The 106,607-nt window shown below is 43.8% G+C and overlaps 5 protein-coding genes and 1 long non-coding RNA gene across 8 annotated transcripts; 3 read left to right on the top strand and 3 right to left on the bottom strand.

Moving 5' to 3' along the window:
• Nucleotides 1–10,989: 10,989 nt before the first annotated feature.
• On the bottom strand, nucleotides 10,990–58,384 carry tmtc2a (transmembrane O-mannosyltransferase targeting cadherins 2a). Its single transcript, XM_068717425.1, is given in 13 exon segments — nucleotides 10,990–12,764; nucleotides 12,766–12,933; nucleotides 16,093–16,156; nucleotides 18,503–18,617; nucleotides 20,769–20,850; nucleotides 23,336–23,457; nucleotides 24,719–24,797; nucleotides 24,903–25,087; nucleotides 25,764–25,849; nucleotides 26,660–26,774; nucleotides 27,344–28,178; nucleotides 36,534–37,149; nucleotides 58,258–58,384. Coding segments are annotated over 13 exon segments (2,586 nt in total). The 5' UTR covers nucleotides 58,341–58,384; the 3' UTR covers nucleotides 10,990–12,728.
• Nucleotides 58,385–64,597: 6,213 nt separating this feature from the next.
• Nucleotides 64,598–73,737, bottom strand: mettl25 (methyltransferase like 25). Its single transcript, XM_068717422.1, has 12 exons — nucleotides 73,445–73,737; nucleotides 72,763–72,951; nucleotides 72,504–72,610; nucleotides 71,831–72,397; nucleotides 71,303–71,450; nucleotides 69,345–69,439; nucleotides 69,200–69,229; nucleotides 68,599–68,672; nucleotides 67,453–67,546; nucleotides 67,207–67,281; nucleotides 66,702–66,773; nucleotides 64,598–64,950 (listed from the first exon to the last, which is right to left on the bottom strand). Exons 1-12 carry the CDS (start codon nucleotides 73,734–73,736, stop codon nucleotides 64,864–64,866), a joined length of 1,830 nt encoding a protein of 609 aa, XP_068573523.1. The 5' UTR covers nucleotide 73,737; the 3' UTR covers nucleotides 64,598–64,863.
• Nucleotides 73,737–76,043, top strand: ccdc59 (coiled-coil domain containing 59). The gene is made up of 4 exons (XM_068717424.1): nucleotides 73,737–74,169; nucleotides 74,405–74,813; nucleotides 75,074–75,182; nucleotides 75,342–76,043. The coding sequence occupies exons 1-4, from the start codon at nucleotides 74,022–74,024 to the stop codon at nucleotides 75,507–75,509; spliced, it is 834 nt and encodes a 277-aa protein (XP_068573525.1). The 5' UTR covers nucleotides 73,737–74,021; the 3' UTR covers nucleotides 75,510–76,043.
• Nucleotides 76,044–76,188: 145 nt separating this feature from the next.
• cracr2ab (calcium release activated channel regulator 2Ab) lies at nucleotides 76,189–86,925 on the top strand. 3 transcript variants are annotated; one of them, XM_068717419.1, is made up of 18 exons: nucleotides 76,190–76,353; nucleotides 77,259–77,664; nucleotides 78,837–78,948; nucleotides 79,531–79,720; nucleotides 79,906–80,052; nucleotides 81,368–81,458; nucleotides 81,740–81,835; nucleotides 82,168–82,355; nucleotides 82,488–82,559; nucleotides 82,694–82,742; nucleotides 82,857–82,939; nucleotides 83,210–83,903; nucleotides 84,040–84,178; nucleotides 84,654–84,735; nucleotides 85,331–85,445; nucleotides 85,594–85,695; nucleotides 85,781–85,857; nucleotides 86,119–86,925. In XM_068717419.1, exons 2-18 carry the CDS (start codon nucleotides 77,512–77,514, stop codon nucleotides 86,204–86,206), a joined length of 2,478 nt encoding a protein of 825 aa, XP_068573520.1. In that variant the 5' UTR covers nucleotides 76,190–76,353; nucleotides 77,259–77,511; the 3' UTR covers nucleotides 86,207–86,925. The 3 variants fall into 3 exon arrangements, 2 of the variants coding, with proteins under 2 accessions (XP_068573520.1, XP_068573521.1); XM_068717420.1 differs by having other exon boundaries at nucleotides 76,192–76,353; nucleotides 83,303–83,903; XR_011103535.1 differs by lacking the exons at nucleotides 85,594–85,695; nucleotides 85,781–85,857; nucleotides 86,119–86,925 and having other exon boundaries at nucleotides 76,189–76,353; nucleotides 84,040–84,174; nucleotides 85,331–85,413.
• Nucleotides 86,893–97,145, bottom strand: prmt8b (protein arginine methyltransferase 8b). Its single transcript, XM_068717421.1, is given in 12 exon segments — nucleotides 86,893–87,560; nucleotides 87,846–87,967; nucleotides 88,502–88,652; nucleotides 90,100–90,215; nucleotides 92,217–92,304; nucleotides 92,717–92,859; nucleotides 93,411–93,475; nucleotides 94,239–94,293; nucleotides 94,296–94,392; nucleotides 95,610–95,696; nucleotides 95,698–95,835; nucleotides 96,466–97,145. Coding segments are annotated over 12 exon segments (1,215 nt in total). The 5' UTR covers nucleotides 96,535–97,145; the 3' UTR covers nucleotides 86,893–87,476.
• A 1,410-nt stretch (nucleotides 97,146–98,555) lies between these two features.
• On the top strand, nucleotides 98,556–103,449 carry LOC137877034 (uncharacterized). The gene is made up of 3 exons (XR_011103497.1): nucleotides 98,556–98,724; nucleotides 102,405–102,538; nucleotides 103,197–103,449. It is a non-coding gene; the product is annotated as an uncharacterized lncRNA (long non-coding RNA).
• The last annotated feature ends 3,158 nt before the right edge of the window (nucleotides 103,450–106,607 follow it).

Below are 106,607 nucleotides of genomic sequence, written 5' to 3'. Positions count from 1 at the left end.
TGTTTTTTTGTCCACACAACATGAAACTGCTACTTACTCCGCTTTCCTTGCGAGTCCAACTGAGCGGCAGAGAGTGGTGGGAGTCTGCGGAACCAGGGACTTGCAGCACGGGCTTCTCTTGTCCTCCTCGGCGGAGTCCGGGCTGCCTTGGCTCGCTTTGGGTGACTGCGGCGAGGTGGGGACGAGCTGCAGCTGCTGCGGGTGGTGGGAGGAAGGCGCAGGAGGGGTCGGATGCTGCTGAAGCTGGGCCGATAGACTGGGGATCTGCTGCTGTTGCTGTTGCTGCTGCGGCTGCTGCGGCTGCGGCTGCGGCGGCGGCTGCTGCTGCTGCGCCTGCTGGCCGAGATGAGCCGCCGCTTTGTTGCTCCCCGGGTGCTGATGGAGGTTGGCCGGCGCCTGAGGACTGGCGCTGCGGTGAGTCGGGTGATGGTGGTGGTGGTGGTGAAGCTGAGCGGGCTGCTGGACGTAGTGATGGGGGTCCCGCAACTGTCGGTTCTCTCCTATCAGATCCTCCACCTTCCGCTCGAGTTCGTCGATGCGTTGGCGCTGCGTCTGGATCAGGCTTTGCTGGTTCTGGACGATAGTGGTGAGCTCCTTCAGGTAAAGAACGGCTTTCATTGGATTATCCAGCAGGCTCTCCATTACTGACTGTAAATGTGGCCGTGTGCCCGACTATGTGGACTTCTCCTTCAGCTGGTTCTGGCGCTGCAAAACGTCGATGGGGCCTCTGAACAGTGCGTAACCGGGATGCTCTGGCGGCCGTCTGACGCCTCTACGCTCTGCTGGGGTTGGGTAGTCTCTCTCGCTCTCTCTCGCTCTCTCTCTCTCTCTCTCTCGCTCTCGCTCTCTCGATACTTTGTGAGGATACCAGAAATGGTGCTGATGCAAGGGGGGGGGGGGGGGGGGGGGGACTCAGCATCACCGGAGTGCGGAGGCGGGGCCGTAGTGGACCGGTGATGTCAACACGCAGGGGGAAACAGTGAAGCTGTCATGCACGTTTCACACGTAAATCCACAGTGTTTGCGTCTCATTGAAATCCAACATTTGTGAACATGAGCTACTCCCTCTCAAAGCCAGAAACCAGAGATCTAAGTCGCAAACGTGTTAAATCATCAAAGTAAATAGTCTAGAGCTGCTCTATATATAGACAAAACAGCTCATTGCTTGATATTGCTTCATTCAGTACCTCTCAAACATTTCAAGCATTATTTCATCGTTATAAATTATATCACAGTGAAAGCAAGGATATATAGGCTTGTTTAATGTGGTCTTTTACAAAATCTGGTCAAATTAGCATCTGGTGTTGTAGACGTGACTTCAGCATTCAAATGAAAGAAGCTTGAGCTCAGGACGTCCCTTTTGTCCACGTGAACGTGTGACTCTTTTTGTCAAACTTTGTCAATACTTTTGCACGGTAGCATTTTTTTTTTTTGGGGGGGTGGGGGGATGTTGCCCTGCAGGGATAGAAAATAATGGCACATTGAGAATGTAATAGCTTCCTGTTAATGATGCTCACTTACCAGCACAGTATGAAAATGATTTGATGGAAAATGAATCGTTTTTTTTTTTTTTACAGGTTTTATTTTGCACATTCACACTCACCAGTTTTGTTATGCAAAAAAAAAATAAATCATAAACGTTTCGGGGAAAAACTATAGTCTGCTCCTGCTATGTTGAGGCGGCAGTATGATTTTGTTTTGTGCAAATTGGATCAGGCAAAGGAGGCTGCCTTTTAGTCTGTGCCTCGGTATCTCTGACTTTACCAAAAAGGGAAATAAAAAACAAGTCAAGCAGACAGATAGCATGCGAGCACAGCAAGGAAAGGAAATGGGTTCCAGGTTTGCAGAGATGATCCCTCCTGATACCGACTGAAGTGATATCTCACTGAGAGAGTGCTCCGCTCCTCTGCTCGCTGTGGTGTGATGCTTTTAAGATTTGCACTTTCATTCAGTTGTTGCGTTGCAAATGTGCAGGAATCTTTACTCCTCGTGGTCTATTGTCGAGTGGATTGTGTTTTAATGTGTAACGGGCCTCTGTTTGTAAGTGACAGAATGATGTACACTGTCAAGATGGTCGCAAAGGAAAACGTACGTCACTTTTGTTCAAATCTTTTTTTTGAAGTGCAGAAGTTCAGCAAATTCAGCATAAGTAACTCGCTGTGTCAGAGTCTGATGAAGGAAAGGACAATCTGCCATATTCATCCAGAACAGGAGGTGGCATTAACAATGTGCTGTGATAAATGCCATAAAGTTTTTTTAAAAACAGCTCAGAGGAAGTATTAATATCTTATGGCCTTGAGACAGTGAAGTATTAGGACCACAGTGGTGAGCCAGAGTGGGTGCAGCCGGGTCTCTGCTTCCATACGGCTGCTTTATAACCTTTGGTGTTGGGTGACATCAAGGTCCAGCTTTACATATTATGGACCTTCTGCTGGAAGAGGTGCAACTCACCTTTAACATCAATTAGCTCACAGAGGGGTCTGCGGCCTGAGAGGGTCACACATACTTGATCTGAAACGACAAGGACGGAGCTCAAAGTGTGAGGTTGTACTTGGGCACAGCACTGCCTTGAGCTAAATGCTAATGTCAGCCTGCACCCCAACAACAATGCTAACATCCTGGTTTTAAGCAAAGATAATGTTCACCATGTTCACCGTCTTAGTTTAGCAGACCGACCTCAGGTAAAATCTTTTTATTTCATCACATTTAAAAGCTGTACGACCTTAGAGAGATCACTGATATTCCGATTCCTCACTCCTGAATAAGACTTTGAAAGTTTGAAAGTTGACGCGCACACACACACACACACACACACACAGACACACACACACAGACTGAGTACACTGTTGTGAACCCAAAGCAACATTCAGAGAAACTGAAAGTTGCATTTTGAAACAAAAGAGTTGAACAAACAAGGACTCCTGCCTTCCTTTCGAATAGCCATGGCAGTCAGCCCCTGCATTCATATTCAAAGTTCAAAGTTTCCATTTGAAAGGATGGCTGTCATTCATTCTATCCCTCCAGCATTTAAAGCGATTCCTCGCTTTTTCCCGATCTTCCCGACTCCGCAATAAAAGAAAACTACTCCATTCTTCAGCTCTTTTTGGGGCTTCTCATTAATATTGATAAGTGGCTCTTCGCATGCACCCGACTTGACTTAGAATACGAAAGCTTGTACGCCCTAAAATGAGGAGGTTTTATGTGTCATCACTTTCCCTTTCGGCATGAAAAGTTTCAGAAAAAAGAAAAAAAAGAAAAAAGGAAAGATTTAGTTTTTAAACTGTCACTGCCATCTTTTTTGCCCACAAATGATGCCAAAGAAGTCAAGCAAGTCCATGTAGTAAAAAGGAGAGGGGAAAGTAACAATGTGATGGAAAGGAGAAAGGAATTTTCCAAGGACTTTGGAGCCTTAATGACATTAAGAGAGAAGTGATAAGAGCAGTCGACGCGATAAAACAACTCATGTCAGGTAGAGATTAATACTTGAAACGCTACACTTCATTCGTGGCGGTGCCAGTTGAGATGTCACTGACACCATCAGTGTTCCGCCCTCAGGACAGTGGAATTGGCGCCCCCTCCTGGGCCCTTCAGGTTGTGTTGTTAATTTGCCTTTATTTTGACGTGCTCTCTGACCAGGAACAGGAAGTTCGCCACATGTGATAGTTTTAGTTAGATGGTCTCAGAAATTCATCTGTTATGATGATGCCATCCAACATGTGTTTACGCCTTCGAAAGCATAGTCTGTAAGAATTTTAGCACAGACCACAGAAGAGTATTTTAGTAATATTTTCTTCTTGTAAAGGTTAATTTTGTATCCGTAGCCAGTTGTTGTTACACAATACGTTTGACTGCTACAGAAGCGTAGGAGCTACATGAAGTTCAATTTGTGTGTAATTCATATATTCATTGCGTTCTTCTGTTTGTTTTAGTTTTTGATATTATATTTGATTCGTGTACGTCGGTGCTGCAATAAAGCATCTGGAGATTGGACGCTACATCCTGACTCCCCGTATTCATTTAAATGGAGTTTGGCTTACTGCTGAATTGTGTACAAGTCACACACACACACACACACACACACACACACACACACACACACACACACACACACACACACACACACACACACACACACACACACACACACACAAGGAGAGCAGTACAATGAGCATCTGCACTTTAAATGGTTCAGCAAGTGTTTACTATTTACTCAGTTTACAGCTGTTTTATGAAATAAAAATAAAAGATTATTCTAACACGGATTGAAGGTCATCCTTTAAATATGAACACGAGTGAGAGCCAAGCTCTGTGATGCGGCCTGGACAGTGTTAAAGGCGTATGTTGGCAGGCTGTTATGCCAACACATTCTCCCTCCCAACTCGTCAATTTGCTTCAAGATTTCCATCTTCAATCCAGATATTTGATCCAATAAGAGTGAGAGAAGCCCGCAGTGAATGTTTAAAATACCGCACACGCATTTCATGAAGTTACACTGCTGAGGTGAGTTCAGGTGAAAGTCATTTTTCTTCATTGATTTTTCCTAGTATCTCTACACCAAGATAAGAGAAGAGAACAGAAGCGGTTATAAGTGGGATGTGGGTTATGAAAAACAGGCTGCACCCAAAGATGTTCCTAATATTGTGTGCATTCAGTTCAGTCAACAGTTAGTCAACACCACAAAGACCTCTTGAAGATTTGGACAATGTCTTACATCAAGTAGCTGTTTGTGCAAACCTGAACCTCCATGGTTGATCTTTTCCCAAATCTTCCATAGTGGTTAATTCAAACGCCACTTAACAAACTTGACAGCTTAACAAAGCTTAACAAAGGGTTGATTGTATACAAATAAAATAAATAAAAGCTGTATTCTTGTTAAGTTGAATATAAGGTCTAATTTCTACTCCCCCAATTAGAAAGCTTCCACCTGATTAAAGCAAGGGGAATCTTTAATAGCTGCATATTGTTAACCCCAGGCAACGCTTTGGTGTTCAAAACCAATACCCATCAGCCCCGTCTGCCTCCCTATTGGCCCAGAGGAGATCAATAATGAGGAGGGAGCGACTACCTCCTGTAGATGAATTAACACCATGAGAGGTGATGGATGGAAATGTGTGGATGGTGCAGTGCTGGTATTAAGATGCACATTGGCAGGGCATTGAACTTTTCCCATGATGAAAAATGAGGAGATAAAATGTGCTTAAAAGGTCTTCATCAAGAATTTGAACACTTTCTATAGATTGGGTGAGAAGTAAGTGTTTTCAAAGAATTAATTGCGTGTGGCACACTGTTCAACACCCTGAAGAAGCATTGCGTTTTACCGCCTGTAAAAATGGATGCGCCTATAAACAAGTCTCAAGTAATGCTTGAGAGCTGCAGCTCACTCCCATATCGACTCACTTCCCTTTGTAATTAGTATATTCCCTCTTGCGGAATTCAGGGAGGTGGATATAAGGGGAACGGAGACAGACCGATGCCTGTCACAGGTGGGCGGGGTGAGGCCTGACCTGCTGGTGAACCACCGCAGAAGCTGATGAAACAGCCCTGAAACCGCTTTTAGAAAAAGACACACAAACGCAGAGAATTCTCAAAGAGCTTCTGTGTCAACTCACACGACACGCAAAGTGTTTGACCTCATTCAAGTTTAAAAAGAAAAGAAAGGGTAACATAGCGGATTTTCTTACATAACGTTAAACAAGCAAGTGTAACAATATTACATAAGTGCAATGTCAGCGTTCATCTTTGGTTTCACACGGGACACAAACGGCCGTCTTCTGGATGATAGTCCAGTGTTTGTTTGACTCATCCACCACCCCTCCGACTCACCTTCTGTGGACTTTTCCTACCAAGTCATTTTCAATAACGGTCGCTCCAGACGCTACGTCACTTAATCTGACCGAATGCAAAAACGTAGACAGTCAAGGTATCCGTGATTTGCAGAAACGGACACTGCGAACATTTCTCTCCTGGCGGAAAACATTTTAGAAACCTCAATATTGAGCTAATATAATTCAACATTTAACGATGTGTTAATAAACATGTTAGCCATATCGGCTTTACAAAGATATTATATGTCATCGTTGTGTTCACAGCGTGTTCCACTGCCCCCAAGTGGCCAAAAAATAATTTGAAGAAAAATCTCAATTAGGTTAACGTAATATCACCGCTATTATGTATAAAATGTATTCACTGGGCTCAATCTGCTGTCTTTTCTCAATGCATACTAAATAAATGCCCACTGCCTAGTACAGATTCATTGATACAGAAATGCTCAAGAATGAAATGTGGCTCATTAGTTAACTTGAAGTTTCAGTTCAAGTGAGGCCCTCAACCTTTTAGTTGGGTCAAATGGATTAGCAATGACTGACAAATGTGTGCCTTTATCACTTTGTGTCGAGTCATTTCCATCTGCTGCTTGTGAACGTTTCATTGAGGTTGAAAAGAGATTCACCTCTCGCTCTGAACTCAATTAACACCTTTTGACTGAGGGGAGCATATTGCAAAATATGTGTGTGTGTGCATGTATGTGTGTGTGTGTGTGTGTGTGTGTGTGTGTGTGTGTGTGTGTGTGTGTTTCTTTCAGTTTAAACCCTTGAATCCACCAGTCTAATGCTATATTTAAAGCTCCTTTTCCGTGTCATTACCTCCAAATATAGACTAACATTTAGAAAAGAAACAGGATTTGCCTCAAGCTGCTTATTTGTCTCATCGCCACAGAAAGCTGTCAACACATACAGCAGCTAGTTAGTGCGACATAAGGTCACAGCAATGGGATCGTTACAGTTTGCCTCAAACCAACAGAGGAATGTGAAAGTGGAGAAGTAAATGAATGACTCTTCTTCTTGTCTTCTTGGAAAACAATGTGTTTGAAGTGGTTATTCCTGTGCAAAGAGGTGTAGGAAATGAAAAAGGCTATTTACTCATGAAAAGGCAATATCCCAGAGCATAATATCAAAGACTGTCATGTTGTTGTTTTTTACTCTTAACAAAAAAATAAGAAAGGAAAATATTAAGACCCGTTGATAGAGAGCAGATGTATATGGGGAGAAATCATGTAACACTGCGCAAATATACAATGTGAATCATGTGGATTTCATCCATATTGATTTGGACATGTCAGAGTGACAGCAGGCCCAGCAGACCAAGTTCCACATTCCCTCATTAGCTCATATTCATCCAAAGATTTTTGTTATTTTTGAGTATTTGATTCAGTACAAATGAAGTCAAAAGAAGATCTTGAGCAGCTTTCTCTTGGATCTTAAAACAGAGGAGCTTTCTTATCAGAACCAAACTCAAATGTGTTTATTCCTGTTCCATTCCTTTATCATCTGTACCGTTACTGGGGAGGAAGGGCTGGGAATGGCACTTACTCTATTCTCCTCTACTCTCTATCAAGCTGGAAAACGTGTTGGACCGCTCCTAGCGGGTGCCAATTATCAACACACCCAAATCAGTGACGTTGTACTTTCAGAATTAAAGCAAAGAGCACACACCTGCACTGATGTCGCTGGCTGCGGTGTAGCTTTGACCCTATTCCTGCTGCCCACAGCCACATCAGTGAAATAAAGAATAGATAGAGAATACCAGTATTTTTTTTCCCATATCTGACAAGAAGCATGGTGGGTTACCACAGGCCTGTTTTTTTTTTTCCTAAGGGGTGTATTCACTTCCTCCAAGTCTTTAAATGGAACCAACTGTGCTGAAGGGAAACTGTCAGCAGAGGTCGCTGTTTACATTTTAGAAAAAGAGGTTTTGAGTCTTGGCAGAGATCAGTTTTGACTGGTCCACATTATGTTTAGAGGTTTTGCCATTATTCCTTCACCATGAGTCAGCAGCTGGATTCTGGTTCTGCCAGCATCGTCATTAATAGTTACCCAGCGGACACAGCCAGTGGATATATTCAGTGGCTGTAAGTCACTTGCTACATGTTTAGTACAATTTTGAGGTACTTGAACTATACTTGAGTATTCATACTAATTTATACATGCATACTTTGTTTGTGCATCTGGGATAAGTGTCTTGACCACAACCAACCTTGAGTGAAGCGATGTTTGTTCGTATCAAAACACGTCTAATGCCAGAACGTCAGTTCAGTGAAACACCAAGTCATGAAGGCACCAGCCGTATGCTTCCACTTCTCCCACATGCTTGCCATGCAGGCAGTGGGAGGACATCTTTCATGTGTCATGGGCCCGGCTCACTTCTTTCCCTATTGTGTAGTTTTAGAGGTTCACTTTAACATGTAGGCCCAGGTGTTGCTGGGTCATGTCACAGGTCACATGTCTGCCGGATATGGAAAACATTCAGCCAACCGTGTGTGAATAACTTTCAAATTCTGAATGACAAAGGCAGCTTAGATAGATAGATAGATAGATAGATAGATAGATAGATAGATAGATACTTTATTCATCCCGCAAGGGAACATTTGTTAAAAGCTTACAGTTAATTGGCAGTTAGGTGTAAAGTGCAGTAAGTACAGATTGTCGCCCCTGATGGAAAATGCTGTACTCAGCTGTAATTAGACAGGATGACTCGCTTGTATTGTTTCACTCGTGCAAAAATGAGACTCATTTACTTTACACCGGTTTCTGGAACGGAGACAACTTTGGCCCCACCCCCGGTGGTGTGTCCGACCCCACAGGCAGGAAGAAGGAGAGGTCATCAAAGGGCTTCCTTATTGGCTGTCAGGCTCGCGTGACCAGGGAGGTACAGAGACATGGTGGGGCCTGGTTTCTTTCTTACGTTCATGCTCAGTTGTGAGGAGCTTTATAAGTCTGGACAGAGTGTGAGCAAGCCCAGGATAGGACAACTTGACTTGTTTTGCCCCCCCAAAAAAAAAAGAAAACCCCAATGTAGTTATTTAATTAATTTCAGGAATATTACATCCACTTGTTTAAGCGTGCCCTGCATGTATTTGATGCATTATTGCTTCATTTATCTATTCTATAATGATGTCCATGCTCTCTTGTGTACGCAATTGCATAAAACATGGGAATCACATTGCTGTCCATGTGGAATCCATTCCACACCATAATGCAATAATTCCTTATTATATTACATGGAATATTTGACTGTATTAAAAGATAAGAAAACCCATAACATTCCCATTATACAATCCAAAGTGAAATGCACTTACTCGCACATTATTTGTCTTATTGCATCATAATCTTCATGAACTAAAAATATTCACAATTTGATTAGTAACAGCCAGAAAAATGAATCGCTCTCTCTCTCCTATTTTTATTTGAATAATGTATTCATTTATTTTGGCTCAATATCGTATGGATCCACATGGCCATGTGGCTGTTTACTGGTCTGGTCTTGGTAGTTTTTTGTAGTTGGTGCCGTTTCCCAGAGCCAGGCCATCATCTCTCAGTAAACTATATGAGGCGATTTCATTGGTCCTGTGGGTGAGACGGGCAGATTCAGCGATGAGTCTGACAGATGGGGTTTCTGCGCACGATAAATACATTCTTGATTCAGTGTTCTTATTATTACGTAACTAAACACGTCCTCACAGATTTATGCCAGCTTCTAGTTTGAAATGCTTTTGAAACTGGGGCTGGGAGTTCTTGCAAGTCAATGAGTCAAGTTTGATATCTTCTTTGAATATTTACAGCGTGGTGCGCTCAAAGCCCGTGGCATGTGATTAGAACCTCTTTGAAGTCTGCTTGATCAGATGATATCAACATGTTGAGTTTGTGAGAAGTCTAATTAGGGGTTCCTCTCAGAGAGCGGCGCTTGTGTGTTGTGTCATTTAGGGAGAGAGAGAGAGAGAGAGAGAGAGAGAGAGAGAGAGAGAGAGAGAGAGAGAGAGAGAGAGAGAGAGAGAGAGAGAGAGAGAGAGAGAGAGAGACTATTCTTTTCTGTCTCTAATGAAAACAAGACTAGGTAACCGCTCTGGAGAGAAATCACTTCCTTTTTTTTTTTACATTATTTAACATTTCAAAGACACAAAAAGAAATAGTTCAGGAATAGATTATAATATGCTATATTCTATATTTGTGACTGACACTGTACATCCCTAACAGGGAGGTAAACCTCTCAGACATACAGTAGATAACGACACTTTTTATTCATATTCATTTGTCTGTAATTCACTTTTGGAAAATTGAAGGAATATATTATTTGTTTATGCTTGGACCATAACTTATAAAACATGAAATATGGCCTTATTTTGTGTGACAAAATAATTGTTACTGTGTTGATGAAAGAAAAAAGAAAATGAGGAAAACTCCTTAATTCCTTAATTAATATGCATACAGCTTTGAATCGACCTTTTTTCCCCTGCAGAGATTTGAATCTGTCAAGAGCAGGAAAGGCTCAGGTGTAATTAATGACGTTAACGATGACTCCTGCCTCCCCATCGTTACTGTTATCAATTACACCTGTGATTCTCTGACAGCTCAAAATGGCTACTGTGGGAGAAAAAAAAAAAAAAAAAAAAGGTCCATTTCACACAAGTTGTGTTAGAGAAGTACTAAATAATGTTACTTTTCAAACGCGAGAGATTTTGTAGCAGCCTACAGTTTTAGCATCGGTATTAATTAGAATGTTTTAATGCTCGACTTTTACAGCGGTGAAATAATGTCGAGCGTTGGGGATTCAGTTGGTGTTGTGGCATATTTTCCCGGTGTTTTCTTGCCTGTTTTAGGGGAGTTCCTCTTGGCTCACTGCAAACTTGAGTCTAAGTAGTTTGTAAAATTGTATATTGGCTTTAGGGAAGTAAACAAACGCTATCTTGAACACAGCAGACTCACATATTCCCTGATATACATATTGGCTTCAATTTGGGAACTACATTGCATGGGTTTTGTCACTTCCCAATCTCTGTGAGAAACAGATGGTGGTGTATGCTAATATGCGGTCGCAGGATTACGGGCCAAATATCAACTCGAGTGCATAATCTGCGTTTACGTAAATACACATGTGGGTTGGCGGACTGAATTTATATTGTTGAGAGGCACAGGCTTCCCAGAGCACATCACACTGCTGACAGCACCAGTCATGTTTTTATTCTGGAAAAAAAAAAAGGTTCACTTTTTCTTTTACAAAACACAGCACATTTCCAGCTACACGTTTCCTATAACTTAACCAAACATCACGATCATCAGAAAAACACCTAACATCACTTTAAGAAGCTCTCTCTGTGTCACAGAGCCATTCTGTGACAGGAACCACAACCTGATGTCCCTGAGCAGAGAGAAGAGAAATACACGTCAAAAAAAAAACAAACAAAACATTTGAATGTAATTGTCATGTTGCACACTGTAGCCTATCTGTGTGTGGAAAGAAATCAGAGAGGGGGTGCGCTACCGTGACGGCGACGGCACAGTGTTGGCTTCTTCACGCAAAACAACATGTATTAATAAATTAAGTTTGATCGCGTGAAATGAAACATCTTCGTTTTGACACAAGGATCACGACACATTTCACTTCTCGCTCGGCACGAGAGGCGTAAAGAGACTCGGTACAAGCTTTGGCACCGCTGAGGAATCTGTCCCATGAACTGTTCTCATGTTTACAGTCGCAAGCATTGACAACGCACCAGGTGCAAACAATCTTCAGTGACTCAGACAACAGAATGCAAGTTGGCTATATGCATTACGCTCTAACGTGCTCTTTTAAAATGGCTGGAGCAACTTATTAAAAAGCAGTGTATTCGAGGGTGGTACCTGAAGATGCCTTAGCACTAGCATGCTTTTAATGTTATGCATTTACTATGTTAAGAGTAACCCTGAGGGTAATCAAACACTCCACTGATTTAGCGTTGCGATCCTATTACATTGTTGGACTCACGATAGACTGTTTTTAAAAGTAAAAAGAGGATCAAAATAAATGCAGCAGAACCAGAGAGTGTGTCTTTTATTTATTTCGCACGTTCGACTTTCTTGTCAAAACCTGGCGCCTACATTACCCACGATGCAACGTGACCGTCGCAGCTAATGTAGCTTCAAGCCGCTGTGCCTCAAGCAGAGGTGAGGAGTGGGCTACGGAGGTCTGGTAAGCTCACTTCTTTCTAACTTCATGAGTCTTTTTTTTGTTTTTTTTTTGCATTTTCGAGTTGCAGTCTGCAGCGGCAACAACACTGACTCAAGTGACATCACTTGAGGAAATTCATCAGACGTTGCGCAGCTCTCTCTGCAGCCACACACGATTTTATGCAAGAAGGTTTTTTTTTTTTTTTTTTTACGTATGCAGTGGTACTCCCAAGTGTAAAATCGATGGAGTCACCTTTAACACAAACCAGCTGGCATCATTCATCAAAAGACAACTTTTCTGAAGAAATGATTCTTGAAATACATTTTTCTACATCCTCTTTTGAATTAAGTGCTTTAAAACATACCCAGCTTTTTAATGAGAGCAAAATCACAATCATCTGAGAGCTTTTTTTTTTTCTTTTGGACCTTTGCAGTTATTTGCCTTTGATTTCAGTGCATCTTTTAAAGACATTGAGCATTTCTTTATAAAATGTAATAATAAAGGGAACATCAGTCGTTTGAGCCGCCACACAGCACTGGTGGTGACGTATTATTGGGCAGACCTCTTACACCCTTGAATCCCAAACATGCCGAGCCTCGAACTGTCTTCAACAAGCATCACAGGACACATCTCGAAAGAATGAGTCTTCGTTGTCTCGTAGAGAGAGAGCGTTTAGCCTCCAGCTCTTTCTCATCCCGTCCTGCTCTGGAGGACGCATCACGAAGGGAACGGCGCAGCAACTCTCTCAGTTCAACGGCCGCTGTTCTGCATCCCGAGCCCACGCTTTGATCCTGAGCCCCTGCCTCTCCATGATGTTCCACAGCTTCCGCAGGTTGGACTGGGTGATGACGTCATCGGGTTTGAGCTGGAGCGCGCGCAGGTAGTTGGCCTCCGCTTCGGGAAGTTTCCCATTCAGGTGGAGGATGGCGCCAAGGTTCATCAGAGCAGCCGGGTACTAGGAGAGGGCGAAGGAAGACCCAGTGAGAAAAGGAGACAGAGTGGAGCAAATGCCATAATCATGGTGAGTTGTTAGGACTTACAGGATTACTGTACTTGTGTCGACATTGGATTTATCTATCTGGGTAAACTATTTTAAACTCGCCCTTCTCAGTTCTACATCTGACACACACACACAGTTATGTGAGACATGCACACATTTTAGGAAGCTTGCCAGGTTTTTTTTTTTTTTTTAATGGATGGTGGATTAAGGCAAGGGCTTTGGTGAAATGTGCTTGAGGCTTAGAAAATCAAACATGCATTAAATTAGCCCTAATCTAATTCTTGCAGCACAGTAGCAGGCATTGCCAAAAAACAATATGGGTGTCCCTAGACAGTGCCACAGTGAACAAATAGGTGGCCATTTTATATATATATTTTTATTTTTATTTTTTTATATAAATGAACAACCAATTTAGAGGTGTCTTTCTGAAGTGCTATTTAATAAAATACCATCGTCTGAAGTTGCAAATTGAAAGCATCTGTCTGTGAATAGTGTACCAGTCGTGGAAATCTACAAAATCCAGGTCAATAGACATTCTTCTCAGCGTGCCATAACTAACAAGCACACACAAATCTCATCCTAAAAGCCATCGGCACCTCATCCCCCGGACCTGGCCTTGTTCCCAGGCCAAGCGGTCCTCGCTGCGTGACATATGGTTTCGCAACTTGGCAACTACTTCACAGATTTTCTCTCCCCAGACGCAAGTGTTCGTCCCTCATTGATAGTTCTCTCGTTTACATTCCACTTCTCAAGCGGCGTTAGGAGACGAGAGTTGGGAGTGGCAGCTTGTTTTTCTCACCTCGTCTTAATTAATGCAGTTTGACAGAGAGAGGAGCTACAGTGCAGTACCCCCCCCCCACCCCCACCCTCCCCCTCATCCCTCAGTTGAGTTTGTTTTTTCTCACCTAGCGCAACAATTGATTCGATCATGCGGTTCCATTTCAAAGTGCTCCGAGCCCTTGCTCTGCTTTTTGTACCATTAAGCAACTTCGTAAGCATCCGAGACACAGTAAGCAAGATAAACGAGGGTCCCTCTGCCATTCTAAACAACTGGGTGATATGCAATACACAGACTGGGCTAAATCATCAGAAATGGAGCCTTGCTTGTGTTCTGTGTACAGGGAGGCAGACAGAGAGTAATTGAGTAATTCTTTTTTTACTCTTTTTAACATCTTGCTACACTAAAATCACAGGGGTGAAACACATGTAAGTCCTTCTTGACCTTCAGCAAGTTGGATATACAGTATTGGTAAGCTAGCTTCTGCATCTGATCTTCAGCTTTTGAGATGCATCCTGCCCTATGAGCTACATTGAACCATTATTATATCGTAAGTTGTAAATTATGATCCTCAAGACGTACAAAAAAAATGACTTAGAATTCCCATTTTGCCCAGTAAACAGCCTATTCTGCTCAGAGTGCAGCGTTACATTTGCGATGAGCCTCTGTCTGCTGTAAATTTGGTGTAAATAAAGCATTTTTCAGTGTGCAAAGTGAAAACATTTGACTCATTTCCTTTCTTAACGCGTACAGCAAGAGCTGAATCTTTCACGACCTGAAAGCTACTGGATTAAGTTGAATTTTGAGAGGCTGTCATTCGCTAAGCAGACGTGTGCATAGAACATGTCATCGACAAGAGAAGCTTTACTCGCGACAAATGACAAGAGAAGCCCTCGGCTTGTCTGGATGTGCACATGAACGCTTCCACACTGAGAATTATAATGACTTGTAGGTAGCTTACTTTTTGTACAGAATAAAATATAAACACATGGCTTTCCAAATTAAAATGGACAACCAGTAATCGTGTCCTCTATGGATTTACTCGGCTTTTAAGGCTTAAACAGGATAGAAACAGACAGGCAGACCTTATCTAAAGATGCTCAAAGCAGTGATTCCCAGCTAGTAGACCTCCTTGTTCCCATGGTGGTTCTGCAGTTGCCAGGGGGTACGAGAAAAAAAAAAATAGAACAGTAGCTCAGCTAATTTAAAAAAAAAAAAAAGAAGGAAGGAAATATATGCTACCATAGAGTGCTGCAGAGATGACGCATTTTTGTACGCCAACCGTGGAAGTTAGCATCGCCCCGGTTCCCTCGACTAAAATGAGATTGTTTCCGTTGAATTTTGGATTATTGCAGAAAAAAAAGGCTCCGTGGCAAAAAAAACGAGTTTATGATACTTACACGTATTTGTTCAGCGAGATAATCTTCACGAAGGAACACCACTTTTATTATTTCTGAAACGTGAACGCAATTGGTAGAACTTAAAAGCTAACGTTGAGCTATAAACAAACTACACCACGGTCGCATGAGCGCCACACAGAAAAGGTGGGGGAACACTATATATATATATATATATATATATATATATATATATATATATATATATATATATATATATATATATATATATATATATATATATATATATATATATATATATATATATATATATATAGTAACACTAATTACTCCAGTGAAAGGCATGTAGATGAAAGTCCAACCCTCTCTCCTGTTGCAACATAAGTCACAGAGCAGACCATCGCTAAGCAGACTAGCATGACAAATGACTGCAGGAAGCTCTGCTGGGTCTTGTCTGAAAACACAGGGGTTCCTACGACTCTCAGTTTCCTCTCACAGACCCCTTTTTCTTTGAAGTGTCTGATTGATGCACATAAACTGGACATAATAGCCCCCAGCTTCCTCAGCCGCGTGTGCGGACATCGACAGACATCACATCCCACAAGGCTTTGTCCGGTCGACTGTACCGCGATGAACAAGTGTTTACTCGGAAGCTGAATGGGTGAATTCAACAACAGGCGACCGGTAGCCACTGAACTCTTCTCTCTTCGGGATCTGTTGTGTTTGCATAAAGCACATTGAGGCACCAGTTCACAGCCATGAACAGAACACACTTTTCTATTTTAGAACCCTCCGTTTGCCAGGAACAACAGTATTATAATATCGTGTCAGAATGATGGGTAACACATATTATGCTGTAAATTGAATTTACAGTGCAAGCGTGTGTGTGTGTGTGTGTGTGTGTGTGTGTGTGTGTGTGTGTGTGTGTGTGTATTTCCATGATAAGTGCTAACAGGCCCATGAGTCCCAGGTACTTACATCTGGTCTGAGGCTGGCTGCCCGCTCGTACTGCCTCTCTGCTGCCTCATTAAGACTGGCCTGTCTGGAGAGAAAGAAGAACAGAGAGAAAGAATGTGACATAACACAGTTTATGTTCAGAAAATTGTACCAATACAAATGTCTGGTAATTGTTTCCCTTCATTATTGTGCAGCTAATCAGCTAATGAATAAAAAAAGCCTCGGTGGTGATTTTACTTTCTAATTGGAATAGTCAGGTCTTGTTTTAAATACTTGACGTTGAAATTCAAATCTCTCATTTGTTCATGTAAATTGTGTTGTCGGTGTTTGTCTATGCTTATACTGTATGTTTTTTTTTTTTCTTTTTTTCTTGTGCACAGGTCTCTCTTAAAAAAAAAGACATCTCAATTTCCGAGATTAACTGTTTAAATATAGGATAACATAAATACAAATGCACCGTCATACTGAGCAGGTACAATCCGGATTAATCAACTTTATGCAAAACGTGAGAGCTGTTCTCAACCTTTTTTGGTTCGTGAATGAAACAAGGTCAACTTACGAACCCTCATCCCTGGCTACATATGAATGAATATGAATATGAATACAAGAAAAAGCAAAGATTAGAGGTTAGTCTGATGAAATGAATTGGGTTGGGAACGCCTTTAACTGTATTTTTTTTAGCAAATTCTCATTGCTTTTTAACAAATTGTTTAGAATCTAAACTTTTTACTCTCCAGGTTGCAATTTGCCATTCATTTTCTAATTAAATAATAATAGTTCATGCCAAAATGATGTTACATTTCTCTCCTGCAGACAAAGGTGTTTATCACCAAGCTATGAACTTATTAGTATTCAGACACTACTGAATAAACATAATAGCCAACGGATGGTACAGATCCTTATTCGGCTGCAGCAATGTTGAAATATTTTTTTTTTTTATATGCGTTTGTTAAATACTTTAGTTTCTAACAAAAGGAAATAATGTTCTGTGAGAGGTGATACATTTCTTAGCGGTGTGATAACTGTGAATATGTATCTTGATAATGCAATTTAGACTTCATTGGTTTGAACTCCATTACGCCTTATTTATTATGTATTAGAGTATAATGAGGAGCGATGGATGTTGTTTGTGCTCGACACACTCCACCAAAGCAGTCACAGTGTTACAGCTGGGTTCATAAAATGGCAACAGTTAATCTGCTCCATACAACTTTATCCAAAGAGTACATCAACCGGACTTTGCAGTGCCAAAGCTAATAAAGTCAAGGAAACCATGCTTTCCCGACATGGTAATTCATATTTATAAGACCGTGACTCAAGTAGAATATGCCTTGAGAATCCATGCAACACTCTATCAGGGGTTGAGTGGAGTTCATGACTGACTATCACAGTCATCATCTTATAGCGTGCTTCCTTGCTCTTTGTTTTGTTTGGTCAAGTGCTGCAGAGTAAATAAAGATTCAGGAAGTCAGAGGTTTTTTTTGAAAGTTAAACTGGGCAGAAAAGCATGCATTATGGTTTAACCCAAAACATGGAAAAACTGCTTTATTGGAGAAATCATATACCAACACACAATATTTGAATTATAAGAGGTTTTCTGCAGGGAAATGTAGGCCCGGTACATGCAAGACATTTAAAGGAAAAGCTGACTTATCGGCTCATTTTTATAATCCTGGTTACGGCCTGTCAATATGCAAAGCTCACCGTTATTATCAGTAGCGCAGCTGAAGTTTGAAATCCAGCTAATGACAGGTGTGTCACATTCCTTCAACCCAACCCCAATTGGCCAGTCTCAGCTGAAAACGACCATTCAGACCAGAACACGGCTAGAATGACCTGTCAGTTGGATTGGCTCAGCCTCAGCCAAACCCTGAGACTTTCAACTTTTTTGCAAATCCTCTGTGGCGTTGCCTTTTAGATGGATGCTAGGGAGCAGTAATGACTTCTCCAGATATGTAGAGCAAAAAGGAATGGCACATCGCTCCCATATTTGCTAGAGTTGCTGGCAATAGAGGACATTTGCAGACCCCGTTGACGCGTTTTAAGACTTATGCGCTGTCTGCGCGCCTGCTTGCCAAACTTTGAGGGAAAATTCTCCAATGGCGTCTTTACAAGCCTTGGACTGAAACATCACTATGATAGACTGAAACTATACTGCTGTTTATATATGTAATACATAATCGCTTTTATGGCAGCGATTTCCATAGAGCACGCATTAACTCTTCTATAACGTCGGTATAATTTATATTTAAAAGACGGTTATTAAATGGCAGTGGTAAATAATAAACCCACAAACGCTGAAAGCAGCAAAGTCTGTAAATACAGGATTTCTTGACATATACAATAATTACATTTTCTGTACTAAATGCTTTTTCAAGGAGGGAAACTCCACTTTCAAGCCGTGTGGTTGTCTGTCAGCACTTTAGCCAACCTGAGCATGTGAGCAGCACTGAAGACCACATCAAACTCTGAGCCGTCCAGCTCTGCAGCTCTCTCCGCCATCTGCGCCGCCTCGGCAAGACGAGACTGTTCCAGCAGGAACTGGCCTGGAGAGAAGGGAAGACAGAGGAAGAGCATGCATTTCTTGGGCGTAGTAGAAGTTCTGCTGTTTTAGCAACGGTATGGCTTTAGTGATGGCAAATGTCCAACACTTTGGTCCAGACTGAAATATATCAACTAGATGAAATTTGCCAGTTATTGATGGTCCCCAGATGATGATTCCAAATGACTTTGCTGATCCCTGAATTCTCCTCTAGAGACACAATGAGGTTGACCCTTTTGGTTGTAAATGAACAACTGTTGAAAGTCTGGATTCAATTTCATGGCAATCCATCCATGTCCCCCGTCGGTATGAATTGCAATATCTCTCATCCAGCACCATCATCAGGTCAAAATGTAATACAACTTGGCGCGCTAACGCGCTAAGCTAAGATGGTAAACATGGTAAATGGTATAGATGCTAAAAATACAGCACGTCAGCGTCGTCATTGTGAGCAAAACGAAAGCAGTTGCATTGTAGCTCTGTCAGACAAAGATGGAGATCATTGGGGAGACAAAGGAAGACAAATGACGCAGGAGAGTGCCACAGGAAATGCAACGAGGAGGCAGAGGCAGCGGGAGGAAAGTGAGACAGTGAAAGGATTGTCGTTTTGCTCGGCGACGTTTGAGAGCACAGATGAGACGGAGGTATTTCATGCGTTTTTTTCCTGTGGGAGTCTGGCCACCTGGTGCGGCACCCGCAAGTGCCTGCCTCAGCGGCTATAAATTAACAGCCGGGCTCGGCCGCAGATGCTGCCGAATGTGGGAAGAGGGGAATGCAAAGAAGCTCCATTGAGGTGTGTTTCTGTTGGCTTTTCTTGTCCTGAAAGCTAACTATATGCACCTGAGCGCAGCTTTCAAAAACAAGCCATTAGACACCAAAGTAGACCATTTAGAAGCGGTTGATATGAGGGACAGTTTGCATTAAAATGAGTTACAGTGAACAATGGCAGGAAAAGGGGGGCCCTTGTCTCAGCTATCAGCCTCTGTGTCCTCGCTTCCTTTCACTCTCTCGTACGTGTGTGTTTGGTGTGCATCCGTTGTGTTACAAAGTGGACTGATACCATCTCTCCTTACACACTAACACCTGGTGCTCATCCAGTGGACCCGGGATTGCCAAAGCAGCCAGATTAGCGATAAAGGAGGGGCCCGGCCCAAGTAACACATCACCTATAGCAAGAAGCTACAAGATAACATTGAAAAAAGAAAATAGCCAGAGAGGGAGAATCAGAGTGTAAGGGGAAACGGCTCGGTCCAAAGACAGCAACATACCCCTCGCTGGGGGCCGAGCTAAACTCCAACCCCCGAGATATCCAGCGCAGAGAAAGCACCGGGAGGAACGGAGAGAGATAAGGACGAGGAGAAGGGGACAATGGTGCTTTCAGGACAGATTTCATTTCCTGTAAATATCCTGAAGATAGCGACATGGGAGCGGCAAGGAGCCTGTTTCTCCTAACTGATGTGAAATACGGCGTCAAGAGCGTCAACGCGGCATTTCACTCTCTGTTACGAAGGGTAAACAATGTACTCTGATCCCCGCCTCCCCACTCAGATAAACACAGCCTTGCATGTGTGCAGCTCCAACACTCCCAGCACCGACACCAAAAGAAAATGACATGATCTCACACATCCACAGATCTGTTACAGTGGTGCAGGGATTGCCAAAACATGACTTTTTTTTGAGTATTTGACGCTTCCAAATGATTACCACGCTGCTTTGTTTCTGTTCAAGACTCCTATCAGGTTACATAAGCTATGAGCTTGGATCCAGGGTGGTTTACAACACGAGGTGCAAGAGCAGCTGGTGTGTTTAATGACTCCGGGTCTGAAGGTGACACTACAAAGTATAGGTCTTGGATAAAAGAGTCTAAAGACCCCTGCCTAATAATCATCCTGAGTACAGCTTACTGCAGCAAAGTCCGATCATTACGGTAAAGCCTACAAGTGCGGCGTGGCAGAGGTTTGAATTACAGGCAATCAGGCATGTTATAGCTTGTCGCGAAAGGACTTTAAATTATATTCTCATAGCTCTGCCAACTACAAGAGAAATTTACGAGGACACAGGCATCCATGTTTTTATGATTCTAATGTTTCAAACAGGCTTTGCAGAAAATGTTTGCCTTTTCTACAGAAGGACAACCTTTGATATCTCTTCTTACCGTAGTGCATGTAGCAGTTTCCTTTACTCGGGTCTATTTGAATAGCTCTCAGGTAGTACCTCTCTGCTTCTGTCTTCTGCCCCTAAAAGAAAAAGGAGGGAAATTACACCTGATATTCAAGTTAAGGAATAGTTCTGCACAATATTTTGTTTTGTTACCTGTAACACTTTGATGTATTTATTTAGTATATTTCGTTTTTTTACAAGACACACTTTAACCTAAAGTTTTTTGTCGACCACAATATAAATATAGTAGACCTGCAGGATTCCAAACACGTGAAGCAACCCGAAGGAATTGGGCTTAAATAGCTGGCTATTGGATATATATAGTAACCCACCTCCTATGCCTAACCTTTACAGAAAAAGTGTGTGTGTGTGTGTGTGTGTGTGTGCCTGCAACCACACTGCGAAACATATAGCTTCTGTGTGCATGAGGCTCAATTTCTCCACCTCTTTTGTTTCATGCTTCAGCACTGATTGCTTCCATATTGCCAATGGATTTGCCACGCAAAATGAAATGAGAGGACTGGGCCCATTACATTTGCTTCATTAGGTTTCCCCCATGCCCGCAATCCCTCCAAATGAATGAGCGAATATGGGGCCTCGATGGCTTATTTCACATTTTCTTTGGCACTTTTCTCTTTACATTCAATGAACCCTTTCCCCCAGACATCCATCAGAAATTAGAGTGGTTCAGTCCAGTTCGGTCGGAGGAAGTCCTCATTTAAATGATTTATGAAAGCATTCAGGCCAAAGTTAATTGTGTTTTTTTTTTAAACAACTATCTAAAAACAATTTTCTGGTATGTTTTTTTTTTTAAACAGATTTAACGCTGCGTAATCATGTTTTTCGCATTGTTGAGCATCAGCGACGATTATGTCTAAAAACACAGCCGAGTTCGAATTCATAAATCAGCTTAGCGTTGACTGACCACAACTTTCCCTAATGCACACCACACCCTTCTGACTCCGGCGAGAGATCTCCGACAGACAGCAGGGCTCTAATGTTACACCAGGCCTATTTGTGAGCACTGTGACGTTGGGAAGAATGAGGTAAATTAGTGGCTTCAGGAGGTGCACTTGTTATTTGTTGAGGGATGTGGATGGGCACAAGACTATCAGGGTCCGGCTTTATTATCGTGTGGCTTTAAGAAGGGGGGGAGATGGACACTTTGAAAGTTGATGTGTAATACTACTCAAGAAAAAACAGCCCTACAGCACGTGTTGGGGTGAACCGCAGGACAAGACTTCAGGTTGACCTTTCCCTCCCCGTGTCTGTATTGTCGATTGACTGCGGCAGGACAGCCAAAAATGTAGCTGATGGGAGTGATTTAATAAGGAAGGAGAGTAATTGCATTATAAGCCTGTCCACTGGCCCGTTGTCCAGGGTCCGTCCAATCTCCTGTTCCTTAAGCCCTGTAGCAGTGAAGCGGGCCTCTCTGAGAATCAGGGCCCTGCATGGATCGGCAGTCCTGAGCCGGAGGGAGCACAGCAGATGTCCAGCCACTGATCTGAACCTGTGCATTACATGTGGTGTGTGTGTGTGTGTGTGTGTGTGTGTGTGTGTGTGTGCTATGCATATCTTTAAATCTTTAAACAAAAAGAGGAAATGATCAGTACTAAGGTTTGCATCCAGTGAGGGTTTGCAGCTGCAAGTGAGGCGCTGCAGGTTGGTTTCCTCAGCACCCAAAGGCTGTGGAAGGGAAGAGGTCAAACATCTCTGGAGGGGTCGCAGAGGGCACACAGTTCAACTCCCACGTCTGAACTTGACGCAGCTGTGAACACATCTGTTGTCACCCAAAACGTGTTTTTGTTTTCAGCGGAATGGGAGCGTTGGTGGGAGGACGGAGAGGGGAAGTTGTTCTGTCGAAATACAACATTTGAACGGCAAGGTAACATTTGAGAGAAGTTGTGGCAAACTTGTGCGCCCTCGATGTCTTCCCTCACATGTGTATACACAGTGAGGGACAGAAAACACACAGGTGACCTGGAAACCGTCCAATCACAGAGGGATAGCTTTCATCCCCACGTCTGTGACCTTCAGACATGACTTCATGCCTCTACGATTGGCCTGTTCTTTTCATCTGTTTGGCACTGGTCCTGGATCAGGGTTGATTCAAGGCCTCCGAAGAAGTATTTATCGCTTCCATCACGAGACTAACAAGTAGCATTTGAGGTCAAACGATATATTCATGAATTGCTCTTGCTGACTTCTGATCAGGGGAGAGGACATTGTTGAGCATGCATATTTCAGAGTCGGAAGCTCACACCTCATAACAATTACCACGGCTCTCCAGGCTCTGCAGAAGAAATCGATCGCTTTGCTCCCATAAGTCACTCGGTATGCATTATTCATCACTCCACTCTGCCACTTCAGGTCCACGTTTAATTACACTCTGCCAGGTAGTTAGCCACTGCAATCGTTGTTAAGATAATGCTTTGGCTTGCCTCATGATTCTCCCTGTGTGTGTGTGTGTGTGTGTGTGTGTGTGTGTGTGTGTGTGTGTGTGTGTGTGTGTGTGTGTGTGTGTGTGTGTGTGTGTGTGTGTGTGTCAGTAATGGGACTTACAATGATGGACAGGAGTTTGCCATAGGTAAGGTGGGCTGGGATATGGTCAGGCTTGGCCCTGAGGGACTCTTTGTACCAGTGACCTGCTTCCTCCAGCCGGTTCAGCCTCATGTAGGCCTCTCCTGAAACAGAGCACACAGCAACAGTCACAATTTGTGTTTTGGGGGGGGATGATTATGAATCATCAATCAATCAAATGTGGTCCATTTTGAGCAGCGGTTGTTCAATGTGTTGCAGTAGAAATGCGACCCTAACTTCGTCTGTGCTAATGTATGTGTCCTCGACATTAAAAGACCAAACCAAGGTGGTGTCCTGGTCTTTCAATGACAATTGCAAGCCAAGTCGTCGTCCATCAAAGACAACAAAGACGTAACGGAAGTTCCTTTGCCAACAATTTGGAGCGCCGCAGCAAAACGTCTGAATATGATGTCATTTTCACTTCGCCATTATGGTCTTTTCAGTGTAGATTGGTGGGGGGAAAAAAAAGTCAATTTTATCAGTTTTAAATTGAATCTACAACACAATAGTGTGCAAAAAGTGAATGGGGTCTAAATACATTCTGAAGCTTCAGCTTCTCAAAAAAAAATTTGAAATAATTCTGTTTTTCTAACAGGTGCAGGTCTTCACACGCTGAATGAATAAATCAATTTAGCCGAGGGGGGAAAAAAAAAGTTTTTTTCTGAAAGAACAATTGTGTGTAAATCTCTCTAAGACTCCTTTTGATCTGAGGACATGCTGCGGGCCTCTGGGGTAAAATGACATCAGTTTAAACAAAGCCCCTGGACATCGCACTAATGCAAACACTGCCCTCCATCAACCCCTCCCGCCACCTGACAAAACACACTTCCCGTTCTCATTTAGCTTGTCCAAGGAATATATGCAGACATCTCCCTGCAATCTCAACCGTGCCGTCAGGATGAGCTTCCAATAATGTAATTAGTGTTACAATAACAAAGAGAGGGATGTGATTTATTGCACGGATTAGCTTCAATCCTCTGCAAGAAGGACACAACGTCTGCGCAGTGTTGGAATCAAACAGGTGGTTCAAGTCCTCTCGAGGTTTTTTTTGGCAGCGAGTTAATCTCAATTTGTTGAATTCAATTCAAAGCTCAGATGAAATGGAAGACCAACATCTACGATGGAAACAAACATGTAAAATGAATCACTGAATCTCAAGCCAAACTTGTACCAGGTTTTACTCACGTCACAAAACAAGCGTGACGTTGTTCTCCATAATTATACGTATCAAATGGCTACGTTCCCTCATCAAAATACTCATTTCAAAGCAGATATCGTCAAGTAGTGATTTTTTTTTATACTGCAATTTCAGTTCTGCATCACTAACAAAGACTCAGGGTGAAACAGGCTCCAACTGTAACTTACCCATCATGTTGAAAAGGCTGTGCGGTGCAAACTGTCTGGGCATTTTCTGTACCGCCTCCTTATAAACAGACAGCGCCTCCTGAAGTAGGGGAAAACAGGGCAGTTTTTGCTTTGCATCAGCATAATAGAGATGAGGGACTCTTACTTTGTTTGGATTTGAAATGGTTGAGCTTTGAGTCCTAACCTCCTGCTGGCCCTGTTCATGGAGCAGTTTTCCCAGGTTGTACAGGCAGCTGGTGACGGAGCTCTTGTGGGCGTGGGGGTCCTTCAAGTTCTCGTCTGGAATGTCGGCACAGGTCAGAAAGGTGTGTTTGGCCTCCTCCAGGTTGCCCTGGTTCATCAGGATGATTCCCGTGTTCAAGTAGGCCGCTGTGAGGAGGACGGGAAATGAATTAAACGGCACAACATGCCAATGCAATTTCAAACCACAGGATTAGAACCGGCTGTCACTCACACATTCCCTGATAGATCTTTGAATAAACAGACGAACAATACAATCCCAACAAATAAATAACGTCATTTCTCAACCTCCTGATTCAGTCACACATCCAGTTGGGGAAGATGGACATGCAATAATACAGCAGAAGGGAGACCGTACAGAGGTCAAACGCAGATTAAATTACCATACGAAAAGTGAGTGAGAAATAGAAATAAATGGCGCAAAAAATAAAAGATGGAGCGAAGGACGAAGTGAAGATAACTTATCAAGTTGAAAAAGCAGTCTGGAACCTGTCCTGTCCTCTCTCATACAAATTGTCCTTGGTACAGTAAGAGACGAGCCCTCATCTCACATGCGGCCACTCAAGTGTGAGATTGAATCTCATCATTTCACCGTCAAGCTGAAATAGCCTGAATATGGCCCTCCAAATGAGTATGTGGAAAAAGAACATCCTAGTCAGCACTCAAATTGGACCATGACGGCGATCCAATAACGGCCCTTGGCTCACATCTGGTTAATCAATGAGAGAGAAAATCTAAATCGCTTATAACTCTTCCTCTGATCTCAACCACCAACACAAATTAGGACCTTTTTTAGTTTACTTACATGCCAGTGTTGGCCGACTCCCAATGGCCAGTTTGTAGTATTGCAGTGCTTCAGAAAACCGCTCATTCTCCTGCAGCAGCAAGCCACTAAAAGACACAAAAAAAAAAAATGCAAAAATGTGACACATTTTACAACGGCATCAACTGCATGACTGAGGATTTGTCTTGGTATTTTAAATATGTGAAGGTTTACCCAAAATTACAGCACGTCAAAGTGATGAGGGGACTTTGGGTGAAAGCTGAGAAATAAAACAACGAAAACTATAGCAGCTACTGTATCATTTACCCAATCTACCACAGCATGACCTCCAATATACCTGACCATCCATAATATTTAAATTGCACCTCAGCTTCAAAGAATGCCAAAACACCATGCATAGGTTTTTCACTGTTCCCTATGTTGCGTTGCCAGCTTCCTGACACCCGTAACTTGAGAGGGAATAGAGAAGTGGGGAGAAAAACAGTGTCAGCATGAGAGACATGGGTCTGCTATGAGGTTTTGGCACCTTTAACACCCTGTGTTCCAGGATGGGGGGGGCGGCGGCGGCCTTGTGCCCCCCCACCCCCCCACCAGGCCCTGCAAACCAAGACTTCAAGACAAATCAGCAGCAGAAGGTACAAAGAGCCACCAGGGACACACAAGGTTATTTCCTATTCGTCACACTATTGCATCACACTTTGAGCTCTGTGTCTCACTTGCTTCTTTTCCTCTTGTATTAGATCTATTTTTGCTGTCTGTAAGATCTTCCTGTCTGTCACTCTCTCTTTCAGTATCCTATTTCCCTTTCTCCCTTCCGCCTTTCTTGTTCTGCCACTGCAATCTCAAGCGATGAATGGGAGGAATCGGAACCCGTTCGTTTCAGGACTTCGCAAACAGGAGGACTCTTTAACACTCACAGGTTATACAGCATGTCGGCCATGTTCCCTCGGTGGTGCAGAGCGTTTCTGTACGCCTTCTCCGCCTCCGCCATCTTGCCCTGGTTCTTTAGTACGTTCCCCAAGTTTCCCCAGGCTACAGGAGACATGTGTCAGTCAAAAGTTGCACTTTCAGAGCGCAAATACACAACGTTGGTATTCATTTTAAAAGTGCTATTGCTGTCAACTTGCTGAAATAAAAATAACAAAACAAAATAGAATAGATTAGTCGATCAAATGACAAATATACACAAACGTTTCCCAAGCAGAGATGTTAGAATGTATTCAATTGAACAATTGTGTGTTTTGTTGCTTTATGAACGTTTCATTTGCAAGAAGAAGAATGTGTTGTTTCTTTATTTAGTTATACTGTATTGCTTTAAATGGCTTTTGGTGCTTGGCAGTTTTTAAAAACTCAGTGCTGTGCAGGTATTCCAGTCAGAAGTCCCTCCCCCTCTGCTGTCTCCATTGGAAACTTATTTCGGAAAAAATATGTACATTATTTAAATTTTTAAATCCCGTTTGAATTGTTCCATGAACTATACGTATTATGTTTGTCAATTTAAAAGATAATTTCGCACGCCAAAATAAGGTCCCATAGTTGTCCCCTTGAAGGGGCGGGACTTTGATACCCATCCCTAAAGAGGACCGTCGCCCGTCTCTTACCTTTAGCAGGATTCACACTAATCCCAGACTTGTAGAGATTCTCCTCGTTGCTCCAGTCCCTGTTTCTTTGAACAGTTCGGAGTCCATTCAGCAGCACTAGTCCCGCACAGAGACACAACATTAAGGCCTTGCAGCCTCTAGTCCTCAGTCTGACGTACAAGTTTCTTGCACCAGCAGCAACCAGTAAACAAAAGCCTATACTGGGGATGTACAGTACCCTCTCTGCAATAACAAAACCTACATAAAAGAACAGGTTTGTGGCTGGGATGAAAGGCAATGAGACGATCCCTAATGATAATAGTACTAGGCTTTCTGTGGGGGGCAGGGACGTCCGTGGAGGGTAGTGGTGGACTCCAGCTGACCCGTTAAGGGTGGTCTTTGGTGGCCCCTGGTCTGTGTTATGGTTTGTGTCAGGGGCATGGTAACCATTCCCATTGCTGATTGATTTCCCATTAGTGACATAGGCTTTCCCATTGGTCTCCTTGGATGCGGAGTTGGGGCCGCGGAGGCCGAACAAACTCAGGAGGACAAATCCACCATAAAAGGCAACAGTGTGAAGGTTCCTCCAGTCGGCCAAGGACCTGACCAAGGGCACAGCATCCATGGACCAATCGAAACTGAGCTTGTCGGGGCAGAGGAGGAGCCAGGCGTTGGCGACCGGCAGGTGGAGGAACGTCAGTGTTCGAGTGAGAAAATGTGGCGAGTCAGCCGCGGGGTTGTCAGAGTTGGAGAAGTTGGGAGGCTTATTACCCATCCAGTAGAGGCGAGCAGACAGCAGGATCACTCCCCAGGAAGCCAGGACGCCGAGACTCAGCAAAACACTGACGTTCTTTTTCTGAAAAGAGAGGAGAGAGTAAAAAAAGTCATGCTAAAGGAAAACACCTAAATCAACATTTTAGTCCAGAAGAGCTCCGTCAAAGCCGCAATGTTTTGTCTGCATACCAAAGCTATTTCAATAACTGTCAAGGTCTTGATGAGAGCTGAATCGGCAACACTGGTCCTACAAATGTATTGGGGGGGGTCACTGTAGACAACAAGTTATTAAAAAGGATGTTCCGGTCCTTTGGTATGAGCTTTTAGGGTTTGATTTATAAAGCCACCTTTTGAAATAAAGAAAAAGCTTGTAAATGTATTACCCCACTATCCCCTACAGAAAGAGAAACTGTGAAACGCAATCTCTGGAATGTTTTTGATAGCTTCCTGGGGCATAGACCACACTCACGTACAATTATACAGTTCTTTGAAAAAACTAGCATACTTCTTAAAATCAAAATTCATCATAGCCAGAAGCAACACAGCTCGGCTTACAATAAAATAGTGAACTATAACATTCGTACTGATGAAAGACACGTTGGGATTTGGACAGCTGGGCGCTGTAATGGGTCAGCCACAATGTGCCTATTTACATTAAGAAATAATCATTTTTTAATGGGATATGCGATGTTCAAACTGGTGGCAGACTCATTATTTTGAATTTCACGTTTGGTTCGCCAATAAATTGTGTGTAAAAAGAGAAGAGCCGCACACAGTAGAGAAAGAAATCAACGTACTTCCACAAAGATGTGAAGTAAAGATTATTACTACAACTTTCCACATATTAGTGAATCACGCTCGCCTCGGTTCTGACCTGGTTGAGGTCAACTTTGAAGTTCATTTGAAGCACGAGAGGATTTCTCTCTAAGTCCGTCCTTGTTGCCCGTCAGGGTTGCAGCGAGTGTGACTGTTAATCAGCTTAAGACTTATTGTGTTGGTATGTAGATGCTGTTCGCAACTCACAAGAGCATTAATTCTGCAGCATGATCACCATTAGGTCCTCTGTCACGCAACACCTTTTTAAACCAACTGGCACACGCAACCGGTTGTCACGGTGGCCTGAGCTGAATGTTGTTGCACTTGGAAGGAAACATGAGAGGACATTTGGTTGGTGACGCTTCAGGGAAATCAGTCTTCGATGCATAAATGGAGATACAGTCGCGCGATCACGTCCTTGACTTTTGACCGGCGGCTCGTTGAATTACATTCGTCGTTGACGGTCGGGAGGGAAATGTCTTTCATTAACATGAAACTGAAATGTCATACGGGCTTATTGACGGAGACAGGCGGCCGCAGTCCTGACTAAGAAAAGTGGCCGTTATTGGTGTTCCTAACAGAGTTTACCTAATGGACCAAAAACGACATTACATCATGAGTGATGAGCACAGAGATGCTGCTCACTTCCTATTTTCAGAGCAATATGAACTGTATTTGAACCTGCACAGGGGGGAATCAGATATGTGTGTGTGCACATACACAAGTGCGTACTTTCATAATTTAATTGCCGTTCGTACTGTTTGGTATGAAAGTGCAGCGCAGGAGGATAGTTTACGTATAAGTAGTCTGTCGTTGTATTGGCTTTGATGTCCTCCAATGTCTTCTATAACTCAAAGTGTTGATCCAGTGTAGCCCGACTTTTCTTTTTATCTCCTAATTGAGTTTACTCTGCTACAGTAATAATTTACGCTCTCTGTACAATCCGCACTGAATGAATTGCACAATAGGCAGATAATAGCTACACGGAGCACAAAGAACAAGCTTTCATTTGTCTCATTAATAAACTTTTGAGAGAAACACTCCCTCTCTTACAATGAGCATGCTGGAGTAAGGCCGTGCCCGCTTTCAGGAACCATGATGGAAAACAACAAGTTAACCATAACAAACCCATGTTAGGATTAGAATAAGAGGTTTAGCATTGACTCCCGTGACCTACTGGCTCCAGCTGATTTCTGCATATCTCAAATGGAAAAAGCATGTTCCCTCGTGAGGCAGTGTAGACACAGCTAGTCACAGAAAGCCACTTGTCGATAGAGAGATGGAAAAGGGCCAGTTCCAGGAGTTCCAACATTTCGGAAGAGCGGCGGGGAAGTGAGAGTGGAAAAAAAATTGGATATTGATTTGCATACTGAAAGGCAGCAAACAAAGGATAAGAGAGAGTGCTTCTTAAAAGGGGGGGGGGGGGGGGGGGTGCGCTTATTGATGGATAGCCCACGTTGCCCATCAAGGGAGGAAACTGTCTGAGAAATCCAATTCTGCTTGGCATCGGAAGATAAGCCAATTGCAGCCAGAGAGTCATTTGTGGTATTTAGGTGAATGAGCTTCATTTTACCCCTCGCTGCCTCGTCCATTTCTAAATCGTTCCTTAACTGACTTCCCGATCGATCACGCAACTCACACCTGCGAGCATGCGAGGACGGAGGCTGGATCTGCTTTTGAATGATGGGTGACCATGAATGCACAGACTCAGCAGCAAAGAACTGTAGCTTTTCTAGCCAACTGGACACACCAATCCCTTGTGCAATTTGAGAAGCAACACGTTGATGGACCGGGACTGAAGTGAAACGATTGCTGGTTTCAGTAGTCTTCTGTTGTCGGTTGAAAATAGATCTTCAATAACCCAACAACTGAATAATTCCCTACTAAACTACACCCTTTAATTGCTGCAAAAAGTCCTTTAACCTCTCCACTGAACTATTGATTCATTGACTTTCCGAACAATTCCAGCTTACATTGTCATTTTATGGTCGGAGGATTATTGGCAGGGCATTATTCTGACTAAGACAGCTCTTAAAATGAGCTGGCTTTGTGATTTCAAACTATAAGGTTATTGGCTCCATAAATCATAAAATGGGCACCTACAGCTCCCACAGGTATCTATGAATCTGCTCTGGTCATCGAGTTTGAAAACGAACTTAACTCTAGAATCTAGATATTTCTTGGACCTCTCTCTGCACCCTCTGACTGCTGGCAGGAGAAGCACAGGTGGAACTAATCACACTAACGATGGAGCTAATTAAGGTTACGAGTCACACCTGTGTTTGACAAGCCAGACGTCTACAACAAGGGAGGACTATTCTGCTCCCACATCTCCTTGTAAGTAAAAAGACAAATTGGATGAATTCATCCACTTTTTTTTTACACCAGCCAAATATGATCAGGAAGATTTCCTGGCTTCAACAAGAGAATATAAAATAAGTCAAATTGCAAGATTTTGATATTATTTTTCTTTATTTGTGGCCATTTTAACTATGACATGTGCTAAACTAAAGGCCGGCAAAAAAAGTATCATGGCAAGTTGCCTCGGACTGAATAATGACACAATAGCTAATTCCATGGGGGTACTTTCTGTATTTACTTTCAGGTTGTTTCTACTTTGACTGTTTTAAGCTTTACTGTAACTTAAATCCCTGGGAACGTGTTTTAGCTATGATTGATTTGCCTTCATGTGATCTGTGTGTGTCCATAGAGGGCGGCTGGCATAATCCCCAGCCAACTGTCAAACGCAACATCCCGCTCGCTCCAAGCCTTTGAACCTTCCACATATCTCCTCCACTTTGGATCCTCATTTGGAAATTCAGCGTCCATTTCTGTGTTTTTTTTTTTTTTTCCTACTACTTTTTATTCCACTTTCAGTTTATTACCCACTTTTTTTTTCCTGAATTAACCCTTCTCTCGTCCTCTCCGTCTCTCTCTTTCCGCACATAAACACACAGTATTAAGCTCCCGAGCCTTCATCTTTTAACGGTGCCATTCATTATTAGCCCTCGTTTTATTAATCCCAGAAGTGTGTGGTCCGCCTGTTGACACTGTAGCGTGCAGAGTGTTTAAAACTGAAGAAACAGCGGGATACGGCTGAGTTCATACGCGCACCGTTTAAAGCTGCTGTGGACTGACGCAGGACAGCAGGGGATCAATCTTCCGGACTTTTCTTGTTAAAGTCATGTCCAATTCGAACCGCCCGTAACTCTTTCCAGCACACTGGGCTGATCATGCATGGGATTTCTTCCACTTGTTTAAGAAATTTAAATCGAGATCTTGTTATGCTCCAAAATCTATTTTGAAGACTTCTTGTATTTCCAAAATATAGATAAAACTAAACAACAAATATCATGCCAACCATAAAGTTTAAATATTAAAAGGTGTATTTTTCTTGCGTTCAAGTCGAGGTGGGGGCTACACCCCCCCCCCTACCGTGGAGCAATTCTTTCTCACTGACATGTGCATGGAAAGGCCTTCAAAGTTCTGGACACACCGTGTTTGCACAGCACACACATCCAGCCATGCTCATATTTGATGCATTACTGATGACATGTTAAATTGGGATGAAAGGTACAATGAGGCCTGCGTCCAGTTCTTTTTCCAACTCTCTAATGTGTACCGGATTCTGCTGACTTGGCGCAACTCACCCAAGTCATCAGACTGCAGCATTGGCTGGCATTGAGAGGGCTGACTTTGATAGAGTGACCTAATTACCCCATTAGTTCTCTCCATGAAAGCCCCGCTGCTGCTGCTGCTGGCAGAGGGAACTGTAATGAGCCGGGTCACAGGTTGAAGCCTCGCGTGGTGTCCACCGAGACGGCTGATGAAAGCAGAGGGCGCCGGTGGCGTTAACTTGACATTTAAAGAGCTTCCTGTTTGACTCATTTAGGGACATCACTGTGAAAGAGGGTGCATGACGACGTGAGGATCCTTGATGATCTCGATCAAATGTCACACAGCTTTGTTCGTTTTGTTGTAATTACTAATTTGTGCTATCGAGGATAATTACCTTTTAAAATATCGTTCCAGGTTCAACAATACAAATGGATCTCGTGCAAGAACCACTTGCACAAACAGATCAGTTCCACTTCAAAGTCCCGTGTCCGGATCCGCATATGCGTCACCAATGGCTAGATCACAAACCCGATTTTTGTCTTGGTGTCGGCAAGTTTGTGCATTTATAATAGTTTGTGTAAGACAAAATAAGACAATGCTGTTGCCAAAAAGTCTTGACCGTTGCCCTACTTTTGGCATTCCTGTATAACCACGAATGCAGGCTAAATAAAGAGCATGCAGCAGAACGTGCAACAGAGGGCATCATTTCACAGCTGAATGCTTTTGCTTCGAGATAATTGGGACAACATCCCTCAAACAGTCAGCTGGTTACGCTGAACTTAATTGTGCGAGCCTGCAGCGCTCATTGAGGCAAACGGGGAGGAGGAGTAAGCGCCACGTTAAGAACACAATAAAATCCCTCTCATGCCAATGTGCGTCAAGTAAAATGAAAATCTAAAAAGTGTGACGTAAGGAGGATTATCTGAGGAACTATGTTTCACACCTTTTTTGATTTAGTGCTTTCAACACAGGGTCGAATCACTGGCCTCTGTGCTTGAAATCCTTGCTCAACAATAAAACAAACATCCTTTTAATGAAATCGATCTTGCCTGCCAAAATGTCACAGTTTACCTCAGGCTTAGCAGAGAGATGTGACCCTCCCTAATACCAACAAAAGCAAACTATTTCCCTGGACCTGTCTAAAGCCTGGAGCCTCATTCATCAACCGGTTTGTTTTTAGCCATTGACAAACTGAGTGGGAAAAGAACAATGTTCTTATGATCCTGGCATGTAGGACTCATTCCGCCTTCTCAATAGGCTGCAGTGCCAACGCCACACCTTTTCTTTGTCTCCATCTAACACTCCCTCCATTCTAGCTCGTCTCATTTCAAATCTCATCTCGGTCTGATTAGGGAGTTAATAGGATGAGAAATGGAGTGCCGGCCAAAGCGAAGCGCATCTGTGTCCTGCTCTCGCCACGGCAGCTGATTTACATTTCCTTATTGGGTGTGTGTGTGTGTGTGTGTGTGTGTGTGTGTGTGTGTGTGTGTGTGTGTGTGTGTGTGTGTGTGTGTGTGTGGCTGCTGTGAGGCGGCGGTCAGATAACGTGATGTTCCAATCTTTTGCTTCATTGTGGAAGAAATGGGACACTGTTTTTATTGAAATAGAAAATAGCACGCGCTGCAGCGAGAATGTTTTCAACCTCTCCGTCTACCATCAAATTCAACGGCTACTGACAGTGTGCCTCAGTGGCAGACGGTGATACAGCCGACGCCACGGTCGTCCATTCCCAAAATGCTTTTAGGGCACAGTAGGTGACCAAGACCAGATAAAGGACAGGAAGTGAGGGCATAGTTTCCCTCTCCTTCTCTTATTCTCTCTCTCTCGCTCCCTTTTGTGTTCCCATGCGTCCTTAGACGTCTGGCTCATAATCGAGGAAACGATTGCCCCCGTTGCTGGCCCCCGGCACGTAACGAGCTCCCTGCCAAGATAGCTGTGACCGGGGCAATAGAGGAGGGCATTGCCAGAGTGATAAACGAGCCAGATGTGCTGGAGGCGGCGGTGACGGCGGTGGGGCGCTGGGGTGGGGGGGGATTGGCACCGGGACCTGACAGGCTGGCACAGCGATGCCGGCCAGGCCTATTGTGTCTGGACAGAGAGGCGGAGGCTGCTGATGATATCCCTGCTCTCCTGTGCGATAAACACACAGGGAAATGGGATTCTTCATAATGGCTTCTGACAAGCACCGAGGGTGATGAAATCTTTCAGACCGTAATGCAACAGCCTGGAAAAAAAAGTGGTGCTGGATGTCTCTCAGGTTGGGCTCTGTCTCAACTCTTTGTTTTACACAGGGCCAGACAACAAAATGTGAATGCCTGATGAAACAATACAATCCTGAAAAATCCTGCATTTTTTTTTCCAATATTTCTTTAGTTGCACAGTTGAGAACTGGTGCTCCTCCTCTGGCCATTGACTTTGCCAGATTAAAAAAAAAAGAAAAAAAAAAAAAAAAAAAAAAAGGAAGGTAAGAGGAGGAAAGAGACTGATTGAGAAGTGGAAAACGGGTCCCATTTTCTTTTGTACTTTCTTGTCCCTGGTGTGCATTCAAGATCATATATTTATCTGCTTCATCATCTGCAAAAGAGTAACCTACTTTTATTGTGCTGCAAAAATACACAACATGATTTAGCAGCTCTAATAAATGGAAGGGTTCGGAAGACAGGTGTTGTTTTGGATGACCTTGCAGTTGTGAAAACACACACACACACACACACACACACACACACACACACACACACACACACACACACACACACACACACACACACACACACACACACACGAGTCACTTATGCCTAGCACCAAGAAGAGAAAACATAACTCCCTTTTCCTCCCCTCTCTGATCTCTCTGGGCCGCTCACTAGGAACAGTTGTGGGTTATCATTCTGCCAGAAGCGGGAGAAGCTGCCCCACAGGTACAGTAAAGCCTGACACAGTTGAAGGTAGAACGTGTTTTCATTTAGAGGCTGGCTGTGTAAATAAGATCGGCACGCTAAAGTTTGTTCTGGGCTGCAGCTTGTAGACGTGCACTAGAAAAGTTCCATAGGACATATGTGATGAGCTATGCAAGGTTACATCACAAACCTCGCTATTAAAAGAAGGTATTTATAGATGTTTCCTCAAGAAGAAATGACTATAAAAAAGACTCATGCGCGCACACACACCATTGAGAGCCAGACTGTCCTTGCTCAGTAAACCCAAGGGGACTTTTTATTACGCTAGTTATGCATTTTACGAGGGCCATCATGTTGGCTAAGGAGCAGGTCCTCTAATCAAATGTAGAGTGCCTGTGAGAGGAGCATTTCCAGTCAAACACTGATCCCCATCATCAGATGAGTCACTGCATCGAGGTTGTCCTCCTCAGACAACTTGAGTTTGAAGGGGAAAAGGGAGTCTTGCAGAAGAATAGTGTGTGTGTGTGTGTGTGTGTGTGTGTGTGTGTACATTGTTTGTACAGCTTACTCGACAAGTGGAAAAAAAACCCCATTTGCCAGAGTAGGACGTGTTATTGTTTTTCTGCACATACCTTTTGTCACCTTATGCTGAACAAAAAACTCGTCCTGAAAATAGCTTTTCCTGTGCTACTGCTCTTTTTTTTTTTTTTTTTTTTTTTCCCCCCTTGAAACAAACACACATAATAAGGCTGAGACCCTCATCTAAATTCCGTTGCATTAATGTGCATCTATTTACTGCAGCGAGCTGAAGCTGGTGGCAGCGTTGCGAGGAAGTGGGGAAAACTTCCCCTGCGCACATAGTTTCTTCCTGTTTAGCAGATGACAAATGACAATAGCTTACTTTTCATTCACCAACTGTGCGGTTCGCATCGGCAAACAGCTTTCCTAATTACACTGCTAATGAAAAGCAAACAGCATGCACACACAAAACGTAATCCACCATACAGGAACCATAACAGCTGGCTGGATGAGGAATGCCTCTGGGGGAATGAAGAGGAAACTGGTGGAGCCGGTGAACACGCCGGCCCCTGTGGCATGCATTAATTTACCTTTCCGAGCAGGAGGAGAAGCGCCTGGCGCAACCGGAGTCTCTGGAACACGAAGAGGTCGTACACAACCGACACGGCCAGCACCGTCACCCCTTGCTCCTTCCACAGCATGCTGGCTGCTGCGCACCACAGGCTGCCCAGCATCCAGCCCCAGCACCAGCTGACTGAGCTGCCGCCACATCGCCTGGTCTGAAAAGTCCCACGGGGGTCCCTGCGAAGTCCACAGTGCCTCGCATAGCAGAGGAGAGACAGCAAAAAGAACAACGCGGCGCCAACGTCCGCCCTCCCAACCACACCGGCGACCGCTTCGGTGTGAACCGGGTGAGAGGCAAAAAGTAGGCCGGCCAGCAGGCTCCACAGTCCTCCGCCGAGAAGCGGGCGACTGAAGGCCGTGAAGAGGGCGGTGACCAGCCCGTGCAGCACCACGTTCAGCAGGTGGTAGCCCCAGGGACGCAGGGCATGCAGGGTGTAGTTGAGGCGGAAGGAGAGGGTGCAGAGCGGACGGTAGGACTTGTGGCTGCCGCTGTGAGTGAGCAGGGTGCCCCAGAAGTCGTCAGACAGGACGTTGGTCCACGGAGTCTCAGGAAGAAGGTCCTGGTTGGTCTTAATGGCTCGGCTAAAGGAGCAGAAAAATAGAATCTTAACCATAAAGTTCATGAAATAACATCTTCAATATGATATATGATAAATGGCAACATACATCTATTTTTTTTTTTTATGTTGGATCGTTTTAGAACAGTAAAGCTGTGGGCCCAAAAAACAAAACAATGAACTGAAAATTGCTATAAATAAATCTTTTTTTGGGAACTGCAAAGTTGGGTTTTACGGTTGGGTTGTAGTCGTGTGTGTGTGTGTGTGTGTGTGTGTGTGTGTGTGTGTGTGTGTGTGTGTGTGTGTGTGTGTGTGTGTGTGTGTGTGTGTGTGTGTGTATATATATATATATATATATATATATATATTATTCTAAATTAAGCATTTTAACATGTAAGTACAAACAAATCATTTATTTTCCAAAGACTTTTTGTTGGACACACAGTATGTTCAGCATGGCCTCATATGGAATATGTTTTCCACATTGCTGATGATCCAGTAATGAGCAAAATTGTAATAGACAAATGCAATGAGGACGCCAAATGTAATAAACAGGCCACAGAGTGTGTGATTAAATGCACAGACGTGTGCATTGTTGCTCTCTCTCTCTGTCTCTCACACACTCGCAGCATGTACATATGTCACCGGTACCTGCGCACACTCACGCACACTCACACACACTCACACACACTCACGCTCACACTCACTCAGGTGGTTTCACACCCCCGAGGCTGCTGTGGATTCTCATAATTAGGGGATCATTACTGGGGACACAAGCTCGTTCGTGTACGCTCACAGGCTGCAACAAATGAGGTTCACCACATGGAGAGTGATGGATGGCAGCTACAACAACTCGGAGTCGAATGGGAGGATCCCCCACAAGATACAGTGTTATAAATATATTAAATAGAAGATACAGCTGGCATAGATATTACACACTGACTGTCAACTTTAAAAAAGAATTGCATTTTTCATTCAGGCTTCACAACATCTGATCTAATTTCTATATTTTGGATTGTCTTTATATACATTTTGAAGTCATAGTCTTCACACTCAGATTGACAGAAGATATTAGTAACTTGATGCAAAACAAAAGTGAAAAAGTTATTTCAGCTTCTAGGGATGTATTTGCATGTTGCAACATGAAAATATGTTTCCAAGATTTGATCACACTGGCCTAATGGCAATCTTCTTTTCTCAGGGCTTGATTACCATCAGCGTTGTTTCTGTTCTCGCGCATGGCGCACCAGAGAGGGAAAAGACAGCGACGCGGGGGCCAGCCGAGGACTTCCTTTGTCTAGAGATTGCAACTTAGTGCTGAGTGCATAAAGAAGAGGGAGGGAGAGATCGAGCTGCCAGCCTGTGCTCGGCATGAGAGCAGCAAAGGTAGAAAAGGAAAGACTGACAGCGCGAAGAAAGGAAAAAAAATCTGACGAATCCGGTGTTAAAGCGAGAATTGCTCAATATGTTAATCCTGATTTAAATGTAATATCCTTCAACAGCCCTGTCATCACACGGGCTCGAGTAAATTCCCTCATTTCCCAGGATTGTTCTCAGGCTCTGAGTTGCAACAAGCCAAAGGGGAACTCTCCCTTGTCTGATATTTCTAAGGACCCGATGCATTACATCATCCAGTTGTACTTTTTTTTTTTTCCTGTAATTTCACAGTGAGCTATTATTCATGAAACATTTTACAGTCCCAGTACAGTGCGGAGTATGACATGACGACGAGGGGCGGGGGGGGGGGGGGGGGGGACTCGGGATATAAGAGCAATAAACGTATATTGAAATGTAAAGATTATCGACGTTGAACGTTTTATTAATGCCGTACTTACAATAATGTCCTGAGAGACGACAGCAATCTCGCATTACAACACCGACACAGAAAATGTTTTATTCATTACTGAAGCAGAATAACCAGCATGTCCACCAAGATCTGCATTTGTTGCCATGTTTTTTCACACTTTCCAGCTTCCCCCGAGGCAATAACGGCACACTATCAAAGCCAAACAGGGCTAGATTCACCCTCACCCGGCTCCCTCGCGTCCCCTGGTATGCTTTGGATCTCAATGCTCTCTGGTGATAAATAATTTAAATATTCAAATCAGCGCCAACCACTCATCTCCCTCCATGTCCCTGCCCGGCACTGGAGGATGAAAAGAAAGCATCGGCCATGAGGGGAATGGGTTGAAAGTACTGTGTGTGTGTGTGTGTGTGTGTGTGTGTGTGTGTGTGTGTGTGCGTGTGTGTGTGTGTGTGTTTCATTGTGGCTGAAGAAATAAATGGCGACATGCATGGAGCCTGTCTTTGTGTTTGTGAGTGTGTGCACGTGTGTGTGTGTGTGTGTGTGTGTGTGTGTGTGTGTGTGTGTGTGTGTGTGTGTGTGTGTGACAGTAGAGGCTGTGCTGACGGCTTCATTGAGACCTGTCGCTGCAGCGGTGCAGATAAAGTGGTCTCCCGTAGTGATCGCTCCTACAGAGGGGGGTCTTTTGTATTCAGCCACCGTATGTGGGGCAGGCAGGCAGGCTGCGGGGCACTCCATTCACAATCCTCAAAGTACAGGACGGGTTAGGTCTTTTCAATTTTCTTCTTTTATTTTTTGCGGGGGGGGGAGGTAAAATCGGGACGGATTTCCATCAGGGGCTGAAAAGAGACATTTTTTTTTTTTTTAGGAGCATTTGTAAGAGGGTCAGGTCTTCTTTCACCTGTCCACTGCTTTTAGTGACGAGAAAATTGGCTGTCTTTCAGTGTTTGGCTGTGTTTCTTTTCAATATGCAAATGAAGCACTCCACCACCTCCCCAACAGTGATCTCACCACCAGTGGTTTGCTTTTTCAAGTGCTGTGGCTGCCCACAGGCACACACTAGGCCTCTTGTTGGAACCTACAGTCCCTAGATATACATTGAACGCTCAAAATATAAGGGGCCGACTGACATTTTTCTCCAACCTGATTAGATGAAGTGAAAGCCATTATTCATTATTATAACACATCTAGTCCCAAAGGAGATGTGGACAAAGAGAGGAAGAGTTTTTTTTTTTTCTTCATGATTTAGGGTGGAATGGAAATGATTTCATCTCCCAAAAATACAGCTATGGTGGAGCAGAATCTAGGGGCAGATATTCCATGTCTTTGTGCCACAGCTATAAAAAGATCTGTCGGGGATAATATCTTAATTAAATATTTACAGTTTCTATGTTTCGCACAAGGGAATAAAGTGCACAGATTTTCCACTATGCCCTCCTTGGTGTAAAATAATCATATACATTATGGGTTGAGTATTTTCACCAACATTAACTGTTGATCCGATTATCAGAAGGTGTATGTATAAGTGGCTACTTCTGGTAAAATAGGCGTCTTAATATTTAATAAAGGTGCACATAGTGGAGTTTTACTTGCGTTGCATGCATCATTGAGATCTAACAAATGTGAGCGCATCTTACATTGACAAAGTGAATTTCATTCATCATCGTAATCATTTACTGATTTGTTGTTTGTCAGATTGCCACAATTCTTTGCGCATCTTTACCGCCAACCGTCAGTCAGCAGAAAAGGGAGAAAAGAGGAATGTGTCCTGCATCGCCCACGTTTTCGGAAAAAAAAGCTTCTTGTAGTGGGAAAAAAAAGCCCCGTGGCACTTTTTTTTAATTAAACACGAGCACATCAGCAGAGCCGCGTCAATATGCAGTCTGTCTCTACACAACTGACCGAGTACAGGCAGAACTATTTAAGCACACAGTAATGTAAGCTATTCTAAACAACTATTCCCAAACAATATCAATATTGATTATGGAAATTCAATTAGACTGCATCCTATAGAACTAGTTGTTTTTGTAATTGCATCTGTGTTAAGTTCAGTTTACAGATTTAGTTTATGCACAAACACACACACGGCTCTACACTACAGTACATCGCTCTCTGTGGTCAGCCTCAATAAACCCACCTTTTTAGTTTAAATAGTTGTGTGCACTAATGGAACAGCAACACTAACCGCATCACAAAACACTGCTCTTGAGTCTGTTTTAAATATTTGGGCTCTGGTCCAGCCTGGCCGGCCCGCTCCGCGCTAATAAACATCTGCAGTATAAACTGCCATCGCTTAACGTAATCAGGGCCTTTAGTAGCAGAGTGCATCCTCCGGCTCCCTGACAGCAGTAATGAGATGGATTAGCCAATCGTTCTAAAAACAGCGCTACTAATGGATACTGAGCTGGACATTATTTCAAGGATATCATCACCTCTTTGTTGGTTTTTTTTGTTTTGTTCTTCCTGTCTTCCCCACCTCCATCCATTCTTTTATCTTAATTTGTTATTATGAAGTTATATTATAGTATAATTGAATCCATTTCACCTCCCTAATTTATTACCGTTACTTTGTTCCTTCCGGCGCCCTTTATCCGTTTAATCTCTACTCTCCCTTTTAAAGATGTAACTCATCTGAACAGGTCTGCTGTGGCACCAACGCTCTTTTCAGTGCCTCTCGTCTGTCTAAAGATCTATTAAATTTCCACCTCGTTACTGACCAAGAGCGCTAATGAAGCACACAGACAGACAGTCGTATTCACACAACGCTAATCTTGGGCTGGCGCGCCGCTGAAGGAAACACTCCGCTGATGCTGCTGTCTTTGCGCACGGAAGACTTGCGAGGAGAGAAGTCCTCCGTGCTGGAGGGACGACGAATCGCAGCAGCGCAGAGGAAAATGTGTTGAGGTGGAGCCACTAAAGAGCGCGATGATTACAGAGCTGCCACCTTTTTAGAAACAAGTGAAATCTGCCGGGATCACCGTGAATTTACATCCATTTTGTTCTGAAATGGTAAAGAGTCACAGAAGACTTGTCACACGCAGAGTTAAAAGGCCATACAACTGCAACATCCCCATTTTGATTCCAGTAGGGAACCCTTTCAGGTTTCCTTTACTGTCACTACTGCAAAAATAACAGACAACAAATCAAGTCAATTTACATTCTCTAGTTTCAGCTTCTCTAACATGAGGATTTGCTGGTTTTCTGTGTTTTTATATTGTTGCAAACCGAATGTTTTTTAGATTTTTTTTTGACTGTTGGTCAGACAAAAGAAGACGACTGTCGACTTCCCTCTGGGCTTTAGAAAAAAATGTTTTCTCATATTTTCTAGACCCAAAAAGATAATACGGAAAAAATACAACAAATTGAAGTCATTTAAATCCAGTAGACTCCCTGTTCTTCCTAGTTCATCCCTGCTAATCTGTAAACAAGTATAAATGATGCTTCTAATGACTCGTCCTGATTAAGTCATTTACTGACATCGACTGTAGACGTCACGTTTTTCAGAGTTCTCAAAACAATTTGCATTGGAGTAGGAGTCTCTCATCGCATCCATTACCATTTATTGATTTCACCATCGTCATTTTCGATTCTGTTTTACCAGCACGAGCAGGGAGATGATGGGCAGTGTATTAAAGATGGAGAGTGATGGAGAGAGTGTATGTGTGTGTGTGTGGGTGGGTGGGTTGCAGCGTCCAGATCACCTCTGTGTTAATCCAAACCTAAATGGATTAGAAAGCGATCATGGAGTTTCTGAGACATGCACGGGGGTCAGGGGTCAACGAGTAATCTGATTTCAAAGGGTGTGTGTGTGTGTGTGTGTGTGTATGTGCGCTCCAGGCGCTCATAGATTGACACGATATGTAATCTATACGAAGCGGCGCTCTAAATCCACGTGGTGCTGGAGTTGGAAGGAAAACACAGGGTCGTGGCTTTGTTCCCGGCGAACACCACAGCTGGTTGAGGATAAAAAAAAAAAAAAAAATCCCATCAATTTCCGCTCAATGGTCACTGCAGCGGGGAGCGTATTGTACTGCACCGCATGACGCAAGTGAACACGTGGGGATCTATCCTCGAAGTAGCTAGCCATCCATCACGGCGCGAGGTGGAACGATCACGCGTAAAGCCGTTACGCCCGCCGGCTGGGCCTGAGCGACTCACTCATTGGCTGATAATCAGCTTCTAGAATCCTGCCAGTGCGTGGCCACAGCATGACGGCGGGGGGTGATGAAGATGAAAGAGTAAGATGAGCTCTGGCTTTCTGATTTTATTGTCCTCATCAGTATTCCTCCGGCCTTAATAGAGATGCCGTTCCTGTTGAAATGTCCGTCTCCTCACTAAATGGTTATGCTGCAGAGACAGACGACACGCAGGGATGTTAATACAATATTTCCTCTTTTTTTTTTTTTTTTTTTGAGCAGCTCTTTGTTTCTGTTTTAGTTTGTATATCTGTAGGCTGAAAGGGTCAGGAAGTGAGCAATAAGGGTGTGTTCAAACATCATACGTCAGCAACACCACTGGCAGAACAATACCCCCCCCCACCACCACATCATCAGAAGTGGCCCCGCAGCTTTCCCACACTCAGTCCCACGCCATACTGCCATGAATATTGGAGGAGAGGAAAAATGCATTTAATGTCCAGATAGCATTCATAAAACGCTGTCATAGTGCCAGTGGCCTCGTTGTGACAGATTTATCCTCAACCACGCAGAGTTTCTTCCTTTTGCCGGTGCCTAAGACGAAATTAGACAGATTTTATGCCTTGCTCAGATGCAATTATTTGTTATCACTTGACATGTGCGAACAGTGATAAACTGCTGCTGGATAGTGTTCAACAGAGCTGGCCACTGATGACGTGAAAAAAAAAAAAAAAAAGATTTTCATTTTTTTTTATATAAATATGTATTACTGAAAATAAACCTGAGACGCAGAGGATGCAACTCACTTTGTATTCAAGGCAAGTAACCTACATTTTATCTCTCCTGCTCAGTTCACTGGATCTATCTTCTCATTGATTAAAAATAGCCCGTCCTGCAGCTCCCAGCGTTTTTTCCCAAGGGTGCAGAATAACCAGCCAGAAGTTTGTTGGAATGAAAGGCCATTTAAATGACTTATTTTATGCAGAAAGTAGCGTGAAAGCCCAGCCAACTACACAAAGCCGTCTATTTCAAATGTATTTCTTTCTTTCTAAAACGGCAAAGGTTAATGTTTGCAGTTATTTTCTTTGTTGTTAACTGTCAACTGATACCTGATATGAATATGACAATATATGATAAAGTCTCCTCTACATCCTCAGGCTGTCCGAGCAGCCAATCAGGAGAAACCGGCGGCTTCAAAGAGGCTGAAACAGTCTGAGCTAAGCGTCAGGAAGTTAGCTGTCTCTCTTCTGTCAAGCCAAGGACTCGCTTTCATGTTCACTGCGAAGCCGGCTTCCTGATTAGAAGAACAACTAACTCCAAATATAGGCCAGGGTCAACTCACTGTACTTAACCTGAAGAGAATAGACCATTACCTGAAACATTCTGATTGATAAATGCATCATAGTAATGCCCTTTTTGCATGCTTCATAAGTGAGTATCAAGCATTGTCTCACCCACCATCTCTGTTTTCAGGATATTAGTTTGAAAAGCATCGGCTGGGAGCCGGTTCGGAAGCCAGATCAATTGTTAAATGCAGAGTGGCGACGCACAGTGCTGGATTTGTAATGATTATTGACCCACATCTCTGAACTTCCCCATCTCATGACTGCTATAAATAGATAGATATTGTAGATCGAGAAATTAGGCATGGTTCAACATCGGTGAGCGCTCCAAATTGGAAACGACTGCCAGAACGGCCGCCGTGTTTTTTTCCCCCCAGTTTTAAAATCTGAAGCAGGAAACCCAAGATCAGCACAGACATTTTCTGCATGTTCATCATTTCAGGTCCAAACTTCTAGTGATTTCAAAGTTACGAACCCAATCATCGAGAGTGCAACTCCTTCATCTATTCTTCAGCAGATTGATCCCAGAGTCTTTATCTCCATCTAAGTGAGTGATTGATTGCTTCCCCATTAGCTGGTTGCACAAAATAGAGGCGATCTGACAACAATGCCACCGCTGCCACCTCAGCGAAAAAAAGGAGGCAGAGCCCACCGCAGCGTCCCCTGAGTGATGGTGTCAATAAAAGGCAGTGATGAATCCTCCGTCCGCAGCAGGGGGAAGGCTATAGGAAATCAATGGCTAATAAAACTAATGCTCCCTCCCCAGGGCATAAATACATCAGATGCAGTGAAAGGAAAGACCGGGTTTGGAATCGAGGGGTCAAAACTCGTGCCTCAAAAGAGTCGCGTAATTAATCGGGTATTTACACGATGAACATGAAAACTTAATGCAGATGCACAAGAAGTCTTTGTAAAAGCAGACTTGCCACTAGAGTATTTGTACCATTTAAAAAAAAAAAAAAAAGGAATATGTGTGAATGTAATTGAAATGAAAAAACACTTGAGAGGGAGGTCTGGGGAGTGTAAAGCTCACTTCAGTTCAAAAGCAAATTACAGTTTCACACTTCCGTGAACACCCCCAAGACCACCAGGGGAGTCTTTGGAAAGAAAGTTCTAATGCAGTTTTGTTTCTCCCTTACACATTAAAATAGGAGCTCTTGATGGGAAATTCATAAGTATTTAAAAAAAAACGCCTCACCCAATAAATGTGCCATATGCCTACAGTGTGGTACCGTGCCCAACAGCATTCACAGTGAGAAGCACATTTAAATGAGCCAACGTCCGGGAGCACTGGATGCTGAGTTTTAAAGGGTTTGTAAATTCCTCGGCTCCCCCACACACCCAGCACTTATCAGTGAAACAGTGGCCAACTTTAACACCCTCCATCCATCCCGACGGAGAGCTCCAACCAGAAAAACAACCTCCAGCGCGCTGCAACAAAACAAACGAGCGGCCGATCAGTCTGTCCAAATTCTGCATCCAGCATGGTCCCGACAGTTGTTTACACTGTGTGACTGTGGACGGGTAATTAGGGTGGCCTCCCCGAGTCGCCTGCATCCACAGTGATAAATGTGACGCCTGATTAAAAACGGATCGGGTGCTGTTCTCTGACTGCGCCAAACAATACATAAATCACAGCTGTGTGCAGGCTGACGATATGATTTAAAATGCCAGACAGATGTCGGCTGCTGCAGATACAACGTTGTTGCATCTGCGAGAATTTATGCAAATGTGTGCTATTTTGCTGGTATCTTAATTTGCTGCTTTTCACTATAAACTATAAATTGCAGAAATGCTCAACAGGGCTGTGACTTTCCGTGCAAAATTCCAACAAACATTTGAATGAGGGGAAAATTAGATATTCATTCTGCAATTAACTGTTTGATTCCTCTCTGAATAAGGGACACTCAATAGTTTGGGATAAATGGAATAAATGGAATGGAAATGCTATTTTTTGCATTTACAAAATGGGATTGTTAAAATCATTATTATTATTATTGCACATGCCGGAATTCTTGAATACTATTTAACCTCTTACATGGCTGTGTCAGAAGTCTCTCACGCGTTCACTCATTCACCACTCTCTACATAACGGACACTCAGTAGTGAACAGTACATTCGAGACTTGCGTCACATAATTTTGATGAGGTGTCCAGAAAGTGCTATGAAAAGTTACAACTGGAATTGTAATTGTAATGGGCTCTATAAAATGTCCTGGATACATTTTTTTGTTCCAGAAAATCATTTTTTTTTCGAGGGCACAATACTGCATATTTCTCACACTCAGAAATCATACACTTGTATAAATAGATGACAGAAACGTATCGTACAAAATAGTAGGAAATAGGGAGGTATTTAGACACAGCCATCGATTAAGATAAGGCTACGTGCATTTGAATGAATTCAAACTCTTACTTCTCATTCATTAAAATGAGCCATCTTCCTGTCTAGCTATTCTCCAGAGGTCACTAGTACACCTCCAGTGGCACGACTACTTTACCATCACCAGCATGTGATCGTGTATGCATTTCAGCACCAGGTACAACTCCTATTCCCTTTTCCCTTACCTCCTTAATGCATCTTACCTTCTGCTTCTACAATCAATTCCACTGGCCTAGTTCCAGCAAAGCTGCAGATGTTGGCACAGTGACCTATAAAAAAACGTGCACCTCCAGCCACCATACGCTCAACATCATGGAAGCCCCGCTCCCTCACTCAAATTAAAATGGGGGACTTGGAACACCGAGGACTAATACTTTGGCTGGCATTGATTTTTTTTTTTTTTCTCTCCAGGGAATAGATGCATGTTGATGGGTCCTTTTAAGAGTCACGGCTCAGAAAAGGCCGCCAATGTTCTCGGGTCACTTTTCACCTTCCTCCAGCTGTATAATTTGCATGAACACATATTCCAATTTTAACACACACACTCGCAGAGCACCAGGTGTGGACACAATACCCACCAGTACCCTAACCAGAGAGTTGCAGGCCCACTATTTACTGGAATCAACAGCATGGCAGACTTTGTCTAGCCGGGTCGACTGTCTCTTGCCAAGGAAAGAGGTTCCTTTTCTCCATTCTGAACAAAAACAAAAATCTGTACACCAAATCCTGAAAACTTGGAAGTTGAAGTATTGAACTTGTGTGTAGCCCTGACTCTTTTTCTGCAGTACAATAGCACACCGGAATCAATAGTTAACTGAGGAGTCTAATCAAATGTGGATATGAAGAGTCCATATCTCACGTCTGTTCCGTGGAGACCAAACTTCTGTTTAAAGTTCCTCGCTCCTTTGAGAAACTGGATCAGTTTTGATCTGCGGCGGAGATTATAATGAGGACAACTTTAATTGCTGATGACAAATCACGGAGCCAGTTGAGGATCTGAGTGTTGCGGCGCTGCCAAGGAGGGAGCAGCTGGAGAAACAATGCAGCATTCTGTTTCTGCTCAAAAGCCTTCTGTCTCTGATAAGAAGAAGAAAAAAAAACGTTAATCCTCCACCAGAATTGGTTTGTAATCTGATCACATTTTTCTTTTCTTTTTTTCAAAATGCGGCAATTTTGAGAATGTAGAGGATTTGTGTATTGATGTTGTATGTAAAGAATGGGTATGAGTGGCGAAAACAGTGTCACACTCAGGAGCAGCGAGGCTTCTTTGAACACTTTTCAGTGGTCAGATTCACATGCAACAGTTTGTAATGGCCAAGTATGCTGCACTAACAGGCCGTACAGCACTGTATCCAATCCAGAATAGGCCCTCCTTTCTTCTGCCGTGACCAGTTGTCACATTCCAGCATTAGCCGGAGAGAAACTGTAGCTATAGAGGGGTACCACAGGGGCCAACCCAAACCAAATCTGTCTTCTTTTCAAGGATCTGTGCTAATTATCTCAGATCTTTTCACTTTCTGATCTGTGATCTGTTGAACACGGCTGGTACAACGAAACCATTTGCCTGAACTCAACACTCACATTGGAACCAATGAAGTCAAACCCCATCCATTTGACCCTTAACTTAGGACAAAGCAAAAGTTGGCTAAAGTCTTTCGAAGGTACTTTAAGTCAAGCCACGTTTCCACTCCGCTCTGAAACACCTTAGCAACACAATAATTCCACCAACGGTCCAAAGGCAAGCGCAAATGATGACAGTGTATGAATTATGAGACAAACAGAATCCAGTGCAATATTTAAATATGTCAGATGCAATTCCCTGTAGGAGGTTTAATATATTCCATGTTTGTCAGACTATCAGCAGGGGTTCCAAAATGTATGGCCTTTTTTAAAATGCTGAAGGAAATTCCATTATGAAACCATAAAACGCATCGTGTAACATCATAAAGTACCATATTCCCCTCTGAGATGGACTGGAGGGACACGCAGACATGATGTCATCATACGACGTCATGACATTTGTATTACAGACTGGGTTACAAGGGATTGTAGCCAAGCCTTTTGTCATTCAACATATAATTCACAGCTATAGAGAGCACTGATGAAAGGAACACTTCCACGACATTTCCATAGTTTACAAAGAACTGACATGAGGCTATGCTGAAAGCAAAAAAGTTAGCTTAGCTTAGCATTGACTGGAAACAGTTGGGCATGGCTACTCTGGCTCTGTCTGAAGGTTATAACTCAGATGTATCATGGTGTGTTTCGGATGTGCAGGTCGATTCTGTCACCTTTAGCGGTTTCTCTTTGTTTCCAGCCTTTTGTGCTAAGCTAAGTTAGCCAGCTACTTGTGGTGGCTTCAGAAATGAGCGTACGGTCGTGAGAGTGGTGTCAATCTACTCATCTAACGCTCAGGAAGAAACGGTATCGAAAATGTCAAACCTTTGCTATCACTGTCAAACAAGAACAGGTGAGGCCATCTCTCAAGTGAACAAAAGATAGCAATGCATTTCCATGTCTTTGTGAGTAAGGGACCAGGATAGGTCATTCCACTTTACAGACAGACATCTATCCTGTCTGCAACAGCGATGTCACATGGTTTGTTCCTTGCGCTGATAACGATAACAGTGAGTAGATGCTGCTGGTCAATGCAGTAAAAAACAGGGAGTGTAGATTAAATTGCCGTTGTCAGCCGCCTTGGTAATGGATTGACTGGATGTGGTATCGCGGTAATGAGCGAGCCGTGGGGGGGGGGGAAATGTCTGTGTGGATTTTTTTGATGAAATGCACCCAGCGAGGTGGATGAGCCGGCACCGTCGCACTCAGTGGTGACCTTTAATCTGTCTGCTCGCCATGTCTACAGAGTGGAGATACCAATCTACAACAGGACGGTGCCTTTGGATGTTACCGTAGGATACTGAACTTCTTTAAGATGGGGGTCAACCAATCAAAGCATTGACAGTCCAAGCTCTCTGTTGCGTGTTCCTAATCAAAATGAAAGAGAAAATGCACCATAGAGCTCATATAAACCGGCCATGTTCTTATCAAAAGCAAAACATGCATAATTCAGTGACCTTCAGTACTGTCCACCAGATTAAAAGATGAAAATGATAAATTTAAAGGGTGAATTCTGAAGTGATGTGGTAGCCAAAAGACATAAAAAATAAATTCTCATCTCAGCTCATCTTGAAACCATTTGAAACATATATAGCCTATCTCATAGCCATTGATCTATGACTATCAGAATGATGGTGAAAAACAAATTACATTCAGTAGAAAGATAAATGCGGTGGCTGGTTTATCTCGGGCTGACTGAGGCTGGAAAACAGCCATTATCAAATGTAGATTTCTCCCATTTATCAAGGCTGACTTCCACTGTGGGTTGCTTACAGTCAGGACCGTCATGTTTACTTAAACAGCAGTTCACCTTATCTCCAGAAAGCCCAGAGTACCTGAAAAAACAGCTACTGAGACCAACCGTGCAGAAATGAGGAGTTCAATTCCCCTCCGTGAGATGTGTGAGCAGACTATTGAGCAATGCTTAAATGAGCAGCCCATCAGAATGGTAAGATTGGCTTAAATGTTTCCTGTCCCCGCCTAGATAATGAAGGAGGATACTTAACTTGAAGGATGCCGTGCTTTATGGTTCTAAACACAGAATAATTGGCTTGCGACAGACCCAAACCTGAGTGGACTGGTGTGTTTCCATCGGGATGGGAATGGTGTACCACAAAACCAAAAGCTGTGGCCATATGGTGAAGCAGGAAGCTTCAATTCCCACTGTGAACAGCTTAGCATCAAGCCATGCTGATTTCCTGTTTTCAAACAAGCCACTATTTCAACCACAGTCACCAATTCCTTCTATTTCCAACTCTCTGTGATAATCACTTTCATCTCCTTTCATATACAACTCGTATCAATGCTCTTCTAAATAGCCCTCTATTGTGCCACAATAACCTCTTAACAGCAGCGCTGCATTGAGACCTCCACACTTCCTCTGTCTTTCTGAGACATTTTATACGTCTATACAGGAAAATGCGATCCTAAATGTATGTTACGTTACGTTCATGACCTCCTACAGGTTTCTATTTCTGGCAAATGTCTTTAGAAAGTCTCCGATGTCACGCTACAAAGACATCGAAAGGCAAACAAATACCAACTGTAGGACACTAGGGCGACAGAGCTTCCAGTATAATCACTTCACTCCTCCTACATCTCAATACCAAACACTATAACTGTGCCCTTGAGTAAAGGAAGCAGGGCTGTTATCGGATCTCTCCTGCATCTTAAATCCCTCAAGTCCTCACACCAACCCCCCCCCCCCCCACCCCCCTCAGGTTTTTTATGAGGTGAGAAGCACAAGCCGATTTTCCCCCACACACCGTTGGCCTTGTTCTGGGCCCAGGAAGTCTTATGCATATTAGTGTATTTTACAAGAGTTAGCTGGAGTGGCCATGCGTAGAAATAGATAGAGCGTGTGCAGTGCTCAGCTAAGGTTCAGTGCCAAGGTTGCCAAGCTAATTAATCTCTATTAGCTTTGTGAAGCTACTCGTACTTATATTATAATCAATGCAAAGCACAGTGGTCCGTATACCATGCTGAGACAAATGGGAGTTTCATCATAGCTCGCGTTGCACGATTTCTACCTCATCATATATTTTTTTTGCCAAGCAGAGAAACAACGAGGTTAGCTCTGTCAGAAGGTAACAAAATCTCCCTACCAGCATCTCTAAAGCTAACAAATGAACACACTATACGGAATAATGATTGGAATGGGACAAAAGGTTTCAATTTAGTTGCAAGAAACTAAAAGGACATTTGGTTTTGTCATTGCGTGTCGAGCTGAGCTTACTGAACTCAGTCTCTCATACTACAACTACACTACGATACCAACTTTTTGTTGGTGAAAACCAAAAAGTAGCCCGCCCATTTAAATTAAAACTAACCCAACTGGGCAGAAAACCACCCAACCTGGCAACACTGGCTCCGTCACCCTGATCATTGACACCATTAACTGCTGACAGCTTCACCATCACCGGGGAAAGAAAAAAAACACAAACCGCTCCACATGCACAAACAGACCTCTTCAGATTCTGAGGAACTGGCTGATGAAAGGTCGACCTCACTTCCAGAGTGCTTTTCACAGTCCGAGCTCACACTGTAGCCGTAGTGAAATATGAGCGCGCCGTCAAGTGCTGCGTAAAAAAAAAAACAACCCACCTTTGATTTTCTGTTCTGACAGCTGTTCTGGGCTACAGACAAAAAAAAAACTCCACAGTCACTGAAAGACGATCCTCACTGGCTATTGATTACAAAAGGTAGCAAGGCTAACTGCTTGCGATTCCGTGTGATCCCCAGCTTGGGTTTGGTTTTGAATTACGCCACAACTGCTGTAAGTTGCTTTAGAAGTCCACCTTGTAGTTTAAGAGAGAAAGTGGACGATATCCTCTAAGTGTAATCTAACGCCACAAAAAGGGGCTTCGCTTACAAAGTGAGTTTAGTGCACCGAGTGGAAATTCAAGCCCATGCCGCTGAGCAGTTAGGAAGGCTCTCAATTAGCATGCGGTTGGCCAGATAACAAACTTGTGAGATTATGTTTTCACCCCTTTCATCGATGCGTTGTGGTTGCCACCCTCCCAAATGTAGCGTGACAAATCTACGGCTTTGACATATATCTCGCGGGGCGCTCGCCCTGTTCACCGTGGATACCGGTGTTTTGGGATCCACACATGGTGTGTATACAGGGAGGGTCGTGGGGCGGAGGTTTGGTGGTCGTGTCTTTGGCAGATAGGAAGGTCGACTGCGGCCTGCGAAGCATACGGGGCAGCCGAGGGTTAGCAGCGGCCTCCACCAGCATCGTGCAACCTAAAAATAAATCCCTTCTCCAAATCTGAGTAGTGGTTCACTAGGCAAGGGTGGTCTCAAGTATTACAATTATTAACACAGGCTATACAAAAACAATTAAACTAATGTTAATAGCGATTAAGAAAATACAAAAGTACTCGGCGTAACCTTGGGCAGCAGCTACTTCAAACTCTGACCCTTAGCTGGCAGACTTTTTTTTAAAAATGTAAGTAGTTTATTATGACAATACCTTTCATGAATAAATCTGCCTTATGCATGCTTCAATACCCTTTCATTGCGAAGGACAAGCCATGCAAGCGCTTCTGTTTCAGAAGAATGTTTTCCTGCCCCTTTAAGGATTGTAAAATCTGGAACACATCCCGGGGCAAGAAGATAGGCTTTGCAATTTCCTCCTCTTGACTTCAGCACATGTACTGCCATTTCTCTGCTTTAACGTTGAACCGGACACCATCATAAACACAAAAAGGAAATTATAATTCACCCCATTCAACATAACTGGGTTCGATCCTTCAATTGTGGCTTTAAAGTAGTTTCAAAGCCTCAACATCTGCACAGCTGACCACTAAGTGCTTTCGTGACATAAATCTGCTTGTAATCAGAAAGAGACTCTTTGCTCCGGCCTTCCTATTGTTTGAGTAATAGTTTGATTTATCCTACACCAATTCTCAGAAGGCTACAGACTCATGGTTAATGAGTACAAACATGTTAATGCTCAAATACATTGGGATAGTTCAACTTTGTTTTTCACCACACAAACCACACTTTTCATGAGGTTTGCCTGTTTCTCCATGAAAACACATAATTCTTTATGTGAGCAAATCTGGTTAAAAGCCTCAAATTACCCTTAAACACTTATTTCATCAGCTTCACTCACTATATTGTTCATTTTAGATTCTCTCCTCCTCTTTAGGCGGAGTTACTGGTCTCGAAAACGCTGACAGTGAAAATTCCTCCAGACAGAAACGAGCTTTTTCACCTCAACCGCATTACTGTCAAATAAAGGGATTTCGCCCCCTCATTTCATTAGCCTACTGCTTCCCTCAATATTTATCTGCTCCGAGCACACACTGTAACTTAAACAGCCTCGACACAAACGAGGGCACGTGTTTTAGATAATTATTCCACTAGAGGCATAAAGATTTCTGGCAACATTAACGACAGCGAGTGGGCCGAAACCCCATCACAGTGAGCCTTGGGGAGCGCCAACCCATAAGAGATAACAATTACGAGCAGTTATGGAAAACAGAGATGATTCAGGTCCTTTTCAGATGGAACATAATCAAAAGCCTGCATGAAACGCGCCAACTGTTCGATGAGCCAACAAAGATAAATTTACAACCCTATTACGACACATACGCTTAGGTCTAAATTATGGGATTTAGAGGAACATGACTGTATCGTTATGTTTTAAAGGGACGGTACATCCCGAGATCAAAAACACATATTTTCCTCTTTCCTGTAGCGCTATTCATCAATCTAGATTGTTTCGTTGTGAGTTGCCTAGTGATGGAGATATCATCCGTAGAGCTCCGGCTCTCTAATATAATGAGACTATATGGCACATGGCTTGTGGTGCTCAAAGTGCCAACAAAAAAAAAAGTGTTGTTGAAGCGCACCTTTACCAGAAAAAAATAAGTAATGTAGCTTGGATATTGAGTAGATAGTAAGTGATTTAATGACTTTTTTCAATGAGCAATATTATTACAACGCTGCTCACAGTACAATACATCTACTGGTAGCCTACAATAAATCTAAAGTAGCCAGCAGCCAGTAGAAAAGACACATAGAAACACTGTCATGAAAACTGAATTTACTGCTTCTCTTATCGCAGTTGACTCAAGCACACGGACATTCCTGACACAACAATGCTTATTAACTGAGCACACGTCCACATATGGTGCTACATGTAAATTCATACATGGGACAAGTGGCAGTTGAGGGACAAAAAGAAGGAAGGGGTTCTTTACATGTTCTTGTTTTATGCTCTTTGGAAGGTTTCACTGAGATATTTTCCATATTTAAAAGGTGATCCAAGGGGTTAAACAACGTGCGCGCCATTAACATTTACGTATAGGCAAATGATTAGCACTTCAACTCAAAGCAATATGGTTGGAAACTAAGATGAAAGGGCGCTTCTTAAAGACAATCCCATATTGACGCATTTATCGGCTAACCTCAGAAACCAGAATAGAAAAGTAACAGATGTCGCAACCGACCAACTCCGAGATCGTCTGTCTCCACTGTGGCGCGTCTGTCAAGTCCCTACTCTGCGTCACCTCCGTGTCATTTGTGTGGCATATTTACTTGTTTAAAACCCAGCGTGGGACGAGCATTTTCTCATTTAGCGGTAAGGGTGTTTCATATCGAGAATGAAACCGAAAAGACAACGTGCCAGTCAGTGAAAATCCAAACCCCTTCGAACCCGGCTCCTTGCCCAGAGATTATTTTGCTCTTCGAAAAACAAAAAGGTTTTCCCTTTAATCCCCCGAGGGACCGCGACGCATTCCTTACAGAGGGGGACTGTGACGTGATTGGGGTCACAGACCTTTTGGGATACGCGACTCTGAATGCTGAAAGCCACTTAGGATGCATTTCATTTCACAATGTCGCCGCTGTTATCTCTTGTCCTTGCTTCGCTCCCGCTGTCCACGGAATAATACCCAAGTCTTCCCGGTAAAGACATCCGTTACTGGGTCGATTTGTCAAAAAGGTGTTATTAAAAAAAAAACGTATCATTGAAATGTCGGCATCGTGCGGAGCCTCGTTTGTTAACCTGTCAAAAGCCCCGATGATGAGTATTCAAAGGAGAGCTACAGCAGAGGTTACGGTAAATATATTTTCCAATCTAAGTCCACAACTCTCAAGCAATCAATCTAAGAAGCCTGGACATACACTAACGCACCATCGCTGTGAATAGCTTGTTTAAAACAAATCCTGAAGATGAGAAACTGTAAACCAGCAGATCATGTCTTGGTTATTTGCCCGGCTCAAGTCCTCTCCCGGCTCCCGTAAAACTTAGGCATTTCACACGCAGAGGCTTTTCATTGGGAATACTAGGAGCGCTCGGCTGCGCCCTGAGCAGTGCCCAGGAAAAACACTTGCCGTGATTGAAAAAGCAGAGCCCGGCCAGAACATCCCCACATGTCGGGAGTGCCTAGAACTATCTGCACCGCCATCTCGTCTACGACGTTGAGACCAGCATGTGACACGTGACAAGAATTTGATTACAGGGTGAAAGGTCAGATAAGACCGTCTCAGCTCGCAACAAGGCGGCTTAAAAAGACAAACGTAGAGGAACAAATTTGTCTGCAACAGAGACAATCTTTTTTTAGACAACTCCAGGTCAGAATTTTAAGTGCAAACGCTCCTCTCCCTCAATCTTTCTCTCGCCTTAACCTTTCGCTCATAACTCTCCTCTAATCCCTGAGGGAAGAGACCGGGAGAGCGCGACTCTTGACCCCGAGACAGGACGCCGTTTGATGAACGACCAGGGAAGGTCAGACCTCTGATTGGTATTCAACCTCCTCCATCTGAGATCGCTGAACCGAAACGCCAGAGTGTGTCCCCGAGAGCGTAAATTACCACGGTGACTTTGATCGATGCGCGGCACCGGCGGACACCGAACTCTCACTGAGGGGATGGAGTGCGAGCGTGGGCTGAAGCAGCGGGCGGAGCCCCGCCGCGGGGCCGATCTGTCACCAGAGGGGCTTTTTGACAACCTGGCGGTGTCACGGTCACATGTACAGACGAGGCTTGATGGATGAATGAAAGCTCCCGCCGGGGCGCTTTAGAGGGATACTTGGCGAGGTGCGACGGAACTGGAGACGGCATTCGGAGCTCATTTCTACCACCACCCCATGTCTCTCCACCACTGTCTCCTCCTCCACACACACTCTGTCTTATAACACACACACAGGGGTCACCGATGGTGCTGAAAAGTAAAGAGGGGGGATCTTTGACCTTTTCAGGGGTGTCTGGAGATGCTTACCAGACAGCAACCACTGACGGTGCTGTGGACGAATAAGGGAGGCACCCTGTGAGCTGTTCATTCTTTTAATCCACGGAGAAATCTGCCACATACCTTGCATATCAGTAGTTCATCTTGTGATTTAACGCTTGATAAGGGAAGACTAATTAATGTGAGTTTGGACAGAACCGTTGCAGGAGCCAAAACCCCTCATGTCCATAAACAGTGTTTCAGAGGCGGTGAAGAACTACCTGTCCGTGTTTGTCTTTTTTAAAAAGGGGGGAACAGCTGTGGTGCTGAACTTTTACATGAAGGGCGATTACTCGCAAGCACAGACGTATGGCAAGCGCACTCGCCTTAGCAAAAGCATATTTTTCTTTTTTGTGGCTTGGAGAACGGTTCAGTCATAATTCACAGAGTAGTCTCGATCAGTGGGTCGTTCTTTTTTGGCATCACAGGTTAACCCTGGACATAAATCAAATCTGTCATAAACATTATTTTGTGTAAGAAAGCAATATTGTATTGATTGATTAATCATATGCACTGATTTTTCAGTTTTACATCATCGTAAAATGAATGGATTTGGACTGTTGGTCGGACAAAACACACATGTCAATACCTTAGGCACAAATGGATGGACCTTTTTACTGTTTTCTGAAATATTATACATCAGCAGTTTAGTTGAGGATGGAAAATAATTGTATGTTTTTGTCTTTTATCATCTTGTGACCCTGCTCAGATTTGTCTTAGGAGTCTTTAGAGGCTCTCGACATGCAGGTTTGGAACCACCGGTCTATATGAAGTGTATTCACATGCATATGACTAACTAAACTGTATTATTTTAAGAGACATAGAAGCTTTTTCTGAAACACTTTTTTTTCCTCAGTGAAAGTTTCTCATAATAATCACCCTTTTCCTTTACCTCTTCATCACTCTCCATCAGGGCAGCGCAGGGGTTTTTTTGGGTTTTTTTCCCAGAATGCCCCTCCACAGCACGATAGTGTTGACATGTTTATTCAGCTGTTTGCGAAAAATGAAACTCCCGGTTCAAATTAGCTGCAATTCCCCGGGGGAGCCGGGCGCAGTTACACCCGGCACCAGCGCTTCATCAACACAAAGAAGAGCATCTGAAGCGCTTCAAGTGTGAGCGGCGGGCGATGGGACCGAGTTCTGCTGCCAGTCCACGACGTGTTGAACTTTGTTTGCTGTAGTCACTGTGGGCATGTGCAGTGCGCTCTCTTTATAAAGCATATTTAAAAATATATATATGTATATAAATATAAACAATGTATATAATAACAATTTATGTGACCCAAATAACATTTACGGCAAATCAACGCAATTAGGAGCAATAAAGCGACATGAACTCAATGAGCAGCGGTCCAAGTTCTATTTCAGTGATATTGGGCTTCAGCACGTTCCCCTTCCTTCTCCCTGTCTTTGTGCCTTTCACTACAGCCGACGAATAAGCAGTGATTCATTACAGGCTACGGACAAAAGCACATGCAAACATGCGGGCACGCGCAACGACCAGCCCCCCCCCCCCCCCCCCCCCCACCTGCACGGAGGTAACAAGAGGAGATGACAAGTGGAGGAGCGAATGGATGGTGATGATGCCGCTGCGCTCCGCGCCTACCTGTCATCGTAGCAGAAATCCGCGTCCAGCGTGTTCAGATAGAGACCCACTGCCACGGCGGTGCACACCAGCTCCGTGATCATCTCTCAAAGCCAAAGTGGGGAGAGAAGCTGGGATAGAAATGAGTGGAATCAGGTCCCCAAACCCCCCCCACCCCACACCTCCTCCTCCTCCTCCTCCTCCTCCTCCTCCTCCTCTCAAGTCTCTTGTGTTATTGTGCTCTCAATTCAGCCGCTCGGCAGCACAGCGCTCCAGACCGCATTTTCCCCCCGTGACATGGAAAGTGTGTCAAAGTTAGCCATATTCCCTGTGACCCATAGTGTTGAGAGACGGGTCGGGGTTGCTGGGAGGTGACGCTATAGCCGGGTTCGGCTCGGAGCTGTGCGCATTTCTTCGCTGCGGTGTCCTCTCGGTGTGCGCATCTCTCCGCCTTGGCAGTGGAGAGAGCGGAGCGGGGAGACGCATGTGGTTTTCTGGGAAGGCTGAGCATGCGCAATGGGAGCTGCGCTGGAGGGGAGGATAAAAAAGGTGGTGCCTGAAATAAGTGATTGTGTTTTTGTGCATTACTGGTGGACTAGAATAATGATCAACCGCGTGCAGGGAGTCACGAATGGAAATCTATATCAGAGGTCCAACATTGTATGTGTATTTAATTCAGTGTTACTCAATAGATAATGTTACCTTTAGGGTTTATTACAAAAACATTGTAAGAAATTACAAAAACACATTGGCATGAACAAAAGAGCCACTTTATATTATTAACCTTGACTTTAAGTTTTGAATTGTTATCATTTTAAAATAAAATAAAACACAAATTTAAAGTAACAAAGCCTAAACCTGCATCACTACCACAACTGAGATAATGATATTCATCATGATAATGTCCAAAATATATAAATCATGACAGTAAAAATGTATAAAACATCGGGTTTTTTTATGTTTTTCAGGACTTGTAGGATGTAATTTAGACCTAATTAATCCCATGTAGGACCCCTATCTTGATCTCTGCTTGTAAGATGAAGATTACATTATTATTATATATTGGGGGGGGGGGGGGCAAATCTGACAACACTTTTAATGCCCTGCTAAACAGCTGAGATGGCATATTTATCACATTATCTCATTCTAACCCCCAAATAGAAAATATTGATTAATTTGCCATACACCAACCCCCACCAGCCTCCCTATGGAGAGGCTAAACTGGGATAGCGGGTGTGATCGATGAACTGTTGTACCTCACCCTATGGTGAGAACGCATCTGGGCGTCAGTTTGGAAGCGTGCAGCCCGGTCCCGCTGACTACCAGCTGGACCGACGCCTGGCCCTCAGTCGGGGCTCCGAGCAAAGAAATCCAGTGCAGAGAGGAAAACAGATGGCTGGAGAGGGGCTTGTTAGAGCGCAAGAGCATCGGCCGGTGACGGGTGAGACAGACGGGGCGAGAGAGCAGTCATTTGTAACAGGGGCACCCGGAGACCCTGATGCTGAAGAAGACTTGACCTTGACCTCATGGAACCTGTTGGACAGGCCTCTGTGTTTTTGCACCTGGGACTTATGCTCTTCTGTAGCATTCATCAGCGTCCAGCTGTAACGAATGAGAGCCTTTGTTTGGGCTGTTGGTGGAAGACACTCGGTCCTTTTTTGTCACTTACCTTATGATACAGCCTTCTTCTCGTCTCTTTAGTCAGATGTTCGCCAACATTGTCACGACATAAACCCAAACAAACCCACAGCAAAAACACAAAGCAAGATGCACGACTGTGCACAAAGGGGTGCTGCGTCTTGCAGTCGTGATTCAGGGATTAGCTAAGGAAACGAGGGAAACATGCTCCTGTAGAGAGTATCAACAGACCCAGGGCAAAACAAACACATTTACAGGAGAAGAAGTGTTTACTCCGTCTGTATCTGCGACGTCCTCACCTTGGGATATATTGCCTGCTCTTTAGGTGTAAACAGGCAAGAGTCCTGAATAAAACATCCTTTTTTTGGGGGGGTTTGAGATGGTGAAGTCTGAGGGGGCAGAGCTGAGGGTATTTACATTTATTGATGAATGTATTTTTCCTTCTTTCTCTTTCTTTTTTTTTCTCATGCTAAGCTAAGCTAATAGGCTGCTGGCTGCAGCTTGAAATGGAACGCACACACGAGTGGTATGAAACGTTTGATGCATCTCTTGTCATGAAAGCATTCTTCCCAAAATGTCAAATTATTCCCTTAAGCATCGTTAAGCATCGTGCCATGGTTAGTATACAGAAATGCATAACGTCATGGTTTTATGTGATACCAGATAACACACACATGCAACTTAAGAGACAAAACTGATAGACAGGATAGTCTACAACAACAAACTGTATTTCCATCAACCCTGTTATTAAGAGATTTCCTCTCCCTTTTAAGCTATTCAGAGCGAGTAATGGTCATTTTCCTGTGCTATTTACTCCGGAAAAAAACGGCTCCTTCACCCCAGCGGATAAACATCACGCAGGAAACAGATAATCACAGCTGGAAAGACCGGGCCGGGGCCCCGCCCTGACAGAAATAGAGCTTCCATGGTATTAATATCAACATTGACCGTCGACCTAAAATCAGGAGACACAATCAAATCCAGCGCCTCGTTCTGAAACATAACTGTGTTGAAATAAGAGGGGTGGGCTTGATGACTGTTTGGGTTTGGCGCTGAATTAAGAAGGATACTTCGTTTCATTGTAAGTTCACTGTCGCACCACGCCGACGACGGACTGTAAAACGGCTTGAATCTCAGTTATAAGGGTCACTGGATTGCATAGTTTCAGAAAAGACAGCCTGTGAAAATGAAATAAAACTAAAAGAGATCAAATAAAACACCATATAAGCATAAAAAGCAGCATCTGATATGATATTTTATATTGCTCATGTGTGCAATAAACAAACTCCAAAGTGTTTTGGAGACTGAAGCGGCATCAGAGGAGGGGAAAAAAAGAGGAGGGATGCTAAACCTGACTGGTTGAATTAGAGGCTTTTCTTATTGATACTTCAGTGATACTGTAAAATAAATCCAATGTGTTCAACTTAAAGCATTTTCTCACCTCAGGAAACTATTTAAACCCCTTTGACAGTAAAGGACAGTACATCCACTAAACATTGCAGTTTGTGCAAACATGATGTCAATTCTACAGGGAATGCATTTTACAGGATGCACTGTAATCTCAGTAGCCCTTAAATCACAGCTCACTGAAGATATTTGTAAAATACAATCAAAGCAAGTTGTAATCATGCAAATCATATTAAGACAGGGGGAAATTAAGTGTTGCATTTGTTTTGCATAACAGCTTGAAGCTGTGGAATAGGAGTACTACTTTCTGCAAGCCACACTTCACAGTCTTTCTAGTTTTCTCTCACTGTTTTCTGTGACTTGCCAGATGTTTTAGATTGATCTAATTTGATATTTATCTGAATAACATGGGCAAGATTAATGGAAAATATGAATCAGAGGGAGAAACATTGTTATTGGATTATACGCGATGACTGGGTTACACATTGAAAACAGTGTGTTCCCTGAGGTTCAGAGACAAACGCCTGTTTACGCGTCCGCATATACAACCCTGACAGGTGTGAAATGCAATTTTTTGTTGTTGTAGCTCTCCAGATATTAAATCTGTAGTGACTGGAGGTGACAACAGCAGATTTGAATCTATAGCGAGTCATGTGTGTCCAGCTCGACATCCAGCCAAATCCCCTGTTTCTCAGAAGCAGGGCATCTGGCAGAGAAGTGTCGTCAGTTTGTGGCTGAAGGGGCACGGCGACGGCAGCCAGGGCTACATCCTGGCACTCTTCTCTCTGATGGCTGTCTGCCCAGGAACCAGAAAAACAAAAAAAAATCCCAGTTTGTGCACGGGGACAGTTAAAACAGGACAACATGATGATCAGATGGAAGACATTAGGTGTGTATGAGAGTGGGTGTACGAGCGATGGTGGTTGGGGTGTGCTTGAGATGCTTTTACAGAGCTTTGAACGGCTTTTTCATCGTCACCATTCTTGCCGACTTTTTTTTTTTTTTTTTTTTACAAACGCTCACTTCATTAACCTTCTTCTTTCTCTCACTCCCTTTCTTCATTTTTCAAGTTTGATGCTGAATAAAGCCTGCCACTTTTCCTTCCAAATTTTAAAATTGATTAAAGCTACAACTTGGTGATTTTTGGCGGTCCCTGCGGACAAAAGCGGTAGTGTTTCCGTTCACCAGATTACCTTTAGAAAACCTCTCATTTTACTGTAGCAGGGTCTGACAGTCTGCCCCGCTCAGACCTGGTTCTAGTTCTCCCGGGCCTCCCTTCCTTCCAGCGGGTCCACGAATACGGCCTGGCATCTCCAGCATTAAGATGAACTACATTGCTTGTATAGGTCATACAGAGGCATCAGGATGTTCAAAAGTTCCTTGTCGTAACTTTATGAGCCAGAATAAAGTTTAATCTTTCAAATCGAAATCACAACATCCACCAGCTGAGAACTTGTAGACGTGATTGGATGATGTAGGTCCCTTCCTGTTCACAAAGGAGGAGGAAACCCTGGGATGATTTTTCATATCAAAGAGGGGAATGGGAACTTGAGTCATATCCAAACACCACCGTGAGAAACGGTGATCACAGCAAAGGGCCCAAGTGTTTGACGCACTCCCCTCACTCCCCTCCACTTCCTCTCATTCCTAGCTTGCATGTTTGTTGGTGCGTATTGGAAGCAGGTCTTCCTATCGTAACATTTTTTTCTTGTCTTCTATGCGGGCACATGAAAGAGGACAAACGCCAGGGTGTGTTTAAACATACATATATGTGGGCAAACATGCGTGCAAGCATCAAGGACGGGGCAGGTCGACAGGACATGACTCACTCAGCCACAACAAAAACCCGGCAACGTTTGTATCCCCAAAACAAGCCCCGCTCACGCCTTGAAGCGCTTGCATTCGGGTCAGTCCGGTTTTGGCCGCTTACAGCAGGCTGTCAGCGTGAAACTCTGCGCCGCATCCAAACACGGTCCAGACGCAGCGGAGAGCCTCGCCATCTGTCTTTACCGAGGTTTAAAAAAAAAAAAAAAATCAATAAATAAAGCTCTGGGTTTCTGGGTGTCACCACGGCAACGTTGACAGAACCTATGGACGGCCTACAGATGCGCAGGCCGCTGCAGCTGCAGCGACGAATAATGGAAGCAGTGGAAGGTGTGATGTGAGGAAGTGCTCTGCACGAGCGCTGCTCAGTGGGACCATTGTTTCAGGCTATTTTTGTCTCCATAGTTTAAAAAAAAAAAAAAAAAAGGGATGTTCCTACAGAGCTTTAATCAACGCTGTTCACATGCACAGCAGCTACCAACATTCCTGACCCAGTGGTGGATAATGAGAGAGACACACGGGGCATAATATGACAGAATGAAGGTTCATCAGGAAAGGGTGTCAGACACACCTCCAGACCTGTTAGATGAACTCAAGTAGCCCTCCATTGATGACACTTCCAAATGTGTTTCCACCATTTATCGATAGGTTTTAGCTTACTATCTCATCCATTTATCAAATACTTAAATACTATAATATTTCAATCCTTTTAGACGTTACGTTTGGCTACAATATTTCAACAACATATCTCTAACTGGAGCGAGGAAGTTTTCTATTTCAACTATTTATCCATTTGGCTCCGTTTCGCTGTTTTAACTTCTCCACTTGCAAACTATTTTTTCCATGTAGCTACTCTTCATCGCAAAGCAAGGTGCAGAAGCAGCCCTGGTGGGTAACAACAGGACCTCTCATTGTAGTCTAAAGCAGAACAAAGAGACACAGAAGTGAACTTTATTTCAAATAGTATTTCTTAACTTGTAAATTCGGTTAATAACAATCCCACTGTAAAAGAAGGATGTTTTTGCTGCCCTAAAAGCTCCATTTCCTTCTACCTTGTGTCTGCTTTCTATCAGCTTTAGTGTAACTGCCACGATCATAATTCATGTCTGTACTCAAGACTATAACATTTGTTATCAAACATGTAAGGAGAGAGTGATTTATTAAATGAGCAAGCACAAAGCAAAACAGAAGTGAAACGGGGTCAAGGGCGCCTCTTGCCCCGTCTATCGTTTCCCCGACTTCCTCTGGTTTGGGAGCCTAGAAATGGGGTTTCCAGACCTGTCAACAGAGGGGATCCGAGCCTCCCTAAATCCCACAATGCCCCATGGCTCCCTGAACGCTCCTTAAAAACAAGTGTTTTCTCAAGACTCGCGAAGCACAAAGACAAAAGGCTGAGATGGACAGGATCCAATCAAACAGCGCTGACAGTTTTTCCAGGTGTTTTGACCATGTGTTTTACTGAGGACGCACAGAGTCAAGGACGAAAAGCAAAAAAAATAAAAAATCTGGCGATTTATTTTTCATCGAAAACAGTAAAGTATACAAAACAAAACAAGATGTGGCTGAAAGTGATACAGAGACCGCATAAATAAATTGCAAAATGTAGATTAAATCATACATATAATCAAAACGAGCAGGAGAGAAAACATACATAAGACATGTATGATTGCTGATACAATCATGTATAATCACGACCTCTCAAGCAGTGTATTGTAATCGCGTGCATATGTATGTTAATCAACGTGAAATTCTGTCTTCCTAACTCTTCAGTCCGACGACAGCGTAACATCTCGGAGACAGCAGGGGATCAAAGAGCTGCACCAGAGCAGAGAACGAGAAATCCTCCTGTAGGACGCAAGGAAAACACGCCCCGAAAACCATAAGACACAATAGAACTGAATACAAAACACATGGATATGAAAATCTAGATTCTCCTCCCGGTTTTGGTTTTGTGACCCCCCCCCCCCCCCCTTGTCTGATGTTCTCCCTATTAAAAGAGGTCTCTATTGAATCCCCAGAGAAGAAACATCTGTACAAATATTGTGTCAGGTGGACCCCTGTTCATGTGTAAAACACGTTTTGTCTTCCTTGGTGGCTATCTGTTCAGTAATAGGTCATTTTGGAAAGGAAACAGGACGAAGTCATCAGCCACACTAGCTGCTTTTGAAGGCTTACTTTTGCTGCAACCATTACATGACGGCAGAATGGAAAGAATGTGAAAACCTCCCATTAATCGTCTAATTGAATTAGTCTTCACATTAAATGCTATTTTGATCCAACTGCAAAAGCTGCAACTGGTTTTTCTCATAAAAAGGGTATAATGTTTACCAGTCTTAGTTTAGCAAGTTAGCATGCTAACATTTGGAAAGAAGGGATCACCAAAGTGAGTTCTGATTCATCCTCTGGGAACCACGAATGTCTGGCGCAGTGGCACATCTATCCAATAGCTGTCGAGACATCTCACTCTTAAGGCACAAATGTCAACTTCATGGCGGTGCCAGGTGAAAAGTCAGGGGATCCCGAAAGTGCGCAAGATTCATCCTCTGGGGACAATGAATGCCTGTGCGAAATGCCACAGCAGTCCGTCAAATAGTTGTTGAGATATTTCTGGACCACGGCGGTTAGATCGCTAAAAACAGCACGCACACACACACACACACACACACACACACACACACACACACACACACACACACACACACACACACAACACTAGTTCCCTTGATTGTTTGAGGAATTAAACTCTTCGGATTTGTTGCTAACACACACACACACACACACACACACACACACACACACACACACACACACACACAATCGCGTCACAGTGTACACACTGCTTAACAAGTGTAATCATTGTTTGACTATCAACACTGGAGCAAGGACTCTATGGAAACCTACACAAAGCTACAGTATGTTTCTGGGTAATAATCACACCTCATGCTGCAGCACGTTTATCGTCGCATGGATCATATTCACATCCATTCATCACCTCCTCCTCCTCCTCCTCCTCCTTCTTCTTCCTCCTCTGCTCCTGCTCCGGGGAGATCGCTCAAAGCTGACCGGCGCTCTTTGACGCGATGTAGTTTGATTACAGGACCCCATTAAGGAAAAGTCCATCCGACACACAGCCACGCATGCAATCAGGACTTCAAAAAGCGTTCGGCTTCTACGCGTCCCATCGGACGGACTCGGGCTGAAGATTAGAGCATGTTGTGTTTGGCTGCAGGAGCATGAAACGTCAAATTGCGGGGCTGGCTTTAATTTAGTCGACACCTATGTTATCGTCAGAGATCTGAATCGCAGAAGATCTCGGCTGAGATTTCCGCGTCTTTGCTTTCATCATGTGGGAAGCAAATTTCAAATCCCAATCAACGAGCTGTACGAGCAGATTAGGAAGAGGAGTCCAGCCGGAGAGAGGGAGGAAGAGGGAGCCCTGTGTGGCTGCTGGTGAAATTTGACGAGTTTTAGGTTCTAGTTTGTTAAATTTCTATTTGGTTTGAAAAGAGGTTTTGAGACGTTTAAGACGGCAAAGCATGTACCGGTTTCACATTCTGAAATGACTGATGAGCGTGTCCCGACTGGAATGACTTTACCTGCTCTTTCAGGTAGCAGAGGCGATCCAGGAGAATCAGACCTTCAATACAGGGAGCCAGGGTCACCTTCAACTGCACAAAGACGACGACGTGAGAAGATTTTAAACACGAAATTTGTTTATTTCATTTCGTATCGCTGCTTTTCTCAGGCAAAATTGCTTGCAGGTTATCCCTTAATGACTGACTCTACATACTAAAACCCACCATGACCGGTGTCTTCCCAGTAGCTGGTGGGCGATCCCCCCCCCCCCCCCCCAAAAAAAATACATTTCACTGCTTTGTGTCACGAAAGAAAATTGGTATGTTGGTTGACACTTCAATTAGTGGTCTCGGCTGCAGCCAGAGGCTGGTTTTCTTCCCATTCTGTACGACCAGCAGACTACGGTGATCTCACTTAATGGTCTGCAATTTATTGCCGTTACACGTCTCCTTTTACGGGGATGAAAACTCGTTCTCTCTCGCGCGCGTTCACCGCGTTCAAGTTGAATCGTTCCCGAGGACTCACCATATTAAAGGCGTGCATCTCGCCCATTCGCGGCCTGTACGCGTCGTGGTACTCCTGGACGTCACCGTCAGAGAGCTGATGACAAAGAGAGCGCGAGAGTCCCGACTTTAATAGATGAAAGTGAAACTGAATATGAGGGCATGCAACGAGGAAACATTTTCCCCTCTAATCCTGCCGAAAAATGATGACAGCCACAGTTTCTGGGAGGCCTTGTTAGCACGACGACTGTGATATTGTGGGCCTCACCTTTGATTCGTCCAGTTCCAGCCTGCATAGAGCTCGGCGAACGTAGTCCACGAAGGATTTAGCCTTGGAGTAGACGTTCCCAACCCGCTTTTCACTGCGGAGCAAACGCAAAAAAAAAAAATACAGGTCTGAACGTCTCATTCCTGCCCAGCGAAACAAACAACATGAGCGACCGGGACTCAAACAGTTAAGACACTTCTACAGGACTACACTGTGATGAATAGGTGCTGCTTACAGAGACGTAATGGTTATTCAACCCTGCTCTGATGTTAGTCATTAAACAGAAGGTCACGGAGCGGGGGGGGGGTCAATGCTTGGGGTCTTTAAAGGCGTTTGTTTAGAGCTAATGGAAATCTGCAGAGTTTACTTCTTATAGCTCCGTTTATCTAATTAGAGGAGAGCAACGGTGGTAATCTACTGAGGATCTGGAGCTGAAAATGCTCAGTCATTAGGAATGCACAATAACAGCAAATGACCGCAGCGCTTCAAGAGTTTATGGGACAAACCAGCAGGTTTTTTGACTCGTGAGCGCCAGCACTCGTGTTTGGAAAGTAAAACGTTGCGGAAGTGAACCAAACTGCAGCCTATTCTGCCTTTCTTCATGTTCCTCAAGGAATTATATGAGCAGAAAAGATCCATTTATACAAATAAAAAAAAATAATCGAGCAAATAATGTGTTTATTTTGCTTATTCATGATCTATAAAATATTAAGAACGGAGCCGCTGACTGCAGAGAAGTGAGAGAATTGAACACATTGAAACCAGAGTTGTGTCTTTTTTGTTATTTCGTATATATTTTTAAAAAACAAATGCATTTCACACATTCCTAGAGGCCAAGATGACGTCTACAAAAAGTTTGTCTCGTCCAACTTAAAAGTCCAAGACACCCAAAGATAATCTGTTTAGACTAATACAAACACATCTGAGAAACTGGAAATGTTTGTTATTTTTGCTCGAAATGAATCGAAAATATCTGCTCTGCAACTTTGCCCGTTGGTAACCCTAAATAAAAGACTTCAGACTCACGCGTGTTCCCTGTGTGTTGACACTGCGTAATAACACCCAGAAAACGTTTAAGTACTGTACACTTGCTGTCATTTTCCCCCACATTAAAGCGATGCCAGATGCAAAACCGCTGGACGATACCTTTTAAAGCAGCTGTAGTGATCCCTCAGAATAACGTGAAGGACGGCTCGGTAGAACAGAGACTCCATCTGAATCTGCAGGACAGACGGAAGGTTCAACGTGATGCAGTTCGCTCTATTTCTCACAGAAAGAGATTGCTACTCCCTCAGCGTGAGCACGGAACAGCTGATGAATGTTTCTGACACTTTCCAAGCCTGATGCGAGCCTCGCGAGCAATCAGCCTGCTTTTTTGGATTCAGACCCTTAGTTCCAACGAGTAATCAATCTTACCGTGATTGCATTAATATTTATAAACATTCCATATTAATGGATGGCGGTATCGTGTATCGGGGGGGGGGGGGGGGGGGGGGCTTTGGCCCGGAGCTCCGAAATAAACACGCTGTAGTCGATCGCAGGCTTAAAGCAATAGCAGAACTAACGGTCTGATGGTTTGAAGATCTGCGATGAAGATAACGCGGTCTTGAGTGATCGTGAACGCCAATGTTTGAAAGAACTTCACAGATTTGTTTTGATGGGTTTGACATAGTCAAAGTCCCATTGGTGCGCGATGGTGACTGTGAATTTATATGTTGATTGCAATTAGCACGCATGCCTTACTTACCCCTTGGCCGTGTGAAACTCTCTCCAGCGCCTGTTTTTTTGGAAGAAAATGGTAGAGCGTTAAGACAATCCTTGGGAAAACCCCCCCAAAAAAAGGCCGTTAACGTGTTTGTGTGGGAAAGATTTGCGCTGACGCACAAACTCACCAAACAAGCCGACATCCTGGCGTTTCTGCCGCAGAACCAGGACCGGTCGCGGAGGTACTGGCTCAGAGGGAAACCGCAGACGCCGCGCGAGCACTCTGTGAGGCAACGCACAGAGATAACAGGCCACCGCTGGTCATGAAACATTTGCAATGGGAAACTTCAAGAGGAGCAGTCGGATCTTATTTCTAATTTATAAAGACAAAGGAATTCCATCCTCTTCTTTTATGTCTTTGATTCTATTAAGAGAAGAATAAAGATTAAACTCATCGCTCCTTAATATTTATTAAAGAGACCTGTGACTGCTGTTGTGAGACGCACTTTTTTTTTTTAACCGTAGCAGAGCTTAACACACACACACACACACACACACACACACACACACACACACACACACACACACACACACACACACACACACACACACACACACACATTCCCACTAGGAGGGCACTGAGTGTGACTACTTGACAGCCTGCCATCCTTTTCATGTCATCTCTAAAAAGTGACTGAGGCCAAGGCGCAGTGAATCCAGAGGGGATGCAGTCAAAAGAAGTGGTAGTAACATGTGCAGCCCCCCCCCCCCCCCCCCCCGCACAGACACGGTGGCTCGCTGACTCTGAAGGCAATCGAAGTGGACAAGCCTTTCCTCCGCCTGAAGGGTAGATTACAGTACATACAGAGATCTGTTTATAGTAGCTAGCCTCATGTTGGCCCACAGAGTTCGCATCTGAAGTGGCCACACAATATTTCGTGAGGAGACGCTCTGGCTCCAGAGCTTAAGACGCCAGAATGTACTTAACTTGTTGTGAGTAAACAGCACGACAGACATTGGACTCCACATAAGGTTCTGAACGTGGACGACGCGGTGAAGTAATCGCTTCATTCCCAAATCAGCACGATCACATAAATGTAGCCTTCTATAATAAAGCTTTTCAGCTCTGTTTTAGTGTGAGGTAGGCCAACACAGGGGCTGGCCTGCATCCCAGACTGCACTGTGAGGCAAACAGGGGAGAGAACGTGTGTGTGTGTGTGTGTGTGTGTGTGTGTGTGTGTGTGTGTGTGTGTGTGTGTGTGTGTGTGTGTGTGTGCGCGCCTTTGTTCACTTCTTTAAATGATCAAGCTGGAGTTCGGGGGAAACAAGCGTGGAAAGAAGGGTTTTCAATGAGCCGTCATATCATTTTCCGCTCGCTCTTGGCTGATGCTACAACCCCCCCCCCCCCCCCCCCCACGATGACGCGAGGGTCGCAGGTCACGCCGTTACCGAGAGATGGCGCGACACGCGGCATCGACTGAAGCGAGGGCTCGTTCTTATAGTGAGGCACGAGGACGACTTCATACCTCGTAAACTGAGCAGTGAAGGAGCGTGAAAAGAGGACGGTGTCAGCCTGTTATCCTGAAGTCCAGGCGAACTAAATAACAGTAAAGTCCTACTAAACCAAGAGCACACAACACGCTGGACGTGGAATCAATCACAATTTCAGCAGCCTTAAAACGGCTCTCCTAAATCAGTAAATCCACTCTGATGGCTCAAACGGCGAGTTTCGGAAGCTCAACGCGATCTCCAGAAGCAGGCAGCTTGCCTGAGTCTCCAGACTCTCAGCGGAACATTTGACTTGTTTACTGCAAAAATATGACTATAAGTGTTTATGTGGCTTCGCGTGGGAAGGTAATATTTCCTTTCGGATTGGGTCAGAGTGATGAAGTGAACGCTGCAGGTGTCTGAGGTTCGAGTTATGGGATGTGAGTGAGGGGGGAAAAAAGGGCCGTAAGCTCTGTGTACAACGGAAACCATATGTTCCTTTTTAAAAAAAAAAACGAACGGAGTGTGACTGTCACAGCTTTTCTAACACACAGAGAGACGGACACAAACACACTTTATCTGCTCCTGGCTGTGATCTGCATCTCTGTGTGTCACTGCCAGTGTCTGTGTGTGTGTGTGTGTGTGTGCGTTTGGTTACCCTGTCCGGCGGGGTCAAACTCCTCAGACAGCAGGTGATAACAGCAGCCCACGCTGCAGACTGCGGCCAGCTCCGGTTTCGCCGCAAACATCCTCAGGGTGCTGGGAGCCAAGTCGCCGCATGTGTGCAGGCCGACCATGACCGCATCCTGGAAATGTTTGGAGAAAGCGTGCAGAGAGAGAGAGAGAGAGAGAGAGAGAGAGAGAGAGAGAGAGAGAGAGAGAGAGAGAGAGAGAGAGAGAGAGAGAGAGAGAGAGAGAGAGAGGAGAGAACAGAAGAGGAGGAGAGGGACGAGGGTGGGGGGGATCGATGGTAAAATGTATTGATGGTGACGAGCTTGCAGATTTGGCACCGCAAAAAAAACAAACATCCCACGTTTGCTGCAGAGATGCGAACTCCAGCTGCTGTGGGAATCGAGCTTTGCTACTATACCGTGCAGGTTGGCCTCCTATCGGCACCCAAACACGCAGTAGATCTATTTCCAACGTTTACTTTTCTTTTTTTTTTTCAAACTTCAGATTTGCTCACCTCCAGCTCGTTGATGAGCTCTCGCAGCTCCGTTTCAGCGGTAACGTAAGAAGTGAGGGGTGAAAACATGACGCTGGCGCCGGCGCTCCTGTTCTGAGCTTTCCTCTCCAGGTTCTCCCTCTTCCTCCTCTCCCTCTCCTCGACGCTCAGGTGGCCGGAGGGAACTCTGGGGGATGCAGGCTGCATCACATCCACCGATAGGGCGCTGAGGAAGAGCTCCTCTGTGTCAGGGTCGACGTCCGATCGGCCGATTAACACCTCCTCCTGCTCCTGCTCCTCCTGAGGCACAGTTCCTACCCCATCTCCATACACGACATCGCCGTCGTCTCCATCTAGTCCGGGCTTTACGTCCACTAGCTCCTCCTGAGGTGAAAGCGTGGCCTCTCCCTGTGCCATCACTGCCTTGTTGTGTTGCTGGTACGCCCTGGAGAACTTTTTCAGCTTGCGGTTCCTCTCCTGGGCCCCGTGGGTGTTGGTGCTGGAGGAGTCGATGCCGTAGACCCGGAGGCCGTATTGCAGAGACAGATAGGAGCTCAGGTAGCCCTTCCCCGAGCCGACATCGATCACCTGGACGGGAGAGAAAGTAACCAAATCGGGTTACTCAGATAAAACTTTAAGTTCGATCAAATCTCTCCCAAACAGAGCCTTTTAAGGTTTAAAGATGTCACTCGACCTGTTTGACTCCGCAGCGCTGGGCCAGACAGGCCACCACCTCAGACATGGACTTGACCTCGTGAGATTTCTTCGAGTTCATAAACTCGTCCGTCACCAGCTCAGCATCTGGGTTAGACAGAACAAAAGTCATATATGCCTGCAATGTACCTTTTACGAAAAAAAAAAAAAAAAAAAAAAACACACAGCTGGACATTCCTGGACTGGTTTCCTACCCTCAGCATGGAACAAATGTGCTCAGACAGTCCACTCTTTCCTACCTATAGCTGCTACTGGAGCACCAGACCCGGGCCTGTTCCCTCTGAGGGCCTGCAGTAGCTCATCCCTGCTCATGCAGACTCCAAGGCCAGGGAGAGAGTGGGCCTTGGCCGCCCGCACCAGTTCTCGGGTGTCGACCAGCCGGTTTGTATCATCGCAAAACCCAAATGTGGTCCCGGTTTGCTCCGATTCTGGAAACAGACACATGTGTATGATAGATACTAAAACTATACACAATCATTCAAATGTATCAGATTTTAGGGGTCGGAAGGAAATCACCTAAAAGGGTGAGTTCACCCAAATGACCCGAAAAGTGGTATCAAGCCATCCGGATACGGTGTTATGCTGCCACCCCAATACAGAAGAGGGGAATGCAATTTAGCTTGTGGCTCTTTAAGCATTGGAAAAAAAAAACTGCCTTCTAAAAATGCAATAGCAAGATGGATAAACCACAATTCACTGTGGACAAACTACTCTCTACTGAAGAAATAGTCCCTGTGAAATCTGTCTGCTTCAATTCCTCAAAAACACAGCAACTGAAATAGATTTCTTTGAGCAATTAATTAAGCATTCTTTGAAGAAGAAAAAAAATCATTCGTATTTAATATTCAAATAAAATGTTTTGTGGTAAATATATATTAATATGGTATTTTATCTGTAAATATCTATTTCTACGGTATTTACCATTTGCTTTGTGTTCTGGCTCCCCCTGCTGGTCACTACATGAGCCAACCGTTGACAGGACCTCTTGAGGTGGCACGGCCATGAAGCGGTCCCACGCGTCGTGAGTGTAAAACTCCACGGTGTGAGCATTGGCGATGCTCAGGGTTACAGACAGAAACCGCTTAACTTCATCTATTCGACGTTGAATTTCCGTGATGCTGTTTGAAGCGGATAACATATTAAAAAGCTCTCTAAAGGAGGCCCGAGTGAAGCGCGTAAGTAGTCGTTCCACTGCTGATGTACGCCTAGACATAAGCAGTCGAAAAGACTGTTCGATGATTTTTACAATTATGTATTTTTTTAAACAAAATATACGGTAGCGTACATACAAGGGTAGGCATTTAACGTGTGCCAAAGTACTACATCCGATTTGCCTCTTAAATTTAAATAAATTGTATTAAAGTTGGAGGCTCCGTTATCGATTATTCGTGTCTGCCTTGAACGCGTCATCACACCGCGTCTGTGAGGAAACGGCATGCGACCCGAACCCGCATGACTGTGGTAAACATTTGACTTTTCCTGGCAAGTTTTAACTCAAATGGCGCCGACGGATCAACAAGGGAAGAATAAGAAGTTTACCGCGAAAGATGGCAACTGGAAGAAGTCCAAAAATAACGCCCAGGGTGTCAAGCAGAAGAGGAAATGGGTCCCCGAGCAGAAAGTATACGAAGGCAGTGTTAAGGAAGGTACGTTAATTGCTAAACACAACTAACGCGAGTAGTGAGGAACAACAGTTTGATACATGATGGGAGTTAAAATGGCATTTCTACGTGATACACTTTGATCTTAGCTGAAATCTTATTTTGCCAAATATATCAGACTTTCAATACATTTTGCATTTAAAGGTCCATCGAGCAAATCTGTATTACAATATATTGTCGATTTAATTGCCAATGGTATGCGTTTGTCTTCTGTCCTCAGGTCAGGGGTTTGCTTTAAAGAGGAAAGAAAAGGTCAAACATGAGTACAACAAGCTGCTGCGGAAGGAGAGGAGGAGACACCCAGAGTCCAAAGCTTTGTACAAGGATGAGTACCCGGAACACCTCAGGCATCTGTACGTGGCCGAGGCCAAGAAACTGAAGAACGAAGCCTGGACCAATCGACTGAACAGGAGTAAACTGAGAATGAAATGGCAGGAGAAGGAAGAGGAGGGAGGTGAGGATGATGATGATGATGACGACGACGACGACGACGACGATGACGATGATGATGCTGCTGCTGCTGCTGCTGCTGCTGCTGATGAGCCAGATCCAGAAGTTACTGGTGGATCTGAGCGGACAGATTCTGGCACTGACAATCCTGAAACGAGAGCAGCCGCAGAGAAAGACGGGTGAGAAAATGTCTCGACTCTAATCTCCAAAACATAAACCTGAATTTGTGAGATTCCGAGTGACTTTTAAGTGTTTCTATAAAGACATAGAGAAGTTAAATCACGACCTCAACCTGTGATTAAGTGAAGAGTTTAATTGGAAAACATGAACATTTCTTGAGTTTGAGTGGTTTTTTTGTTTTGTTTTATTCTTCTTCTGTTCAATTTCAAGCAGATTGGGAAACACAGAGTAATACTGTATGAATGATATTCTCTTCCAGCCTTCCGATGAGCAACCGCATGAGGAAAAAAGTGCTGAAGAAGACGTCCTACCAGAAGACAAAAGAGGAATTTGAGGCAATCACAGAAAAACGGAAAAAGAAGAAAGAGGTGAAATGTTTACCTATTTTGTTAACGTTTAACAACGAAACAAATGAACAAAATATGATTTATTTATTTTTTAATCATAACTCCAAATAAATTGCATTCTGACCCTTTTTTTTTCTTTTTCTTCTTCTTCTTTTGAACGCATGTTCTGCGTAATCCCAGGAGTATCTGAAAAGCAGCCAGCAGAGAGAAGAAGCCATTCAGAAGTACAAAGAGAAAAAGTTGGAGACGTTTCAGATGCTGAGCAGAAAGACCAAGAAAGGACAACCCAATCTGAACCTCCAAATGGACTATTTGCTTCAAAAGATCACCCAAGGAACCGGGAAATGACTCCCAAAGTCAGAGCTGATACTGGAGAATTATGATTAATTTATAGAGAGCGGACCTTTACTTTTATTCGACTGTGGTATTGAATCACTCTGTTGCAAATACCACTGAGGACAATCGGGATTGTGCTTTTCATACACATTAAATGCTGCTGTGTTTCAGTAGCTTGCAACTGAAATGGCTCATTTTAAAGTCAGACCACAAGAGGGCGCTGTAAGACACGGAGTGATGGGGGGGAAACGTGCTCATGTTAGACTTCTATTAATCACCAAACCGTTTTAGCGTCCTGTAAAGCGCTGTTCATTTCAAATGGTCAACACATCCCACGTGTAGCTTATTACCATGAAACCAATAATCATTACATAAGCTGTCATTTAGCAACAGTAAGCTAGTTTTGATTTTTTTGATATTTTTTTTTGAACCCATAAACATTTGAAAATCCTTTTTAATGTTGTAACCTGTAATTTTCTGATTCAACTTTTGGTAATGCCGAGCTGTGAGCAGCCACTGTGATTAATAAAAACCTCTGTAATTTAATTTAAGACGCTGGTCTGTTCTTAAGCGCGCTGTCATCAGGCGACGTATAAACCTGTTGCACACAACGCAGTCCGCTTAAAGCCGGCTCCCCCAGCGACCTTCTCCCTCGGTTGGGGGAGCAGTGCGCGGACGCGGGCTGAAAAGCCTCCGGCCGCTTCCTCATGACATCACATGGTTGCAGAATGACTTCTCTGACACTCATGCGTGAGGCAAGACTTCCTAAACGCAGCGCGCGCTCGCTGCTCTGTTGATAGAGAGGAGAAGAAAAAAAAAAGGCTTCAGCGTCTTTGTGCTTGTCATGTTGTAAACGGTAAGAGCTTTCCTTCTGTTTCTGCGTTATTTGTTAAAGATGCCGTTTGTAGTTGGCCACAGAGTGTGTTCAAGCTGTGTTAAAGTAGGAAGGGGTTGGAGCAGAAAGAATTTTCCACAAGTTTTGTGTTTGTTTCAAGGACAGGCCCAACACTTTTTTATGTGTCCTTCATACTTCATATTTAGAAGAGTTTTCAGTCGTAATGTTATTCTACAGAGGCTAACATACTTGAAGCCTGTGCATGAAGGACATGTATGTGTTCAAAAAGAACTATGAGGATACTAGTAGTCTAATGTATTGAATGTCTAATTTGCAGTTTTTAAGAATTACATTTTGTTTGCTGCAAAGCTTAAACCTTTAACCCAACGCCTCACTAACCAAAACCAAACCAACGTCTCCACCACGAGAGGTTAGTCGACGTATCTGGACTTGAAAATCGCATATCTGCGTCTGAACATTTCTGCAAACTGCTGCACGGCTCTGAATAACGATGCGAGCGTGACAGTGCATCACAAAGTTGTTTGAGGTTAAGTTGTGGCGACGAAACAAAAGAAGGAACCCACGGTTTCATACATCACAGCTCCGAATTCATGCCGCTGTGACTCGGCCTCCTGGAAGCGGCTCTCACGGTCTCGCAGGCATTATGCTGTCATGTGTTCTGTACGGCCGGGTATTAAGATAATCCTTTACACTGTGTTTACATGCCTTTTGTGATTTGCTTGTTCCTGGCTTATTAGAAAAAGGGAAGTACTGTATCGTCGTAAGAAGTGTGGTACTGTTGCATTCATGTTCTGATCACTTGTGTAACCGTGCATTTCACCACTAGTTTACTCAAAAACTCACCTTTTTTAGTAATATTAAGTTTGACTGCTGTATTTAATACTATTTCTCTCTCTGTCTCACAGGAGCTTGCAGCCATTTTCGGTATATTAATAAGCCACAAAGTTATCTGTGATCTCATCACCTGATGCTACTTCCTGTCTTTGTCGTCATGGCGACTGTAAGAGCCCCAGAGCGCTGGATACAGGGCCAGTAAGGAGGCCTGATGTCTGATTCTACTCCTGAGTGAACTGAAATTCATCCCACACACACACACACACACACACACACACACACCGACACACCGTGCTGCCCCCTTTTTAAAAAGAAGTCCCCGACATGGAGGAGGAAGGCAGGGTGAACGGCCGCGGACTGACCCCAGGGAGGAGGAACTCAGACTGGGGGCGAATCGCCCTGCTGGACAAGACCAAGGAGTTCTTCCAGACCTGCGATGTGGAGGGAAAAGGCTTTATTTCCCGCACCGACATGAGGGTCAGAGAAGCAGGATGTGTGTGTGTGTGTGTGTGTGTGTGTGTGTGTGTGTGTGTGTGTGTGTGCTGTTAATGTGTTTGTGTCACGTTGGATTGAGGAGACTCAAGTGAAGTTTGCATACCTTTTAAGAGATCTGAGCTGCCCATCAATGTCATGTTTTTAGAGTTGCAATTTAGTATTCTTTTCCTAAAGACGAATCTGCTGAATACCCTTTTGGTTAGTGAATTAATGGTTTGGTCTTTTAAATGACTAATGACTAACACGTTATGCACATTTTAGAGGCTGGATCCAGCACATTTTTGCATTTCTTTAAAAAAAATAAAAAGAAAGAAAAGAAACCGTTGCAGTTGAATATTCTGTCAACTAATTAGTTAATTTATTCGTTGTTTCAGCTCTGCATGATTTTATATTTCCTTTTAAAGCACAAACGTTTTCTTTAAACGTTCTTTTTTTTTCTTGCCTAGTCGCACTCATTGTTTAAGGTCTCACATTCTTTCTTTTAAAAATGTACTGATGCTCTGCGAATGCATTAGGCCTCCACTAAGAAGAGCAATAGGTCGGGGGGCCGCTCACATCCCTGTGGCGCAACCGAGTGTCCCGTCGTGATGTTACGCCGGTGAATGGCGAGTTAAAAAAAAAAACCCTTTTTAATAGAAGCACTTCACCCACTCATCGCACTCCAGCAGCCGGTGAAGTGGCAGAGTAGCACCATTGATGGAAATGTTTAGGAGAATGGGTTCACCTCACCTCTCTCTCTCTCACACACACACACACACACATCATTTTACTGGCAGGAACAATACACACATTACACAAAGTGCCAACACCGTCCACGCTGTGCAGTGTCGGTTAATTAGGACAGGGCCCTTGTGAGCATCAGGCCTTTTGTTGCCGTTTGTTTCCAAGAAAAAGCTCCGTTCAGTGACGCATTAAAAGAGCCACTCTGTGCCTGTGATAGGTGAGCTACAGCAATACAGAGCTAGACGTGGCAGATTTAAGGCTCTGGATTTTTTTTTTAGGGGACATTTATTGAGCTCCAGTGCCCTGTGAATGGTTTGTAATCTAACCCCGTCCGTAGTCAACGGTCCTGTTTTCTATATGCTGAGGATTCCTGTTCCTGCTCAGCACGACAGCAGTCTAAACGCCTCGTGTGTTCTGTGTTTTCTTGGCAGAGGCTCCACAGACAGCTGCCTCTGTCTGCAGAGGAGCTGGAGGATGTGTTTGACTCGCTGGATACGGACCGCACTGGTTACCTCACGCTGGAGGCATTCTCCTCCGGATTCAGTAGGTCTCCTGCCGACAAGAGGCCTGAAATCTCAAGTTTAAATGACAAAAAAAAACAAAAAAAAAAAAACGTAACTCGGATATTTGTCTTCATGGAAAACGACATGCATGTCGCTCCCTTTTTGTTTTGTGTTTGAAGTCTATAAATGCTTTAGCTGGACTGTAATTTATCGCGCTGTAAAAGTGAAGTTGACAGGATAATAACACATGCTGAAATGTAGCGTAACAGACGCGCAAGTAGAGTCGTAAAGGCAATGACCTCACTCGGTAATGTCAGTTACACAACTTCTATCTAAAGTTTGCAAACATTAGCCACCATAAGCTGCTTGTCATACCAGACCAAGTAAGGCTGCAAAACCCCCCAGAGTGTTTTCAGTCAAGCATCGGTGCATTTTTTTTGATTTCACCGTTTCATTTGTACAAAGAAGAACATGTTTTTAGTTGTTGTTGTTTTTTTTTTTTTCCAACGTTACAAAGAAATGTACCGTCACGCTAAAGCTAATGTCCACGTGTTACTCTTAAAAAATTCTGCTGCCACCCGTTCATACGTCCACGCTGCCTGCGGGCGCCGGTGTACCTCAGGTCAGTTCCTGCATGGCCGGAGGATCTCTGTGGCCGATGACCAAAGCCAGGCCCCCGGCCCCGTCTTTAGGGCCAAAGAAGCACTTTATCAGAGCCAATGGGAAGCCAAGCTGTCGGGAGGCGAAGACGAGGAGGAGGGGCACTTCTGTATGCTGCTGGAAAGCCTGGGGGCCAGTAATGTGTTTGAGGAGTGAGTGTAATCACTGCAAATCCTTCTGTGTATATGTGTGTTTTGGTGTGTTTTGCACATGAAAACACGCTGTGTGACAGCCACAATCCATACTAGAAACCCTGAGGTGTGCTTTCATTTGACTAACCTCCCTCTCTGTGTCTCCTCCTCCTCCTCCTCCTCCTCCTCGTCCTCCCTCTTTCCAGTCCAGGCGAGGTGCGCAGTCTTTGGGCTCAGCTCAGGCGGGATGAGCCTCACCTCTTGTCCAATTTCGAGGAGTTCCTGGCCAGGGTCACGCACCAGATCAAAGACGCCCACAAGGAGAAGAAGGAGATGGAGAGCGCCCTACAGAGGTAGTACTACAGGACAGTTGCGCTCATTGGCTAAAGGAAGAGCCTGTATTCCCTCAAAATGTCCTGTTTTACTCCGTTTTTGTGCGTTTTCCTGCCTCTAAGTGTGAAAGACGGGACGTGTAAAGTGATAAAGAGGTGTGAAAAGTGAGAGTAGATTCTGGATTTGAAAGGCCACATTTCTCAATTGGTTCCCACACTTACAGTGTTTAAGTACCGTACTTCATGTACCATTTAAAGCAAATGTTCTCGTTAGACACCTAAAGAATCTGTGACATAACGGCGAGTGTGTGTGTGTGTGTTTGTGTGTGTGACGCGGCCTGTCAGCGTTTTGCATGGATTTCCCTGTAATTCTCTATAGAACGACCCCTTTATCCGTGTCAAATGACCAGTAATCCGGAGGCCCGCTCTGAAGTCAGACCACCTGCTGCTGTTGCAGAAACCCATGAACACTATGCCTGAAAGGGACACCAAAAGCAATAAGAACACGTCTTGGTCAATATATTTAATTGTGTGATATGCAGAGGTTTTTTTTTTTGAGCATGTTGCATATAACTGGCCACCCAAAAATATTCTGCAGTTTGCTGCAGCAGACAGAGGGATTAGCTGTGGACAGACAAAGAGGCGCACTCTCACTCACTCACACACGTGGCCGATCGCATAATTCTCCTGTCAGAGATAATAATAGCAATAGTAATATTAATATGAAAAACAAAAGGACTGTCGGTAGAAAAAAAAAAAAAAAAAAAAGAGTAAATAATGGATGAATGATGAATATTATTCTAATTCTGTCAGTTACAGTGTTTGTGTTTGCAGTAGTGAATGTGTGTGTATTGTCCTATTGTTTGTGTGTGTATGTAAATGCATATGAAAGTTTGTGGCATTAGCTCACCACCCCCCCCCCCCCCCCCACGATATTTAAGATCTAAGTTTTGAATACTTTTAATTGAATTGCTTCATTTTGTTCCAGTAATATCTGTGATTTAAGCTGTTTTGTAAAACATGCATACGCCGTTCTCCCATGGCACTGCATGGTACTTTGTAGCAGCTAGTTATTCCTCTAGACTACACTAATTGGCTGTTTGGGTCTTAACAATTGTCAGAGGGAATGTAAATACCACTCAGTATTCTTTTGAAAAGGAAGCTCTGTTGCTCTGTGTGCTCAAGTATTTACATGCAGTTAAAGACACGGCTTTAAGGTCAACCTCGACAACAAAGCTGCTCTGTTCCTCGACATTATATCGTGTCATGCTGCGTGTCTTTCATCAGCTCCCCATTAACCTTAAATGTAAAATGTCTCCGCTGTCCCTCTGTGCAGGAAGGCTGCGACGCATGACAGCGAGATCCGCTATTTATACGAAGAGATGGAGGCGCAGATCAAAAACGAGAAAGACAGGCTGATACTAAAGGTGCGAGAGCTCAAACGCACACGGCACCTACCGACGCAACTCCTCTTGTAGCAACCGAATAACTACAACAAAATCATTTTTGTTTAAAGTTCCCCCTCCAGTCAAAAATGTCTTTTTGTTTATTGTTCCTTCACTTGGCTGTTTGACCTTTTTACAGTGCAGAATGTGTGTATGTCTGGAAGGGATCTTCATCATGTGCCTACTCCTTAACTATTTGACCTTTTCTTCTTCTTCTTCTTCTTCTTCTTCTTCTTCTTCTTCTTCTTCTTCTGGCCATGCAGGACGCTGAGCGTATTCAGGTGCGCAGCCACGACCTGGAGCATCAACTGTTCTCCAAGGAGAAAGAGCTGGAGCATCTGTTCCAGAAGCAGAAAAGGGTGCGTGCATATGTTAAATAACGACAACATCCCTTCACACAACATGTAGATATCCGACATTCCTCTTAAATGATTGCCCCTGGATTTAATCCAGAATAGACAACAAAGGTTGGATACTATTATTGCAGTGAGGTGGAAAATAAAAATAAACTGCTGAAACATTTGAAGCACGCAGTTGGTATTAATCCTTCCCTCTGTCGTAGGGAGGGGTTTAAGCAGCAGCCACACGGTTCCCTTTCCACTGTAGACATACTTTCGAGCGCACTCGGCCCAGCATTAGAGCGTTTCATTCCTGCGAATATCTCCCTCTCCCTCTCTCTCTCTCTCTCCAGTTAGAAGCCCAGTGCCTGGAGCTGAACAGTGAGAAGCAGGAGAGCCACGTGGAGAACGTCAAGCTGAAGATGACCAACGACGAGCTGTCCCGAGCGCTGGAGAGCACCAGCCAGGACCTGGGGCTGGCCCAGGAACAGCTGGCCATGCTGCAGGAGCAGGCCGCCCGTCTGCAGCAGGAGAAAGAGATGTGGGTACAGGCGCTTCATTATTGTTTGTGTGAAGAACCATTGAAGAGTGTCTCCTTACAGGGAGGCTCTAAGAGTACAAACGCACGTACTCACTTGTGCTTCTACTGAATATTGAGTTTGTCTTGTTTCAGGGAAATGTACAGAGTAACTGAGGGACTGCAGAGAGAGAAGCAAAGTCTCATGAAGCAGCTCGACCTCCTCAGGTAAGACATCCCATGAGCTCATATCTAACCTGGGTAATCTTTTAATGGGCAAGCCTCGTTAAAGGAACTCTAATCCTTTTTCCCCCCTTGCAGATTCCATCTTTCTCATTCATTTCTCTTTTCAATCTCCCCAGAGAGATGAACAAGCATTTGAAAGACGAACGAGACATATGCTGCGGCGTAGTGAGTATGCGTTTCGCGTAACTGCTGCCCTGCTGCGGCATCTATCATGGCAGCACCTGATTGATAACAAATGCCCCTGTAACACTAACACGCACTCGCTTTGTTTAAAACAAGCCCCGGACCTCACTCAGAAAGAAGCAGAAGCAGAGAACGGGCCTCGCCAATATATTTGACGACACCAGCCAGCCAGCGAAAAGGTGATTCATTTATCTTCTCTTGAACACAAATCATCTGTCAGAGTGTTTCCTGTGTGACAAAGAAGAATGTCCGCCTCAGTTTGATTTGAAAATCATGTATCAAAGGAGGAAAAACAGAGGATATCTGATTCTATAATCCACTGAATTCACTTTTTTTTTGTTTAGATGAGACTAAAATCAGAAACCTTTGAGTGCTTTGGCCTCTAGATTTCCATCTCAGTCAAGTGAATTGACCCGGTATATCCTCTGTTTCTCCTCTGTTTCTTAAAGAGCCCCACTGTTGGTGGATGGGTCCTACCAGTCTCTGGAGGCCCTGCCTATAGAGCACCTTCATATCGTGTTTGTCGCTTCCTCTTCCTGTAGTGACGATGACACCCCCGTTGCCTCCCCCTCCTCCTCCTCCTCCACCGCCGCCTTTGGCGCCCCCGCTTGTCCACAACGCCCCGCTGCGAAGAAAAACTCTGGCTTAGCCAACGGTTACGCCGACCCCGCTCCACCCAAAGCGCACGATGTGAAGCCAAAGGCCAAAAAATCCCCCGGAAAGATGGCCGCCGCTAAGAGGGTGACGGCGAAAGACAGAGACAGAGCGAAGAAAGTGGAAATTAAGAAGAAGACGGGGGTGGAAGAGGAGGTCCTGGACGCCCCTCCAGATGGGTGGCCCCTCCGTCGGGTCATCTCCATTGAGGAGGACCACCTGCCCCACCTGCTCCATGGAGGGCCTCAACTTCTACTGCACCAGCTCAGTGAGGAGGAAGACGAGCTGGACGATGAGGAGGAAGAGGAAGCTCAGAGTGACTTTGAAACAAGTGTCGTCTTGGCAGCGGACCTGTCCAACAACCCACCCTCTAGTCACCTCCCCGTGTCGGCAGAAGCTCCTCCAGCGAGGAAATCCCGCTCTACCCACGCGAAAAAAAAGACGCCAATGTCTCCTAGAGGACAGCCTGTCGGGAAGGAGACCCAGCAAGTACGTCCGCAGCTTTGGAGCTCCAAATATGTATTGATCCTAACGTAAATGTGTTATTACCAGCAGAGGTAATGAACCAGATTGACATCATTTTTTTCTGTCTCTCTGCCTTCGCACGTGTTTTAATCTGCTTCAGAAGACAAATGAAGGAGCGCTGTTTGTCCCGGACCGTCTGTTCAAAGTGGTCCTGGTCGGAAACTCCAGCGTAGGCAAGACGTCCCTGCTTCGCTCCTTCTGCGAGGGCCGTTTCCACCCTTCCACAACTGCTACTGTGGGTGAGAAGAGAAACATCGCGATGGTATTGTGTTGCATGGGTCACAGGCTGCGTTTGTGGATGTTAACACAGAAGATCGGCGCGTGACTTAGAATCACATGAGAGGGCTTGTGAAGTCACACTGCCCCTCTCAGAGTCCTGGCACACATTGTACCGCAGATTATGTCGCTTCTGATGAATTTTTCTCCTCGCTTTCATCTTTCTCAATCCTCACTCGAGCCTTGTTATCTCCACTTTGGCCCCCCCCCCCTCCTCTGGAATGAGGCACAGTCAGTATCACGCCTCATCAGACCCCCTAGTGGCAGCTTTTGTCTTTGTTGCTCCGTCAAAGAAAAGAAACAATGAATATAATTTAAATTAAATATGAAAAGTGTGTCCACATATTTTATCATGAAACTGCACAAAAAAAAAACCTTCTTCTAAGAAGTGACTAATGTGTCCTGGTTAAATGATATCGATGTTTGTGTGTTGTTCAGGTATTGACTACAGTGTGAAGACACTAAGCCTGGACAATATGCAGGTGGCCATGCAGCTTTGGGACACGGCAGGTCAAGAGAGGTGGGTGTCTGTTTAGTTTTAGATACAAAACAAGTGAAGCTTGTGAATATGTTTTCATTTCAAAAAAATCAACATGTAATTAATAGACGTAGTATTGACATTATCATAATTTACCAACTGCAACACAACCCAAGACGGAGTATGAATAACATAATGTCCAGACAGTTTTTTTGGACGCATTACGCATGTACTTTCAGTGTACTTAAATATCAATAAATACATTTTAATAATATCATTTTGGTGTTCCTCTTGTAGTTCTTCAGTGTACTAAGCTTAAAATAAGTATGCTAATAAGCATTACTACTACAGGTGTACATTTTCCCCTAAATACATTACCAGGCAACACATACTAGTGTAGAATTAGTACAGTATTTAAAAGTATGATATTTTGAAATATATACACTGTTAAAGTGGATTTTCGGGTCCTATTATGAAGTATATTTAATGGATGAATGAACTGAAGGAAATCCCTTTTCTTACGCTTTTAAAGATATCTTAAAATGACAATGATACAGTAGTAGTATTGTGTACTTCAATCACATAATACTAGCAGCTGTGTACAGTGTAGTGTAGTTAATCTCTGTCATTGACACAGGTACCGCAGCATAACCAAGCAGTTCTTTCGCAAGGCCGACGGTGTGGTGGTGATGTACGACGTCACCGTGCAGGAGAGCTTCAGGGCCGTGCAGCCCTGGCTCAGCAATGTCCAGGTCTGACCTTTGACCCGAGGAAGTCCTCTGCACCTCTCATTTTGTAGTCTTCCCAAAATGTTCCATGTTGAACATGTTTATTATCCATTTCTGTTGTTTTCCTACTTTGACATGGAAAAAGGACAATAACTGGACTCATCGTTTTCAGGAAGCAGCAGGAGAAGGGATCCCCATCCTCCTTTTGGGCAACAAAATGGACATGGATGGTGACAGGGAGGTGTCATTCAAAGAGGCGGAGCAACTGGCTTACGTGAGTTTTATTCAAAGCGCGTGGATCGTTTCATTTGAAATGCTCACTCAAAATTTTAAAAATTTCCGTTTCGAACCCTCTGTAGGAAAACAAGGTGATGTTCTTTGAGGTCAGCGCCTACACTGCCAAGAACGTGACCGAGTCCCTCACACACCTGGCCAGGTAAGATCACAGCTGGGAGTCTAATAAGGGCGTCAAACAATAATAGCTGTCTAGGAACAAACCGTACAGACTCACTGCGGACCAGTCATCAGATGCATGATTAAATTACTGACGGCTCTTTGTCCTCGCAACCTTTTGTGAGGAGATGTGTGTGTGTGTGTGTGTGTGTGTGTGTGTGTGTGTGTGTGTGTGTGTGTGTGTGTGTGTGTGTGGCGTCGGTGGCTCATGCAGTGTGCTCTCTGTGTCTCTGTCTTCACTCAGAGTGCTAATGGAGCAGGAGGACAGGGTGAGAGACACAACAGTCATTCTGAGTGCTCTGCCCATTAAGAAGAAAGCCTGCTGCAAGTGAAGCGTAAACTCAATTTACTAAGTTCTGGATCACTTTTTTGCAGCGTTATAAGACAACGATTGAACTCGGCATGGATTTGTATCATAGAATGTGTCTTTGAACAAGCAGTCTTCATTGTGACTCGCACATATGCACAACATGTTGAAATCCACACGAAGGGCCGTGGAGCTCATTTCAACATGAAACCTTCTGTCAAGTTTGAATGATGAGGCTCAGAGGAAGTTCCCTGTACATAACGCTGTGTTGCCAAATCCCAGTAGTGCTGTCTATAAGATTTAAAAATAGAAACATATTCTGTATTATAATTACTTTCAAAGAGAAAATTTAAAGAGAAATCATAAACTGTCGTTTTTTCATAAATGAATGCTAGCTTACGAGTCTTAATTTCTTTGTATTTGTCTTGTGTATGTTAATGTAGTTATACTTTATATGTAAGCTTAAACTGAACTAAATTATTTGGAATTCATTCAAATTGCTGTTTAAATGAAAATCATGAGAGAAAAAAAATTTGATTCTTTGACATTTTATTCATCATCGTTGTTCATCTCTTCTTCTTTTCTTTTTTTTCATATTCTTTGTCCGATCAAAACAAAGTGTTACATGACATATGACATATTGCATCTGTGTTTGTTGCTGTTCTGAGGCATTGCTCCGTTTTTATTCCGGCACCAAAGTACGTTTGTTCTGAATTATCCTCAATTAAAGAAATTTAAAAATTACATTTCACATCTTTCTGAAATCAATGAAGCAAAGAAATTGCAAATAACAAATAAAACACAATTCATTACTGCACCCTCTAAACAATTACACAGTGCGTATTAAATCTTAACGAATGACTGAAGGAAAATCAGATGACTGTGCTGTGACCCTCTCGACATCACGCAGATCAATGCTTTTCAATTAGCTGCACTAACGATATATAAAGACTCATTTCTACTCAAATGTAGCATCATTTCCAGAAATTAGTGACAGAAAAAAAAAAAAAAAAAAAAATCAAGTTCATTTAGGATGTTACATTCAACGATGTGCCCGAGTCGATCAAGCTGGTACGGGTGATGGCACTATTGCTGATCGATATTTGCCTATTCTGATGACATCACTTGGGTGCTGGCATGATGGCATCCAATCAGATGCGTCCGGTCCGGCTCCCTCGCTGGCCAACTGGAAATGCCTGTTGGAGAGCCTGCGCCGCCGCCCCCCCCCCCCACACACACACACTCGGAGTGTGTCGAGCGGGGCTGGGGGGTTAGTTGGTCGGTTGTTGTCGCGCCTAACGCATTTTGTAGTCGTGGGAGATGGCGGCCTCACATAGCTGTCCTTTAAAGTCTAGCTCCAGGGTGAACTCCAGGTCACGCTGCAGACCGTGAAACGATTTTAAATGAGTTAAGAAATTTATGACAAAAAAAAAAAAAAAAAAGAAAGTCCATGGTAGCCAAATGAAATCTTCACACAAATTAAGAATGCAGTGGTGCAATTTGAATATTACTTGTATGTACGTCAGTATTTTTTATTTCATACTACTTCACACACAAATATTGTACATTTATATTGTAGGTACTAATCTAGATGAAGATGTGACATAAAACTAGCTCTCTGCCAGAACTTCAAATCTATTGTGGCTTTATTTTAGGAGTCTTACCACATTCTTCTCATTGGGCCTCACAGCGATACTGCCAAAGATCTCCTCTCCCTTCTTGACAGTTAAGTAGTCCTCTAAGTAAAACACTGTCTGCTTCCAGTGTGTGCTGGCAGCATCTGGAGCTGAGATCGAGGATAGGAGGAGCACGGTGTACCGAGGTTAAAGAAGAACAGAGTAAAGCGGAAAAAAAGGAGAAGTTTAGGGTGAACGTGAGATCATGTATAAATAACAAAACCGTTCCAAGGGACGCTCCGTTCCCCTGGGCATGTTAACGTGGACGAAAATTGACAGCGAAAAGCACCTGAAACTGGCTCACCAAGTGGGAGAAATACAGAGGCTGAAGTCCTTCGGTGACGCTCAGCCTCGGGCCCAACAGACTCGGCCAAACATAGAACCTCCTCTACACAACATTATGTAAGCGCTGGATGCATGAATGTATTAACATAAGCTTACATAACGGCTTATAGCAACTCTCTCTATAACGGTCCTCGTCCTCGACGCCGCGTTACCAGAAGCGCTCGGTGCAAACAGCGGGTCGCCCAACACAACTAGTTCTGTATTTAAACACGTTTATTTTGTGACGGAAACTTCTATACGTGTTGTTTTTTTTTTTTTGTTTGTTTTTTACGTGTCATGGGTGAACACACACCACTCACCAGTGGAGAAGCCAGTCTTCTTGTGACACTTGGTGAACTCAATGTTGAAATAGGTGACCAGTGCATGGACGTAATCGTTGCGCTGGATCTGCAGACAGAAGGCCGACGTGAAGGACAGGTCCTCTGGCTTCACAGTGTAGATGTCCACCTCCTGCGCATGAAAGGCAAAACGATTAGTTGCTCGGCTTTATTTTGCAGGGACGTCTTTCAAGAGATCGCTGTGCTTCTTTAATTCATCACATATATCATGCCATAGTAACAACAGTGTGTACAGGCACGGACACGCACGAGTCGTCAGCCCCCCCCCGCCCCCCCTCGCCCACACTCTCGCCGTCTCTCACACATACATGCAGTACATGTAAGTCAATCCTTGCTTGACTGTTCCCCATAATGGTTGTGCGTGTGTGAGCGTTTGTGTGTGAAAGCCCACAGGTTGAATCACGGCTGGCAAACGAAGCCTGTTCACAGTACACATGCTGTGTGGGTGTCCTCCCTCAAGTCTACAAGGCTGTGTGTGTGTGTGTGTGTGTGTGTGTGTGTGTGTGTGTCTATATCAAGCACTACCTCAGGAATATGGCCACAAATTTAAGTATCACATTTTGTTACCTGGCAGGCATCACTGCGGTTCTAAAATAGGAGTGGAGAGACGGTCATGCATGCACTGTGGAGGATGTTGTGTGGAAGAGGACGGGGGGGGGAGGACGGGGGGGTGGGGGGAGGATTTGACACTGCAACCTGTTCATCTCCCCCCGGCCTATTGGGCTATGAATCGCTCGGCCATGTGGCGTCAGCATGGCAGATTGTGATTTAACACCTCTGTCCTTTCCGATGATGCCAGGCCAGTGTCATATACAGCAAATTGTGGGAGGAGAGAAAAAAAAAAAAAAAAAAAAAAAGTCCTCGGGAGCGATTTTTATCATTTTTAGCGTGTGAGGAATGAGTGGCATTTTGAATTAACATGGGGTGAAGTGTCTGGCAGCGGGAAGATGTGAATAAGAAAATACATACACGTGAAAGAGATACAGACACTTTCAGACCGGCATATCACTATTTAACCCCCCCCCCCCCCCCCCCAACCTGACGCATAAATCACCTTCTTCTTTGAACACAAAAGGATGGCGGGTGCCTATACGAGTCCATTTCACGCCGCCTGGTGACTCAATGCCTGCTCTTGTGTGACATTTCACCATCGCACAGAGGGAGAGACAGAGTGAGACCCCCCCCCCCCATTCGCTCAAACTACTGAGGCATGTCATTGCTTAAATCAAGAGAATGTGACGGTAGAAGAAGAAGGGAAGAGTGAGAAATGAGACTACAAAATGATATGGAACCAAAAAAAAAATAAAAGAGAAAGAGAGGATTAAAAGATAATAATAATAATAATAGAAATGATATCACTCAGAGAGAAGGAACAGTGAAAGAGGAAAAGTAATGATATGAAAGGTAGACGAGATAAACCAAAAAAAGCTGTCGCCTCCCTGAGTGCTCTTATCCTCTGTTCATTTATGAGATATAAGACAAGCCACTTGAAGACTGTTACAGCTCCCCAGAAACCTCTACTGTGTACTAGAAAATAGCCTCACCGGACTTGGACTAACCTTTAGGAGGCAGGCGTTAGTCACCACCTGCTTGGGATCTACCACATCCACCAGAGGCTCTTTGATGGCCACGTTGCGAATGCAGCTCATGTCGAACCCGTACACGTTTTCCCACCCTGTGCAAAACGCAAACGGACACAGCACCCATATGACCACACGTGCGAAGAGTATGTGTTTTACTTTCTGAATTTTGATCCACTTGCAAAGCTCTGTTCTCTCTGCTCCTGCCAAGCTGTCAGCACACACACACACACACACACACACACACACACACACACACACACACACACACACAAACATGTGGGAGAGAAAATATAACAAAGCACTTAACCCTACCAGGAAAAACCGTCCCCCACTCACGCTGTCTTTCTGTCTATCCAGTCCCTATGTGGAGAAAGACATGGCCCTCTGAAAATAGACTCCGGACTCCTCCGCCTCCTCCACCGTGTCTGGTTGGCTTATTTTACGTTATAATTTGGGCTGAAAACACACCGAGCAGGCGTTCCCTCCCCCTTTCCCTCTGTCCCTCCACTCCACCTTGCTTTGTCAGAGGGCCAAACGCTAAGTCTGAGCGAGGAGAAGGTGGAATATGCCACCGACGCAGAGCGAAACTAAAAATAAGAACGCAAGGGTTCGGGTACACTGAATTCTTCTGGGATTTATGTGAACGCGGGAACCTTTATGTTCACGTAGATGTGACAGAACAGAGAAAGCCACCTGTGCAGCAAAAGGAAACTCAGCAGGAGTTATTAACCCAGATTCGATGCCTTAGTGCTCGTGTGAATGGCACCTTTATTATTGGTGCCTTGATCTGGATCACAATGTTAAGCTCAGCACTCTTGCTGTGATAGATATTTGAACATATAAAGTGAGTTTAGAGCACAGAATGTACTGCAGGATCAAGGCACCTCGCTGGTGTAGCTACTTACGCTTCTACTTTATCATTCTACACCGGGGTTTCTATGTTGGAAATAATGCTTTTATTAATAGTTAATATATACATTTTATTAGTTTATCGATCAGTAACATTTGCGATGACAGAATGTGAGACAATGAGCCCCTGACCTGCCAAAGGCCCCACCACCTCTCACATGTAGGAGCAAGACACACCGACTTTATAGCTGTTTAGCCTTTTGTTGTTGTTTTGTGTCTCTTTGTGGTCGTTTTGGTCTCTTTGTGGTCGTTTCGTGTCTCTTTGTGGTCGTTTTGTGTCTCTTTGTGGTCGTTTCGTGTCTCTTTGTGGTCGTTTTGTGTCTCTTTGTGGTCGTTTTGGTCTCTTTGTGGTCATTTCGTGTCTCTTTGTGGTCGTTTTGGTCTCTTTGTGGTCGTTTCGTGTGTCTTTGTAGTCGTTTTGTGTCTCTTAATAGTCATTTTGTGTCTCTCTGTAGTCTAGTCGTTTTGGTCTCTTTGTGGTCGTTTTGTGTCTCTTAATAGTCATTTTGTGTCTCTTAGTTGTCTTGGTCTCTTTGCAGTCATGTTATGTTCCTTTGAGTACATTTTGTAGGTGAAGGCCAGGGAGGCCCCTGACACTTTGGGCCCCTGGGCATGTGCCTGCTAGGCCCGTTTAGTAGTCCATCTCTGGCCACTTGTATGTATGATTTGTGTAGCCAGGTAGCTGTTGTATATCCCAGCATAACTTACTTTGTCGTTGTAGCTAACTTTAACTCTGCTTGCTAACTAGACATTTGGACCACTTGTAGAAGTTTTCCAAATAAGTAAGTTAATGTCTGCTGACCAAGATCCATTTATCAATATGTTATTCCCACTTCAAACCCACACCTGATGGGTTACACTGCAGTTGAAACTCTTTACTATTAATAACTGCTGACCTGATAGCTCATTAAAATGTGACTACCACATGGCCTTTTATTAATGACTCGCTCATTCTCGCAGTCTGCAGTAATATATCAGCCGAACAGATTTTTCCCAAAATCGTTTAGCTACAGCTCTGAAAAAGAACGGCTTATTAGAAAGTGGAAACAAACATTTTTTTATACTAAACTTAAGTTTGGTTTGACTTAATCTGCACAGCGGTCATTAATAATGCACTGCACAGCTTAGAGGGAGACAGACAGAGAGAGAGAGAGAAAAAACACAAATCTTCCATAATTACTCACAATGTATCTTGAAGTCTTTGTACTGCCTGTCTTCAATGGCTACCACGTAGAGAGCTGCTCTGTCGGGGAACATCAGGCCTCCAGGTTTCTGAATTCAAGAAAAGCTTCTGGTATTAATGCGCACACACACACACACACACACACACACACACACACACACACACACACACAAGGCCATCCATCACCTTTACTGTTTTACACACCTGCCATGTAGTATACGATGACATGTGCGGAGTTTAAAGCCTGCAGGCAGCTACTGAGGTAATAGAGAGCAGATCATTCATGTACGACCTCAGCATATGGGCAGCAGACACATGCGCACAAGCGTACAGTAAATCCTCTATTTCATCACTGTCTGGTGTGTTTATGTGTCCAAAGCCTCACTCGTCCAGCCAGATACACGCACATTTACACACACACACACACACACACACACACACACACACACACACACACACTAAACTCAGGCCTCTCTAAAGCCTCCAGCAGCACTATCCTACCAGCCACTTGTCCCTGGCGAAGATGACGGTGTTGAGCATGGACTCGTAGAAGAGGCAGTAGCCCATCCACTCCGAGATGATTATGTCCACCTTCTCCACGGGCAGCTCCACCTCCTCCACCTTGCCCTTGAAGATGGTAATGACTGCGAGGTGTACAGCAGGCAACAAATTACTACACGGCACCTTCGTCACATTAATGCAGGACAATAGCTCTGTTCTCAGATGACATTGTTTTTATGCTTTGGGATTGCTGTGAATTAGCGCGGCTTAATTAGTACGCTCAACGCACGCCTCGGTGCTTCATGCGTGAATTTGTCTTGTTTTCTGTTTTTCCAATTTGACCCGTGACATGGAGAAGCTAGGAGATAGATGCCTTAGTAAGACCATCATCTTGAAAATACCTGTAAATAAAAAAAAAAAAAAAAGATGAAAGAAAAATCTATAAAACTAAGGGTGGCATTTTACAATAGGAATCACCAACACTGAGGGAATTCTGATTGATGGTTATTTGATATCGGAGGCGAGCTGCCAGTTAACCATCGGAACTGTGACTAACATTGTCGAGTGTGACGTTAATGATGTGAAATATACCGATTTTTCACGCCGCATCTAATCCAGATGCCATCGGGCTGCTCTGCATTCCGACAGACGGGTATGACAAATAGAGCAGTAATGAGAAACCGCTGCTACTTACCATTGTGTAGGTGATTTGACTTGATAATCTTCTCAGAATATTCGGATATGCTTGAACATTCAATCTGTAGGCGCAAGGGCAAAACCACAGAGGTGGTGTCTTCTGAACAAGAAACTGTGAGCGGCAATATCTACATTGGGTTTTTTTTGTTTTTTTTGGTTCGTCTTCTGGTAACAGGCACTTTTCATCATTTAAATAATTCATAAGGAATATGTTCCTCAGTTCGAAAAAACAAATGATAATTTTCTCGCCATTGGACTTGACCTGCAATGGCGTCAGATACCGTTTTCCCTCCTTTATATACAGACGGTTAACCTTTTGGGGTAATATCGGAAAGGACAAATTTAATCAAACCCTTCCAATCCATCCAAACACTAATGCCCCTGATCACTCACCTCAGAGCCTGTGCAGCACGGAAACTAATGCATCACTTTGCTCTCCCGTCCATAAGTGTAATAGAGTACATGCATTATACATTACGGTGGGAGACACTGCAAAGTATAACCTCTGACGATGGGGAGCCAGATGTCTCTTATTCTCTGTGTGTAAGACTGCCTGAAAGCTATTTCTCAACAGAACACAAGGAGCTGGCCCTAAAGAGGAATTTGTTCGTTTTATATGGAGAAGGAAAGGCCACGGATAAAGACACATAATGTGACAGCAGAGCCAGATAGAATATCAATTTGGGCGCTGAAAAGGTGTGCGGATTCTCTCTCTCTCTCTCTCTCTCTCATTAATATTTATTAGCGGAAACAAGTTGGATGATTCTACTGAAGATTAGGAACTGTATGCGTTGGTGGCTAAAAGGTGCGTCCATCCGCCTCACCCCCATACACGTGTTTGGCGCCGGCGTTGGCGGCAAACATGCAGAGGATCCCCGTGCGCTGCCGACATCCAGGACGATTTTGTTTTTGAACACGTGCTTGTTGTGGTACATGGCGTTCCGGTAGGTCAGCGTCCGCACCTCATCCTTCAGCATCTCCTGTTTGAATTAAAGCGAGATAAAAGCGAGAGCTCACAGCCGTGGTACCTAATCATCTCTAGCTTCCATACTGAACTGGTGTGGCGTACCTGAAGAATAGTGGGATTCATAAAATCCCCAAAGGAATACATAATACATATACTATTGTATAATGAACATACACATGTGTACACTTTGTTCTTGTATAATGAGGTAGATAAGGCAGTATGTAGGCCAAAAGCCTCAGTGACAATGTCAGAGCTTCTTGAAATAGAGTAAACACAAAGCCTTTGGGGACGGCCTGATATCCATCTCCCTGAGCCCATTCACACATCCCACTTTCTGGTCTTTTTCTCGCTTTGCACTCCTCTAATCAGGGCACACTCTTTGTCTGCAAGCAGACAAAAACCTGTCCCACATGCTAAATGTGGACACCATTTAAAAAAAAAAAAAAAAAAAAAAAAAAGGTCTATATGTCCCCAAACCTTCCCACCACCACTCCCTCACAGATCAAGGCCATCAGCTATAGGGTATAGCTATATATACATATATATATGTATATATACATATATATACTTAGATGTTCACTTTCTGTCAAAGACAGACAGATTACTTTCCTTTATGGAACACTGAACATGGACTATTATCACATATCTGGTTTCTTTAGTGCTAGCTGGTAAAAGCCTCTCTTTTGTCAGCTGTGAGACACCCTCCGCTCTCTTTTATTTATTTCTCTCCACGAGCTCGTAGGCGACAGTTGCCTCACAGCTTTTTATTTTTATTTGGAGTTTACTTTGGGGGCATCATTAAGTTCCATTTTGATGTGTAGTAGATATTGAGTGATTTTTTTTTTTTAGGAGCTTTAAACAATTGGCTTCTGAGAGTTGTTGGCATCATCATGTTTCTGATGATGTTTGGTTTCATACTTTGTTTAAACTCGTGTTTGAAAGCGCTGGAGGACTGAAACTTGGCTCCTCTGCTGTTACTTTACGATCGATTTCAGAACCAATGAACTGAGCTTTTGTAATCAAGTGTCTGCATGTCAAAGTTTCTTAGTTATGGATACAATAATCCCATCTGTCCTTGGAGTTAAATCCGTGGAGGTGTTTGAGGTATCCTGCTGACAGAAAGCCAGACTAACAGGGCTGAAACGATGTGGCGGGTTAATAAGGAGCATCAGCTCAGACCTCTGGTGTCCTTCTTTCACACGCTGATGTTTGTGAGCCTGGCCTGCCTACCTCATGGATGCCAAAGTGGGCATACGAGTCGAAGTAGTAGTCCCGTGATGTCATTTCCTCCGGGCTGATGAACTTGGAAATCTTCCCCCCGACCAGGACAGCTGGCCAGGGCGGCTACATGAGGCGTATGGGGGATGCAGGGCACATGGTGGGTAGTAGGCACTGGTTTAGGCAGTGGAGAGGGCTGGGCAGACTGAGAGAGGGGGGACGTAACAGGCTGTTGCCGCTGTTTAAGGGGAAGAAAGAAGACAGAAAGGAAAAGGGGGAGAATTTGTATTAAACCTACAGACAAGAATGAGCGAAAAAAAAAAAAGCATCTGGATTTGAGGACTATGTGCAGTGGACCTGAATATATATGATGGGGCTGGCAGATGAATTGCCAGCCAAAAGGGATTCCTATAATAAGCTGTCAAGAATTCACATGTAGTCTTCGACGTTATACAGAACGTGGAGACCTCAGGGAAGAGCGGTCAAAGATGCAGGTTCCATTTCAGCACCAAGGACAGCGGACACGGCCCCGTTCAATACGTCCCATACATCTCAGGCTGACCATTTAACACGACTACAAACCGTCCGCGTGCATTATCACTACTATCGCAATTGCAGCGATCTACTCAGATCACCCACAACATCTGCAAGACACTGAGAAAATGCACTTTGCTTCGCTTGCGCGCCATCATAGCGCAACATCGATTCCAAAGCGGTTACGATGGCGGCAAGAAAAGAATTAAAAAAAACAAAGCAAAGAAGCGTACATTACATGCAAGTCAAATGTGTTGTCACCATACAAATAAGCCATAACGACACCGTCCCGGTCCCGCTATTTGCCGGGCGCAGGACGCCACAAGGTCCCTACCTCCGAGCTGTCCGCCTCCGCCATCTTTCGCCGTAGCAGCAAACAACGCGACGAATGCCTCAGTCCCATGAGAGCCGACGAGATTTACGCTACAACTCTTCAAGGTGTAGAAATTTGTATAGAAACGTGTCAAAAAAAAAATTAAACAAAAATAACATTAAGCCCCCGGATACATGTCTGCAATACACGTAAAGATGAAAGTGATAATAAAAGACGTGGAGGCTTGGTTTCACCAAATGAAGTGTAGAAAAGTTGTTAAATGAAAATCCATACAGTGAATGAGACACAGGTTGTTTTGGAGTTAGGACTCGGGATGGACAGAGACTGTCCGTTGGCTGGAAGGTCTGTGCTGCGACTAAAAGGTTGCAGGTTTGATCCCAGCAGGAGTCCTTGTGTCCACCAACCCCGCAACCAAGGCGCCCCGTTTAGAAGAAGAAGTCCTCGTGCAAGACGCTGCGGTCATACCTGCTCTCTGGTTTTAAAATGTCTGGGTATGACTGCTCCAGAAAATGTAAAGTGTCAACCACAGAATTAAAAAAAATAAACGGCTGAAAAAACCCCCCAAAAGTCCACACCAGAAAACGCTTCTTCTCCTCTACTTTCTCGCGGACTCGCTTGTGGCATCTCTCAGCATTGGGGCTCGCAGACTGAAATTCTCGTGCGCGCTGTGGAAAAAGTCCTTTTGCGTAATCCATCCCGAGGGGGGGGGGGGGGGGGGGGGGGGGGGGGGGTGTTGCCGGAGAGAAAGTTAAAAAAAGGGTTCAGACTGTCAGTGTGCACTGCCGTTACACACGAGCCCCTCGGCTGACACGAAATGAATCGTGAGGAAAATATGTTACCGTCTCAAAAAAAAAAAAAAAAAGAAGAAGAAGAAGAAGAAGGTCTGAATCTCTGCTTCCCAAGGACAGATGCCTCCTCACAGCGGACTTTTTCCACAGAGGCAGAAAGAAATCAGCTCTCCGGCAAGGCAGCCAATGAGCCTCTCAGCTGCTCGCTTATGTAACATATAAGTGTTTTATGTGTTGGGTAGAAATAACGTAGACGACATGCTTATTGTGTCTATGTGGTTGTATACTTTCTGGTACTACTGTTAATGAAGTACACATTAGGACATTTGCAGGTTTCTGTTGCCCATTACTGGCAATTTCCAGTGATACATGAATGCAATTGTTGAAATTACGCAGTCATGGCTGCGCAATTTTAAGGACAGTTCAGAATTCAGTTCAGCCAATCAGAATCGACGCTTCAAAGACGTGTTCTTTTGTATTATTCATGTCGTTACATTGTTACCTAAAAGGAGTTCAACAAGTTTGTCTTTCATTGTCATGTTACAGAAAACTATTGACAGGCTACGCAACTTGAGAGACATTAGGACAATATGTTAGCAATTATAAAATAAATGAATAAAACAAAGAGGATAAGGCAAAAAAAACAAAAAACAATTGGTGACATTTTATGAAATGGGTACATGAATTATGATTTCATGCATCATAATTGAATGGAAAAGCATACATTTATGTACATTTATTATCAAGAATGAATAGCATCTCATATAAAAACGTTAATCAATGCAACATAGGTCTCTCAATCATCTTGATTTCTTGAGTTATCGCTCATGTTCATGTCTTCTTCAAGTCTGCGGACAAAGGGACGGGGCGAAAAAAAACATGTACATGTATGTTGTTGAATTCCAAGTGTTGTGATCATGATCAATTACTATGACAACTGTCTCCAAGCAAACCTCCCCCTGCAGGAGTCTAGTGGGTGGAGATTCCGCTCACCTGCGAGGCGAAATAAACTCTTTATAATAAAAGTCTTCATATGATAAACATAGTCAGGCTAAATGCTTCTTTTTCTTCCTTTTTTTTAAAATCCTGCACCTTTTTGAAATTGCATTATGATAAAACTTGAAACCTTCAAGCATTTTCGCCATCTTACTTTATCCCAATCAGTGAAGTCACACAAGGTGTTTTCTTATTGGCTGCTAAAGGCGAAGCACCTGCCGCGTCATCACTGATTCCGGTGAGGCTCTTAATAAGTATAACATGCTGACTTTTTCGTCTTTTCCCGTGAGTCTATCCATATTCGCACTGCGCTTTCCTGGTGTTCATTCAGGCCAAAAACCAGAGCTTCTCACACATATTTGACGTCAACCTCACGTCGGGCCAACCCGAAAATCATTCTACTTCCATTTTCCACCTGCTGACTCAGCCGACCTGCATCTGTCTGTCAGAAAGAGACGTCACTAAAAGAGAAAAGGTATGTCCCGCTGGAATTTCCTTGTCTTAAATGTGAGTGTAAAAGGAATACATTCTGACAAAATATGCAATTGTATTAATACCGTTTTAAAATTCGCACAATAAAAAACATTATCCACAATAAATACTGCCTTCCGCCTGGAGAATGTCAAAAAATATCTACTTCTGGTCGTTTGATTTCCATTCTCCATAGCATACGGTTGCTGTCTGCATCTCTTTGAGTAGTCGACTGACTCCCTCACTCATTTCATGCTGTGACGAAAGATTCAGTGTAAATGATCACAAGATATTTGTCACTAAGGAAAATGGGCTTGTGTCCCATTAATGAAATACAATGAAACACCAGCTTTTAGTCACAGTTATGGATGAGCTCCATCAGTAGTGCTTAAGAACATCGGCCCACGCGTCACACTTGAGGATAATGTGTGCATCCACACACACGCACACACACACACACACACACACACACACGCACGCACGCACGCACGCACGCACGCACGCACGCACACACACACACACACACACACACACACACACACACACACACACACACACCAGTGTGGGGGCAGGAGTGAAAGCTGTGGGCAGACTACTATTGATTGACTTACAAATCTCACAAAGCAGATATTCTATTCGGTGAGTAGTGTAAGAGCCATTTTGTTGTTTTGTTTTTGTACAACCTCCCACCACTTGGGGGCGTAGTGCCGGTGTGAACCAGGGCACAGGTAATATAAACAGTGGGGTCATTAGAGACAGGTGTTGCTGAACAGAAGGGAGCAAACTGTTTTTGACCGTGCGACATGTAATGAATATTTGGTCTATGTAAAGAAAATGGATTGCAACAGAGAAAGTGGATGGCCTCCGTTTATGTAGAAATAAAATGATTATATTGGAAACTGGACTTCGTTATTTCAACATTTCAGCAACCGTGGTGACCTTTTTGGGAAACAACAGGGTCACTACAAGTAGCACCGGCCACCTAAAATGTTAAAAGTTGCGAGGAGGCGGGGCTCACTGAGACCGGTTTCTCGCGAGTTTGAGGCGAGATGCGGTTTTAGTTCAAACCCCTCTACGTCGAACCGTCTTTGTGCAAAACACCGAACCTGCAAACTGCTCAAACAGTTCTACAGTTAAATAGGTCCTTACAACTCTGAGTCTAATAATTCTTACAGGTAGAAATGACAAAATCTCGTTTATTCTGGTCAGATGTTTCAAATGCACAAAAAAAAGCAACAACTGTAAATTACAAGAAACCAGCAAAATGACGAAGTTGTTCCACATTGGGCTTTTCCCCCCCTCCGGTGCTGTCCCTTTCTAGAAGTCTTACCAGATAAACATTGACAGGCTAGTAATGTCTTGATTCAAATGACATCAAACAAACAAACAAAAATGCCTGACATGTGAAATTTTGGAAAAGAAAATCCTATGAAAGTATATACGCGAGAGCAACACTGATAACCTCAGCCAGTGTAACACAACAGGATCTGACAATATCACTGTGAAACATTAGAAACATGAGTTTACATCTAAACAAGAAAAGTGCGCTGGAGACAAAAGACAGTGTCACACTTCTTTCATACATCCGTGCACGGGCAGAACACATTTCAGATAGGAACAAACTCAGTGTGTTTGAGGTACAGGGGGTTATGATGAGAGGGGCTCCATCTTTGTTGTTCTGAAAACTGAAGTACGGAAACAGTTTCTCTCTGTGGCGGCCAGTGAAAGAGTAGATATGCGATTTGGAATCCACATCAAAGAAAGAAACCCGTCCTTCGTCGTAGTCCACGAAGACGCCCACATTCTGAAGCGTTTCGTTCAGTGTGAGTTCAACAAAACCTGATATACATGCAATATATGTTCCTTCATCAAGCCCAATGAGACAAGCACCGTTTTCCACTGACAGAGCTTCGTTCACCTTTCTATTCACAGACTCTCGGACCACTCCAACAAGCCACTCAGTGTTTCCTTTCACTTGCACCTCATAGTAGAACTTCCCTGCTGTGAACCCCTCCGTAGCCAAAACCTCAGTACACGCTTCAAATCTCTTTGGATTGTAGGGAAGCTTCTGTGTCGTGCCTGCATCTCTCTTGAAAACATGTCCGTTAACTCCTCACTGTTTCGTCATGGTGACACCGGTATTAGCTCCTCCCCTGCTTTAAAACATTTTTTTTTTAATTCTTTCGACTCCATTCATATGAGTAATAGTGGCTTATTTTGTAAATTTAAAGATACACTCACCAGGGCCCCGTTCCTCGTACCTGGCTAACTGAGTTAGCCGGTTAATTTTCAGGATAAGATTACATAAGTCAGGCTTTTCGGTTCCACGAAGTTTGGCAAAATCACCATAGCAACACATCCGTAAACTTGAACCTGCTCCAGCGCAGGCTAACTTAAGTTAGCTGGATAAGCTTGCCACTGAAAAAAAAAAAAAAAGTCAGCTCCCTTTCTCAGAGATCCCATTGATGAAGGAGCGATATTAGTTAGATTAGCGTTTTATAGGGAGAGAGTTCTTCGAGATCGGCAAGATCCGTTATCACATCATGATGACTTCCTATACGAGTGCTATCGATTCTTTATTTACAAGACCTTCTCGAGCCGTACGTTGAGAACACCACACAGCCGAGCATCGACCGTCTCACAGACTGGATGCGTAGCCTGCCGCTTTTTTTTTGCGAGTGGTACATTTCTGCACAGCGTCGGCCATGCGGAGAACAAAGCCGCTGCATGCCGTGCTGTTCGTAGAGTTTATTTGCCGCTTATGAAACTTATGGATGTGTTCGTTACATTACCGTGGCACATATTGTATTGACTCACCATTCTGAATCATGTTTTTGTGCTCAGTGTTTACTTGCTCCCATGTCCTCTGGATGGCTGGGTTGAAAGCACTCATAATCATATGACAGTGTTATTAGTACACCATAGAATATCATGATTGTAGAACATGATTAAAGGTGGACTCATGATAAGAATAGAGAGAATCGCACACAATTTCTTTTCACTGCTTCAATTGATTGAATTACTGATTATGAATAATACAAACATACAAACATACATACTGATCCGCCCATACACAGATTCACACACACACCTACTTCTATATGGTAATCTACACATACATATACACACATATAGTACATGATACATAAGCGCATACAGTACATGTATCCCCTGCTTTTGAACTACACACTTCCTGGTTAAAAAATAATGAACTCTTTCGCCTCCATTCACATGCGCAATAGGCGCCTATTATGTACATTTAAAGATACACTCACCAGTTGTGTTACTGCCAAACATCACCCCCAAATAACATTTTAACAAATAGCTAATTATGTTCATATCCTTCAAATCATAGGCTAGTCTTGACATGTTGCTATTGGATTTTGCACAGATGTATTCTCTACTGTATATTCTCATATACATGTTATTGTGTGTTTGTCCGTCAAGTATTACTTATTCAATAATTCAAAGATTACTTGTTTTGCTAACTATTGTTGTTTTTCTTCAGACGAAGACGGTGCGTATGAGCTTCTGAACGTTTATAGAATCTAATTTATTTTGTAACTCAAAGATTATTTTTCTGTCTTATTAACAATTACTTTTCATTCTTATCTTACTCTTCATCAGAATTCTAAGATTTTCTTTGTCTTCCTAACTTAATTATTTTTATAATTATTTATTTAGTCTTTTCACAGAGACTCAGAGTTCCTGCAGTACATCCAGAGCTTCCTTTACGGCAAAGAAGAAATGTTTCTTCCTGACCAAGTCAGATGGATGACGGCCCACAAGACGGACAGAAGTGGACGCCTGTGTTTTGAGTCAGTAAGCTGCACATTAAAGGAATAGTTTTTCATTTTGAGAAATACGCTTATTCACTTTCTGGCTGACAGTTAAATGAGAAGATGGATACCACTCTGTCTGTAAATAAATCGCTGGAGCCAACAGTCGGTTAGCTTAGCTTAGCATGAAGATCGGAGACGTGAAAACCGGCTGGCTCTGAACAAAGGAAACAGAATCCAGCAGATCTGAAGAATCTGCACAAAAACTCTTAACTGTTAAAATTGTAATTTGACATAATTAAGCTAAGATATGCTAAGCTAACTGGCTGCTTCCCTACAGACATGAAAGTGTTATCTTCACATCTAATTAGCATATTTCCAAATTGTTGAACTGCTCCTTTAAGATTACAAAAGTAGCGTTATAAATATAATAATATATATAATATAAATATCATCATAAAGTGGTGACGAGCTAAAGTTAGCCTTCTTTAACAAGGTTCCACTGCTTCAATGTCAAAGGTGAAGCCGATAAATGTTTTCTAGACTCAAATAACTTGTGATGCTGCTGATTAATGCAGATTTATTCAGACATGAATTAGTCTGCAGGCCAACACTTCAACTGAAGTCTTGGAGACAATGACACTAACAGCAGACCAAGAGATGGATCCACATTCCTGACTTGTTTTTGGTATCACAGGGCAGGACTCTTCCTGGGTCTTTGGCCTTCCTGGAGCCACTGAGGGTGGACGCCAACCAAAGCACACAAAGCCAGCATCACACAACCAATGAGGTGAGAGGAGGCTCCAGCGCCACACAACCAATGAGGTGTGAGGAAGCTCCAGCATCACACAACCAATGAGGTGTGAGGAGGCTCCAGCATCACACAACCAATGAGGTGTGAGGAGGCTCCAGCGCCACAGCAGTCCACTCAACACACTGAACCACCTTCAGCTCCACACTTTCTACACTTGACTGCTTTGATGTTGAGTTCAGTTAAATAATAATAAAAAAGATCAGACATGTGTCACATACTTTACCCTCAGTGACGATGGTGAATCTTCTTAAGTAGTTCATATGTTTGAGGTGACATTAGCAGCTGTACCTGCTTCTAAAACAACTTTGTCACCATGAGCGTGTTTCAACCAGCATGTTTATACAAGTATTTTAACTATATAAATGCAATTCCTCCTCCCAACTCACACACATACAATGACGCGAGAAAGAAATGTTGGGTGGATGACTCATTGACCAAAAAAATGTGTCTTTTCATTAAAAGAAAGTTGAGTTTGTCCTGAGGGTGGCTCCAGAGGAAGTGGTTACTGTCCTCACTAAAAGTTGTTTCAGCAAACTTATTTTTCAGCTCTACAGCCAGCTTGGCAGTATATTTCCCAGCACCGCATTCTCCAAGGAACAGACAGGTTGTTGTGTTCGGCAGGATTTAATGAGGGAAAATGTGTCATTTTTTGTAAAACTGAAAAAAGAGCACAAAACACAAAAAGGTAAGTGCCTTTGTAAGTACTAAATACTATCTCTAGTACATCAGTAGATCAAATATTACTGGCCTAAACCAAAGTGGACAGGCGCTTAAAAGTATTTCAATGTAAGTAATAAAAGATGAAATACAACAGTAAATAACATTTACACAAGCACCACTGCTTTACTCACTAAACACTAGAATACATCCATATGTAGTTGGCAGTAAACTAGCATCATCAACAATACTGTACTCAAACCAAAGAAATACTAACGTAAACATGTAATAACTGTAGATAGTAGATGACTTTCGGATGAAGCCAGGTGAGTCTGACCACAAGAGGTCAGGCACAACAAGCAGTGGCTGAGTGGCTCAAACCTCTGTTTAATGCAACACCAGTGATTTAGTTTGAAAACAAAAACACACACACAAAAAAAAAAAAAAAAAAAATCCAAAACGGTATAAATTCTCGGTGTTGTTTAGTCACATTCGTCATTCCAATTAAAAAATGTCTCTCGAGCAAGACAATTTTTCATCCTTTTATTTAAATTCTACCAATTACTTTCACACATTCAAACCCGTTTTCATCCTCTTCATGCAAAATGTCCAATCGAGACAGGCACAAATCCAAGCAAACAGATGTTAAAACTTGGCAAATATATTGTGAGATTAATGGAATGGATGCATAACACTGAAGCAAGGGTGCAAGTCTTTTTTTTTTGGTCTCTATAATTAAACGCATCCCCTTTTTCTCTTTGTCACTCGTACAATCACACATGCACACACCGCTGCACATTGTGTTTGCTTTCCCCCCAACCACTTTGTATTTGACATGCATGCTTAGTCATGCCCTGCTCTTACACCCCCCCCCCCCCCCGTGGGAGAAAGCATAGAGGGCCACAAACTAACTACGACGCAGCAGAATGAGACGCAGATGCACTGGCTAGGCATAGAAATGAGCTGGCTTTCAGGGAAACCACATTTCTGTTTGTTCTACCATGTGTCACCTATGCAAATAGGAGGAAATGGGAAACAGACAGGCTCCAAATTCCCACAGAACGATGATATTTGGTACCTTTCTTTAGGTTCTGGTTGGATGGTGTTTACTTGCGGAAGCCCTAATGGATGACATCCTCCGCTAAGTAATGTTGTTTTGGTAGACTGATTGTCGGCAGTCCAGGTGACCACTGCAGAGTTCCTCCCCCTGCAGCCATCATCTACTCCTAATAGCTTGCATGCTTATTTAATCACTGAGATGGAAAAAAAAAGAGGCAAATAGGGAGGAGTCTGGTTTGGGTGGAGAGGAAGTCTTGTGATTAGATTTTAAAAAAAGGGACATGGACCAGGGGCCTGTTGTTCGAAACCTAGATAAGAGATTAAGCACATAAGGATATGTTGGTTATCCTGGCTGAATTTATCCTGCAGTCGGTTGTTCGAAAGCTGGATAACTTTATCCTGGTCAAGTTACCATGGTGATTTATTCTCTGCAGCTAGCCTGCTCCAGACCAGGCTAAATGCCAAGCTTAGTTGATTCTGTTGTCTTATCTTTGGAGTCAGAAATGAATGTGTTTTCTACAGTCAGTCCATGTTCTGATGAAGGCTACGCATTGGCCTCGTTTTTAAACAAACAACACGTAGGCTAAATTATTATTTAAAAAAAAAGAAATAAAACAAAACATGATCAAATTAAAAAAATAAATAAAGTTAGCCTATTACGATAGTTCTTTTTCATAATTGGGGCCTATTCGTGTGTTCGTCATTGTAAATAAACACCCTTCATATTGTTTGCCAGCTCAAATCTGATTTTATTGCAGTCATTACAGTCATTAGAAATGGCTGCACTTGCAAAGGTGCTTGCAATTAATTACACGACTCATTTAATCAGTCCGTCTCCAAACTTCAAGACAGCAGCGGTGCTTCATTTTATGAGAGGCGTGTCACCTTACGTCAGCATTCGGATCCGCTGTTCATCGGAGGAAAGTGTCCACACCTGTCGTCTCATCAGTGAATCTGTGATCGATCTCTGTGGTCTACTGAAGAAAGCCGTGGCCGCGCACTTACTCGAATTAGTTAGACCTGGCTTGACAAAGCCGCCCCTCCTCAGCCTGACTCGGCGTTCGAACAACCAATTAAGCCAGGATGAACTTATGAGACTTTGCCCAACCTGGCTTTCCCACTTATCCCGGATGTCTTTATTCTACTTTCGAACAACAGGCCCCAGGTCTTTCAGTTACTTTATTTAGAAGATATTTTTTGGCTTTTATGTCATGAACTGAATACAGTTATTGTTCGAAAGAGTTTGGTGTCCTAATTTTCTTCTTGCCTGTCTTTTACGTTCACATTTTTTTTTTTCTCATATAGATTTATTATGGAGGTTTGTGTATAGTTCCACTTTTGCGGTGATTACAAGACTTCCAAATAAGAAAAAAAAAGCAAACAAGTCTGGACAAAAACGTATAAATGTCGATCTGCTCAATGTTGAAATACCAAATTACCATCTCTCCCTTTTGGATCACAGAAGTCATTTTATAGTCAACAGTACGGGCTTCAACTTGTCATTCGTTTATGTACAAACTGGCCTCGCAAAACCCCCCCAAAAAGCCCACTCTAAGTCTGTTCACTGTAGTCTGTGCA

Source organism: Cebidichthys violaceus, unplaced genomic scaffold (assembly GCF_023349555.1).
Source record: "Cebidichthys violaceus isolate CVI_PGR_0920_01 unplaced genomic scaffold, fCebVio1.0.p SCAF_21, whole genome shotgun sequence".
In the NCBI taxonomy this organism is placed as follows: Eukaryota; Metazoa; Chordata; class Actinopteri; order Perciformes; family Stichaeidae; genus Cebidichthys; species Cebidichthys violaceus.
The sequence above is the reverse complement of the archived record's forward strand: the minus strand, read 5'-3'. Positions and strand labels throughout refer to the sequence as shown.

Excerpts from the sequence above, each read along its gene's own strand:
- ccdc59 (XM_068717424.1), top strand. The coding sequence starts at position 74,022 with ATGGCGCCGACGGATCAACAAGGGAAGAATAAGAAGTTTACCGCGAAA. Across the intron at positions 74,814-75,073 it reads GCAGCCGCAGAGAAAGACGG|CCTTCCGATGAGCAACCGCA; the intron begins GTGAGAAAATGT and ends ATTCTCTTCCAG. Across the intron at positions 75,183-75,341 it reads AACGGAAAAAGAAGAAAGAG|GAGTATCTGAAAAGCAGCCA; the intron begins GTGAAATGTTTA and ends GCGTAATCCCAG.
- cracr2ab (XM_068717419.1), top strand. The coding sequence starts at position 77,512 with ATGGAGGAGGAAGGCAGGGTGAACGGCCGCGGACTGACCCCAGGGAGG. Across the intron at positions 80,053-81,367 it reads ATGGAGAGCGCCCTACAGAG|GAAGGCTGCGACGCATGACA; the intron begins GTAGTACTACAG and ends CCCTCTGTGCAG. Across the intron at positions 82,743-82,856 it reads GAGACATATGCTGCGGCGTA|CCCCGGACCTCACTCAGAAA; the intron begins GTGAGTATGCGT and ends GTTTAAAACAAG.
- mettl25 (XM_068717422.1), bottom strand. The coding sequence starts at position 73,736 with ATGTCTAGGCGTACATCAGCAGTGGAACGACTACTTACGCGCTTCACT. Across the intron at positions 72,398-72,503 it reads AGCGCTGCGGAGTCAAACAG|GTGATCGATGTCGGCTCGGG; the intron begins GTCGAGTGACAT and ends TCTCCCGTCCAG. Across the intron at positions 67,547-68,598 it reads CACTACAGCTGCTTTAAAAG|TGAAAAGCGGGTTGGGAACG; the intron begins GTATCGTCCAGC and ends TTTGCTCCGCAG.